At 33.3% G+C, this 144,179-nt stretch overlaps 3 protein-coding genes and 1 long non-coding RNA gene across 4 annotated transcripts; 2 read left to right on the plus strand and 2 right to left on the minus strand.

The window, feature by feature from the left end:
* Positions 1-40,894: 40,894 nt before the first annotated feature.
* On the plus strand, positions 40,895-44,864 carry LOC104645462 (uncharacterized). Its single transcript, XM_010317176.4, has 3 exons — positions 40,895-42,836; positions 43,272-43,815; positions 43,891-44,864. The coding sequence occupies exons 2-3, from the start codon at positions 43,806-43,808 to the stop codon at positions 44,457-44,459; spliced, it is 579 nt and encodes a 192-aa protein (XP_010315478.2). The 5' UTR covers positions 40,895-42,836; positions 43,272-43,805; the 3' UTR covers positions 44,460-44,864.
* Positions 44,865-45,730: 866 nt separating this feature from the next.
* On the minus strand, positions 45,731-61,214 carry LOC112940666 (uncharacterized). The gene is made up of 6 exons (XM_069293922.1): positions 61,013-61,214; positions 60,555-60,649; positions 59,802-59,894; positions 59,528-59,711; positions 46,306-46,402; positions 45,731-46,226 (listed from the first exon to the last, which is right to left on the minus strand). Exons 1-6 carry the CDS (start codon positions 61,212-61,214, stop codon positions 45,731-45,733), a joined length of 1,167 nt encoding a protein of 388 aa, XP_069150023.1.
* Positions 61,215-110,397: 49,183 nt separating this feature from the next.
* Positions 110,398-113,808, minus strand: LOC138341876 (uncharacterized). The gene is made up of 5 exons (XM_069293924.1): positions 113,688-113,808; positions 113,301-113,537; positions 112,173-112,314; positions 111,737-111,848; positions 110,398-110,928 (listed from the first exon to the last, which is right to left on the minus strand). Exons 1-5 carry the CDS (start codon positions 113,806-113,808, stop codon positions 110,398-110,400), a joined length of 1,143 nt encoding a protein of 380 aa, XP_069150025.1.
* A 15,634-nt stretch (positions 113,809-129,442) lies between these two features.
* LOC109119871 (uncharacterized) lies at positions 129,443-133,825 on the plus strand. The gene is made up of 5 exons (XR_003245000.2): positions 129,443-130,263; positions 130,334-130,416; positions 132,464-132,530; positions 132,619-132,804; positions 132,880-133,825. It is a non-coding gene; the product is annotated as an uncharacterized lncRNA (long non-coding RNA).
* Positions 133,826-144,179: the final 10,354 nt, after the last annotated feature.

Raw genomic sequence — 144,179 nt, forward strand, 5'->3', positions numbered from 1 at the left:
GGTGTTTAGAGGTTTACCAGCTATGTACCGTGTGGTTTGGTACTCACCCCTTGCTTCTTTAATTTTTTAAGGTTACTAGCCCGGACCTTTGTGATATATTCTCTTCTTTTCCGAGGCTTATTGCAGAATTGTGAGGTAGTTGTTTCCCATGTCAATAGACCTTCTTACTCCTTTCTATGATTTTTTTCTACTTAATAAATAATGTCATATGAGACTTCTAATTTCTTTTGATTCAATTGTAATACTTTAGAGGTTTGTACACGTGACAACCAGGTTTTGGGGTGTAATTTTAAGTTGATAGTAAAGTTTCTGCATTTTATTGTAATAGATGATATTTAGGCTAACTTGTCTTGGTGGGATAATACGAGTGTCATCACATCCATTTTTGGATCGTGACAAAATGGTGTAAGAGCCCTAAATCCATAGGTCTCACTTGTATACAAGACGAGTCTAAGTAGAGTCTCGAGGATCGTTACGGAGACGTCTGTACTTATCTTCGAGAGGCTATAGTTACTTTTAGAAAAAATCTTCACTTTTTGAAACTCTATGGTGCATCCTTTGCATGTTCTGAGTTGTATCGCTTTATTCCACTCTATCTATGTATTATGTAATGACTTATGCGTAGTTTCTCATGTGAGTAGTCGATATCTTGTATGAATAGAATGTTAGATCTAGTACTAAGGTTGAAGTGATGTACTTATTGAAACGATGTTTGATTTGATTTAGCATGTATAAAAATTTGAAGGGGTTATGTAAGGTTAGTTACCCTAGTACAATGAATAGTACTTGTGTGGTATATACAACATATGGAACGGTTTGACAATTCCAAGTGAAATGATTAAAGGAGTGGCTAGATAACAAACAATGTACCTTTGAAAGAACATTTGATATAGTTGTCATAACATATATGGGTTGCTTCAAGAACGATATTGCGCCAATCAAAGTTGAAATCTTTCATAGATTGAGTGGATATATAAAAAAGGGTCATAATATGACTACTATAATGGTACTGATTCTTACTTGTTTAGAGTTATATAATGTGTTACCCTTGTTATTGATGCATATCGCTTTGGACAAGAGACCGAGCAGATACGATAATGAATGTTAGTTACTTCATGAGGAAGAAATGTTTGGGCTATTTGGGTACAATATTCTCAATAGGTATTTATGTGTTCTAGTGGTGGATTAAACAGATTTCATTAGGTGGTAGTAGTGGCATATGGAAATGAATACGGTGATGTAAAGTTTGATTAATAACTACATAAAAAGTTATCATTTGTATCATATGCTCATATAATGAGATTCAATGTTTTATTCATATTTTAGAAACCAACTAGCTTGTTACTACACATAATGAATTAAGCATTATTTACGAGGAAGGTTTTAGTGGTGTATCTTTTTGTACGATATTGATGTGTTTAGGTTGTTAAGTGTATCCCAAAGATTTTAAATGAGTGGTGATTTTATCGTAAGGTCCATGAATGTGGATTAATGTTAGGATGACAAGCTTATAGGTAAAAGAAGACCCAATGAGTATACTTGTGAAAAGTTAATTAAGAACTTTACTAAGAAAGTGCATACGAGATTGAGTGACTCTTTTGTATTTTATTGGTATATATGGGTTTGAGGTATCAAGTCGTTGAGAATGTTGACTTTATGATGATGGCAAAGGCTAATTGACCATAATGGTAATAAGAATTTGTGATGGATTGTGATTAGGACATAACTATATGATAATGATGGTTGGTTAATAGATTTTTGGTATTGTAATGGTGACTTGTGAGAATCTATGTTTGTCGTTTACTATTATTTGGTGAGTGTCATGGTTACATGAAAAACTGTAGGAGTTGCTAAGATACCAATCATAATAGAAATGAAAGGAACTAGAGTCACAAATGAAAAGGATTAGTGGGATATAGTGTATCCTTTGGAAGTAGGTGAAAATAACAATTTTTACTTTGATTGTAAAAGCTAAGTATGTATCTTCAGAACGAGCGGATAATTTGATTTAGAAACATGTGGCATCTATTTGGCCTAGATTATTATGATAGTGTCATACGTCATGCATATCAGCTAAAAGTTATTGGATAAGATTTGATAAAGAAGTCTATGACGTTTGACTCGAGTATGGTGATAAGTCTCCTCTAGTTTCGAGTTTGGTAACTAGTACAATTAGATTTTAATGAAGGATACAATGAGATTGATGAAGAGGCGATTAATGATAAGCTAAAATACATGAATTCATAAAGACCTTAAAATTATGAGCTCTTGTTGATAGGTAATGGAATTACTCTACAGAGTTGGAATCATAATTCTAGTTCTCATCACAACTCTTCATTTGTGATAGTAGATATAGTCAAGGTAAGATATAATTATTGTGTGGTGTATTGAGAAATTGGAATGACATGTACACGGTTTGGGTCGTAGTATTTGTTTTTTTATATTGTTAAAGGGCCTAAACAGTACTTATCTTAAAATTTTTATTTAAAATATAAGGCAAAATATAATGGGTTGTTTGTGAAAGGATAAGATGGGTAAGCGAGTCAGCGAAAGTAGAAAGAGTCTAGTGTATTGAAGGTTAAAGGTATTAAAAATTTGCATCATGGAAAGAGTATAAGAAATGTGAAGGAATAAGACCTCTCATATAGACTGTTGGTTTGAAGATGAAAGTTGAATGGATTTTCATATATAGATTTTAAATTGAACATGGATATGAATTGGTTATGTATAGACTCACTAGCATTTAATCATCGACTTTTATAAAAATTGAGTTTTTATTTGGTGACTAGCAATATGTATGAAAATTCTAGGTGGTTAGGTCGAGCTTGATTGTTCAAAATATGATAGGTAATTTATGGATGTTCAACAGTCTCGACCTACAGTTCTACATGATTAATTAGAATTTTGAGGGATTGAATATACTTTGATGATGGGACGATGTAGACTATTATGATATTTTATGTACGCATTTGATGGTAGGTAGAGGTTATGAGATTATAGTATACATAAGTGTCCGAGTAACCAATGGTGTCTTTGAGTTTTGGCATGAGGTATATAATGGCTTGAAGGATAGTTGAAACTTGGTATGTGAGTGGTTGAGTGATGTTGAAAATGAGTGTGATTAAATTATCGTACTGCAATTGAAAAGTATTTTTAGATTTGAAATTATTATAAGTTTTGGGTGTGACCCGTCTTTGTCATGAAATGGTTAAATGAAAAGAAAGAGAGCCCTAGTTTAAAAATTTTAAAAGCTACAATGTTTTTGCTAATAAATTTCTAATATTAATGACAGTTTGAGAGTAAGGTATATGGTTGATGTGGTTATGATGTTTGTTAGTATTAAGAGTGTTGGATTTAAAAGAGTATTGTGAGAACTGTGTTGCATTTGATGAATCAAGTAGTTGTTGTATAGTAATGAGGATTTGACGTGGTTGATTGTGGGTGACTAAAAATCAAATGGAGGAAGTGATTTGAATGGAATATTTGATACGGGCTCTACGGAGAAAATGTATTGTGTTATTCAATTTTAGTTATGTACATTTTTATGTCGACCACCTACTTCATTTCATACATGATTGGGAGTATGATTCATTGCGTATATCGATGTGTGGATCTGATGTATCAATCCTTTTATGTCCTATTGATAGGGTAGGATCTTTTAGGCAGACATGGTTATTTCAATTATGATAGATTTGATGTTGTTTGGGATAGTTAAAGTATACCACTATTTCTACCTACCTTGCTTATGAGAACTTATAGAAGAGCTTCAGTGAATAGTTACAGTTATATGAAAATATTGTTAAAGGTTTTGCATCCTAGAATGTATCGCTTGTTGGGTGTTTACTTGATCTTGTTTTTATTTGGGTGAGATAAGTTTAATTCTCCCTTGATTATTACTTGATATCGAAAGATCATATTTTCTTAACTCAAGTCCATGGAAAAATTGTGTTGTGAGAATGGAATCTTGATAAAATTTGTGATGGTTTGTGTATTATTGGTGTCTGGTGATTCGTTCAAGTTCACTTCTGGTTTGATACGATATTGATTTCTTATGGTTAATTATGAAAAGATTCTCGAAGATTGTGGTATGGGCTCGTATGTTTTGATTTAAATTTGATTCATGGGTTAGTTTGTGGCTTTGTAAATTGATTCGTAAATCATTCAAAGTGCAATTCGAAAGCTCAATTCTCAGTAGTTGATCTTTATGGAATGGTTTTAAGGAGGAGTTCACATAAAAAGATGAACACCGACTAGTAGGTCATAACTCAATCTTTTGATAATATCGATTATCCTTTATTTGCCTTCTTTATGTTCGAGGACGAACAAGATTTTTAGTGGTGGACAATTTGTAACGACCCTTTTAGTCGTTTTATGAATATTACACATTTTTCTAAGTTTAATCCTTTTAGTTGTTTTTAATGAATAATTCATGACGTATGGGAATGAGTGTTATAATTTTTAAAATAAATTAAGAGTTACTTAAGTTTTATTAAATAATAAAAAGAAAATAAATTTACTAAGATTAAAAAAGGTTTTTAAGAAAAAGAAAATTAATAAAATAATAATAATAACTAATAACAAAAAGGAAAAGGGCTACACCCAATTATAAAGAAAAAAGAAAGTTGAAAGCTTCTGCTGTTGTTAGCAGCAGCACTCACGTAAAAATAACAAAAAAATATTTTGATAGATCGCATTGGTTTGGAAGCTCAACGAAAAATGAAGGATCTTGAGTCATTGTTCGACTATTTGAGGCAAGTGGACTTCTAAATCCTTGTTAGGAGTATGGAATGTGTTTGTTTTCTTGTAACATATGTTTGGGAGTAATGAAAGTTGGTATTGGGTTGACTTGTCTACATTGAGTAATGCTAATGTTGAAAAAGGGTAATAACAGGCAATGTGATTAATGTCTGTGTGTGATGTGTTGAGAATGGACAATGCTTTGAAAGGCTTGTTGAATAATTATTGATGTTGTATATTTGTTGTGTTGTTGTGAATTCTCCATTTTAATGAAAATCGTCATCTCCTTCTCATTGATATAAAATATATCTGTTCCATTGACTTTCAGAAACAGTGGTGATAAATGTTATTTGATATGAGCATGTACCATTTCGAGGGTTATGTTAGAGTGTTGTTGTTGAGGATATGATTATTAGAAACTTGTTGTTGAATTATGTTCTTGTAAATTGTGAACTTTTAGATTGGGCTAGTTTTATGCAGGTTGTAGTATGGAGGTTTGGATAGGGTGTAAGAAGTATTTGTTCCCTTAACTCGTGTTTAGAGGTTTACTTGCTGAGTACAGTGTTGTTTGGTACTCACCCTTTGCTTCTACAATTTTTTGTAGGTTACTAACCAGGACCTTTGTGATATATTATCTTCTTTTTCAAAGCTTCTTATAGAATTGTGAGGTAGTTGTTTGTCATTTCAGCAGACCTTCTTAGTCCTTTTAATAATTTTATTCTACTCTAGAAACAATGTGATATGAGACTTATATTTTCTTTTTATTCAATGGTAATACTTTAGAGGCATGTAAATGTGACAACCAGATTTTTTGGATATAATTTAAGTTGATAGTAAATTTTCCGCAGTTTATTGTAACTTGTGAGTTTTAGGCTAACTTGTCTTGGTGGAATGAGACAACTGTCATCACGTCCATTTTTGGGTCGTGAAAACGTACCCCCTCTCCCCCCCCCCCACTTTTACCCCATCCCCCCCCTCCCATTTTAATAGAACATTCTCCAATAATGAAATTACAAAAAATAACATCAAACAAAATACGCTAGATAGTAACATGTTGGTGATCGAAAACAAAGAAGTGGTAAATTTATTATTGAATTCAGACACCCAATCAAAAATAAGAAAATTCGGCTGGGTACTATTGCCATTAGTGATATTTTTATTATCATATTATAAATATAATTTGGGAATCCTAGTCTACAAGGTACCTCTTTTACTTTTCTTTTGTCATTTTTCACTTGTAAAATATTGCTTGAAATACTTTTGTTGCAATAATAAATATATAAAATGATTGTTGTTTTACTGTCTTCTTTATTGAAAGAGCCCCCTGCTCACTGCAACCTCTTTTTAAAAGAAAATCTCTAATCATAATTTCAAAGAATAACAATAAAAGTTATATCATATTGTACTATTTTGGTGTTGAAAAGAACAAGAATGATAAATAGCACTTCAACAAACATAATATATAGCTACGAAATTATAGATATGAGATAAAATTTGTCACTAATTGTTCAATTTTAGGGAAAAAATTACTGTTCCTGCTTAAACATATGAGATAGATAGTTTTAGTGACAAAACATAAAAATTCATAGAAAATTATTGTCAGAACTTTCCCACCAAAAAATAAATTGGCGTCAATTATTGAATATTGTTTGTAACAAATCTAAAGTTAGTACTGACACATTATTTCATCACTAACGATGTATCTAATTCGTTACATTTGATAGGTTAAACATTTAATTTCACAAATGCATCAATTTAGTTAATCTAAACATAAGTTATATTTATAAAAAAAATAGAGAGAGGCCATGCCTAATAAATTTAATAAGTCTTAAAAGAAGTCTAAAAGTAATAATTGCGTTGTAAAAAGACAAAACATGATAAAATATTAGGATAGTTAAGGAGTACATCCGATAAATATATAGTTATAAAACTATTTTAGACCTACTACAATAGTTAAAGAACAATTTATGACATTTTCTCTTCATATATATAAATGGCAACTGACAAAAAGAATAATACAAGTTTTTCACAAGAAATAGACAGAGTTCTTTTGTAAATTGGCGAGGGAAAAAAATTAAAACGAACGAATTCGGTCAATTTTATAAAAGTTAAAAAAATTAAACTCATAAATTTTTTTAAATTACGCAATCAAATAATGCATCATTTTAGTAATACAATCAAGGATATAAGAACCGTGAGTGGGCACTATTCTACCACTACATCACAAATATTTGTTAGTTTAAAAGCTTTTATTTTTTATTTTATACTCTTTAATCGATAAAGACAATAGAAAAATAATTTCTCAAGTCTTGGTGCTGATTTTTGTGCCTGTATATCAATTTTGTGATTCGTAAGTTGGTATAGACTAAGTCGGTGTATTTGCTTTTGTCTAAATATCATACATTTTTAGTAGTGATTCCACGTACGTATAGCAACTATACAAAAATAAGAGAGACTTACAAACTTAGACTTTGCAAATATGTGAAATATTTCATGCATTTCTATTAATCATTAAAATTTGTGTGAAATAAACTTCAAAATGAAAGCACAAATGAAAGATATTAACCAACAAAGATCTCAAATATATTATGATAAAGTACTATAGTTATGACTATCAATGTTTTTTAAATGAATTTATTAATCGAAACAAACGAATTATTAGATTTTTTTAATTAAGTCGAAAGCTTATTTTATAATAGTTTATAATGTTACTAAATAATTTTTTTTTAAATGACAGGATCGTACTGAATTTGCTTAGAGATATTTTCAAAATATACAATCTAATAAAATAACTACCTCTACATAGAGCATATTTTTTAAGCTACAATCGTATTGTGTTTTGATCATATACAAAATTATAAACTAACAGTACAAATTAAAACACATGCATATATATGTATATAAAAGGTGTTTATATACACTCTAATATTGTTATATATAATTAAACAACAAATAAACTAATAAATTATAGATAATATTTTAATAAGGCGCCTGTACTTTTTCAGTCATCACACGTGTTATTACCCAATTTTAACCCTATGAAATTCGTATAAATTATCGAGCATCTTTTATTTCAAATTAAATTATTTATTTTGAAAAATCCAAAAGTATATTAAATCTTTTCTCTAAATAAGTTTTTTAGATTTCATAAATAATTATATAATTTTGTGTGCTTGTTATATATATATATATATATATATATATATATATATATATATATAAACCTAAAAATTATGTTTTCTACAAATATGTATATACTTCTTTTAAATTAGTTAACTTGTTTTAAATCATAAATATCAATTAATTATGTAATCATAATTATTTTGTCTTGTTTAAATTAAGAACCTCAAATAATTAATCGATAAATTTTCGTCTTGTTTCAATTTCGATAGAATTTTCTAAACCTAAAAATTATGTTTTCTACAAATATGTATATACTTCTTTTAAATTTGTTAACTTTTTTAAATTATAAAAATTAATTAATTATGTAATCATAATTATTTTGTCTTGTTTAAATTAAGAACCTCAAATAATTAATCGATAAATTTTCGTTTTCTTTCAATTTCGATTGAATTTAGCTAATAGGTTAGACTTAGCTTTATTTAATCTTATTTGACTAAATGTCTAATACTATTAGACCACTGAATTCAACTAAATTTACAATCATCTAGCCATATTTTAAAACCCTCATATCCACTCAGCAAAATCTATATACATCTACAAACACACTCAACCATCTAAATCACACACATATACCTTCACTTGCGTCCCATTACACTGTCTATCTTTTTCTTCACATTTAACTATGTCCTTCACCCCCAAAAATAGTCGGATCTTGCGCAAAGACCACCAAATAAATGTCTATTACTTTCTGCCTCCCTCACCTCCACGTCTCTTTCCCCCATATTACGAGTCACACCAAGTTAATTCTCCACAACTTGCTTTGAAAAGTCTAAGAGGTACTCGAGATATCATTGGATTTCAGTTTTGTCTGAATGATTTCCCGATCAATAGCCTCCAAAATATCTCTATTCCAAACATCAATCTGAAAAGGTAACCATATTCCTCTTTTTGTCCATCTTTTCATGATTACTTTATCCTTATTCTTACCTACTATTTCTCCTCTCAATTTTTTTTTCAAATTTTCTACTCGAATTCCTCCAAAAATGCCCCTATCCCTTATAAATAATATCTCTAATTTAGAAATAGGCTTTGGATCCTCGAAAGAACAGATCTTTTTTTCAAAGTGTTGTGTCATTATGTGTCGTTGACACTCTTTTATGATCGACCTTTAGCCCTTTTCGTATTTATATTATATTGAATATATATTATAAAAAAATTATTTTATTATATGCTAAAAATTATATTTAATTTTTTTATGTAATTCATAATATATGTTAGTATTTTTTTATTTATGAAATGATGATAATAATAATAACAACAACAACAACAACAACAACAAGAACAAGAACAATAATAATAATTATAATAATAATAATAACAACAACAACAACAACAACAACAACAATAATAATAATAATAAAAATAATAATAATAATAATAATAATAAATATTATTATTATTATTATTGCTATTATTATTATTATTGTTGTTGTTATAATTATTATAATTATTATTATTATTACTGCTATTAATTTATTTTTATCATTTGCTTAATTTTAAATAAGTATATAGTTTACAAACTTTATGTATTTTTTAATGTGTATGACATATTTAATTATATTTTTTTTATGTACAAAAAATTGTTATTCTTTTTTATTTATAATATGTTTATTATTACATAGCAATGTATTTAGCCTTTCTCCAAATTATTTGAATAATAGCCTCTTCTATTCAATTGATATTTCAAATTTATCCAAATATTTTATTTTATGTCAATTATAGTCACATTTGGTCCAACTGGCCAATATCAGATTGTAACTCACCTTTTAATAAATGTCTATCTAAATTCATCCAATACAACATTTCAATCTCACCATCTGTTTTTTGATCGGGTGGACCAGATCAAGGCCTCTTCTTTATTTTCATAAAATGACTACATCCAAACCCTCAATGATGTTAACTCTTTCTCTTCTCAAAAAAGCGGCAACCCATCTTGTCCTCTCAGTCTCTCCGACGCCGGTTCTTCTTCAACCGGCAAAAATGTTGACACAAACAACACTAGTTAACTCCACCAGCGCCCACTGTGTCCTTCCTCTTGTCCCTTAACTCCCTCTCCACCGTTAACCAATTGATGTGTATCTCTCTTTTCGCCATCTCAACTAAAGAATAGGATCATCACCAAGCGATCCTACTGTTTCCCTTTCCCATGTGGGTTTTTTCTTCTCCTCCTCTCTTTTATTTTACTGTTGTTCTTTCACCTGTCGGCCAGTGAGTTGTGGACAACGAACTTCGATGAAGAGAAATGCCTTCAACCCGACGAGAACCTTAAGCTAACTCTGGTCAATAACGACAACAACCATGGTTACCAACAAACCAATTGAAAAGCTCGTATCCTTCATAAATTTAATGGGGACAGCCTTGATTTGGCTATGGTTGGTAAGTTTCTTATACCTCTTTAGCTAAATTGATTTGATATATTCTTTTCCTTTTAAGTTTGTTTTATTATGATTGTGGTAATTCTTTAATAGTAAAAATATGTAGCATTACTGTAAATCTCTTATTGTGTTTGGACTAAGTTGCTTTAATTCACATGTGGATTCTATTTACCTTCCTCGATTGATTCATACCCTTAATTATAAAGCTTTTTCGTTTGACTATTTTAAGGTAAAAAACTATATATAATTTTGGTAAGTTCTATGATGACTGATCTTTCTTGTTTATTTGAATCAAAATATATTAATACTTTATTATTAGGATACATTTCTGTATGTTAATCGATTCTTGTAATCTTAACTAGTTGTACAAGTGCAAAACGATGAGTTCAGTCTGATTTTATGTGTCATTTGTTTGATTTATCAGTTTCTAGTTTGTGAATACGTGAAACAAGTGACCAAACCACTAAGACATTTCTTATCGATTTTTGGTGCCTAAATGTTTGGATTTTTTATATAACCAATGTTAAAATACTTATATTACAATATACATAATTATACATTTCTCATATAGAAGGTATGGTTTTTTCAACATTTGACATGAAATGACAATAATTTTCTTGCAGTTCTAGGCAGTAGGCACATTCTTGACTATATAATAGAACTTGCTTGCTTCAAGGCAAGCTCAATTGATCATTTTTAGAATATGCTTTTCCTTAAGTTAGAGATTAACTTAAAACAATTGGTTTCCGTTGTTATAGATAAGATAATAAGGAAAATTTTTGGGTCGGAAAACTTTTTCGTAGTAACTTAAAATTTTTCAACTTAGTCCAGATCATTTTGGACGAAATTGGAGACATTAAGGAGTAGGAAAATCTGGTAACAATAGGGTTATTTGTTTGTAATTTTGATTTCATGGGGGATATATAACTCGTTAAGGAATTCATACGACTTTATGAAATTGAATTCGGGTGAGTAGGACTCCCGAAAATGATCATGGTGTGGAAGGAGTTTTTTAAGCCATTGCTTACAGGTTTGTTTGTGAAATGGGGGTCCTAAGATTATTAAATTAGATCAGTGTCTCATGTAGTTCGCTCCGATGGGTATTTTTCCGGCTCTGGCGGAGCCGCTACAGCAGGATGAGGGTCGTTGTGGCGGGCTCGATGCAATTAAGGTCATTAATAAACCCCAAAAATGACCTTCTTATGCACTTTTTAATTTTTTGAGCTAAGAAACGAACCCCAAGGCGAATTTTATTCATTTTTCACCTTTCTTAAGACTATGATAAGGTTTTCATTTCCCGAATTCATTTATTGATCCGTAGAACATCATATAATGGGAAATTAATGATGTTGGAGGGTTTTGCTCTAGGTTCTATGGTGGAAACAACCTTATTTTCGATACTTGAGATCATCGGTATGATCGAGGGTTCATAAAATAGTTAGAAAACTGGGTAATTAGTGAATTTTTATTGATTCTCATATTGTACTGATTGTTTGTAGACTAAAAACAAGCGGAAAAAATTCATAAAGGGATGAATAATGATTATTAGGGTTTCAAGGTTGTTTCGAAATAGCTGATGGTTGTTATTTTATAATTGTATGATGTATTCTTGTTATTTTGTTTATTGTGATGCATGCATGTGTGTAAATGTTGCTTTTTTTATTACATTTGTTATAACTGAGATAGATGAATAACTTTATGACATGAATCACTTCTTGACTATATGTTTATTCAAAATATACTTGTGAATATGATTGTGGTGTGTTTCTGGATCGATTTACACGTTCATGCATAACTTACTGGGATCGGTTGTCACATTTTGGCATAAAAAGGGGATCATAATGCCACGTTCTGGCATAAATATTGTATTTGTTACTAACAATATTCAACAAATGGCACCATTTTTTTGGGTAGGAAATTTTAGACATTTTGCAAGGAATTTTATGTTTCATCATTAAAACTATCTATCTCATATATTTAAGCACAAAAAGTATTTTTTGTCACTGAAAGTGAATTCCCAAATTATTTTTATAATATGATAGAAAAAATGTCTTAGAATCAAAGAAATTCTAATCATCATAATAAAAAGACATTAAATATAATTAATATGGCGAAACAAAATTTTGTTTCACTTTCACACAATTTTTTAAAAAATAAATAAATTTAATTTTATTCATTAAAAAATAAATCATTGATTTAACAATTATTGTACCATAACAACATATATTATATCGAAAATCTAATAACAAAGAACTAAAGCCCCCAAAAGTTAGTAAAATGAAGGCAAATTAAGGCTTGTACCCCAATAGTTCTAAAATTGCTATTTTGAATCTTTATTGCTCTTTTTTAGTACTATAAAATTATTTATCGATGCTAAGATCATCTATAGCACTAAATTCACCAACCAAATATGCATAGTTATCAACAACTAGAAACCCTAACTTATGTGAAATTTTCACATTATTGCCCTTTGAACATTTCTCCCAGTTCCTCTTACACAGTTCTTCATCTGTTTCATCCTAAATTTGTTCGTTGATTTTTTCCTCAACTCCCTTTGATGGATTCTAGTTTCCAGTAAAACCCATTGATTAATTCTTTTAGATCCATCACCTTTAAATAAATTGTCAAATTTTTCAGAAATTTGATCCTTTTTTTAATTTTATAGCTATGATTAGTTCTTCAAACCCATTTTTCATAAACTTATAATTGCAGAAGCTAAAACGATAGTGTCAAAAGTACCCAACCAAATTTTATTCTTTTCGATTGAGTGTTTGATTTCAGCTACAAATTTACCACTTCTTCTCTTTTGGTTGCCAACATGATAATATCTAGTACAATTTTTGTTTAATGTTATTTTTAGGAATTTCATTATTAGAGAAAGTTCATATATATATATATATATATATATATATATATATATATATATATATATATATATATATATAACTTAGCTCTCGTTTTTCAACTCTTAATTTTCTTTATCCACTTTTTTATTGAAATAGACCTACCCCTCCCCCCTCCTCTTTTAATAAAACTTTCTCCAATAATGAGATTCCAAAAAATAACGTCAAACAAAAATTCTACTCGATTGTAACAAGTTGGTGATCAAAAGTGATGATATGGTAATTTTGTTGCTCAAATCAGACACCCAATTAAACAGAAGAAAAATTAGTTGTGTAATTTTGCAACTATTGATGAACTTATGCAATATATAAGTCAACGGTGAGTCTCCGATGCTTATAAGTTTAGGTTTACGTTTCTCTCAAATTTGTCCTAATCTTTCTTTCTTTATTCTCACTTTTCATTTTCATATTTTTATCTTTCTTCACGCTTTTGATGTCATGTCATATGGGCTTTCCAACAACATCTTCCGGGGATAGTGTTGCATGCTTTTCTTATACATATTAAAGTGAAGAGATTGAGTCTTTTGGAAAGAATCAAATATGGAAACTTGTTCCATTGGCTTTTTTTGAATGTTGATGGGATATCTTAGGTCAATTGTAAGGTGAAAATATGATGTAGATTCTTTTTGACTATCAAAATAAAGTGGGACTAGTCCCTCTATTTTTGCTTTCAAACATACTAATATTTTTATGATGAAGATGTTAATGGAGAGAGGATAATATATTGCTATATCGGGAATGCTTGAAAAGCTAGTGTTATTTGTAGTTTTGATGATGTAACAAACTCAGGGACCTTGTGAAGGTACCCAGTCCAAAACTTGAATAGTTCGTTGACTACCAGTTGGAGAAGGTACAGAAAGTTGGTGCACAGTTCCCAACCACGTCAGAAAAGTCAGACCTTTAAAATCAATGACAAGAGTTTAAGAAAAGGTTCTTGTATATACAATTTCATCTTTCTAAACATGGCTCTTTAGTTTTTGCAACTTGAAAAAGTACATTCAAGAACTCTTGAAAAGTCTAAAGAAAATCAAATAGAAGAATCATTTAAGAACAACCTATACTCAGGGTATATTGTGTAGTTGTTTGGGAATATATTCTTTCTGTCTTACATTGTAAGGTGATCCTCAATCTTTAAAGGAATCAGCGTAGTTTGTGATGAAATTCTAAGTTGTCTAGAGTATTATCTTAGTGGGTAGAAGAACTTCTACTTAGGCTCATCAAGTAATAGAGTTATAGATTTTTGGTGAGATTAAAAACTTTTTCTCAGTTTTGTATAAGTAGTTTTACTTCTGTTTGCGAAGATTAGTGAAATGGTTGTGAAAATCCTATGAGATAGGTCTTGGTTTTACTCCCTTTAGCAAAGAAGTTTCCACGTAAAACTCCTGTGTCGTTAAACTGCATTTACTTTCTGTTGTATCTTTGTTTGTGTGTCAATGGACCTGGTCCATTGACTGATAGTGGACGCACAGATTCTAACAAGTGGTATCAGAGCAGGCACTTTCTATATAGTTAACACTAAGAGAGTGATTTCTATTCTAGAATGGCTGCTCCACTTAGTGTGGAAGAGGTCAGTCTTAAACTAGACCTCCTCGTTTCAATGGACACTTTTATAGTTGGTGGAAAGTGTGAATGCATGACTTTTTTTATGGCCGAAGACAGTGAACTATGGGACATTGTCTTAGATAGACCATTCATTACTATGATTGAAGAGAAAGATTGAGAAAAAACTGGGCTTGTTCCTAAGCCTAGACTAAAACATGATGAAGCTGATAGGAAGAAGATTGAAAAGGGGTACAAAGCAAAGAAACTTCTTTTCTGTGGTATAGGACCGGATGAGTTCAATCGTGTCTCAGCTTGTGAATCTGCAAAACAGATCTGGAATTGCTTAAAAACAGCCAGTGAGGGAACTGAATAAGTGAAAGATTCAAGGATTGATATGCTCGCATTTCAGTATGAAAATTTAAAAATGAGAGAAGATAAAACTATTCATGAACTGTTTGCTAAACTGTCATCCATTACAAATGAGTTGATAAGTCTTGGAGAACCTATTAGTATGAGCAATCAAGTGAGGAAAGTGCTTTGAATCCTTCCCAGATCTTGGTAATGTAAGGTTGATGCTATTACTGAAACAAAAGACCTGAAAGTATTAACAGTTGATGCTCTCATTAGAAATCTAAAGACTCATGAGATGAATCGAAGTCACGATCAGTCAAAGAAGGAAGTCAAGAAAGATAAGTCCTTGATGTTGAAATACAAATCTGAAGAGGACTCAAGTGATGATGATGATATGGATTACATAATCAAGAGATTCTAGAAGATTGTGAGGAAAAACAAAGGTTTTAGAAAGGGAGCAAATGTTCCTCGAACTGCCACTCAAAATGATACTTGTATGAAGTGTGGAAAAGTTGGACACTTCATAGAGATTGTCCATTAATCAAAGTTGAAAACAAAGAATATCAAAAATCAAGAGGTGATAAAGAAAAGATAAGGGACTTGGTACTTAATAAGAATGATGGGAAAGTTGTTGCTGATTATGTGGTCAAGAAAGCTTTTGATGCATGGGGAGACTCTTCAAGTGACTCAGAAGATCTTGATGAACCTAATGATGTGTCAATGGTGGTGGTTCATGAAGAGGAAACCATATTCAATGAGATGTTTTCTTTCATTTCACATTTAGAAAATGAAGATGATGATAAAAAGGTAACTCATCTTGGTATGAAACATGATCTGAATACCTATTCTCTTAAAAAATAGAGAACATTAGCAAATGTTATGAATGATTCAGTGATTGAGTTAACTACTGAAAGAGATATTATGAATGCTGAGCTGTAAGTTTAAATGAAAATAGAGATAAAATGGATGAGAAATTGATGAAAATTAAAGATAAAATGACTTCTCTGGAATATGACAAAACAAAACATAAAAAGAAGTTGCATCTGATAAATGAGAAAGCTGAAAAGAAAAATGAAAAGTCTAGTGGTTTACAAGTTTAGCTTGAAGAAAAAATGAAAACCTCTAAGTCTAATCTTTGTTTGGCTTTGGAAAAGAGCAACAACATAGAAAGAGATATTGTCAAACTTAAAGCTGAACTTGAAAAATCTCTTAAGTGGACAAAATCTTCTAAGATACTTCCAAACGTAACAAATCACAGTAATTTCAACAAAAAGGGTCTTGGAAGTTTCAATATTACTCATCTTTTAATCCTCACAGCAAATATGTATTTGTATCTGACAATTTTTTGTGCCTTTATTGTGATAAAAATGGGAATTTAAAAGAAGAGTATACTGCCTAGAGTAAGTCACAAGAAAGACTCCAAAAGTATATACAAAAGAAAAGGGTATCAAAAGAGAGACCTGGTCCCATAAAATATTTCTCAAAAAAAGGCTTTTCAAAGAAAGGACCTGATTCTGCTTCAAAATCATTTGTCAAAAAGAATCTGAAACTACCTCATTCGGCTAAAAACAATTTGATCACTCCTTTGTCTGTTTTCTAGGAACTCAAATTGAAATAGTTTCCCAAGCCTAACAATTGATTCTTGCTGCAGGTAAGTGTGAGGAGCAGTAGTGAATGTTGGTATATCGACACCGGATAAAGGAAACATATGACTGGTGGTATCGAAAATTACCTCTCACTCAAGCCACTTCAGGGAGGAGGTGTCTCTTTTGGTAATGTAAAAAAGGGGTATATTTTGGGAGTTGGTAAAGTGGGAAAATCTCTTGGGGAATCAATGATAATGTATATCATGTCAGTGGGTTGAAGTATAGTCTTTTGAGTGTGTCTCAAATTTGTAATAAGGGAAATGAAGTGAAGTTTACTTCTGAGAAGTGCACTGCAGTTAATCTAACTACAAAGAAAGTGATTCTTACTGCTTATAGAAGTAAAAAGATGTTTGTGGCTAACTTAGAAACGTCTCGTGGAGATGATCTGACATTTTTTAGTGCTCAAAATGAAATGGTTGATCTATGGCATCGAAGATTGGGGCATGTGAGCTCATCTCTATTGAATAAACTGATTTATAAGGACCTGGTCCTTGGTTTGCCAAAGTTGAAATTCTAGGAAAGCAAAATTTGTGAAGCTTGTGTCAAAGGAAAACAAATCACATCATCCTTAAAGCCAAAGAAGCAAGTAACATTGTCAAGAGTACTGGAGCTACTACACATGGATTTATGTGGACTTTTGAAGGTTCAAAGTAGAAATGGAAAGAAATACATTTTGGTGATAGTTGATGACTACTGAAGGTACACATGGATAAGATTCCTAAGATCAAAAGCAAAAACACTAGAAGAATTGACAGTGTTTTTCAAAATGATTCAAACAAAGTTGAATCAAGTGATTGCTGGAAGTAGGTCTAATCATGGAAATGAGTTTGAAAACTCCAAGAACTCCCCAACAAAATGGAGTAGTGAAAAGGAAAAACAGAACTTTGGTAAATATTGCAAGGACCATGATTATTGAGTCAAATCTTCCATAATGTTTTTGGGTTGAAGCAATCATTACAACATGTCATGTTACTAACAGATGTTTGATAAGGTCTTCATTGAATAAAAAACCCTTGAATTGCCCAACAACATAAAACCTATGTTGAGTTACCTTAGGGAATTTGGATGCAAATGTTTTGTTTTGAATAATGGAATGGATGATCTAAGAAAGTTTGATCCTAGAAGTGATGAAGGAGTGTTTTTAGGATATTCTTCATCAAGTTAACATTACAGAGTTTTCAATAAAAGAACACAATGTATTGAAGAAAGTATTCATGTTGGGTTTGATGAAGTGGAAATCTGAAAGGTGCTGCATCAAATGATGAAGATGAGTTGATTGAGCTATTTAATTCACAAAAAATTGAAGGGAGTGAAGCTGTTGTAAATTACCAGTTGAGGAATGAAAATGATGATCATAGCTTATCCGAAAAGGCTGATGAAGTTGAAAAATGTGAAGAGGAACCTTGTACCATTCTGAACATGAGCCAGAATACCTTAAAATCATTAGAAAATGAAGAATTCCTTGAAGAAAAAGAGCATACTGATCAGCAAAACCCGTTTTCCTTGAGACAAGGATGAAAACATAGTTCATCACATCCACTTGATAATCTCATCTCTGAACTCTGGAATTCACACTATATAATAAACAAGAAATATAGTTACATTCTCAGCGTTAATATCATCAATTGAGCCTAAGAATGTGAAAGAAACATTAGGTGATGCAGATTGGATAAATTCAATGCAAGAAGAACTTTATCAGTTTGAAAGAAGTAAGGTGTGGTACCTAGTTCCTCGACCTGTTGACAGAACAGTTATAGGAACCAGATTGGTTTTCAGAAACAAGATTGATGAAAATGTTGTGATTACTTGCAACAAATCCAGATTAGTTGTTCAAGGATACAATCAGGAGAAAGGTATAGACTCTGATTAATCTTTTCCTCCTGTTGCAAGGGTGGAGCCTACCAGAATTCTCTAGCCTTTGCAAACTTTCATGGGATTCAAGCTATATCAAATGGATGTCAAGAGTGCTTTCCTAAATGGAGACTTAAAAGAGGAGGTGTTTGTTAAACAACCTCCCGGGTTTGAGGATGTTGAGTTAGCAGAACATGTGTCCAAATTGAATAAGGCTTTATATCATTTTAAATAAGATCCCAGAGCTTGGTATGAAAGATTGTCAAAGTTTCTGTTGAAAAATGGGTTCAAAAAAGGGAAAATAGACAATACCTTTTTCTTATTAAAAAGAGAACATGAATTGCTTATTATACAAGTATATGTGGATGATATTATCTTTGGACCTACATCGGAGCATTTGTGTGAAGAATTTTCATCATTAATGAAAAAAGAGTTTGATATAAGCGTGTTGGGTGAATCGACCTTCTTTTTGGGGCTACAAATCAAGCAATCATAAATGGAATCTCAATCAGTCAGGAGAAGTACATTAAGGAGCTGTTGAAGAAATTCAATATGTTTGGTTCTAAACCTACTGATACTCCTATGGGAACAAACACCAAGCTTATAGCAGATGAATCTGATTATCTTGTGTATCAAACCATGTATAGGGGAGTCATTGGATCCTTATTGTATCTGATTGCTAGCAGACCTGATATTGTATATAGTGTTGGAATGCAGTGATATATTCCAAGCATGTCCTCGTGATTTACATTTGAATGCTGCAAAACGGATTCTAAGATATTTGAAGAAGATAGGGGAACTGGTCCTTTTCTATCCAACAGGTGAAACTTTTGATCTTGTTGGTTTTGCAGATGTGAATTTTGTTGGTTATCAAGTTGACAGTAAGATTACTTCTGGTATGACTCATTTATTTGGATCTTCACTTATATCATGGGGAACTAAGAAATAGAATTCAGTAGCTCTTTCAACAGTCAAAGCCGAATATGTAGCAGTTGCGGCATGTTGTTCATAATTGTTATGAATCAAGCAGCACTTAGAGGACTTTCGTGTAATCATCAAGGCTATCCCTTTTATGCGTGACAATACTAGTTCACTCAGTATGGGATAGAATCCTATCAAACACACAAAAAAAACCAAGCACATTGATGTTAGACATCATTTTCTGAGAGACAATATTGTAAAAGAATATATTGTGCTTACATATTATCCAACGGAGGAACAAATTGCAGATATCTTTACAAAGGCTCTTAGAAAATATCAATTTGAGAGCAATTGTTGAAGTTAGGTATGATGACTTTAAACTGATTTCCAGACATTCAATCGTTAAATTTCCTTGATGGATAAACTTGCAGTGCAGGTATCCTCTGTGTCAATAATATATTATCTAAGTTAGATCGATTTTGTACATATTGCAGGTATACATTCATGAAGGACTAGCAAAGCAAAGACATTGCTAGAACAGTTAAGGAATGATGATAAAGTTGTGTTATGGGACTTGGTCCTAGTCGAGTTAGCATTTGTACATTAATTTCAAACTGAGATAAAGTGATTGTTGATCAAGCCACGTGTAAGTCATCGGTTAGTCTGACCGTTTGTCCCATCGCTTACTTACCAAGAGACGCGTCAAATCAATAGGGACCTGTCACAATTTTAGTTCTTTTTAAACTCTTTTTCTCTCCTTTTTTAATCCTTAATTATCTTTGCAATATTCCCTCATTCTGAAAAAAGAGGCTAAATTTGCTTTTAACTCTACATTTTTCATTCTTCACAACTGCTACTCTTTTCTTCTTCTTGACAAAATGTCTGATCCTTCTCTGCCTCTAAGCAAATGCTTACAGCCGTTAGTTAGATTGAACCAATTGCTTTCTATTCTCCTTCATTCATAAGGTCAAGGTCTAATCTTCCACCAAGTTCTTCTCTAGATATTCCCAAAAACCCTTTTCACTCTATAGATCTGAACAGTTCAATTGTTCCTACTGGACTTGGTCCTCATCATGAAATGTTTTCAGATGCTCTTTCGAAGGATATTTGCCAAGGAACAAATCTTGTGAGTCGAACATTCTTGCTGCAAATGAAGAGTTAGTGATTGAGAGTCTAGCTATGATGAGAGAGAAAGTCAGGGTTGAGGAAAGTGAACCTTTTCAAGGTGAAGATATCAAAGATACCGAACATATCATTGATAAAACTCCAGATTTTGGGAGATATCCATCTTCTGATTCCTTTGACTCAGATAGTGATGAACAATCCATACACTAGAAGGTTGAAAGGAGAGATATAAGTGCATCTAAAAAGGGAAAAGAGATATTGGTGGGAGAAGTGTCTAAAAGGAGACCTACTACTTGATATGATGCCAAAAAGATAATGCCTGATGCTCTGAAAGCCGGTGCTAAGTCTATAGGAGAAAACAGGAGTTCTAGAACATTCAAAGTGTCAAATTTTAAAATGACTGAGTCTGTTGTAATTGATGTGTCTACTGAAGACACAGAAAAGGGATAAAAAATGAAGAAATCAGGAAAGACAACACCAAGAGATACCAAGAAAGCTGAGCAAACAAAATCCATAAAGGAAACTTCTAAAGAAAGGAGGAAAAGGTCACAGGGAGCTGGTACACAAAGAAAAATTGAAGAGTAGGTCAATAAACAAGAAGCTGTTGACAATCTGAAAAAGTAGTATGTACTGGTTGGCAGGGCTTTTGACATGTGGATAATTAATCTTCCTTAAATGGACTCACTTCATGACATGGTTGAGATTCAGTCTGGGATGCATCTCTGCAACAAAAAATCTCCCATTCTTCATGAAGAGGAAGTGCGAGAATTTTACTATAACATTCAATTTTAAGAGGATCGAAGTGTCAATACCATAGTGAATGACATTGCAGTTCACCTTTAGGAAACTATGTTGGGGAAAATTCTTAGGGTACCTCGAGATGGTACCAGGTCTATGGTAGGGAAAACATGTTCTGCTGAATTTGTGACACTGTGTTCGAAGCTTCCTACTACAAAATGTGTAGGGCTGTTTAAGAAAGTGATTAAAAGTGAGTATCAGTTAGTCTTCGAATTTTTCAACAAAACTCTACTCCCTCGAACTGAAAAGAGGACCTCAACAACTTTTGCTGATTTGTATGTGATGGAATTGTTTTGCAAGTTTGAACCTTTGAATCTTCTAGGAATTATGCTTGAACATATGTATAAGACTGTCATTGACCGGAAAGGAATACATGGGATGGGATATGGATACTTTCTCACTGAAGTATTCAAATACTTTAACATTCCGCTGAGTGTTGGCAAGGTTTGTACATTGAAGCAAGCGTTTTCAGAGATTACTTTTTTTGAATGTGAGTTCATTGAAGGGAAAGGGAATCCCAAGAGAAAAATTACTCAACTCATTGAAGACCAGGACCAACTCAAGCATGAAGTTGAAGAACTAACTATGAGGTTGAGTAGCAAGGATGCTGAAATTGCTATTCTCAAAATTGAGCTGCTCACTGCATGGACAGAGGGACCTGGTACCGCTTTGTTTCAAGCCCTGGAAAGGGAAAATGCAAAACTAAGGGCTAAGGTTATTACTTTACAATGAAAAAGAAATAAAGGTTAAAGATGATGCTAATGCTAGACTCACTCTCATTATTCAGTCTCTTTCCCATCAGCCTCCCCCTTCATAGTCCATTCAAAACTCTTTTCGTGTCTTCCTTGTGGCTTATCTTCTCATCCTTGTATTTCAGTTTTCTGTTAATGTAATGATTGTTAATCCTGAAATGTTATTTATATTTTTCCCCTGGTGTTCTAGCTGATATCTCTTGTAGAATGCTTTCCTTTATGTTTGATTGTTATAAGGCTTTGATCTTTTCTGATATTATTATTGATACTGTTGGTTTATTGTATCTCTTTTTTATGATGTCAAAAGGGGGAATTTTAAATTATTATTGCGGATAGATATGTTTGTGAGGGGGAATACAGCGAGGGGGAAGAGAACTTGTGTAGTGTATATTGTGTTTCTTTTGGTTTCGATATTATGCTAGGAGGGTGGAAAAGTAATTTAGGGGGAGCTTCTCCTAAAGATGGAGTGGTGTCCGGAGTACTTTTGTCATCATCAAAAAGGGGGAAAATGTTATTTGTAGTTTTGATGATGTAACAAACTCATGTACCTTGTGAAGGTACCCGGTTCTCAACTTGAACAGTTCGTTGACTGCCAGCTAGAGAAGGAAAAGAAAGTTGGTACACAGTTCCTAACAGCGTCAATAAAGTCAAACATTTCAAACCAATGACATGAGTTTCAGGAAAGGGACTTGTCTATACAATATCATCTTTCTAAACATGGCTATTTAGTTTTTGCAACTTTAAAAAGTACATTCAAGAACTCTTGCAAAGGCTAAAGAAAATCAAAGAGAAGAATCATTCAAGAATAACCTAAACTCAAGCGTATATTGTGTAGTTGTTTTAGAATATATTATTTCAGTCTTACATTGGAAACTGATCCTAAATTTACAAAGGAATAAGCGTAGTTTGTGTTAAAATTCTAAGTTGTCTAGAGTGGTAGCTTAGTCGATAGAATAACATCTACTTAGGCTCAGCAAGAAATAGAGTTATTGCTTATTTGTGAGATTAAAAGCTTTTTCTCATGTTTTTGTAACTGGTTTTACTTTTGCTTGCGATGACTAGTGAAACGGTTGTGAAAATCCCGTGAGACAAGGCGTGGTTTTACTCCCTTGAGCAAGGAGGTTTCCACATAAAACTCCTCTGTCGTTAAACTGCTTTACTTTCTTTTGTATCTTTATTTGTGTGTCAAGGGACCTGGTCCATTGACTGATAGTGGATGCACAGATTCTAACAGCTGGTCTAGAACACCATCGACATAAACAAATTTCAATATATGGACTTAATTATCGAATAATAATAATTATAGATATTTTTGTACTTGTTCACGATTAATTGATCTCTCTTTAAATTTCTACTCATACTTTAAATAAACTTTAAGGTTTCATCTCTCTCACAAACAATTCATCTTCCGTTGAAACTCGAGTTTGTTAAAGGTAAGTTTTCAGTAAATTGTTTTAATTTCTTCTTTATCATTTTAATCAAATACTTGGTAACCTACATAATAGATTAAAAGTCCTGGCTTTAATATTGTATGTTTATGTAATGTTGTTCATAATAATTTTTGTTCAAACGACTGTCTTGTTTTCTTCTGTACAACTTGTGTTAGTTTAGCTCGATGCATTAATGGTTGTTTGATTGTTCGAGATTATGTTCTTCTAACATTGATTTTAGAAATTTTATTTAATTCCTTTTGACTTACATATAGTTGTTAAATAGTTGTAACAAATAAATGAGATTTCTAATCCCACAAGGGCAAGGCCAAAATGATGTAGACTTTAACACCATATATTGTACAAGTTTTACATTAATATATAAATTACACAATCCAGTCATAGTATTGGTCAACACAACATAGAAAGTTATGATTTTTCTTGATTTTGTCTACTTACAGGGCTACAATATAATTTCAATAATGGTCACGGCTACATAAAAAATGGACAATGTAGTCATGGTAGAAAAATAAGTTGTCTGCTTTGCATGAGGATTATTATTTATATTAGAAAAAATATTTGGATTATTAAAAAATTAATAAGAAGGATATAAATAACTTGATGAAAAAGTTAGTACTTCTCTTGCTGTCTGACTTAAACAGATAATGCTCAAAAGATAGAGTCAGTAAAAAAGTATGGATATTGAACAACGTAGAAAAATGTACTGCCATTGAACATATTACGAAATTTTAAGCAGTATAACTTGCAACTTTTTATAATTACTCTAGGCAATTAAAGAATGTTAGATACATTGAGTAGAAACATTTGATTGCTAACTTAGACCGGGTCGTGAGAATGCAAGTTCCTTCCAATTGACACCATTTGAATACATATGTTGATGGTTGATATAATCTTATAGCCATTCAACAGCTCGTTATCATTTGTATTAGTCTTGTTGGGGCATCTTAAATATTTAAGAATGACAATTGATTCAGTTTGTTTCTTCAACTCCAATTACTCTCTTTTCGGCAGAATTCATGTTGACTGATTCGATTGTTTCTTCAATTTGTAATCCATGGTGACTCACCTTATAATTTACGTTCTCTTTTTCCATGTCAGAAACAACTTATACGCACCTCAACTATTTCTCCAAGTAATTATTACCTCACACCAATACAAGTACATGTCAGCTCTACCCCATAAAACTTTAACAGTTAAAAAAAGAGCTATGAAAATAGGAAAATAACATTTCTCATTATCTTTGAATTATAGATCAAACAAAAACTTAGGAATAATACTCAATTACCCCCCATCCTATACCTAAAATCCTTGAGACAAACCTTACAATTGATAAGGTCCTATTACCCCCCAATTTTTTTTTAAGAAATTGTTTACCATTTCCGTACCTACGTGGCAATAGTAATCAGAAAGGTTGATCGATTTATTCAACATGCGTTGGACCCCACTTTTGAAGCTTTCTAATGAGTGACTATCATCTCAAAATGGACCTTTACAATTCTCAAAATTCCAAAAAAGCTGGCCATTTATGTTTTCAATATTCACTTTACCAAAAAGAAGAGAAAGGAACAAGCAAAGAAAGAGGGAAAGGTTATCTTGGTTTTAATAAATCAACAAAGGTTAGAAATTTAATTTCAAACTGATAGTCGATTTTTGATGTTGGATTTTGATAGTTAGTTTTGTTTCAATGGTGCATGTGTGGATCGATTTCAATCGTCGAAGTGTGGATCGATTTCATTCAGCAAGAATCGTGGTTAAGTTGAGTTCAAAGGTTAGTTTTTTCTTCATTTATTTTGTTTTTTGTTATTGTTATGCTTAGATGTCGTAGGGGTTATGGTATGATGTTAAATATTAGTTTCGATTTTTAGTGAAATGTAACTTTATGCTTATTTTTAGGGTTTATGTTATGGTTCTATTAGATATTAAATTTCGTATTTTTAGGGTTGATGTTATTCATATATTCATATTGTCACCTTTGTTGTTATGGGGTATGTAACTTGTTATTCATACATTTATATGAAACGTGTTTTGAGTGTGGGTTGGTTGGGTGGTATTATATTTTTGTGAGTTATGTTGTTATAATATGAAGCATGTAAGAAGACAAAGATGAGTTGGGTGTTGTGTTGTGTTGTTTTATATTCAGGGTTACAGTAAAGTAACTTCATGTTAGGTGTTCTGTTGTGTCTGTGTGGGTGTGGGGTTAAAGTTAAATAATATTATCCTAAGAAGAAAAATATATGTTCGGTGTTGTGTTGTGTTTGTGTGGGGTCACATACCTAATTGTAAAAAGACAAAAATATATCGTGTATTGTGTTGTTTATGTGGGGTATTATGTTCTGTATGTGTGGGGTTGGATTATAACTACAGTAAATATATTTGGTTCTACTTGAATTGTTTTTATAACTATTTGGGTGTGTGTTTCTTTAGTGAGTTATTGTATTCTATTACCAACTTGTACTTAATTATTGTTATGTTTATGCATATAGGTATGAGTGGGTTCAAATTCATTACTTTAAAGTTATATCATGATGGGGCCTTATTGTATGAATGTGATTAAAAAAAGATACGTGGGTGGGTTACTGAGTCAATATTATGATATTGATGTGGATACATATCATATTTTGAGATTAAAGACTACATTAAAGAACTAGGGTATAACCCAAATTGCAAATTTAGAGTCCGAACACCTAACATTTGCATCTTAGGAGATATTGACAATGATGATATTCTCTTAGCAAAGTGTAATTGTTTGCAAAATGGGAATGTTTTGGAAGTATATATCCACAGGACTGGTGAGGAATCTGGTGCAACATTTAATTAAGTTGGGACCACTGAAGCTAGCGGATATAATGAAGTAGGTGAGGCTGCTTTTAATAGGGTAGATGTAACTACAAATACTACTTCAAATATTCCTTCTAATCCAGACCCAACACCTCCAAGTAGAGATCCATCAGATTTTCAAGATAGTGAATACTCTGTAAAAGGATCTGATGAGCCAACTAAAGAGAGTGATAATTCTGAAGATAGTGAACTACTTGAAGATGATCAATATGGAAGTGAAGTTGATGAGGAGTTAATTCAACTGAGGGCTGAGAAAAGATCTTTTCTGAGGAGGAGAAAAAGTAGGGAAAAAATTCCTGCAAATACTAAAAAAGTAGCATGTGGTAATGCAGGAGCGGATCTTGGGTTTGATGAGACTGCTATTAATAGATGTACTTTAGAAGGAAGGTTGGGGGTTGATGAACCATATTATGCAAGTTCTGATGCTTGTAGTTTTGAAACTGACACAGATAATAGTTGTCTAGAGAAAGGAGAAAAAATGAAGTTGAATCTTCCTTACACAAAAAAGAAAAAACATCCACAGAGAGAGTCATATTTGATCCCAACATTAAGAAGATTATGTGGCAATTGGGTATGGTTTTTGAAAGTATTAAAGAGTTTTAGATTGGCAATCACTAAGTATGCAATTTAGAAAGAGGTTCAGATTGAAAACTGTGTCAATATGCCAATTAGAGTAAGGGTAATATGTTGCACGGTAAATTGCAAATGGTTGTTATATGCAAGTTTGGACAAGAAGGCTAATAACTTTGTTATTAAGACTTACATGCCATTCCATTCATCTCAGAAGGCTACTAGGAATTATTTGTGCAACTCTAAATTCATTGTTATTGTTTTTAAAAAGAAAGATATTGAACAATCAAATATCAGAGTGTTCAAGTTTCAAGAGTTAATCTGTAAGAAGTATTATGTGCATGTTGGTAAGACAACAACTAGAAGATTAAGAGCTTAAACTTTGAATGAAATTATGGATGATGATGTTAAGGAATTTGAGAGAATTCTTGATTATAAGGATGAATTGCTGAGGTCAAATCATGGGAGTACTTGTATGGTGAAGCTAGGAGAAGCTAAAGAATCTGGTAGGCATTTTACATCTGTTTTGCTGCACTCAAGATGGTATTCATGTCAGCTAGAAAATGCATTGGTCTTGATGGTTGTTTCTTGAAGGGGGTATGCAGGATTAAATTACTTATTGCAATGGCCAAAGATGGCAATAATCACATGCTTCCACTTTCTTGGGTTGTTGTTTAACATGAGAATATATTCACTTGGAGTTGGTTTATTTCTATATTGAAAGAAAACTTGGTATTTGGAGATGGAGCAAGTTTCACCAGTATGTCAGACATGCAAAAGGTACACTAGTTTTTAATTATCTGTTGGTTTTTCATTTTTTCAACTTAATTATCTAATGTTTGTTGTAACTTGTAGGTATGGGATATAGCTATAAAGGTGTTGTTGCAAGCTTGTGAGGAAAGAAGGTGTGGTAGGCATATACAAGAAAATTGGTCAAAGAATTAGAGAGGGATGCAATGGAAGAAGCAGTTCCGAATGTGTGCTAGAAGTACTTTTGAAGATGAAATTTACTATAATAAAGAATATTGGTGCAAGGTGTATTTTAATTGTGAAGTCAAGTGTGATGCAATAGATAAATATGTGTGAGAGCTTTAATGCTTGGATTTTCTCTGCAAGGCACAAAACCATTATTATTATGCTTGAAGAGATAACGATTAAGGTCATGACAAGGTCAGCCAGGTTAAGTGAATTTCCAAACTCTTGGATAAGCAATTTATCTCCAATGGCAATGAAAATATTAGAACAAAATATTGATAGGTCAATGGCATGTAACATTGAGTTTAATGGAGTAACTGTCTATGAGGTTTTGGATGGTTACAAATAACACACTACATGTTTGAGAAAGAGGGAGTGTAGTTGTAGATCTTGGGTGTTGAAGGGAATACCATGTGTACATGCCTTAGCTGCAATGTTGCATAGAATATAAGACCCACATGATTTCATTCAACCATGCTACTCTAAAGAGAGGTACTTGAAGACTTACTCACATTTCATACAACCTATGAATAACATGCCAATCAGTCAAGAATAAAAAAATCCTCTTGTTGATGCACCAGTGATAAAGCAAATGCCAGGCAGACCTAGAAAGTTGAGAAGGAAAGAGGTTGGTGAAACTAAGGTGTCTGGTAAATTGTTTTAAACGGGACTAACTATGACATGTCGTCTTTTCCATGTTAAAGGTCACGATAAAAGAAGTTTTCATTGACGAAGGAGTGATGGAGTTGGTTCAACTGTCGGGGAACAGAGCGCTACACCTACTTCAAATGTTGAAGAACCATCAAGTTCAAGAAAGGGAAGTGAAAGACAAAAGGTACTTTACTATTTCGTCACTTACTTTTAAAGTTTAATCAACTTACTAATATAATATTCTTTTCCTAATTAGAAGTCAACAAATATTGAGAGTGATCTGTTGCCGAAAGTGGGAGAGGAAGATCTAAAAACACAAGTGCAAATGCAAGTGCAAAAGGGGTTTCACCTACAACTTCTGCACCTCCAACAATTTCAAGAACAACAAGAGCTACAGGAAGCGCATCTAGGGCCTCTCCTAGAACCACTGCACCTCCTACAACTTCAAGAACACCAACACATAAAGCAAGTGCAATTCTAAATGGTGTTGGAGTGTCATCAAGATCCAGGAGTGGTAGAGGAAGGGGTAGGGAATTGGGAAGTGCAAGAAAAGGTAGTAATCATCCACTTTGAAAGTTGATTTACATTTTTTTCAAGGTAGTACAACACAGGGTGTAGACAAGAACACAAATGTTGCACCAAAGAAAACTGCTACTGCCAGGAAAGGAAAGGGTGTTGAAAACACAACTCAATTTAAAAATCCAAGAATCACTGGAATGGGTGTGTTTCAAGCTGAAAATGGTTTCAAAAATTTCAATATAAGTATTGCGATGCGTTCATATTGTTTGTTCTCTTATAACTTGCACATTTGTTCTCTAATAATCTTAGTTCTCCAAAAAAAAATTATAGCTTGGACTGCCAAGTAGCACAATATTAGCCGGACCGAAGAGAATTTTGAGATCAAGTATTGTAACTGGGGATATTTGTTTCAAATCGACAAGTGGATTGAAGTGGAAAGGAAATCAGGCAATCACAACTAGAATGATTTAGTAGATTAAAGATTAATCAAGGCTTTCAAACGCAAATGCTTCCTCCTCTTCACAACCTCGACACCCATGGAAACTATAATGTTGATATCAATGGTGTTTTATTAGTACTATTTTGGTGGCCACTATAAGTACTATTTTGTTTCATGTTTGAAGGAAAAACAACTATTCCTATTTTTTGTTATATTTATGTATGAAATAGTACTGAAATTATGGGTACTTATGCAATGTGAAAGCTTTGTTTTGCATATGCGTTGTTACATGTATAATTTTGGGCACATTAGATTTTGTACGAAATATTTGTTGTTAAGAAATAAAATTTTGGGCAACTATGCGATGTGACTAATTCAGGGCACTTTTTCAATCAACTTTGTACTTAAAATTTGCTCTTAAGAATGATTAATACCTCTTTCTTTACTTCATTTTACAACTTCTAACAAAAACATATCAGCATGGCAAATAGAGAATTAACACTATTTCAAACACAAACAAATTCAATTTTACATTACAATAGATCAAATAACGGTTTCATTACCATACAAAATTATCGCAATTTCATATGATCCTTAAACCTAAGATCTTAGGTTAGACAACTAACAAATATAATAACAAAACAAATCATCACAGAACAATGGAATTTGCAAAAACAACAACCTTTATTTGTTTTCTTCATTTTCATCCCTTTCATCTTCTTCATGTCTTTCAATTCACCTATTTCTTTTATGTTGTCACCCTTCTCATTTGAATTGATGTTCAAATTTTCATAACGATTTCCAAGACATTCACCTTCATCAAAAGGAATTTTCTCATGTTTTGACTGTTCAACGTTGGAATTATCAAGATGTTCCAATTGCATCTTCACACGCTCATAATTTTTTTCCAACTCGTTAATCCTATTCACCAATTATGGAAGAATAAAATGAGATCTTTCATCAACTCTCTCCTCCATCTAAAGAGATTACAGTTTCTGGCCTCATAGTGAGGACAAGACAGAAATTGTCTTTCAGGATTGCGATCTGACCAAGACGTCTGCATTTGCAATAAGATAACATGCTTGCATTGCATTTCGGCATTAAACATTGAATCATTCTCATCCATACACAACTTATTCAACTCGGATTTTGTCATAACCCTTACTTTATACACATTGTCAAAAAATAAGAATTATTAATCGACTTAAAAATATGTAAAGAATATATTAAATTTTACTTTACCTTTTCAAATGATAATGGAGTTTTTTCAAAGATGAGTAACACTGAAAATGGAGTTTTTTTAAAAAAAATATGAAGAACACTGCAAGAGAGAGAAGAAGACAATTGCATCCTTTTCAATAAAGTATTTATTTTTGAGTGTTTTTCAAATTACTTTGACACGTGATCAATTTTTATTGGTCATTGTTATCTAAAATCTTCACTCACGCGCCTTACATGAGTGAATTAATGTATATTGCCACGTAGGTATGAAAGTGGTAAACAACTACTTAAAAAAAATTTGGGGGTAATAGGATCTTATCAAAGGTAAGGTGTGTCTTAGAGATTTTGGGTATAGGCGCGGGGGGGGGGGGTAATTGAGTATTATCCCCAAAAACATAAGTAACTAGAACACTAAATTCACTTTTCTTCATTGTTTATCTTCACTCTTTTCCTGTTTGCCTCTATCTTCTTTTAATTTCTTGATTTTCAGAATTATTATGGATCTTAGATTCATAATATCTTTGTTATATATAGTTGTTTAATATTCATTCATTTTTGTACATGTTTTTAACCATTATCTTTCTTGTTTTTTATCTTAATTTATATAGTTGTCTAATCGCGTGTTTCTGTAATATTTTAGTGTGTGGTAAGTATTGTTGTTCTAGTTCTTCTGTTTATGGCTATTATGTTTTAGTTATATGCATTGTACGAATACATTCCTAACCAATATGAATTTGTGTCTTTTTATATGTTATTTTCTACAAGACTTCATAAAATATTTGGAACACAAAGATGTCAAGCAATAGAAATTCATAAAAATGCACACTCTAGGGCATCAAAATATATTGATGGTTCCTTCACTGTTTATCTAAAAAAAATAAAAAATTAATGATCTACGTACGTCTATTCCTGCATGCCATAGGAAGCCAAATATTTTGTTTAACAATATAAACTGGAGCCATTAGCTTGTACCATGATCTAGCTTAGAGATAATATGTATGTGATTTTTCTTTAAAATCTCTGCTCCTCTAGCTGTTTAAATGTTCAAAGGGTGGAAACTTTGATTTATGCATAAATTTTTCAAGCTATCAATTTGTGTAGGCCTATATTAAGAATTGTTGAAGCTAAAACATAAAAACAACTTATAGCGTTATATGTCCTTTAATTTATAGATATTCTCTTACCAAATAGTCATGAAACTTTCGTAAATTAGACTTGAACACTCATATCAAGTACACAATAAAGTCTAAGATACCATATTTATAGATGTTATCTTAAAGTAGATGAGCTTTAAGGATACTAATTTGAGCATACACAAAGAAGTACTATTTCCATTAAAAAATGGCTATAAAATTGTACATTTATCGATTTTGTATATGAAAAAAATCATTATGTTTCAGTTAGTTCTTTGTCTCCGGCATATGTTATGTGTGATAAGTGGGATTTGTGGATCTTGCCAACAAAATTAGGAAAAAAGTCATTTATAACAAGGTGATTGAATAGTTTATTCAAGTGTGTTAAAAATTGAAACCTAGAGATGAGAGTATGTCTCATTTTGTCTTTTAAATTAACATGTAATTGACTTTATTTTGTGCATATAACCACCCCCCACACAAATGAAGACTTTAACGTCTTTAATGAACAGGTATAAGTGTGAGCTTCTGTTTTAACGCTAAGAGTTAAGCAACTTGATGAGCAATGAGAGATACATTATGCTATGTTGCACTAGAATATGGAGGGTGAGGTTACTTAATGAAAAAGGTGATATATACAACTTTGAAGTTCTTGTTGTGTTTGAGTTTTAAAGGATAATAAATTCTTGAAAACCTATTCCTTTGAACATTTTGCCTCATAGATGATTTAGGTCATTTGGCAATGACAAGTTCTCACATAGTTGTTATCCATAAACAATCATATCTTATTTGATTTCATCTTTGTCTCACTTATAATTCTAAAATGTTGTTTACGATTAATTTAGAGACTGTGTTTGGAGGATTTTTCTGTGAGATATTATTATTGTTTCTATCGTTCACTTTTCATACTAGCTGTGACAAAGTGCAAATTGCATGTAAAAGAGATTTACTTATTTATATCTATCTATCTTTTGTTTGTTGATGAACATTTAATATTAGGATTTTAGTTTAGATGAAAAAAGAATAGAGAGCTACAGTAAATACATATATATAGAAAGGTTGATTTCCTAAAACAAAAAAAGTAAAAATCTATCCTCTTTTTCTTTCCTGGTCCACTTTTCTTTTGGTCTGGCAATTCATGATCAATGCATATGCTATAGTTCTCTCTTGTTTTGTTGTAAAAATAACTAATCTTTGTAGATTTATTCCTTTGATATCTTTTCTTATCATATTAATTATTTTGTATTTATTAGTCTACTTTAACAATTTAGCCAGGAATATTATCTCTTTAAAGTGTGGAAACTCAATTTAGCAACTTGTACATAATTATTGTTATGTTTATGCATATAGCTATGACTGTGTTTCGAGGATTTTTCTGTAAAATCTTATTATTGGTTCTATCGTTTCACTTTTCATACTAGCTGTGACAAAGTGCAAATTGCATGTAAAAAAGATTTACTTATTTATATTGGTTATCAAAAACTTGTGAAATTCAATTTGTTTAATAGAACTTTTTACCTATTTCAATTTATATATTTTTGTATGGTTAAAACATTTTTCCTTTAGAGTTTCGTTGCACTATGAATAACCATGTTGATAGAGGTTGTCATGTGAAATTAGCTAACAAACATGGAAAAATTATTTTGCACATGTTATGAACTGACAATAACACATTATGTGATTACTCATCTGTAATGAGGGGAAACGATGATAAACCCATTTTTTAATGAATTTATGTGTAACTTTCTTATCTTGTAGATATATATACTTGTCCAATTTAAAAAGATAAAAAGACAATTTATCTTTTTATTTATTTCCATTGGGTTTAAGGAACATAACATGATTTTTTTTGGTTTTTAGAATACTCCTTTTAATAGTTTATTTTTTGAAATGTATTTTGAAATCATAACTCTATATTATGGTAAATAAATTTTTTTGGGGGTTTATTGTATCATAGGTGTATATTTCGTAGAAACATAAAATAACTGTGAAATTCTCTTAATTGAACATGATTCTTACCATTCATTAGTTTTTTCTCTTTTCAACCTTCACTCTCTAAAATTAATGAAATACTGACATTTCTTCCTCAATTTTAATGTAACAGGTGCATTTTAATCAATATGTCCTAGAAGATCAAACCATCAACAATGCATCTTTTTTTTTGTCTTAATTTAAAATAGTATGTATTTAGTACTCCCACTTCTATAAATGTTTAATTATGTAACTATCCCCCTTCAACTTCCAGTGATATGATATTCACATCAATGAATATATAGAAAACATATTTGGGAGTAGTAATATAGTAATTTTTTTTAGTGAAATGTAGTTTATTTCATATGCAACTAATTAATTTTTGCTCCATAATAAGACTATACGATGGACCCAGGCAAAGCACAGGCAAGAACCATCTAGTATGAGATAGATAGTTTTAGTGACAAAACATAAAAATTCGTAGCTAAAATTTATCTAAAATTTTACCACAAAAAAATAAATTGACGCCATTTATTGAATATTGTTAGTAACAAATCTAAAGTTATTAACAACACATTATTTTTTCACTAATGATATACCTAATTTGTGACATTTAATGGGTTAAACATTTAATTTCACGAATGCATGAATTTTGTTAGTAAAAACATAAGTTATTTTTATAAAACAAAATAAGTAGAGACCATCCTGATAAGTTTTATAATACTTAAAAAATGTGATAATTGCATAGTAAGGAGACCAAACTTGATAAAATATTAGGATAGTTAAGGACTACATCGGGTAAATGTATAGTTATAAAAGTAATTTTGACGTACTACGATAGTTGAAGGACCATTTATGACATTTTCTTTTCATAATTACAACTGACAATTGACAAAAAGAATAATACAAGTGCTTCACAAGAAATAGACAGAGTTCATTCGTTAATTTGAGTGGGAAAAAAAACCACGGTCAATTTTATAAAAGTAAAAAAAAAATTAAACTCATAGTTTTTCTTTAATTACACAATAAAGAAATACATCATTTTAATAATACAAGGCATAGTACAAGTACCATGAGTTCGCACGATCTACAACTACAACACACATATTTGTTGGCTTAAAACCTTTTATTTTTTATTTTATTCACTTTTATCGATAAAGACAATAGAAAAATAATTTCTCAAGTCTTGGTGCTAATTTTTGTGCATGTATATCAGTTTTGTGATTAGTAAATTGTACAGACTAAGTCGGTCTATTTGCATCTACCTAAAAATCATAAATTTTTAGTAGTAATTTTATGTACGTATAGCAACTATAAAGATATACTGGCACTTACAAACTTAGACTTTGCAAATATGAGAAATATTTCATGCATGATATTAACATAAATGTTTGTGTGAAATAAACTTCAAAATGAAAGAACAAATGAAAGATATTAACCAACTAAGATTTTAAATATATTATGATAAAATACCATAGTTATGACTATCAATGCTTTTTAAATTAATTTACTAATAGAAATGAATGGATCGTTAGATTTTTTAATGGAAAAGGGCCTAAAATACCCTCAAAGTATTGGAAATAATACAAAATTACCCTTCATCCACCTATTGGCTCCAAAATACCCTTCTCACCCACTTAGTGAGTCCAAAATACCCTTGTCATCCACCTTTTGGATCAAAATTTACCACTTATTTAACGGTTTATATTTAAACTATTTAAATATTTTTTAAAATACGTGGCGCTCAACTACATGTTATAATTTAACTTATTAGTATAATTTATGAATCAATCAATTATCCATCTCATTAATAAGTAAATCCCTCTAAATTAATGAACCCGGCACGTTATTAATGCAAACTACTGCCAATTGAGTGTCTTTAAAAATAATAGAAGTAAATTATCGTATGTTCGAGTGGCTACATAAAATTCACCAATAAACTTAAAAGTCTGACTATGTTCATCTTAATTATTCTTACGTCTCAATTATGTGATGTTACTTCATAGGTAACTTTTTTTCAAAATAATATATTAATGTTTTAAAACAAATTATAAATATTTATAAAATTATATTAAAAAAAGGTCATGAATCAATTCGGGAAGTATTACTTTTTTACCTTCAATCATAAATTTCTAATTCTATTTTGAAAGAAATTGTCCTCCTAAATAAGCGTCTCAACCTAAATTCAATAGGGTCTCCTATTCAAACTCGAATAATTCTGAATGTCATTTTCAGAAATCTATAATGTCATTGTGATTTATTAGTGTTTATGACGATTTTGATATTGTAATTGGATTATTAATTGGGTAAAGTTTAGTTAGTAATGAGTGGGTAGTGGGTTGGTTTAGAAATTATATTAATAAGTTATAATTATAATCAATAATTGAGCGCCAAGTATTTTAAAAAATATTTAAGGAGTTTAATTTTAAAGCAATTAAAAAAATGGTCAATATTGAACACAAAGGTGGATGACAAGGGTATTCTGGAGCCAATAGGTAGATGACAAGGGCATTTTGGAGTCAATAGGTGGATCAAGAATAATTTTGTACCATTTTCAATACATTAAGGGTGTTTCAGACCCTTGTCCGTTTTATTAATTAAGTGGAAAGTTTAATTTATAATAATTTACAATGCTTCTAAATTATTTTATTTTAAAAAAACAAAAGCCGATAGAATCGTACTAAATATGCTTAGAGATATTTTAAAAAATATACAATCTAATAATATAAGTACATCTACATAGACCATATTTTCCAACTACAGTCGTATAGTCTTCTGATCGTACACAACATTTTACACTAATTGTACAAATGAATACACTTGTACATATATGTATAATAGTATATAACATGTGTTTTGTAAGAAATCTAATATTTTTATATATAATTAAACAACAAATACACTAATAAATTGAAGATAATTTTTAAATAAGGCGACTGCATTTCTTCAATCATAACAAGTGTTGACACCAATTTTAACCCTATGAAATTCTCATAAATTATCGAGCTTCTTTGATTTCAAATGAAATAATTTATTTTGAAAAATCCAAAAGTTTCACGAGCTGAGCCTACACTCTAGATGTGGATGGCAGTTGAAGACCATTGTTGGTCCCAAAGCGAAGCCTCATCCTCGCTTACTACAAGCGGAAGACTCACTTAAGCATATAAAACTTGAAAAGTGAAATAAAATTCATAAACTCAACTTTAGAAGCTTTAACTCAAAAAAACAACTTTGAATAAAATAATATATTCAGCTATCCATAAAATAGGATACTTTAGTCGTTAAAATATTTACCAAAACAAATGCAAAATGCAGACTCATTAACTAAACTGACTATCTATGAAGCATTTAACTGATAAAGAATGAAATCGGTATCAGAACCATAACCACCGAACTGCTGAAAGTAAATGGAATCCTTCGCAAGAAAGGAGGCTCACCATAGCTAACTCGAACTCCATGTGATATCAACAAAAAACCTACTGATGATCCAGTATACCTGTGTCTGCATCATGAGAAGATACAAGTCAATTGGCTCAGTACGTGAATTGTACGAGCATGTAAGGGGTATTTTAAAGCATAACATAAGCTTGATACATGAATAAAAATATGGAAACATACTTACCTCTTCTCAATCATTAAACTCAAGGAATACTCAAGAATATTAAAGAATAAGATACTCAACTACGAGATTAAATACTGAACCCAAAGATGTGATAATCAACTCAGGATATTCAACTCATGATACTTAATTGAACTCATTTCAATATAAAGCAGTTAAAGACAATGGAAATATAAAAAGAAAAAATGTTCAAAAATATGATGTTAACGCAAGAAAATAATATCATAAAAATATATCATGCTCCCTATCAATGTCTACTTGTAAAATGCATAAATTAAGTCTCATACCCCCATTCATACTAAGAAGAACCCATCGAGGAACCTTGTAATATCGCCTCTGTGGGAGTTTCTTGAATCGACAACTATCACAATGAGCCTAAGTGATGATACAACGTCTTACAATCCTACACCTTGCCATCGGTATAGGACATAACTCAACTTAGTGGATCCACTAGCTCTCCTTATGTCATCATCTAAAAAGTATGACACATCAATTCCCATGTTGGCTTGGTGAATCATTGTTGATGTTGTATCTTTGTTGTGTTGTTATGAGTTGTGCATTCTAATGGAAATGGTCATCTCCTTATTATTTATGTAAAATGTGTCATTTGCATTTACTTTGAGACATAGTGGTGATAAATGTTATATGATAACGTATCGTGCACCGCGATGGATATTATATTTTAAGGGACGTATCACACGCTGCGATGGTAACAATTATGAATTATTGTATCGCACGCCATGATGGATGCATACATAGGTATGTCCCCTATGGGTCCCGGATTGATAGACAATGAGTGTATATCTTTAGGGCAAACATGCATCACTATAATGGACATTGCATTTCATTGCATTACAGTTCATTATTATTGATGAACTTGATCTTGTATGTTGCTGATCTTTTGAGTGCAAATCTTTGGTACTTGTGATTGATGAATATAGAGTCTGTTAATGAAGTTATGAAATTGTTAAAGTATTGTTGTTGAGGATATGATTGTTAGAAAGTTGTTGTTGAGTTATGTGCTTGTAAATTGTAAACAGTTAGGTTGTACTGGTTTTATGTAGGTTGTAGTTTTGAGGTTTGGATAGGGCGTAAGACGTACCCATATTTTGTTCCCTTAATTAGTGTTTAGAGGTTTACCAGCTACGTAACGTTTGGTTTGGTACTCACCCCTTGCTTCTATAATTTTTTTTATGTTACTAGCCTGAACCTTTGTGATATATTCTCTTCTTTTTCGAGGCTTCTTGCAAAATTGTGAGGTAGTTATTTGTCATCTCAACTGACCTTCTTACTCCTTCTATGATTTTTTTACTGAATAAACAATGTCATATGAGACTTCTAACTTCTTTTGATTCAATTTTAATACTTTATAAGCTTGTACACGTGATAACTAGTCTTTGGGGGATTAATTTTAAGTTGATAGTAAAGTTTTTGCATTTTATTGTAATAGATAAGTTTTAGGCTAACTTGTCTTGGTGGGATAAGACGAGTGTCATCACATCCATTTTTTGAATCGTGACCAAATGGTGTTAGAGCCCCAAGTTCATAGGTCTCACTTATTTACAAGACGAGTCTAAGTACAGTCTCGAGGGTCGTTACAGAGACGTCTGTACTTATCTTCGAGAGGCTATAGTGACTTTTAGAAAAAATCTTCACTTTTTGAAATTCTATCGTGCATCCTTTGTATGTTCTGAGTTGTATCGCTTAATTCCACTCTATGTATTATGCAATGACTCATGCATAGTTTCTCATGTCAGTAGTCGATATCTTGTATGATTGGAATGTTAGATCTGTTACTAAGGTTGAAGTGATGTACTTATTGAAACGATGTGTGATTAGATTTAGCATGTTTAAAAATATGAAGGGGTTATGTAAGGTTAGTTACCCTAGTACAATGAATAGTACTTGTGTGGTATATACAATATATGGAACGGTTTCACAATTGCAAATGAAATGATTAAAGGAGCGGCTAGATAACGAACAATGTAACTTTGAATGTATAGTTGGTATAGTTGTCATAACATATATAGGTTGCTTCGAGAATGATATTGCGCCAATCAAAGTTGAAATCTTTCATAGATTGAGTGGATATATAAAAAAAGGGTCATAATACGACTTCTACAATGGTACCGATTCTTACTTGTTTAGAGTTAAGAATGCGTTACGCTTATTATTGATGCATATCATTTTGGACAAGAGACCGAACAGATTCGATAATGAATGTTAGTTACTCAATGACGAAGAAATGTTTAGGCTATTTGGGTATAATATTCTCAATAGGTATGATGTGTTCAAGTGGTGGATTAAACAGATTTCACAAGGTGGTACTAGTGGCATATGGAAATGAATACGGTGATGTCATGTGTGATTAATAACTACATAAAAGTTATCATGTGTATCATATGCTCATATAATGAGATTCAATGTTTTATTCATATTTGAGACACCAACTAGCTTGTTACTACACATAATGAGTTAAGCATTATTTACAAGAAAGCTTTTAGTGTTGTATCTTTGGTACGATATTGATGTGTTTAGGTTGTTAAGTGTAAGCTCCATGAAAGTAGATTAATATTAGGATGACAATCTTATAGGTAAAATAAGACCCAACGAGTATACTTGTGTAAAGGTAATTAAGAATTCGGAGAAGGGTCTAAAATACCCTTATAGTATTAGAATTGGTACAAAAATACCCTCGTTTATCTTTTGGCCTTAAAATACCCTTGGGGTTAACCTTTAGGGACCTATTTTGCCCTTTTGGCTAACAGACTACTAAGTCAATATTTTTAATTATTTCATCTATTACGTGGTATATTGTAATTGGTTAAAAATTTAATTAATTAAAATCTAATTAGTTTGACCCAAACAACCCTATCCACCCGGATCGACCCGACCCATCTTTCAAAATACCCAACCCATCCAAATAAAACATCAATTACCCATTTCTTTTTTTAAAAAAACCCTAAACATTTCCCCCAACATCATCAGTTCTTTGATCTGCAGCGATGTTCAAGTCAAAGTGAAGAAATCGATTTTCTACTCCGATAAAGTAAGAACTGAAGACTTACTTTTAATAATTTTCATAAATATTGTGTAATGATTGTTTGATTAAATGTATTTCATAAATAGTTAGGGCTTAGTTTTATTTGATTTTTGATTGCATTTTGTATCTTGTACTGTAGCGTTGTGATGTTTGTGTAGTGTTAACATTATATATTATTTTCTGATGTTAGAGTGTTTTATCACTTCTTACATGTTTTATAGGTTGTTCTCGTGTATGTATGTGTGTGATTGGTATGTGTATGACTTCATTGGTCCCAATTTGTGCCTTTTTGTTTGTTTTGTGTTGTATTCCATGTGAATAAATAATGTTAGTGGTCCCTATAACTTTACTACCTTTATCGTTGTATTAAATAATGTTAGTTTTCCTATAAGTTGTTTTGTTTATAGCTGACAATTCCTTTTAATTTTTTTTGTCTTCCATTTTGAAAAATTTAAAGAATGACCAAAAAAGTGGATTTAGTATTTAACTATGGGGGCAAGTGGGTCCTTTCTCCTCAAGTTGTATACATTAAAAAATTAAATGAAACCTGGCATGGTTATGATGTTAAGTTGCTGTCATATATTGACATTTGCTCAGAGTTCATTAATAAATGTGGGTTTAGGGCTGTGAAACAAATGTTAGTAACAGGACCAACTGGTAGGTATTATTTGCTTGAGAATGATTCAAGCATTAGGACTCTACAATCTGCTCTGTCTAGCCAGTTTAGTGTTCTTCAATTATTTGTTCTAGACGAGGGTGAAGATACTGTTGTTATTCCTAATATTTGTGACCTGAACAAGCCTTACCCTGTTGTGCCAGTAGAGGTAGCAACAGATTGTGAATCAAATGAAGAGGATGGGGATCAGAATGAATCTATTCTTAGTGATTACAATAGTGATGAGTTGGAAGTCTTTAGAATGGAAAAAAAAGAGAGATCAATGACAAGCTAGACAGATTCTTAAAGTTGGGAAAAGGTATGTGCTTTAAAGATCTTAAAGAAGCTAAACGAATTGTGAGTTTTTACTCTATTGTTAGAAAGGTTGCACTTAAAGTTGAAAAAAGTGACTCTACAAGATTGAGATATTTGTGTGACATTGGTTGTCCATTTGAGTGTTTGATATCTGAAGATAGGAAAAATCAGGGATTCAAAATAAAAACCTTGAACACCAAACACTCATGTGGTGAAAATGCTTTTAAGAATAGAAGAGCCACTCAAGAAGCTTAAGCACACTACTTCAAGAAAAAACATCAGAATAATCCAAAGTACAGTGTTAATGATATGAGGCAAGATTTTGATGATAATTTTAATTTGAATGTTAGTTATTCCAAGATGAAGAGGGTTAAAAGGCTCGTGTTAGAGAAATTGGAGGGTAGCTACATTGATGAATTCAATAAGTTGGAGGGTTATGCTCAAGAATTGAGGACAGCAACCCAGGTACTGATGTTATCATAAATATATCTAGAGAGGCTTTGGAACAAGGAAAAAGAAGATTCTTAAGAATGTATGTATGCATTCAAGCTTTAAAAAATGGATGGAAAGGAGGTTTGAGGCCTTTTATAGGGCTAGATGGGACCTTTTTAAAAGGAAAATTCAAGGGAATCTTATTGGTTGCCATGGGACAAGATTCAATGAAACACTTTTATCCACTTGCTTGGGCAGTGGTGGAGAGAGAGACACTTAGAACATGGAAATAGTTTATTGAGCTGCTGAGAAATTCTCTAGACCTGGTAGATGGTGAAGGAGTAACATTCATGTCTGATATGCATAAGGTAGTTGTTTATGATTTAAATAAGTTTTTTATTTCAGTTAATTCTTATACAAATAATACTTTAACTTGTTATGATTTTAATTGTTACAAGGGCAACTGAATGCTGTTAGTAAGGTGTTTCCTAAAGCACATCATAGATGGTGTGCAAGGCACATAGAAGCTAATTGGAGCAAGGATTGGAAAAGTGTAAAAATGAAGAAGTTATTGTGGTGGTGTGCCTGGAGCACCTACGAAGAAGAATTTCATGATCAATTGAAAGTCATGGGTGGTGTGTCTAAACAAGCTGCAAAGGATTTGGTATGGTACCATGCACAAAATTGGTGCAGGGCTTATTTTGACATAGTCTGCAAAAATCATTCATGTGAGAATAATTTTACAGAGTCATTCAACAAATGGATTATAGATACAAGGGCAAAACCTATAATCAAGATGTTAGAAAATATCAGAATCAAGGTGAGTTGTTATTGTTTATAATATCATCATTTATATGACCTTAATACAGCTGATAGGTTTTATATAGGTTAGATTAATGTGGGATAACACTTAAAATTAGAGTTTGAGATTTTTATAGTTTGGTGATTTTGAGTTTTCAGCTCATAAAGTTGTACTTTTTCTTATTCTTTTCAATTTCTGTTGCTTTTTGTTGTGATATATGACCTTGTTTCTCTTTATTTGAATCTCTTAGATATTTAAAAAACCAACTTATCAGGAACTGAATTTTACATTTGAGATTAAAGCCTCAAAGAGAAGTGTTCAATTCTGTGTAAATTTATTTCCATTGACAGATCTAGTGTTTTAATAGAAATTATAGAATATAGCCTGATGTGATTGTTACATTGATAGGTAATGTTGTTCTTACTTCTGTATTGTTATATCGGTTATGAATAGGTTGCAAAAACTTGAAGAAGAGGGTAGAAAATGGAATGGAGAATTCAGTCCATATGCCATGGAGTTGTATAATGATTTCAATATCATTGCACAATGTTGTCAAGTTCAATCTAATGGAGACCAAGGATATGAGGTAGTTGAGGGTGAAGATAGGCATGTGGTGAATCTTAATAGGAAGAAGTGTACATGTAGTACATGGGACTTGACTGGTATACCATGCTCTCATGCCATTAAAGCATATCTTCATGACAAACAAGAGCCACTAGATCAATTGAGTTGGTGGTATTCCAAAGAAGCTTACATGTCGATATACATGCATAAAATACAACCTGTTAGAGGTGACATGTTATGGAAAGTTGATCCTTCTCATGCTATGGAGCCACCAAAAATACATAAATTGGTAGGCAGGCCAAAACTTAAGAGAAAGAGAGAAAAAGATGAGGCAAGGAAAAGGGAAGGGGTGTGGTCTGCTTCAAGAAAAGGACTAAAAATGATGTGCGGACATTGTAGTGCAACAGGTCACAACCAAAGAAGATGTCCTATGGTATGTAATTTTCTTTACTTGGTCAATAGTTACGCTAGTTAATTCAATATCTAACTAATTTTGCCATTTTTATAGCTTCAAAGATCAAAACAACCAGCCCAAGATGTGCTTGTGTCAACAACCCAAGCCATTCAAGAAGAATCTGGTATCACTCCAAAGCCATTCAAGAAGAATCTGGTATCACTCCAGGCTTTGTTGCTTCTTCAAGTCAACAGAGTAGCCAACCTGATGGTCCTTCAAAATCAAAGGAAATTGAAAAGAACCCTACTGGACCTTCAAAGTCAAAGAGAAAAATAATTGTTGATGAATTTGAGGATGGGCAACATGTTGAACCTTCAAGTGCAATTGCTGATGAGGATGGAGATGAGCATGAAAGTGAAGACGAGCAGACTATTCTAAAGCCAAAGACAATTTCTGAAGCTAGGACTAGGCTTCAAGCTAAAAAGATGCAGATTCGACCAACTGGTACCAGAAGAATTGACTTCAAAGGAGATGAGAATGGTGTGATCATTCCAACTAATCTACCATACTCCCCAAGAAAATTGGCATGGAAAGGAAAAGAAGCTACGACTTCAGATTATTTGACATTTGAAAAGGAGAAAAGAATTGGCAAATTGAAGGCAAAGAGGGGTGGAAAGAAGTAGTTGCATTATGAAGTTGTTGTTTTTTTGTTTTCTGGGTTTTGTTATGGCATTGATGAAACTTAAATATTTTGACTTTTTGATGTTACTATGTCTTGAACAAGTGTCTGTAACTTTTTGTAGGTTCAAAATATATGACAATGCCATTATCACTTATCTGTGGAGTTGTTGTATTTTGTTTTTCAGTTGAATTATGTATGTTGTTTGATGGTAGTCTTAACAGATCTTGTAAGTTGTGAATCCCTGGTGATATTTCTTTTTAACTAGATTGAGTTGTAAGATTTTGCAGATTGAACTTTTTGCAATAAAATTGGCAGATTGTAAATTCCTGTAAAAATTTACAGTTTGCAAATTGTTCTAAAAATTGCAGATTGAATTTTGCTGTAAAAATTTGCAGATTGATGAAAATTTTCTAATTGCATTTTGCTGTAAAAATTTACAGATTATAAATTAATGTGTAATAGCTGTAAAAATTTGAAGATTGCAGATTTTTATAAAAATCTGAACACTGCATTTTGCTGTTAAAAATTACAGATTGCATGTTGCTGTAAATAATTGCAGTTTGCCAATTCCATATCGCATTGGTTTGATCCTCCTTTCTCTTAGACGAGTTCTGGACCATTTGGTAGTAGATTATAACCATCATGATGCTTATTCTTGTGTTCAACAGGTATCAACTTCAATATTACTGCAACTATCAAGCTTGCAGCACCAATTAAAACACTGAGTAGCCATAGTTTCCAGCTGAGCAGTGTAGTGTTTGCCAACGTGCTAAGAACTCAACGATGATAACTTGGAAAATGACAGTGGAAGTTATGACACCTACGAATATTCAGCTTCAAAAAATGCCACGGAACACATTTATCTTCTCCATGTCACGACTGTTTATTTAATTGAAAACCTGTATCAAACCGCGGAAAATATCTCAGTGACAATGTTACACATGTGAATCCATAACAAGGTAAATGTTCATTGATTTTCCATCCGTATACTGCACCAAAGTTTACAGCAAGTACCTGATAGAAAACAAATGTGTTGAAAATGAAAGTATTGAGAACTATGGTAGCATCTGAACCTTCGAGCCTTAGAATCTTCTTTCCCGTGAAGTTGGAAACTAAAAGTATAGCTAGTTGGAAGATACTTGTCCGATTATATTTCTCCACATCGTCTTGGAAATCAAACTTACTTCCCTTCCAACAGGAGGTCTGTTCATTAGTTCTTCATGTGGTGGTCTGTAGCCAACACAAGCCTGTCCATTGGTGATGCTCGAGCGATCACCTACATTCAAGATTCGAGCATTTCAGGAGTTTACAGCCCCTTCTTTGCTTGTCAATATCACCACCAAGAAGCAATCCATATTCTAATATTGATGATTCTGTTGGTGTACCGAGAATAGATTTCTTTCCGCCCTTTGCCTTAACAATCTCTGCTACCGTATTATGAAATATTGCCTGCAGAAGCAATGTCATTTCACTTTCACGTATGTTCATAGTTATTGCATCCCGACCTGCATCAGTTTCTACCTTTTTCGTTTTTTCACAAATCCATATCTTGTTAACTACCATTCGGTTTGTTGTTAGTGTTCCTGTCTTATCTTTGGGGATGCAAGTAGCTGATCCCATCGTCTCACATGGGGAAAGATGTCTCACCAATGCATTGTTATCCATTAGCTTTTTCATTGCAATAGCTTTTTCATTGCAAACCTCCTCTTCTGCCGGGTCATCATACTTTGGTAATATTTTCCTTTCAAAACCAGGTTCATCATTGAACCTACATCCAATCATAACGAGATAAATTAGTCATTCAAACATAACAAAGAAGTGGTGATTACAGGTATATTAAATCTCACTTGTCATCATAGATTCCTGTTTTATTTTTTGCAGCCTTGTAAGCATCATCCCTTCGCTTTTGTTCTCGGATCTCCACATTTTCAAGCACATCAACCTCTAAGGTATACAATTCAAGTCACTACAAAATCCGAATCCACAATACTGAAGGCTAAAAGCAGAGATAAAACAAGAGAAAATATGAACATATCACTTATTTGGTTACCTTGATTAACATCATAACCAACAAGTATGCTTTGATCTTTGAGTGTCAAGACAACAACAAAATGTTTAGGGTTTTTTTAAAAAATGAAATGGGTAATTGATGTTTTATTTGGATGGGTTGGGTATTTTGAAAGATGGGTCGGGTCGATCCGGGTGGATAGGGTGGTCTGGGTCAAACTAATTAGATTTTAATTAATTAAATTTTTAACCAATTACAACATGTCATGTAATAAATGAAATAATTAAAAATAGGTCCCCAAAGGTTAACCCCAAGGGTATTTTAAGGCCAAAAGATAAACGAGGGGTATTTTTGTACCAATTCTAATACAATAAGGGTATTTTAGACCCTTCTCCGTTAAGAGTTTTACTAAGAAAGTGCATATAAGATTGAGTGACTCTTTTGTATTTTATTGGTATAATTGGGTTTGAGGTATCATGTCGTTGAGAATGTTAACTACATGATGATGGAAAAATCTAACTAAGCATAATGGTAATAAAAATTTGTGATGGATTGTGATTAGCACATAGCTATATGATAAGGATGGTTGGTTAATACATTTTTGGTATTGTAATGATGACTTGTGAGCATCTAACTTTGTCGTTTACTATTATTTGGTGAGTATCATGGTTACATGGAAAACTGTAGGAATTGCTAAGATCCCAATCAAAATAGAATTGGAAGGAACAAGAGTAACAAATGAAAAGGATTAGTGGGATATAGTGTATCCTTTGGAACCAGGTGAAAATAAAAATTTTTACTTTGATTGTAAAAGCTAAATATGTATCTTCAGAACGAGTGGATAATTTGATTTAGAAACATGTGGCGTCTTTTTTTCCTAGATTATTATGATAGTGCCATAAGTCATGCATATCAGCTAAAAGTTATTGGATAAGATTTGAGAAAGAAGTCTATGACGTTTGACTCGAGTATGGTAATAAGTCTCTTCTTGTTTCGAGTTTGGTAACTAGTACAGTTGGATTTTAATGAAGGATACAGTAAGATTGATTAAGAGGAGATTGATCATAAGCTAAAACACATGAATTCATAAAGACCTTAAATTTATGAGCTCTTGTTGATAGATAATGGATTTAGTCTACACAGTTTGAATCATAATTCAAGTTCTCATCACAACTCTACATTTGTGATAGTAGATATAGTAAAGGTAAGAAATAATTAATGTGTGGTGTATTGAGAAATTGGAATAACATGTACACTGTTTGGGTCGTAGTTTTTTTTTGTTTATATTGTTAAAGGGCCTAAAAAGTACTTATCTTAAATTTTTTATTTAAAATATAAGTCAAAATATAATAGGTTGTTGGTCAAAGGATAAGATGGGTAAGCGAGTCAGCGAAAGTAGAAAAAGTCTAGTGTATTGAAAGTTCAAGGTATTTAACATTTGCATCATGGAAAGATTATAAGAAATGTGAAGGAATAAGACCTCTCATATAGACTCTTGGTTTGAAGATGAAAGTTGAATGGATTTTCATATATAGATTTTAAATTTAACATGGAAATGAATTTGTTATGCATAGACTTACTAGGATTTAATTATCAACTTTTATAAAAATTGAGTTTTGATTTGGTGACTAGCAATATGTGTGAAAATTCTAGGTGGTTATGTCGAGCTTTATTGTTCAAAATATGATAGGCAATTTATGGATGTTCAACAGTCTCGACCTGCTGTTCTACATGGATAATTAGAATTTTGAGGGGATTGAATATACTTTGTTAATGGGACGATATAGACTATTATGATATTTTACATACGCATTTGATGGTGGGTAAAGGTTATGAGATTATAGTATATATAAGTGTCGGAGTAACCAATGGTGTCTTTGAGTTTTGGCATGAGGTATATAATGGCTTGAAGGATAGTTAAAACTTGGTATGTGAGTGGTTTAGTGATGTTGAAAATGGGTGTGATTCAATTATCATACGGCAATAGAAAAATATTTTTAGATTTGAAATTATTATCAGTTTTTGGTGTGACCCGTATTTGTCATGAAATGGTTAAATGAAAAGAAAGAGAGACATAGTTTAAAATTTTAAAAAGCTACAATGTGTTTGCTAATAAATTTCTAATATTAATGACAGTTTGAGAGTAAGGTAAATGGTTGATGTGCTTATGATGTTTGTTAATATTAAGAGTGTTGGATTTAATGGAGTATTGTGAGAAATGTGTTGCATTTGATGAATCAAGTACTTGTTGTATAGTAATGAGAATTTGACGTGGTTGATTGTGGGTGACTAAAAATCAAAAGGAGGGAGTGATTCGAATGGAATATTTCATACGGGCGCTATGGAGAAAATATATTGTGTTATTCAATTTTAGTTATGTACATTTTTATGTCGACCACCTACTTCATTTCATACATGATTGGGAGTATGATTCATTCCGTATATCGATATGTGGATCGGATGTATCAATCCTCTTATGTCATGTTGATAGGGTAGGATCTTTTAGGCAGACTTGGGTATTTCAATTATGATAGATTTCATGTTGTATGGGATAGTTAAAGTATACCACTATTTCTACCTACCTTGCTTATGAGAACTTATAGAAGAGCTTCAGTGAATAGTTACAATTATATGAAAATATTGTTGAAGGTTCTGCATCCTAGGATGTATCGCTTCTTGGATGTTTACTTGATCTTGTTTTTTTTTTGGGTTAGACAAGTTTGATTCTCCATTGATTATTACTTGATGTCTAAAGATCATATTTTCTTAACTAAAGTCTATGGAAAAATTGTGTTGTGAGAATGGAATCTTGATAAAATTTGTGACGGTTTGTGTATTATGGGTGTCTGGTGATTCGTTCAAGTTCACTTCTGGTTGCATACGATATTGATTTCTTATGGTTAATTATGAAAAGATTCTCGAAGATTGTGATATAGGATGGTGTGTTTTGATTTAAATTTGATTCATGGGTTAGTTTGTGACTTGGTAAATTGATTCGTAAATCTGTTAAAGTGCAATTCGAAAGCTCAATTCTCAGTAGTTGATCTTTATTGAATGGTTTTAAGGAGGAGCTCACATGAAAAGAAAAACACCGACTAGTAGGTAATAACTCAAGCTTTTGATAACATCGATTATCCTTTCTTTTCTTTCTTTATGTTCGAGGATGAACAAGATTTTTAGTGGTGGACAACTTGTAACGACCCTTTTAGTCGTTTTATGAATATTACACTTTTCTAAGTTTAATCCTTATAGTTGTTTTTTATGAATGTTTTATGACGTATGGGAATGAGTGCTATAATTTTTAAAATAAATTAAGAGTTATTTAAGTTTTATTAAATAATAAAAAGACAATAAATTTACTAAGACTAAAAAAGGTTTGTAAGAAAAAGAAAATTAAAATAATAATAATAATAACTAATAACAAAAAGGATAAGGGATACGCCCAACTAGAAAGAAAAAAGGAAGTTGAAAGCTTCTGCTGTTGTTAGCAGCAGCACTCACGCAAAAATAACAAAAAAAAAACTATATCATGTAGTGCAACAAAAAAAGAAGAGAGGCAATGCTGCATCGATAAAGAGGAACCATATGTTTGAATCAAGTATGAAATTTGATCTTCTATATTGGCTATAATTAATTTATACAAATATTTGTGAATCATTAACACCAAAGGATTAAATTGTTAATGTGCTTTAATCATTTCGTTTTAAATTTTGTTAATATCGTATTTTCTATTGGTGGGTTAATGTATGGCTAAGGTGTTTAGTGTGTAAGGAATAAGAAAGTTATAATTTTGTTTGCCGTGGGTTAATGGTGGCAGAGTGTCGGTCAAAAGGAAGTGTGATTTAGATGTAATTTGTTTACATAACTTGACTTTGGATTGAATTTTCTTAAATTATCACATTAAAATTCAAGTTTTGATATAGTAAGCTAGATAATTGAATATAGAGGGAATTTATTATATAAATACTATTACAATTACGATATTGGAGAATTTGGAATATGACCATAGGCTTAAAATTTTGAAATAGAAGGGTAGACATGATAATTGACATTAGAATATAGGAACTTGATTTTAGTTTTTTTTGTAAGTTTTGTAGTCTAGACTAAACGTTTAATAAAATCGGTGTGGTTAGTTGTGAAATCTTATCGTGATCAAATATTTGGATAGATTGCATTGGTTTGGAAGCTCAACGAAAAGTGAAGGCTCTTGAGTCATTGTTCGATTATTTGAGGCAAGTGGATTTCTAAATCCTTGTTAAGAGTATGGAATGTGTGTGTTTTCTTGTAACATATGTTTTGGAGTAATGAAAATTGGTGATGGTTTGACTTGTCTACATTGAGTAATTCTAATGATGAAAAAGGGTAATAACAGGCAATGTGATTAATTGTTTGTGTCTGATGTGTTGAGAATAGAGAATGCTTTGAAAGGCTTGTTGTATCATTATTGATGTTGTATATTGGTTTTGTTGTTGTGAATTCTGCATTATATTGAAAATTGTCATATCTTCATCATTGATGTAAAATATGTCAGTACCATTGACTTTGAGACATAGTGGTGATAAATGTTATTTGATATGAGCATGTACCATTTCGAGAGACGTATTGCGTGCCGCAATGGATAGTATATTTCGAGTGATGTATCAAAAGTCGTGATGATAAATATTATCGAGGATCGTATCGCACACCGCGATAGATGCATGGATAGATTTGTTCCTCATTGATCTCAGACTGAGAGACAGCGGGTGTATATCATTAGGTAAGACATGAATCATTACACTTGACATTGCATTACACTTATTTATTATTGGCGAACTTGATCTTGTGTGTTGCTGATCTTGTGAGTGCCTTTTTGCGGAACTTATGATTGATGAGTATTGAACTTGTTATTGAAGATAAGAAATTTTTAGAGTGTTGTTGTTAAGGATATGATTATTAGAAAGTTGTTGTTGAGTTATGTTGTTGTAAATTGTGAACTGTTAGATTGGGCTAGTTTTATGCAGGTTGTAGCATGGAGGTTTGGATAGGGTGTAAGAAGTACCCGTATTTTGTTCCCTTAACTCGTGTTTAGAGGTTTAATTGTTGAGTACAGTGTGGTTTGATACTCACCTTTTGCTTCTACAACTTTTTGTAGGTAACTAGCCCGGACCTTTGTGATATATTATCTTCTTTTCCAGGGCTTCTTATAGAATTGTGAGGTAGTTGTTTTTCATCTCAGCAGACCTTCTTAGTCCATTTAATAATTTTATTCTACTCTAGAAACAATGTCATATGAGACTTCTATTTTCTTTTTATTCAATTGTAATACTTCGGAGGCATGTAAATGTGACAACCAGATTTTTGGGATATAATTTAAGTTGATAGTAAATTTTCCGCACTTTATTGTAACTGGTGAGTTTTAGGATGACTTGTCTTGGTAGAATAAGACAAGTGTCATCACGCCCATTTTTAGGTCGTGAAAACGTACCCCCTCTCCCCCCCCCCCCACTTTTACCCCCTCCTCCCCCCCTTCCCATATTAATAGAACTTTCTCCAATAATGAAATTACAAAAAATAACGTCAAACAAAATGTGCTAGACTGTAACATGGTGGTGATCGAAAGAAAAGAAGTGGTAAATTTGTTGCTAAATTCAGACATCCAATCAAAAAAAAGAAAATTCGGCTGGTAAATTTGTTGAAATACTTTTGTTGAAATAATAAATTTATAAAATTATTGTTGTTTTACTGTCTTTTTTATTGAAAGAGCCCCCTGCTCACTGCCACCTCTTTTTAAAAGAAAATCTCTAATCATAATTTCAAAAGGTTATACCATATTGTATTATTTTGGTGTTCGAAAGAACAAGAATGATAAATAGCACTTCAACAAACATAATGTATAGCTATGAGATAAAATACGTCACTAATTGTTCAATTTTAGTGAAAAAAATTACTGTTCCTACTTAAATATATGAAATAGATAGTTTTAGTGACAAAACATAAAAATTCATAGAAAAATTTTGTAAGAAATTTCCCACCAAAAAATAAATTGGTGTCATTTATTGAATATTGTTTGTAACAAATTTAAAGTTAGTAGTGACACATTATTTCATCACTAATGATGTATCTAATTCGTTACATTTAATAGGTTAAACATTTAATTTCACAAACGCATCAATTTAGTTAATCTAAACATAAGTTATATTTATAAAAAAAATAAGCCAGAGACCAAGTCTAATAAATTTTATAAGACTTAAAAGAAGACTAAAAGTGATAATTGCATAGTAAAATGACAAAACTTGATAAAAATATTAGGATAGTTAAGGAGTACATCCGATAAATATATAGTTATAAAAATATTTTAGACCTACTACAACAGTTAAAGGACCATTTATGACATTTTCTCTTCATATATACAACTGACAACTAACAAAAAGAATAATACAAGAGCAAGAAATAGACAGAGTTCATTTGTAAATTGGCGAGGAAAAAAATTAAAACCAACGAATTCGGACAATTTTATAAAATTTAAAAAAATTAAACTAATCAATTTTTTTAAATTACGCAATCAAGAAATGCATCATTTAAATAATACAGTCCAGGATATAAGTACCGTGAGTGGGCACCATTCTACCACTACATCACATATATTTGTTGGTTTAAAACCTTTCATTTTTTATTTTATACACTTTAATCGATAAAGAGAAAAAATAATTTCTCAAGTCTTGGTGCTGATTTTTGTGCGTGTATATCGATTTTGTGATTTGTAAATTGGTACAGACTAAGTCCGTGTATTTGCTTCAGTCTAAAACTCATACATTTTTAGTAGTGATTCCACGTACATATAGAAACTATACAAAAATAAGAGAGACTTACAAACTTAGACTTTGCAAATATGTGAAATATTTCATGAATTTCTATTAAACATTAAAATTTGTGTGAAATAAACTTCAAAATGAAAGCACAAATGAAAGATATTAACCAACAAAGATCTCAAATATATTATGATAAAGTACTATAGTTATGACTATCAATGTTTTTTAAATCAATTTATTGATCGAAGCAAACGAATTATTAGATATTTTTTAATTAAGTCGAAATCTTAATTTTATAATAATTTATAATGCTACTAAATAATTTTATTTTCAAAAAAATGACAGGATCGTACTGAATATGCTTAGAGATATTTTCAAAATATACAATCTAATAAAATAACTACCTCTACATAGACCATATTTTTAAGCTACAGTCATACTATCTTTTGATCATATACAAAATTATATACTATCTATACAAATTAATACACTTGTATATATATGTATATAAAAGGTGTTTATATACACTCTAATATTGTTATATAAAATTAAACAACAAATAAACTAATAAATTGTAGATAAATTTTGAATAAGGTGCCTGTATTTTTTCAGTCATCACACATGTTATTACCCTCTTTTTGTCCATTTTGTCATTATTACTTTATCCTTATTCTTACCTACTATTTCTATTCTCAACTTTTTTTTTTCAAATTTTCTACTCGAATTCCCCCAAAAATGCCCCTATCCCTTATAAATAACATCTCGAATTTGGATATAGGCTTTGGATCCTCGAAAGAACAGATTTTTATTTTTAAAGTGTTGTGTCATTATGTGTCGTTGACACTCTTTTATGATCGACATATAGCCCTTTTCGTATTTATATTAGATTAAATATATATATATTTTAAAAACTTTTTTATTTTATTATATCCTTAAAATTATATTTTATTTTTTATGTAATTCATAATATATGTTAGTATTTTTTTATTTTATGAAATGATAATAATAATAATAGTATGAACAACAACAACAACAACAACAACAACAACAATAATAATAATAATAATAATAATAATTATTATTATTATTATTATTACTATTACTATTACTATTATTGTTATTGTTATTATATTTATTAAAATTATTATTGTTAATACTACTACTACTACTATTACTACTATCAATTTATTTTTATCATTTGCTTAATTTTAAATAATTATATAGTTTTCAAACTTTATGTATTTTTTAATATGTATGACATATTTAATTATATTTACTTTATGTACAAAAAATTGTTATTCTTTTTTATTTAAAATATGTTTATTATTTCATAGCAATATATTTAACCTTTCTCCAAATTATTTGAATAATAGCCGCTTCTCTTAAATTGTTATTTAAAATTTAGCCAATTTATTATTTTATTTTATGTCAATTTTAGTGACATTTGTTCCAATTGGCCTAAGTCAGATAGTAACTCACCTTTTAATAAATGTCTATCTAAATTCATCCAATACAACATTTCAATCTCATCAATCTATTTTTGATCGGATGGACCAGATCAAGGTCTCTTATTTATTTTCTTAAAATGACTACATCCAAACCCTCAATGATGTTAAATTTTTCTCTTCTAAAAAAAGTGGCAACCCACCTTGTCCTCTCCGTCTCTCCGACGCCGCTTCTTCTTCAACCGGCAAAAATGTTGACACAAACACCACTAGTGAACTCCACCAGCGCCCACTGTGTCCTTCCTCTTCTCCCTTAACTACCTCTCCACCCTTAACCAATGGATGTGTCTCTCTCTTTTCGCCATCTCAACTAAAGAATAGGATCATAACCAAACAACCCTACTGTTTCCCTTTCCCATGTGGGTTTTTTCTTCTCCTCCGCTATTTTATTTTACTGTTGTTCTTTCACCTGTCGGCCAGTGAGTTGTGGACAACGAACATCGATGAAGAGAAATGCCTACAACCCGACGAGAACCTTAAGCCAACTCTAGTCAATAACGACAACGACCATGGTTGCCAACAAACCATTTGAAAAGCTCGCATCCTTCATAAATTTAATAGGGACAACCTTACTTTGGATATGGTTAGTAAGTTTCTTATACCTCTTTAGCTTAATTGATTTGATATATTATTTTCCTTTTAAGTTTGTTTTATTATGATTGTGGTAATTCTTTAATAGTAAAAATATGCAGCATTACTGTAAATCTCTTATTGTGTTTGGACTAAGTTGCTTTAATTCACATGTGGATTCTATTTACCTTCCTTGATTGATTCATACACTTAATTATACAGCTTTGTCATTTGACTATTTTTACGTAAAAAACTATTTATAATTTTGGTATGTTCTACCATGATTGATCTTTCTTGTTTATTTGAATCAAAATATATTAATACTTCATTATTAGGATACATTTTTGTATGTTAATCGATTCTTGCAATCTTAATTAGCTGTATTGGTGCAAAACGGTGGGTTCCGTCTGATTTTATGTGTCATTGGTTTGGTCAATTAGTTTCTAGTTTGTGAATACGTGAAACAAGTGACCAAACAACTAAGACATTTCTTATCGATTTTTGGTGCCTAAATGTTTCGATTTTTTATTTAACCAATGATAAAATACTTATATTATAATATACATAATTATACAATTCTCATATAGAAGGTATGGTTTTTGCAACATTTGACAAAAAATGACAATAACTTTCTAGCGGTTCTAGGCAGTAGGCATATTCTTGACTATATAATAGAACTTTATTGCTTCTCGGCAAGCTCAATTGATCATTTTACAATATTCTTTTCCTTAAGTTAGAGATTAACTTAAAACAATCGGGTTCCGTCGTTATAGAAAAGCTAATAAGGAAAATTTTTGGGTCGAAAAACTTTTTCATACTAACTTAAAATTTTTCAACTTAGTCCAGATCATTTTGGACGATATTGGAGACATTAAGGAGTAGGAAAATCTGGTAACAATAGGGTGATTTGTTTATAATTTTGATTTCATGGGGGGATATATAAATCGTTAAGGAATCTGTACGACTTTATGAAATTGAATTCGGGTGAGTAGAACTCCTGAAATTGATCATGGTGCGGAAGGAATTTTTTGAGTCGTTGCTTATAGGTCTGTTGTGAAATGGGGGTCTTAAGATTATTAAATTAGATTAGTGTCTCATGTAGCTGGCTCCGATAGGTATTTTTCCGGCTCTGGCGGAGCCACTACTGCTGGATGAAGGTCGTTATGGCGGGCTTGATGCAATTAAGGTCATTAATAAACCCCAAAATTGACCTTATTATGCACTTTTTAATTTTTTGAGCTTAGGAACGAACCCCAAGGCGAATCATATTCCTTTTTCACAATTCTTAAGGCTATGGTAAGGCTCTAATTCCCCGAATTCGTTTTTTGATCCGTAGAACATCATATAATGGGAAATTAATGATGTGGGAGGGTTTTTCTCTAGGTTCTATGGTGGAAACAACCCTATTTTAGAGACTTGGGATCATGAGTATGATCGAAGGTTCATAAAATAGTTAGAAAACTGGGTAATTAGTTAATGTTTATTGATTCTCATATTGTATTGATTGTTTCTAGACTAAAAACAGGCGGAAAGAATTCATAAAGGGAAGAATAATGATTCTTAGGGTTTCAAGCTTTTTTCGAAATAGATGAAGGTTATTATTTTATGATTGTATGATGTATTCTTGTTATTTTGTTTATTGTGATGCATGCATGTGTGTAAATGTTGCTTTTTTTATTACACTTGTTATAACTGAGATAGATGAATAACTATATGACATGAATCACTTCTTGACTATATGTGTCACGACCCAAAGCGGGCCGCGAGTGGCACCCACACTTATCCTACTATGTGAGCGTACCAACCAACCTAAACCCCAACATTTCAACCATAATTAACATAATATAATGCGGAAGACTTAAAATCATTAATGAAAATCAAAACTTATTATTCCCAAAATCTTGAAGTTATCATCACAAGAACATCTATCCTCAAATTACTACATCTAAGAATGTCTAGGAAACTAAAACAAATACAAGAGATAGTCCATGTCCGAACTTCAAGGACATCACGACATGAAAGAGAGAGAATCTAGTCCGACCTAGGAACAATAGCTCACCCTAAAATCTGACGCGGTGAAGACTGGCTAGAGTTGCTGTTGAGTTGAACACGACCGCACGTTTGCTCCACTCCACAAATAACGAGAGAAAAACATACAAGTAGGGGTCAGTACAAAATACAGGTACTCAGTAGATATCATCGGCCAACTGAAAATTGATAACTGTATATATCAGATAATATTATAAAATCAACTACAATACTCAACATGCGGCATTTACAATTGCAATAACCCTTGGTTACAACACCAAGCACGTCAATGAGGACTCACGCCTCCCCATCATACTCATTTGGGAAATAGGTTCATTAAATTGAGTATATTAACATATTTTAAGATTCATTCTCTTTACTAATCCTGGTGCCGGAACGTGACAGTCGATCCATATTCTATCCTGGTGTCGAAACGTGACACTCCGATCCTCATATACTATCCTGGTACCGGAACGTGGCACCCGATCCATATATATTATACTGGTACCGGAACGTGGCACCCGATCCATATACTATCCTGGTGTCGGAACGTAACACTCCGATCCTCATATACAATCTTGGTACCGGAACATGGCACCCGATCCATATACTATCCTGGTGTCGGAACGTGACACTCCGATCCTCATATACTATCCTGGTACCGGAACGTGGCATCGGATCCCCTAATCTCACTACTTTCATTCATCAAGCCTTCTTTTATACCAAGGCATCATCATTAACAAAGTAGATTAGGGCTTTTCAAGATTTAGGATTCAATAGCTTCATCATGCTCTCTTGATCAATTCTCCCTCTCTTGTTCTTTCAATTTTTCTTATTCAAACCCCTTTTTCTTTTTACCCTAATTAGCATATAATTAAGTATAAAAGATGATAAATCAACCCATTAATTAATTTAAGGTTATCTCCTTTAACCCTCAAGAAATTGGATTATTAATATTCACCTGCTAAATTTATAATTATAGCAGGAATAGTCCAAAATGTCCCTTAAACATTTAAAAAAATACGACACAGCTTGGGATTACGCAGCCTGTGACGGACCGTCGTGCCTGCGACGGTCCGTCCTGTTGAGTCGTCACAGAGTTCAGAGACTAGATTTTTACCAAGGGTCTATGACGGCCGGTCACGCCTGTGACGGTCCGTCCTGCCACTTCGTCGCGAAGTTCAGAGAGTCGATTTCAGTACCAAAATTTCAGAATTCTAAGTGTTTTGGAACGAGACCCCCACGACGGTCCGTCGTGCCCATGACGGTTCATCGTGGGATCCGTCGACTTAGCCAGTTTTTCCAAAAATAAAATATGTTGCTCAAAACGACTAAATAGGTTGTTACAATAGATACCAATTTACCCATCGTTCGTCCCCGAACGATCACAAGAAGGAAAACAAGGGCGAAAATGAGTACCTGAATCTGTAAACAGGTGTGGGTATCTTTCTCGCATTTCAGCCTCCTTCTCCCAAGTGGACTGTTCAACTGGTCGATTCTTCCATTGAATTTTGATGGATGCAATCTCCCTTGATCTCAACTTGCAAATTTCTCTATATAGAATGGCAACAGGCTCCTCCTCATAAGTCAAATTCTCATCAAGAAGAACCGAATCCCAACGAATGATGTAGTTCCAATCCTCATGGTATCTTTTCAACATAGACACATGAAATACCGGATGCACTCCTTACAGTCCTGGGGGCAAGGCTAATTTATAAGCCACCTCCCCTACTTGCTTAAGTACTTCAAATGGTCCAATATACCTTGGGCTTAGTTTACATCTTTTTCCAAACCGCATCACCCCCTTCATGGGAGAAACCTTCAACAAGACTTGCTCACCCTCCATAAACTCCAAGTCTCTAACCTTTCGATCTGCATATTACTTTTGTCTACTTTGAGCCGCTAAAAGCTTTTCTTGAAAGCATTTCACTTTATCTAACGATTCTCTCAAAATATCAGTACCCCACGGTCAAACTTCAAATGCATCAAACCACCCAATAGGAGACCTACATCTTCTCCCATACAGTTCCTCAAATGGGGCCATATTAAGTGATAGCTATTGTTGTATGAGAACTCTGCTAAGGTTAAGATGTTATCCCAATGACCACAAAACTCTATCACACATGCACGAAGCATATCCTCAAAACCTGAATTGTTCACTCCGACTTACCATCGGTCTGAGGGTGGAATGCAGTACTAAGGTCCAACCTATTACCTAATTCAGCATGCAATGTTCTCCAAAACATAGAAGTAAACTGCGTACCTCTATCTGATATGATGGAAAGGGGAACTCCATCCAATCGAACAATTTCTGAGATGTAGAGTCTGGCTAACTTCTCTGCGTTGTAGGTCACCTTGACCGGGATGAAGTGAGCAGACTTAGTTAATCTGTGCATAATTACCCAAATAGAGTCAAATTTCCCCATTGTCTTTGGAAGACCAACCACGAAGTCCATTGCAATTCTCTCCCACTTCCTTTCAGGAATGGGAATTCTCTGAAGTGTTCCTCCTTGCCTCTTGTGTTCATACTTTACTTGCTGACAATTTGGACATTGGGCAACAAAATCAACAATGTCGCACTTCATTCTACTCCACCAAAAGTTTTGCTTTAGGTCACGGTACATCTTGGTTGCACCAGAATGTATAGAATATCCGGAACGATGAGCCTCTGTAAGAATAGTGTGGATCAAATCATCAACACGGGGCACACATACCCTTCCCTTAATCCTCAAAACACCTTCCTCGTCCATTATTGCTTCTTTAGCCTCTCCTCGCAACACCATATCCCGAATTTGGCTTAGTTTCTCATCATCAAACTGTTTCCCCTTGATCTTTTCAAGAAAAGAAGATCTCGCCTCCACACTGTCCAAAAATCCTCCCTTCTCATTTACTTATAACATCATAAAGTCATTAGCAAGAGTCTGAACCTCTATAGCCAATGGGCGTCTAGTAACTTGCAAGTGGGCTAAACTGCCCATGCTCCCTGCTTTTCTACTTAAGGCGTCTGCCACAACATTAGCCTTTCCTGGGTGATACAGGATTGTAACATCATAATCCTTCAGTATTTCCATCCACCTCCTCTGCCTCAAATTCAAATCCATCTGAGTAAAGACATACTGTAGGCTACGATGATCCGTATAGACTTCACACTTGACTCCATATAGATAATGTCTCCATTGCTTTAATGCAAACACTACCGCAGCCAACTCCAATTCATGGGTTGGATAACTACGTCCGTGCACCTTTAATTGCCTCGAAGCATAAGCAGTTACATTCTTCTCTTGCATTAGTACTGCACCAAAACCCTAATAGGTTGCATCACAATAGACAATGAAATTCTTACCTTCCACTGGCAAGGTAAGGATTGGTGCGGTAGTCAACAAGGTCTTGAGCTTCTGAAAGCTTTCTTCACATTCATCCGACCATACAAATAGAACATTCTGCTTAGTCAAGATCGTCAATTGGGAAGCAAAGGAAGAGAATCTATTGACAAATCGACGGTAATAGCTAGCTAAACCAACAAAACTCCTTACTTCTGACACATTAGTAGGTCTTACCCAATTCTTCACTGTCTCAATCTTAGAAGGATCCACCATCACCCCATCCTTAGAAACCACATGCCCCAAGAAGGACACTGCATCTAGCCAAAACTCACACTTGGAGAATTTGGCATAAAGCTTTTTCTCCCTCAACATTTCTAATACAACTCTCAAGTGATCCTCATGTTCCTTCTTGCTCTTTGAGTATACCAATATATCATCAATAAATACGATCACAAAGAGATCCAGATATGGCTTAAAAATCCCATTCCTCAAGCTCATGAAAGCAGCAGGGGCATTCGTAAGCCCAAAAGACATTACTAATAACTCATAATGCCTATACCTGGTCCGAAAAGTACTCTTGGGCACATCTGCTGCCCGTATTTTCAATTGATGATAACCAGATCTAAAGTCGATTTTTGAGAAGGTACAAGCACCTTGTAACTGATCGAACAAATCATCAATGCGAGGAAGAGGATACTTGTTCTTAACCGTTATCTTATTTAGTTGTCTGTAATCTATGCACATCCTAAAACTTCCATCCTTCTTCTTCACAGACAAAATCGGAGCACCCCAAGGGGATGCACTTGGTCTAATGAAGCCTTTGGTCAACAACTCTTGCAGTTGGGCCTTTAACTCTCTTAACTCCGCAGGAGCCATTCTATAAGGGGGTACAGAAATGGGGCGAGTACCCGGTTCAAGATCAATGCAGAAGTCAATATCCCTATCTGGTGGCATACCAGAAAGATCTGCAGGGAACAAATCCAGAAACTCACGAACTACCGAAACCGACACAATTGACGGTACTTGGGTAGTGTCATCCCTGAGGTGTGCCAAGAAAGCTAAACAACCCTTACTAACCATTCTCTTAGCACGAAGAAAGGAGATGATACGAACCGGGTTGGAAGTGTAGTAACCCTCCCACACTAACGGATCTGTCCTAGGCTTGGCTAACCTCACAATTTTAGCATTACAATCAAAGATTGCAAAATTTGGAGAAAGACAAGTCATACCTAGAATTACATCGAAGTGAACCATTTCTAAGATAACCAAGTCTACATGAGTATTGCTCCCCTTAAAAGTCACCAGACCAGACCTATATACTTTTTCAACTATCACAGACTCACCCACCGGAGTAGAAACACGAATAGGCATGTCAAGCAATTCACAATGTAAATTAAAACCATTAGCAAATGAGGAAGATACATAAGAAAATGTGGATCAAGGATCAAACAATACAGAAGCCATGCAATCACAAACCAAAAGATTACCTGTGATAACAGCATCAGATGTCTCTGCTTCACACCGCCCAGGGAAGGCGTAACAATGGGCCCTATCACCTGTTTGCCCTTTGCCCCTACCATGCTGCGCCGCAGTAGTTCAAGTTTGTCCGCCACCCCGGTTTTTTTGGTGACCACCATTCCCTCGGCCACCACGTTCTCCAGGATAGCGGCCTCTTCTATGACCACCTCTATCTCTAACTATTGGAGGTCTTTAACTCTGTTTTGGACAATACCTCTTAATGTGTCTAGTCTCCCCACATCCATAACACTGTCTGGATTAAAGCATAGGTCTCTCAGAGAAGTGTTGACCGGTCTGAGGTGGACCCCCAACTAAAGTCTGTAGTGAAGACTGAATTGGTCAGACTGAGTAACCTCCTGAACCCTGTCCTCTAGAGTAAGAACCATTAAACTAACTTCCCCTTCGAAACCTTTTTGATTTCGATGCCATGGTGAAGTCATCTGGCTTCAATCCTTCCACCTCTATCACGAAGTCTACCACTTCTTGAAAGGATTTTGCCGTAGCCGCTACCTGTAAGGCTGAAATCCGCAATTCTGACCTCAAACCCTTCACAAAACGGCGAATCCGCTCTTGTGGACTGAAACAAAGTTGGGTGGCATACCTGGATAATGCACGAAATTTAGACTCATATGCAGTAACCGACATCCTACCTTGCTCTAGGCTCAAGAAATCATCTCTTTTCCTATCCCTCAAAGTCCGGGGGATATACTTCTCCATAAACAAGCTAGAGAATGATGCCAAAGTCATAGGTGGTGCCTCTGTTGGTTAACACTCAACATGTGACCGCCACCACATTTTGGCATTCCCTTGAAACTGATAAGTCACAAACTCAACACCAAAACGTTCTACTATACCCATCTTGTGTAGTAGCTCATGATAGTCAACTAGAAAATCATAGGCATCCTCTTATTCAGCACCGTTGAAGACTGGAGGTTTCAATTTCACGAACTTACTTAAAAGTTCATGCTGATCATTTGTCATTATAGGCCCTGTAGTTAGACGAGGAAACGTGCCTATTTCCAATGAGGCATCCATGCGGGGAGCCACAGTAGCCGCATGTTGTACCTCCGGAACCTGAGGTGCTGGTGGAGAAAACACTGGAGGTGTCTGGCCCTGATAAGATAACCCGCTAAGATAAGCAAGAACTTGATTCATCATCTCTGGGGTAGGTTGGGGTGGCAATCCCTCATTCTGTACTTGTTCATTCTCCCCTTCCTCACCCTCTCTTACCGCTTCCTCAGTCGGTGGAGGAGTCACTGCCCTAGCATCAGAGGGGCTAGGTGCTTGTACTCTTCCCCTAGAGGACGTCCTCCCACGACCTCTTCCATGGCCTCTTGCCACTACTCCTCTTCGAGCTACAGCCCCAGTGGCTGGCTCAGACGCTTCTTGTCTTGCCGGTGTTGGTGTTGGCGCAGTCGTTGCTCTAGTTCTAAGCATCTGCGAAATAGAGTGAAGATAGTCAGATACCAATTTGTATCACCTAGATACCAATTGGACCAAAGTAATTGCACGAAACAAAGAAAGAAAGAATGAAATTTTCCTAAAGTCTTATAGCCTCTCAAGGAAAAGTAAAGGCATCCCCCTACTGTTCCTTAAGACTCTACTTGACTCGTTCTTGTGTGATGAGACCAACGAACCTAATTCTCTGATACCATGTTTGTCACGACCCAAAGCGGGCCGCGAGTGGCACCCACACTTATCCTACTATGTGAGCGAACCAACCAACCTAAACCCCAACATTTCAACCATAATTAACATAACATAATGCGGAAGACTTAAACTCATTAATGAAAATGAAAACTTATTATTCCCAAAATCTGGAAGTCATCATCACAAGAACATCTATCCTCAAATTACTACATCTAAGAATGTCTAGGAAACTAAAACAAATACAAGAGATAGTCCATGTCCGAACTTCAAGGACATCAAGACATGAATGAGAGAGAATCAAGTCCGAGCTAGGAACAATAGCTCACCCTGAAATCTGACGCGGTGAAGACTAGCTACATTGGTTGTTGAGTTGAAGACGACGGCACGTTTGCTGCACTCCACAAATAACAAGAGAAAAAACATACAAGTAGGGGTCAGTACAAAACACAGGTACTGAGTAGATATCATCGGCAAACTCAAAATAGATAACCTATATATCAGATAATATAATAAAATCCACTACAATACTCAACATGCGGCATTTACAATTGCCATAACCCTTGGTCACAACACCAAGCACGTGAATGAGGACTCACGCCTCCCCATCATACTCATTTGGGAATTAGGTTCATTAAATTGAGTATATTAACATATTTCAAGATTCATTCTCTTTACTAATCCTGGTGCCGGAACGTGACACCAGATCCATATTCTATCCTGGTGTCGGAACGTGACACTCCGATCCTCATATACTATCCTGGTACGGGAATGTGGCACCCGATCCATATATATTATCCTGGTATCGGAACGTGGCACCCGATCCATATACTATCCTGGTGTCAAAACGTGACACTCCCATCCTCATATACTATCCTGGTACCAGAACGTGGCACCCGATCCATATACTATCGTGGTGTCGGAACATGACACTCCGATCCTCATATACTATCCTAATATCGTAACGTGGCATCCGATCCCCTAATCTCACTACTTTCGTTCATCAAGCCTTCTTTTATACCAAGGCATCATCATTAACAAAGTACATTGGGGCTTCTCAAGATTTAGGATTCAATAGCTTCATCATACTTATTTTATCACAATTATATAATCACATTAATGCAAGCATACAGTTAAGCATATAGAAGGGTTTACAACACTACCCAATACATATCATTCGCTATTAAGAGTTTACTACGAATAACATAACAATCATAACCTACCTCCACCGAATATTCGTGATCAAGCAAGCAATTTCCCCAAAGCCTTGTTATTCTCTTTGTTCCTCTCTCTCTTGATCGATTCTCCCTCTCTTGTTCTTTCTATTTTTCTTATTCAAACCCCTTTTTCTGTTTACCCTAATTAGCATATAATTAAGTATAAAAGATTATAAATCAACCCATTAATTAATTTAAGGTTATCTCCTTTAACCCTCAAGAAATTGGATTATTAATATTCACCCGCTAAATTTATAATTATAGCAGGAATAGTGCAAAACATCCCTTAAAACATTTAAAGAAATCCGACCCAACCTGGGATTACGCAGCCTGTGATGGGCCGTCGTGCCTGCGATGGTCCGTCCTGCTGAGTCGTCACAGAGTTCAGAGACTAGATTTTTACCAAGGGTCTGTGACGGCCCATCACGCCTGTGACGGTCCGTCCTGCCACTTTGTTGCGAAGTTCAGAGAGTCGATTTCAGTATCCAAATTTTAGAATTCTAAGTGTTTTGGAATGAGACCCCCACGACTGTCCGTCGTGCCCATGACGGTTTATCGTGGGATCCGTCGACTTAGCCAGTTTTTCCAGAAATAAAATCTGCTGCTCAAAATGACAAAACAGGTCGTTACAATATGTTTATTCAAAATATACTTGTGAATGTGATTGTGTTGTGTTTCTGGATCGATTTTCACGTTCATGCATAACTTACTGGAATTAGTTGTCACATTTTGGCATAAAAAGGGGATCATATTGCCACGTTCACGTTCTGGCATAAATATTGTATTTGTTACTAACAATATTCAACAAATGGCACCAATTTTTTTGGGTGAGAAATTCTAGACAATTTTGCTGGAAATTTTATGTTTCATCACTAAAACTATCTATCTCATATAATTAAGCACAAAAAGTACTTTTTGTCACTGAAAGTGAATTCTCAAATTATTTTTATAATATGATAGCAAAAATATTTTAGAATCAAAGAAATTCTAATCATCATAATAAAAAGACAATAAATATAATTAAATGGCGAAACAATATTTCATTTCACTTTCATACAATTTTTTTAAAAAATAAATAAATTTAATTTCATTCATTAAAAAATAAATCATTGATTTAACAATTATTGTAACATAACACCATATATTATATCGAATATCTAATAACAAAGAGCTAAAGCCCATAAAAGTTACTAAAATGAAGGCAAATTAAGGCTTGTACCCCATTAGTTCTAAAATTGCTATTTTTGATCTTTTTTCCTCTTTTTTAGGACTATAAAATTATTTATCGATGCTAAGATCATCTATAGCACTAAATTCACCAATTAAATATGCATAGTTATCAATAACAAAAACCCCTAACTTATGTGAAATTTTCACATTGTTGCCCTTTGAAAATATCACCCAGGTCCCCTTAAACAGTTCTTCATCCGTTTCATCCTAAATTTGTTCGTTGATTTTTTACTCAACTCCCTTTGATGGATTTGAGTTTCCAGTAAAACCCATTGATGAGTTCTATTAGATCCATCACCTGTAAAAAAAATTGTCAAAATTTTCAGAAATTTGATCCTTTTTAATTTTATAGCTATGATTAGTTCTTCAAACACAATTTTCATAAACATATAAATTGCATAAGATAAAACGATAGTGTCAAAAGTACCCAGCCAAATTTTATTCTTTTCTATTGGGTGTTTGATTTCAGCAGCAAATTTACCACTTCTTCTCTTTTGGTCACCAACATGATAATATCTAGTACAATTTTTGTTTAATGATATTTTTTGGAATTTCACTATTGGAGAAAGTTCTTTTAATATATATATATATATATATATATATATATATATATATATATATATATGAAATTTAGCTCTTGTTTTTAACCTCTTGATTTGCTTTATCCACTTCTTTATTCAAATAGCCCTACCCCCTCCCCCCCTCCCCTTTTAATAAAACTTTCTCCTATAATGAAATTCCAAAAAATAACATCAAATAAAAATTCTACTTGATTGTATCATGTTGGTGATCAAAAGTGAAGATATGGTAAATTGGTTGCAGAACTCAGACACCCAATCAAAAAGAAGAAAATTTAGTTGTGCAATTTTGGAACTATTGATGAACTTATGCAATATATAAGTCTAAGAAAATTGAGCTTTGATGAACTGACCTTAGCTATAAAAAGAAAAAGTATCAATTTTTTTGAAAAATCTGACAAATTTCTTTTTATGGGTAACGGATCTAAACAAAAGTCATCAATGGGTGCTACTGCAAACTCGAATCCATCAAATGGAGTTGAGGAAAAAATGAAAGAAAACATTGAGAATGAAACAAATGAAAAACTATTTAAGGGGACCTGAGTGAATATTTCAAAGGGCTGCGATGTGAAAATTTCACATAAGTTAGGGGTTCTTGTTGTTGAGAACTATGCATATTTTGTTGGTGAACTTAGTTCTAAAGATGATTTTTCCATCGATAAATAATTTTATGGTCCAAAATAGAAATTTTATAAGTATTGCTTAGAAACTTCCAGGAGATTTAGGTCTTTGTGATTAGATATTTTATATATTATATGTTGTCATGTTACAATAATTGTTAAATCAATGATTTACTTTTTAATATATGAAAATAAATTTATTTATTTATTTTTTAAAAAAATTGTATGGTAATAGTGAAATGAATTTTGTTTCTCCATAATTATATACATTAATTTTCATTTTATTTTGATGATTAGAATTTCTTTGATTCTAAGATACTTTTGTTATCATATTATAAATATAATTTGGGAACCCTAGTCTATAAGATAACCTCCTTTATTTTTATTTTTTCATTTTCACTTGAAAAATATTGTTTGAAATATTTTTTTGTTGAAGTAATAAATTTATAAAATGATTGCTTTTTTACTCTCTTCTTAATTGAAATAGACCCCCCCCCCCTCCGCGACGACAGTCATCCCTTTTTTAAAGAAAATTCTCCAAACATGAAATTTCAAAAATAACATTAAAAACGTGTATGAGATTCTATTCTTTTGGTGTTCGAAAGAACAAGAATGATTAATATCAATAAAACAAATATAATATATAGCTATGAAATTATAGCTACTACATGAAATTGATGACTAATTATTCACTTTTAGTGACAAAAGTACTTTGCATGCTTAAATATTACTAATACTATTTCATTGAAGTGTGAAGATAAGACGACCAAGGGCATAATTGTAAATATAGCGTAAAATAAGCTTAAAGTTATAAGCAAAGTAGTATGAGTAATTGTCTTTCCATAACTCTAGCATCCAATAACGGTCTCATCTGTTACAAAAAAGACGCAACACAATTTCTACATGCAACTCTTCATCTTTTTCTCAATGGAAGCAACTCTTCGTCTTCTTCTCAACGGTGAGTCTCCGATGCTTGTAAGTTTAGGTTTAGGTTTCTCTCAAATTTGTTGTAATCTTTCTTTCTTTATTCTCACTTTTCATTTTCATATATTTATCTTTCTTCACGCTTTTTATGTCATGTCAGATGGGTTTTCCAACAACATCTTCCAGGGATAGTGTTGCATGCATTTCTTAAACATATTAAAGTGAAGAAATTGAGTCTTTTCGAAAGTATCAAATACGGAAACTTGTTCCATTGGCTTTGTTTGAATGTCGATTGGATATCTTAGGGAAATTGTAAGGTGAAAATATGATTTAGGTTCTTTTTGACTATAAAAATAAAGTGGGACTAGTCCCTCTATTTTTGCATTCAAGCATACTAATATTTTTATGATGAAGATTTTAATGGAGAGAGGATAACATATTGCTATATCAGGAAAGTTTGAAAAGCTGGTGTTATTGTAGTTTTGATGATGTAACAAATTCAAGGACCTAGTGAAGTTACCCGGTTCTAAACTTGAATAGTTTGTTGACTGCAAGCTGGAGAAGGTACAAAAGATGGTGCACAGTTCCCAACCGCATCAGAAAAGTCAGACCTTTCAAACCAATGACATGAGTTTAAGTAAAAGGACTTGTCTATACAATGTCATCTTTCTAAACATGGCTCTTTAGTTTTTGCAAATTGAAAGAGTACATTCAAGAACTCTTGCAAAGTTTAAAGAAAATCAAAGAGAAGAATCATTCAAGAACACATCAAACTCAGGGTATATTGTGTAGTTGTTTGAGAATATCTTATTTTGGTCTTACATTGTAAGTTGATCCTAAATCTATAAAGGAATCAGCATAGTTTGTGTTGAAATTCTTAGTTGTCTAGAGTGATATCTTAGTGGGTAGAATAACTTCTACTTAGGCTCATCAACAAATAGATTTATTGCTTGTTGGTGAGATTAAAAACTTTTTCTCACTCTTGTTTAACTAGTTTTACTTTTGTTTGCGAAGATTAGTGAAACGGCTGTGAAAATCGTGTGACACACATCGTGGTTTTACTCCCTTGAGCAAAGAGGTTTCCACGTAAAACTCCTCTGTCGTTAAACTGCATTTACTTTCTGTTGTATCTTTGCTTGTGTGTCAAGGGACCTGGTCCATTGACTGATAGTGGACGCACAAATTCAAACAAGTGGTGTCAGAGCATACACTTTGGATATGGTTAACACCAAGAGAGTGATTTCTGTTCTAGAATGGCTACTCCACTTAATCTCGAAGAGGTCAATCTTCAACTAGACCTCCTCGTTTCAATGGACACTTTTATAGTTGGTGGAAAGTGTGAATGCATGACTTCCTTATGACTGAAGATAGTGAACTATGGGACATTGTCTTAGATAGACCATTCAGTCCTATGATTGAAAAGAAAGATGGTGAAAAAACTAGGCTTGTTCATAAGCCTAGACTAAAATATGATGAAGCTGATAGGAAGAAGATTGAAAAGGGGTACAAAGCAAACAAACTTCTTGTCTATGGTATAGGACCGGATGATTTCAATCGTGTCTCAGCTTGTGAATCTACAAAATAGATCTGGAATTGCTTATAAACAACCCATGAGGGAACTAAACAAGTGAAAGAGTCAAAGATATATATGCTCACATCTCAGTATGAAAATTTTAAAGTGAGAGAAGGTGAAACTATTCATGAATTGTTCACTAAACAGTCATCCATCACAAATGAGTTTATAACTCTTGGAGAACCTATCAGTATGAGCAAGCAAGTCAGGAAAGTTCTTTGAATTCTTCCTAGATATTGGGAAAGTAAGATTGATGCTATTACTGAAATAAAATACCTGAAAGTATTAACAGTGGATTCTCTCATTGGAAATCTAAAGACTCATGAGATGAATCGAAGTCATGATTAGTCAAAGTAGGAAGTCAAGAAAGATAAATCCTTGATGCTGAAATACAAATCATCAAGAGATTTAAGAAGATTGTGAGGAAAAAAAAGGTTTTAGAAAGAGATCAAATGTTCCTCGAACTTTCACTCAAAATGATACGTGTTAGAAGTGTGGAAAAGTTGGACACTTTATAAGAGATTGTCCATTAATCAAAGTTGAAAACAAAGAATATAAAAATCAAGAGGTGATAAAGAAAAGATAAGGGACTTGGTACTTAGTAAGAATGATCGGAAAGCTACTGCTGACTATGTGGTTAAGAAAGCTCTTGATGCATGGGGAGACTCTTCAAGTGACTCAAAAGATCTTGATGAACCAAATGATGTGTTAATGGTGTTGGTTGATGAAGAGGAAACCATATTCAATGAGATGTTTTCATTCATGGCTCATTCAAAAAATGAAGATGATGAGGACAAGATAACTCTTCTTGGTATGAAACATGATCTGAATACCTATCCTCTTAAAAAATTTAGAACATTACCAAATGCAATGAATGACTTAGTGATTGAGTTAACTACTGAAAGAGATATTATGAATGCTGAGCTTGAAAGTTTAAATGAAAATACAGATAAAATTGATGAGAAAATGATGAAAATTGAAGATAAAATGGCTTCTCTGGAGTATGACAAAATAGAACTTAAAAAACAGTTGCATCTGATAAATGAGAAAGCTGAAAAGCAAAAGGGAAAGTCAAATGGTTTACAAGTTGAGCTTGAAGAAAAATTGAAAACCTCTGAGACTAATCTTTGTTTGGATTTGGAAAAGAGCAACAACTTAGAAAGAGATACTGTGAAACTTAAAGATGAACTTGAAAAATCTCTTAAGAAGACAATATCTTCTAAGATGCTTCCAAACGTAACAAATCAAAGAAATTTCAACAAAAAGGGTCTAGGAAGTTTGAAAATTACACCTCCTTTTAATCCTTACAGCAAATATGTATTTGTGTGTAACAATTTGGTGTGCCTTCATTTTGGTAAAAATGGGAATTTAAAAGAAAGGACCTTATTCTTCTTCAAAATCATTTGTCAAAAAGAATTTGAAACTACCTCATTGGGCTAGAAACAATTTGATCACTCCTTTGTCTGCTTTATGGGAAATAAAATTGAAATGGTTTTCCAAGCCTAACAATTGATTCTTGTTGCAGGTAAGTGAGAGGAGAAGCAGTCAATGTTGGTATATGGACAGTGGATGCTCGAATCAAGGCAATGCAGGGTGGAGGTGTCTCTTTTGGTAATGGAAAGAAGGGGTATATTTTTGGAGTTGGTAAAGTGAAAAATCTCTTGGGGAATCAATGATAATGTATATCATGTCAGTGGGTTGAAGTATAGTCTTTAAAGTGTGTCTCAAATTTGTAAAAAGGTAAATGAAGTGAAGTTTACTTCTGAGAAGTGCACTGCAGTTAATCTAACTACAAAAAAAGTTATTCTTACTGCTTACAGAAGTAAAAAGATGTATGTGGCCAACTTAGAAACATCTCATCGAGATGATCTAACATGTTTTAGTGCTCAAAATGAAAATGCTGATCTGTGGCATCAAAGACTAGGGCATGTGAGCTCATCTCTATTAAAGAAACTGATTTCTAAGGACCTGGTCCTTGGTTTGCCAAAATTGAAATTCTTGGAAAGCAAAATTTGTGAAGCCTGTGTCAAAGGAAAACAAATCAGATCATCCTTCAAGCCAAAGAAGCAAGTAACATCATCAAGAGTATTGAAGCTGCTACACATGGATTTATGTGGACTTTTGAAGGTTCAAAGTAGAAATGGAAAGAAATACATTTTGGTGATAGTTGATGACTACTCAAGGTACACATGGACAAGATTCCTACGATCAAAAGCAGAAACACCAGCAGAATTGATAGTTTTTTTCAAAATGATTCAAACAAAGTTGAATCAAGTGATTGCTGGAATTAGGTTTTATCATGGAATTGAGTTTGAAAACTCAAAAATTGATCATTCTGCATGAAAAATGGCACTAGTCACAATTTTTCTGCTCCAAGAACTCCCCAGCAAAATGGAGTAGTGGAAAGGAAAAAGAGAACTTTGGTAAGTATTGCAAGGACTATGATTATTGAGTCAAATCTTCCATAATCTTTTTTGGCTGAAGCAATCAACACATCATGTCATGTTACTAACAGTTGTTTGATATGGTCTTCATTGAATAAGACTTTCTATGAATTGCTCAACAACATAAAACCTATGTTGAGTTACCTTAGGGAATTTGGATGCAAATGTTTTATTTTGGACAATGGAAAGGATAATCTAAGAAAGTTCGATCCTAGAAGCGATGAAGGAGTGTTTGTAGTATATTCTTCATCAAGTAATGCTTACAGAGTTTTCAACAAAAGAACTCAATATATTGAAGAAAGTATTCATGTTGGGTTTGATGAAGATGGATATCTGAAAGGTGCTGCATCAAATGATGAAGATTAGTTGATTGAGTTGTTTAATTCACAAAAAATTGAAGAGAGTGAAGCTGTTGTAAATGACCAGTTGAGGAATGACAATGATGATCATAGATATCTAAAAAGGCTGATGAGGTTGAAAAATGTGAAGAGGAACCTGGTACCATTTTGAAATCGAGTCAGAATAACTCAAACTCTCTAGAAAATAAAGAATTCCTTGAAGAAAAAGAGCATATTGATCAGCTTAACCAATTGACCTTGAGACAAGGATGAAAACATACTTCATCACATCCACTTGATAATCTCATCTCTAAACTCTTGAATTCACACTAGATCAAAAACAAGAAATCTAGATGCATTTTCAGTGTTTATATCATCAAATTGAGCCAAAGAATGTGAATGAGGCCTTAGAGATGCAGATTGGATAACTTCAATGCAAGAAGAACTTTATCAGTTTGAAAGTAGTAAGGTATGGTACCTTGTTCCTCGACCTGTTGACAGAAAAGTTTTAGGAACCAGATGGGTTTCCAGAAAAAAGATTGATGAAAATGTTGTGATTACTAGCAACAAATCAAGACAAGTTGTTCAAGGATACATTCAGGAGGAAGGTATAGACTATGACTAAACTTTTGCTCCTTTTGCAAGGGCGGAAGCTACCAGAATTCTCATATCCTTAGCAGCATTTATGGGATTCAAGCTATATCAAATGGATGTCAAGAGTGCTTTCCTTAATGGAGACTTAAAAGAGGAGGGTTTTTAAACAACCTCCTGGGTTTGAGGATGCTGAGTTACCAGATCATGTGTTCAAATTGAATAAGGCTTTATATGGTTTAAAACAAGCTCCCAGAGCTTGTTATGTAAGATTGTCAAAGTTTCAGTTGAAAACTGGGTTCAAAAAAGGGAAAATAAACAATACCTTTTTCTTATTAAAAAGAGAACAGTAATTGCTTATTATACATGTATATGTGGATGACATTATCTTTGGAGGTACATCGGAGCATTTGTGTGAAGAATTTTCATCATTAATGGGAAAGGAGTTTGAAATAAGTATGATGGGTGAATTAACCTTCTTTCTGGGGCTACAAATCAACCAATCATCAAATGAAATCTTAATCAGCCAGGAGAAGTACATTAAGGAGTTGTTGAAGAAATTCAATACGTTTCATTCTAAACCTATTGATACTTCTATGTTAACAAACTCAAGCTTATAGCAGATGAATCTGATTATCTTATGAATCAAACCATGTATAGGGGAATCATTGGATCCTTATTGTATCTGACTGCTAGCATACCTGATATTGTATATAGTGTTGGAATGTGTGATAGATTCCAAGCATGTCCTCGTGATTAACATTTGAAGGCTGCAAAACGGATTCTATGATATTTGAACAAGATAGGAGACCTGGTTCATTTCTATCCAACAGGTGACACTTTTGATCTTGTTTGTTTTGCAGATGCGAATTTCGCTGGTTATCAAGTTGAAAGAAAGAGTACTTCTGGGATGACTCATTTCTTTGGATCTTCACTTATCCCATGGGGAACTAAGAAACAGAATTCAGTAGCTCCTTCAACAGCCAAAGCCGAATATGTAGCAGCTGCTGCATTTTATTCACAATTGTTATGAATCAAGCAAAACTTACAGGAGTTTGGTGTAATCATCAAGGCTATACCTTTTATGTGTGACAATACTAGTGCAGTCAGTATGGGAAAGAATCTTGTTCAACACAAGAGAACCAAGCGCATTGATGTTAGACATCATTTTCTGAGAGACAATGTTGAAAAAGGAAATATTGTGCTTACATATTGTCTAACGGAGGAACAAATTGCAAATATCTTCACAAAGGATCTTAGAAAATATCAATTTAAGAGCAATGGTTGAAGTTAGGCATGATGACTTTATACTAATTTCTAGACATTCAATCGTTGAATTTCCTTGATAGCTAAACTTTCAGTGCAAGTATCCTCTGTGTCAATAATATATTATCTAAGTTAGATCGATTTTGTACCTAGAACAGTTGAGGAATGATAATAAAGTTGCGTTATGGGACCTTGTCCTAGTCGAGGTAAAGTGACCATTGATCAAGCCACTTGTCAGTCATCGGTTATTCTGACCGTTAGTCCTATTGCTTTCTTTCTTAGCGACCTGTCAAATCAATAGGGACCTGTCACCATTTTAGTTCTTTCTAAACTCTTTTTCTCTCCTTTTTAATCCTTAATTCTCTTTGCAATATTCCTTCCATATGAAAAAAGAGGCTAAATTTGCTTTTATCTCTATATTTTTCATTCTTCACTATTGCTACTCTTTTCTTCTTCTTGACAAAATGTCTGATCCTTCTCTGCCTCTAAGCAAATGCTTACAGCCCTTAGTGAGATTGAACCATTTGCTTTCTATTCTCCTTCATACATAGGGTCAAGGTCTAATCTTCCACCAAGATCTTCCACAAATATTCCCAAAAACCCTTTTCACTCTATAGATCTGAACAGTTCAAGTATTCCTACTGGACTTGGTCCTTATCATGAAATGCTTTAAGATACTTTTTTCGAAGGATATTTGCCAAGGAACAAATCTTCTGAGTCGAACATTCTTGCTGCAAGTGAAGAGATGGTGATTGAGAGTCTAACTATGATGAGAGAGGAAGTCAGGGTTTAGGAAAGTGAACCTTTTCAAGGTGAAGATATCAGAGAGACGCAACATATCATTGATAAAACTCCAGATTTTGGAAGATATCTATCTTCTGATTCCTCTGACTCAGTAAGTGATGAACAATCCTTACACTGGAAGGTTGAAAGGAGAGATATAAGTGCATCTAAAAAGGGAAAAGAGATAGTGGTGGGAGAAGTGTCTAAAAGGTGACCTACTACTAGATCTGATGCCAAAAAGATAATGTCTGATGCTCTGAAATTCGGTGCTACGTGTACAGCAGAAAACTGGAGTGCTAGAACTTTCAAAGTGTCAAATTTTAAAATGCCTGAGTCTGGTGTAATAGATGTGTCTACTGAAGATACAGAAAAGGGATACAAAAAGAAGAAATCAGGAATGACAAAACCAAGAGATACCAAGAAAGGTGAGCAAACAAAATCCACAAAGGACATTTCTAAAGAAAAGAGGAAAAGGTCAGAGGGACTTGGTACACAAAGAAAAATTGAAGAGTAGGTCAACAAACAAGAAGATGTTGACAATCAGAGAAAGCAGTCTATACTGGCTGGCAGGGTATTTGACATGGGGATACTTAATCTTCCTGGAATGGACTCACTTCATGACATGGTTGAGATTTAGTCTTGGATTCATCTCTGCAACAAAAAATCTCCCATTCTTCATGAAGAGGAAGTGCGAGAATTTTACTATAACATTCAATTTTAGGAGGATCAAAGTGTCAATACAAGAGTGAATGACATTGCAGTTCACCTTGATTGAAAGAGAACCTCAGCAACTTTTGCTGATTTGTATGTAATGGAATTTTTTTGCAAGTTTGAACCTCTGAATCTTCCAGGAATTATGCCTGAACATATGTATAAGACTGTCATTGAGCGGAAAGGAATATATGGGATGAGATATGGATACTTTCTCACTGAAGTATTCAAATACTTTAACATTCCGCTGAGTGTTGGCAAGATTGGTATAGTAAAGCAGGCCTTTTCAGAGACTACTTTGGTTGAATATGAGTGCATTGAAATTAAAGGAAATCCCAACAACAAAAAGGCTCAACCCATTGAAGACTAGGACCAACTCAAGCATGAAGTTGAAGAACTAACAATGAGGCTGAGTAGAAAGGATGCTGAAATTGCTATTCTCAAAACCGAGCTGCTCAATGCACGGACAAAGGGACCTGGTACCGCTTTTGTTCAAGCCCTAGAAAGGGAAAATGCAGAACTAAGGGCCAAGGTTATTGCTTTACAAGAAAAAGCAATAAAGGATAAAAAATAAGGTAATGCTAGACTCACTCTCATCATTCAGTCTCTTTCCCTTCAGCCTCCCCCTTCATAGTCCGTTAAAAACACTTTTCATGTCTTCCTTGTATGGCTTATCTTTCCGTCCTTGTATTTCAGTTTGCTGTTAATGTAATGATTCTTAATATTTCAATGCTATTTATATTTTTTTCCTGGTTTTCTAGCTATATCTCTTGTCTAATACTTTCCTTTATGTTTGATTGCTATAAGGCTTTGATCTTCTCTGATATTATTATTGATACTGTTGGTTTACTGTATCTCTTTTTTATGATGCACAAAGGGGGAATTTTAACTAATTGTTGTGGCTACACATGTTTATGAGGGGGAAGAGAACTTGTGCAGTATATATTCTGTTTCTTTTGGTTTCGATCTTATGCCAGGAGTGTGGACAAGTAATTCAGGGGGAACTTTTCCTAAAGCTGGAGTGGTGTCTGGGGTATAGTTTGTCATCATCAAAAAGGGGGGAAATTTTATTTGTAGTTTTGATGATGTAACAAACTCACGTACCTTGTGAAGGTACCCGGTTCTCACCTTGAACAATTTGTTGACTGCCAGCGTGTAAAGGTAAAGAAAGTTGGTACATAGTTCCCAACAACGTCAAAAAAGTCAAACATTTCCAACCAATGACATGAGTTTCAGGAAAGGGACTTGTGTATACAATGTCATCTTTATAAACATGGCTATTTAGTTTTGCAACCTGAACGAGTACATTCAAGGGCTCTTGCAAAGGCTAAAGAAAATCTAAGAGAAGAATCATTCAAGAACAACGTATACTCAGGCGTATATTGTTTAGTAGTTTGAGAATATATTCTTTTGATCTTACATTGTAAACTGATCCTAAATCTATAAATGTATCAGTGTAGTTTGTATTAAAATTCGAAGTTGTCTAGAGTGATAGCTTAGTGGATAGAATAACTTCTACTTAGGCTCATCAAGAAATAGAGTTATTGCTTATTGGTGAGATTGAGAGCTTTTTCGCATGTTTGTGTAACTGATCTTACTTTTGCTTGCGAAGATTAGTGAAACGATTGTGAAAATCCTGTGAGACAAGTCGTGATTTTACTCCCTTGAGCAATGAGGTTTCCACGTAAAACTCCTCTGTCGTTAAACTGCATTTACTTTCTGTTGTTTCTTTGTTTGTGTGTCAAGGGACCTGGTCCATTGACTGATAGTAGACGCACAAATTCTAACAGCTGGTCTAGAACACCATCGACATAAACAAATTTCAGTATGTGGACTTAATTATCGAATAATAATAATTATAGATATTTTTGTACTTGATCACAAATAATTTATCTCTCTTTAAATTTCTATTCATACTTTAAATAAACTTTAAGGTTTCATCTCTCTCACAAACACTTCATCTTCCGTTGAAACTCGAGTTTGTTAAAGGTAAGTTTTAAGTAAATTCTTTTAATTTCTTTTTTATCATTTTAATTGAATACTTGATAACCTACATAATAGATTAAAAGTCCTGGCATTAATATTGTATGTTTATGTAATGTTGTTCATAATAATATTTGTTCACACGATTGTTTTGTATTCTTCTGTAGAACTTGTGTTATTTTAGGTCGATGCGTTTAGGTTGTTTGATTGTTTGAGATAATGTTCTTCTAACATTGATTTTAGAATTTTTTTATTCTAATTATTTTTGACTTACATACACTTCTTAAATAGTTGTAACAAATAAATGAGATTTGTAATCTCACAAGTGCAAGTCCAAAATGATGTCGACTTTGACACCATATATTGTACAATTTTTACATTAATATATAAATTACACCATCCAGTTATAGTAATGGTCAACACAACATAGAAAGTTAAGATATTCTCTAGATTTTGTCTACTTACACGGCTACAATATAATTTCTATAATGGTCACGGCTACATAAAAAATGGACAGTATAGTCATGGTAGAAAAACAAGTTACCTGCTTTGCATGAGGGTTATTATTTATATTAGAAAAACTAATTGGTTTTTTAATAAATTAATAAGAGTATATAAACAACTTGATGAAAAAGTTAGTACTTCTCTTGTTATCTGACTTAAACAGATGATGCTCAAAAGATAGAGTCATTGAAAAAGTATGGATATTGAACAACGTAGAAAAATGTACTGCCATTGAACATATTGCGAAATTTTAAGATAGAGTCATTGAATAAGTCTTGCAACTTTTTATAAGCACTCTAGGCAATTGAAGAATGTTAGGTACATTGAGTAGAAACTTTTGATTGCTAACTTAGACCGGGTCGTGAGAATGCAAGTTCCATCCAATTGACACCGTTTGAATACATATGTTGCTGCTTGATGTAATCTTATAGCCATTTAAGTCTTGGTTATCATTTGTATTGGTCGGTCTGGGGCATCTTAAATATTTAAGAATGGCAACTGATTCAGTTTGTTTCTTCAACTCCAGTGACTCTCTTTTCGGCAGAATTTATGTTGACTGATTCAATTATTTCTTCAATTTGTAATCCATGGTGACTCTCATAATTTACGTTCTCTTTGTCCATGTCAGAAACAACTTATACGCACCTCAACTATTTCTCCAAGTACTTGTTACCTCACACCAATACAAGTACATGTCAGCTCTACCCGATAAAACTTTAACAATTAAAAAAAGAGCTATGAAAATAGGAAAATAACATTTATCATTACATTTTAAGTATATATCAAACAAAAACTTAGCGATAATACTCAATTACCCCCCATCCTATACCCAAAATTCCCTAGACACACCTTACAATTGATAAGGCCCTATTACCCCCCAAATTTTTTTAAGTAATTGTCTACCACTTTCGTACGTATGTGGCAATAGTAATAAGAAATGTTGATCGGTTTATTCAACATGCGTTGGACCCCACTTTTTCAGATTTCTAAAGAGTTACTATCAGCTCAAAATGGACCTTTACACATTCCAAAATTCCAAAAAGCTAGCCATTTACGTTTTCAATATTCACTTTACCAAAAAGAAGAGAAAGGAACAAGCAAAGAAAGAGGGAAAGGTTAGCTTGGTTTCAAGAAATCAACAAATGTTAGAAATTTAATTTCAAACTAATAGTTGATTTTCGATGTTGGATTTTGATAGTTAGTTTTCGTTTTAGTGGTGCATGTGTGGATCGATTTCAATCGTGGAAGTGTGGGTCGATTTCATTCAGCAAGAATCGTGGTTGAGTTGAGTTCAAAGGTTAGTTTTTTCTTCTTTTATTTTGTTTTTTGTTATTGTTATGCTTAGATGTCGTAGGGGTTATGATATGATGTTAAATATTTGTTTCAATTTTGAGTGAAATGTAACTTTATGCTTATTTTTAGGGTTTATGTTATGGTTCTGTTAGACATCAAATTTCATATTTTTAAGGTTGATGTTATTCACATATTCATATTGTCACCTTTGTTGTTATGAGGTATGTAACTTGTTATTCATACATTTATATGAAACGTGTTTTGAGTGTGGGTTGGTTGGGTGGTATTATATTTTTGTGAGTTATGTTGTTATAATATGAAACATGTAAGAAGAGAAAGACGAGTTGGGTGTTGTGTTGTGTTGTGTTATATTTTGGTTACAGTAAAATAACTTCATGTTAGGTGTTATGTTGTGCCTGTGTGAGTGTGGGGTTAAATTTAAATAATATTATCCTATGAAGAAAAATATATATGTTGGGTGTTGTGTTGTGTTTGTGTGGGGTCACACACCTAATTGTAAGAAGTCGTGTATTGTGTTGTTTATGTGGGGTATTATGTTCTGTATGTGTGGGGTTGGGTTATAACTACAGTAAAAACTTCTGCTTCTACTTGAATTTTTTTTATAACTATCTGGGGGTTTGTTTCTTTAGTCAATTATTGTATTCTATTGGAAACTTGTACTAAATTATTGTTATGTTTATGCATATAGGTGTGAGTGGGTTTACATTCATTGCTTTGAAGTTGTATTATGGTGGGGCCTTATTGTATGAATATGATAAAACAAGATATGTGGGTGGGTTAGTGAGTGAATATTATGATATTTATGTGGATACATATCATATTTTGAGATTAAAAATTACTTTAAAGAACTACGGTATAGCCTAAATTGCAAATTTAGAGTCCGACCACCTAACAGTTGCATCTTCGTAGATATTGACGATGATGATATTATCTTAGCAATGTGTAATTGTTTGCAAAATGGGTCTGTTTTGGAAGTATATATCAACACACATAGTGAGGAATCTGGTGCAACTTTTAATAAAGTTGGGACCACTGAAGCTAGCAGATATAATGAAGTTGGTGAGGCTGCTTTTAATAGAGTAGATATAACTACAAATACTACCTCAAATATTCCTTCTACTTCAGACCCAACAGCTCCAAATAGTGATCCATCAGATTTTAAAGATAGTGAATACTCTGTAAAAGGACCTGATGAATCAACTAAAGAGAGTGATGCTTCGGAAGATAGTGAACTACTTGAAGATGATCAATATGGAAGTGAAGTTCATGAGGAGTTAATTCAATTGAGTGGTGAGAAAAGATCTTTTCTGAGGAGGAGAAAAAGTAGGGAAAGAATTCCTGCAAATACTAAAGAAGTAGCATGTGGTAATGCTGGAGCGGATCTTGGGTTTGATGAGGTTCTGGATGGATACAAATAACACACTGCATGTTTGAGAAAGAGGGAGTATAGTCGTAGATCTTGGATGTTGAAGGGAATACCATGTGCACATGCCTTAACTACAATGTTGCGTAGACAATATGACCCACATGATTTCATTCATCCATGCTACACTAAGGAGAGGTACTTGAAGACTTACTCACATTTCATACAACCTATGAATAACATGCCAATCTGTCCAGAAAAAAAATACTCTTGGTGATCCACCAGTGATAAAACAAATGCCAAGCAGAACTAGAAAGTTGAGAAGGAAAGAGGTTGGTGAAACTAAGGTGTCTGGTAAATTGTTTAAAACGGGACTAACTATGACATGTAGTCTTTTCCATGTTAATGGTCACAATAAAAGAAGTTTTTATTTATGAAGGACTGATGGAGTTGGTTCTACTGCTGGGGAACAGAGGGCTACACCTACTTCAAATGTTGAAGAATCATCAAGTTCAAGAAAGGGAAGGGGAAGACAAAAGGTACATTACTATTTCGTCACTTACTTCTAAAGCTTAATCAACTTACTAATATAATATTTTTTTCCTAATTAAAAGTAAACAAATATTGAGAGTGAGTTGTTGCCGAAAGGGGGAGAGGAAGAGCTAAAAACACAAGTGCAAATGCAAGTGCAAAACGGGTTTCACCTACAACGACTGCACCTACAACAATTTCAAGAACAACAAGAGCTACAAGAAGAGAATCTACGGCCTCTCCTAGAACCACTACACCTCCTACAACTTCAAGAACACCAACACATGAAGCAAGTGCATGTGTAAATGGTGTAGGAGTGTCATCAAGATCCAGGAGTGGTAGAGGAAGGGGTAGGTAATTGGGAAGTTCAAGAAAAGGTAATAATCATACACTTGAAATTTGATTTACATTTTTTCAAGGTAGTACAACACAGGGTGTAGAGAAGAACACAAATGTTGCACCAAAGGAAACTGCTACTGCCAGGAAAGGGAAGGGTGTTGAAAACACAATTTTAAAAATCTAAGAGTCACTGGATTGGGTGTGTATCAAGCTAAAAATGGTTTCAAAAATCACAATGTAAGTATTGTGATGCCTTCATATTGTTTGTTCTCTAATAACTTGCACATTTGTTCTCTAATAATCTTAGTTCTCCAAAAAAATTGTAGCTTGGACTGCCAAGTAGCACAAGCCGGACCAAAGAGAATTTTGAGATCAAGTATTGTAACTGGGGATGTTGATTTCAAACCGCAAGAGGATAAGTGGAAAGGAAATCAGGCAATCACAACTAGAAGGCTTTAGCAGATTAGAGATCAATCAAGGCTTTCCAACCCAAATGCTTCTTACTCTTCAAAACCCCGACACCCATGAAAACTATAATGTTGATATCAATGGGGTTTTAGTAGTACTCTTTTCGTGGCCACTATAAGTACTATTTTGTTTCATGTTTGAAGGAAAAACAATTATTCCTATTTTTTGTTATATTTATGTACGAAATAGTGCTGAAATTATGGGTACTTATGCAATGTGAAAACATTGTTTTGCATATGCGTTGTTACATGTATAATTTGGGGCACATTTAGACTTTGTACTGAATATTTGCTCTTAAGCAATAAAATTCTGGGTACCGATGCGATGTGACTAATTCTAGGCACTTTTAAAATCAACTTTGTACTTAAAATTTGCTTTTAAGAATGATTTATACCTCTTTGTTTAATTCATTTTACAACTTCAAACACAAACATATCAACTTGGCAAATAGAGAATTAACATTGTCAAACACAAACAAATTCAATTTTACATTACAATAGATCAAATAAAGGTTTCATTACCACACAAAATTATGGCCATTTCATATGATCCTTAAACCTACCATCTTAGGTTAGAAAACTAACAAATATAATAACAAAACAAATCATCATAGAACAAAGAATTTTGCCAAAACAACAATCTTTATTTGTTTTCTTCATTTTCATCCCTTTCATCTTCTTCTTGTCTTTCAACTCACCTATTTTTTTTTTATGTTGTCACCCTTCTCCTTTGAATTGATGTTCAAATTTTCATAACTATTTCAAAGACTTTCACCTTCATCAAAAGGAATTTTCTCTTGTTTTGACTGTTCAATGTTGGAATTATCAAGCTGTTCCAATTGAATCTTCACACGCTCATAATTTTTTTCTAACTCGTTAATCCTATTCACCAATTTTGGAATAATAAAATAAGATCTTTATTCAACTCTCTCCTTGTCTCTCCATCTAAAGAAATTACAGTTTGTGGCCTCATTGTAAGGACAAGACCAAAATCGTCTTCCAGGATTGCGATCTGACCAAGACGTCTGCATTCGCAATAAGATAACATGCCTGCATCGCATTTCCTCATTAAACATTGAATCATTCTCACACATACACAACTTATTCAACTCAGATTTTTTCATAACCCAAACTTCATAAACATTGTCAAAAAAATAAGAATTAATAATCGACATAAAAATATGTAAAGAATATATTAAATTTTACTTTACCTTTTCAAATCAAGGAGCTATTTAACTTGAATGATAATGGAGTTTTTTCAAAGATGAACAACACTGTTTCTGTAATATTTAGCGTATGGTAAGTATTGTTGTTGTAATTCTTCTGTTTATGGCTATGATGTTTTAGTTATATGCATTGTACGAATACTATCCTAACAAATATGAATTTGTATCTTGTTATATGTTATTTTATACAAGACTTCATAAAATATTTGGAACACAAAGATGTCAAGCAATAGAAATCATAAAAATGCACACTCTAGGGCATCAAAATACCTTGCTTCTTCCTTCACTGTTTATCTACAAAAAATAAATAATCAATGATCTACCTACGTCTATTCCTTCATGCCATTGGAAGACAAATATTTTGTTTGACAACATAAATTGGAGCCATTAGCTTGTACCATGATCTAGCTTAGACATAATATATATGTGATTTTTCTTTAAAATCTTTGCTCCTCTAGCTATTTAAATGTTTAAAGTGTGGAAACTTTGATTTATGCATGAATTTTTCAAGCTATCAGTTTGTGTAGACCTATATTAAGAATTGTTGAAGATAAAAAATAAAAACAACTTATAGCGTTATATGTCCGTTGATTTATGGATATTCTCTTACCAAATAGTCATGAAACTTTCGTAAATTGAGACTTGAACACTCATATAAAGTACACAATAAAGTCTAAAATACCGTATTTATATATATTATCTTAAAGTAGATGAGCTTTAAGGATACTAATTTGAGCATAAACAAAGAAGTACTATTTCCATTAAAAATGGCTATAAAATTGTACATATATCGATTTTGTATATGAAAAAGATCAATATGTTTCAGTTAGTTCTTTATCTCCTACATATATTTTGTGTGATAAGTCGGATTTGTGGATCTAGCCAACCAAATTAGGAAAAAAAGTCATTTATAACAAGGTGATTGAATAGTTTATTCAAGTGTGTTAAAAAATGAAACCTAGAGATGAGAGTATGTCTCATTTTGTCTTTCAAATTAACATGTAATTGAATTTATTTTGTGCATATAACCACCCCCACACTAATGAAGACTTTAACGTCTTTAATGAACACGTATAAGTGTGAGCTTCTATTTTAACGCTAAGAGTTAAGCAACACGAGGAGCATGAGAGATACATTATGCTATGTTGCACTAGAATATGGAGGGTGTGGTTACTTAATCAAAAAGGCTGATATATACAACTTTGAAGTTCTTGTTGTGGTTGAGTTTTAAAGGATAATAAATTCTTGAAAATCTATTCCTTTAAAAATTTTACCTCATAGATGCTTTAGGTCATTTTGCAATGACAAGTTCTCACATAGTTGTTATCCATAAACAATCATATCTTATTTGATTTCATCTTTGTCACACTTATAATACTAAAGTGTTGTTTACGATGAATTTAGAGATTGTGTTTGGAGGATTTTTCTGTGAAATCTTATTATTGGTTCTATCGTTTTACTTTTCATACTAGGTATGATAAAGTGCAAATTGCATGTAAAAAGAGATTTACTTATATATATCTATCTATTTTTTGTTTTTTGATGAACATTTAATATTAAGAATTTAGTTTAGATGAAAAACGAATACAGAGCTACAGTAAATACATAAATATAGAAAGGTTGATTTCCTAAAACAAAAAAAGTAAAAATCTATCCTCTTTTTCTTTCCTGGTCCACTTTTCTTTTGGTCTGGAAATTCATGATCCATGCATATGCTATAGTTCTCTCTTCTTTTATTGTAAAAATAACTAATCTTTGTAGATTTACTCTTTTGATATCTTTTCTTATCATATTAATTATTTTGTTATTATTAGTCTACTTTTACTATTTAGCCAGAAACATTATCTCTTCAAAGTGTGGAAAATCAATTGAGCAGCAAGATATTCGATATTAAAATGAAAAAGCTATTCAAAAAAAATTGGATGCAACACACAAATTATTTATTTTGTATTACCTAGAGAAACATGATGTGATTCATATATCAATGTCACCTACGACAATTCTTGTTACAGATGCGAAAAAACGCACAGTTTAACATCTTAGTTCTGAGGAATAAGAAAATTCAAGCATGGCAAGCAAATGTAATCCTTCCTCCGATAAACATGACATGAAAATGAAAAATCCTCCAATGAAAAAAGAAATTAAAAGGTACTTGAATTATTTTATAAATTTTTCAAAACTTCACCTTTGCAATTGACCAATAAAAATATGGTTTACTTATATATGTATGTATATTCTCTGAATTTAATTCATCTCTAGAACCATTATTCCTTATTGTTTTGAAGTGCAGTTGGAACAATTTTTGTTTATATTCTAGAAACAGTTGCAATCACTTTTTTTAATTGCTAATGGATGTCATTTTTTGCGCTCCTTTGTTGCTGCCATTAGGTATCGTGTTTTGCAAGCTTTTGATGTTGCTATTGGATGCCTTATATTCCTGTTTTTTTGTAGGGATTGAAATTAATTTCTCCTGTGATAGCAAGTTGGTGAAATGTTCACTATCTTCGAAACAATTCTTATTGCAGTTTATCTTAAATTCTTACTCAAGGATTATGAATTTCTTTGATTGATATAGTTAAGAAATAATAAGTTTAAAGTAATTCCAGTGATGAAGTCTCGAATGTTTATTTTCAGTTCCTAAAAAATAATCTTACTTTTGTCTGTGTATCTACTTGGAGTAATCACATTATGTTGACATAATTGAAAATTACAAGACAAAATAACGACCAGCTATCAAAAACTTGTGAAATTCAACTTGTTTAATAGATCTTTTTTCCTATTTCAATATATATATTTTTAAATGGTTAAAACATTTTGCTTTTAGTGTTTCGTTGCACTATGAATAACCATGCTGATAGAGGTTGTCATGTGAAATTAGCTAAAAAACATGGAAAAAATTATTTTGCACATGCTATGAACTGACAATATCAGATTAAGTGATTACTCATCTGCAATGAGGGAAAACTATGATGAACTCATTTTTTAACAAATTTATGTTAACTTTCTTATCTTGTAGATATCTATACTTGTCCAATTTGAAAAGATAAAAAGACAATTTATTTTTTTATATAATTCCACTGGGTTTAAGGAACATTAAATGATGTTTTTGGTTTTTTGAATACTCCTGTTAATAGTTTATTTCTTGAAATGTATTTTGAAATAATAACTCTATCTTATGATAAATAAATTTTTTGCAGATAGTTTTCTGCAAAAAGGTATGATGCTGGTGTTTTTTCTTGGGGGTTTATTGTATCATAGGTGTATATTTCGTAGATACATAAAATAACTGTGATATTCTCTTAATTGAACATGATTCTTACCATTCATTAGTTTTTTCTCTTTTCAACCTTCACTCTCTAGAATTAATGAAATACTGACATTTCTTCCTCAATTTTAATGTAGCAGGTGCATTTTAATCAAGATGTTCTAGAAGATCAAAGCATCAACAATGCATCTTTTTTTTTCTCTTACTTTAAAATAGTATGTATTTTGTACTCCCACTTCTGTAAATGTTTAATTATGTAACTATCCCCCTTCAACTTCCAATAATATGATATTCACATGAATGAATATATAGAACACAAATTTGCGAGTTGTAATATAGTAATATTTTGTTTATTGAAATGTAATTTATTTCATATGCAACTAATTAAATTTATTTCATATGCAACTAATTAATTTTAGGTCCATAATACGATTATACGTTGGACCCATGCTAAGCATAGGCAAGAACCATCTAGTATGAGATAGATAGTTTTAGTGACAAAACATAAAAATTCGTAGCTAAATTTTGTCTAAAATTTTACCACAAAAAAATTAATTGATGCAATTTATTGAATATTTTTAGTAAAAAATCTAATGTTATTAACGATAAATTATTTTGTCACTAGTGATATACCTAATTCGTGACATTTAATGGGTTAAAACTTTAATTTCACGAATGCATGAATTTCGTTAGTATAAACATAAGTTATTTTTATAAAGAAAAATTAGCACAGACCAAGCCTGATAAATTTTATAACACTTAAAAAAAGTGATAATTGCATAGTAAGGAGACCAAACTTGATAAAATATTAGGATAGTTAAGGACTGCATCCGGTAAATGTATAGTTATAAAATTAATTTTGACGTACTACAATAGTTAAAGGACCATTTATGACATTTTCTTTTCAAAATTACAATTGATAACTGACAAAAAGAATAATACAAGTGCTTCACAAGAAATAGACAGAGTTCATTCATTAATTTGAGAAGGAAAAAATTAAAACCATGGTCAATTTTATAGAAGTAAAAAAAAAACTCATAGTTTTTCTTAAATTACACAATAAAGAAATGCATCATCTTAATAATAAAATGCATAGTATAAGTACCACGAGTTGGCACTATCTACAACAACACAAATATTTGTTGGCTTAAAACCTTTTATTTTTCTTTTATTCACTTTCATCGATAAAGACAATAGAAAAATAATATCTCAAGTCTTGGTGCTAATATTTGTGCATGTATATCAGTTTTGTGATTAGTAAATTGTACATATTAAGTCGATCTATTTGCATCTATCTAAAAATCATAAATTTTTAGTAGTGATTTTACGTACGAATAGCAACTATATAGATATACTAGCACGTACAAACTTAGACTTTGCAAATATGAGAAATATTTCATGCATTGATATTAACATTAAATTTTGTGTGAACTAAACTTCAAAGTGAAAGAACAAATAAAAGATATTACCAATTAAGATTTTAAATATATTATGATAAAGTACCATAGTTATGACTATCAATGTTTTTTAAATCAATTTACTAATCGAAATGAATGGATCATTAGATTTTTTTAACTAAGTCGAAAGTTTAATTTATAATAATTTATAATTCTATTAAATTATTTTATTTTAAAAAAAAATCCGGCAGAATCGTACTGAATATGCTTAGAGATATTTTAAAAAATATACAATCTAATAATATAAGTACATCTACATAGACCATATTTTCCAACTACAGTCGTATAGTCTTCTGATCGTATAGTACATTCTACACTAATTGTACAAATGAATACAATTGTATATATATGTATAATAGTATATATCAGGTGTTTATAACAAATCTAATATTTTTATATATAATTAAACAACAAATACACTAATAAATTGAAGATAATTTTTAAATAAGGCGCTGCATTTCATCAATCATCACAAGTGTTGACACCAATTTAACCCTATGAAATTCGTATAAATTATCGAGCTTCTTTAATTTCAAATGAAATAATTTATTTTGAAATATCCAAAAGTGTGACGAGCTGAGCCTACACTTTGGATGTGGCCGGCACTTGAAGACCATTGTTGGTCCCAAAGCGAAGCCGCATCCTCGCTGACTACAAGCGGAAGACTCACTTAGGCATATAAAACTTGAAAAGTAAAATAAAATTCATAAACTCAACTTTTGAAGCTTTAATTGAAATTAACAACTTTGAATAAAATATTATATTAAGCTAGCCATAAAGTAGGCAACTTTACTCGTTAAAATATTTAACAAAATAAATGCAAAATACAGACTCATTAACTAAAATGACTATCTATGAAGTCTCTAACAGATAAAGAAGGAAATCAGGACCAGACCCATAACCTCCTAGCTGCGGAAACTAAATGGAATCCTTCAAAAGCAAGGAGGCTCACCATAGCTAACTCGAACTGCATGTGTTATAAAAAAAAACCTGTTGATGATCCAGTATACCTGTGTCTACATCATGAGAAGATACAAGCCAATTGGCTCAGTACGTGAAATGTACGAGCATGTAAGGGGTATTCTAAAGCATAACATAAGCTTGATACTTGAATAAAAAGATGGAAATATACTTACCTCTTCTCAAACATGAAACTCAAGGAATACTCAAGAATATTAAATAATAAGATACTTAACTCAGAGATTAAATACTGAATCCAAAGATGTTATAATCAACTCAGGATATTCAACTCATGATACTTAACTGAACTCATTTCAATATAAAGTAGTTTAAAACAAGTGAAATATAAAGAAATTTGTTCAAAAATATGTTGTTGACGCAAGAAAATAATATCATAAAAATATATCTTGCTCCCTATCAATGTCTACTTGTAAAATGCATAAATGAAGTCTCATACCCTCATTCATACTAAGAAGAACCCATTGAGGAACCCTGTAATATCGCCTCTGTGGGAGTTTCTCGAATCGACAACTATCACTATGAGCCTAAGTGATGATACATAGTCTTACCGTCCTACACCTTGCCATCGGTATAGGACCTAACTCAACTTAGTGGATCTACTAGCTCTCCTTATGTCATCATCAAAAAAGTATGACACGTCATTTCCCATGTCGGCTTGGTGAATCATTGTTGATGTTGTATCTTCGTTGAGTTGTTATGAGTTGTGCATTATAATGGAAATGGTCATCTCTTAATTATTTATCTGAAATGTGTCATTTGCATTTACTTTGAGACATAGTGGTGATAAATGTTATGTGAAAACGTATCGCGCACCGCGATGAATATTATATTTCAAGGGACGTACGGCACACTGCGATGGTAACAATTATGAAGTATCGTATCGCACACCGCGATGAATTCATAGATAGGTATGTCCCCCATGGGTCCCGGATTGAGAGAAAACGAGTGTATATCTTTAGGGCAGACATGCATCACTATACTAGGCATTGCATTTCATTGCATTACACTTCATTATTATTGGTGAACTTGATCTTGTGTGTTGCTGATCTTTTAAGTGCCTTCCTTTGGTATTTGTGATTGATGAATATTGAGTCTGCCAATGAAGTTATGAAATTGTTACAGTGTTGTTGTTGAGGATATGATTGTTAGAATGTTGTTGTTGAGTTATGTGCTTCTAAATTGTGAACAGTTAGGTTGTGCTGGTTTTATGCAGGTTGTAGTTTGGAGGTTTGGATAGGGTGTAAGAAGTACCCGTATTTTATTCCCTTAACTAGTGTACTAGTGTTTAGAGGTTTACCAGCTATGTACCGTGTGGTTTTGTACTCACCCCATGCTTCTATAATTATTTTTTGTAGGTTACTAGCCCGGACCTTTGTGATATATTCTCTTCTTTTCCGAGGCTTCTTGCAGAATTGTGAGGTAGTTGTTTCTCGTCTCAACAGACCTTCTTACTCCTTTCTACAATTTTGTTCGACTTAATAAACAATGTCATATGATACCTCTAATTTCTTTTGATTCAATTGTAATACTTTAGAGGCTTGTACATGTGACAACCAGGATTTGGGGGTGTAATTTTAAGTTGATAGAAAAGTTTCTGCATTTTATTGTAATAGATGAGTTTTAGGCTAACTTGTCTTGGTGGGATAAGACGAGTGACATCACATCCATTTTTGGACCGTGACAAAATGGTGTTAGAGCGCCAAGTTCATAGGTATCACTTGTATACAAGATGAGTCTAAGTAGGGTTATGTAAGGTTAGTTACCCTAGTACAATGAATAGTACATGTGTGGTATATACAATATATGGAACGATTTGACAACTGCAAGTGAAATGATTAAAGGAGCGGCTAGATAACGAACAATCTAACTTTGAAAGTACAGTTGGTATAGTTGTCATAACATATATGTGTTGCTTCGAGAATGATATTGCGCCAATCAAAGTTGAAATTTTTTATAGATTGAGTGGATATATAAAAAAAGGGGTCATAATACGACAACTATAATGGTACCAATTCTTACTTGTTCAGAGTTATAGAATGTGTTACGCTTGTTATTGATGCATATCGCTTTGGACAAGAGACCGAACAGATTCAATAATGAATGTTAATTACTTAATGAGGAAGAAATGTTTAGGCTATTTGGGTACAATATTCTCAATAGGTATTGATGTGTTCTAGTGGTGGATTTAACAGATTTCACAAGGTGGTACCACTAGCATATGGAAATGAATAAGGTGATGTCAAGTGTGATTAATAACTACATAAAAATTTATCATTTGTATCATATTCTCATATAATGAGATTCAATGTTTTATTCACATTTGAGAAACCAACTAGCTTGTTACTACACATAATGCGTTAAGCATTATTTACAAGGAAGCTTTTATTTGTGTATCTTTGGTATGCTATTGATGTATTTAGGTTGTTAAGAGTATCTCAAAGATTTTAAATGAGTGGTGATTTTATCGGAAGCTCCATGAAAGTGGATTAATATTAGGATTACAAGCTTATAGGTTAAAGAAGACCCAACGAGTATACTTCTGTAAAGGTAATTAAGAACTTTACTAAGAAAGTGCATACAAAATTGAGTGACTCTTTTGTATTTTATTGGTATAATTGGGTTTGAGGTATCAAGTAGTTGAGAATGTTGACTTCATGATGATGGAAAAGGCTTACTGAGCGTAATGGTGATAAGAATTTGTGATGGATTGTGATTTGGACATAGTTATATGATAAGGATGGTTGGTTAATATATTTTTGGAATTGTAATGATGACTTGTGAGTATCTAAGTTTGTCGTTTACTATTATTTGTTGAGTATCATGGTTACATGGAAAACTATAGGAGTTGCTAAGATACCAATCAAAATGGAATTGAAAGGAACTAGATTCACAAATGAAAAGGATTAGTGGGATATAGTGTATCCTTTGGAAGCAGGTGAAAATAACAATTTTTACTTTGATTGTAAAAGCTAAATATGTATCTTCAGAACGAGTGGATAATTTGATTTAGAAACATGTGACGTCTATTTTGCCTAGATTATTATGATAGTGGCATACTTCATGCATATCATCTAAAAGTTATTGGATAAGATTTGAGAAAGAAGTCTATGACGTTTGACTCGAGTATAGTGATAAGTCTCTTCTAGTTTTGAGTTTGGTAACTAGTACAATTGGATTTTAATGAAGGATACAATAAGATTGATGAAGAGGCGATTAATGATAAGCTAACATACATGAATTCATATAGACCTTAAATTTATGAGCTTTTGTTGATAGATAATGGAATTAGTCTACATAGTTGGAATCATAATTCAAGTTCTCATCACAACTCTACATTCGTGATAGTAGATATAGTCAACGTAAGAAATAATTAATTTGTGGTGTATTGAGAAATTGGAATGACATGCACACGGTTTGGGTCGTAATGTTTCTTTATAATGTTAAAGGGCCTAAAAAGTACTTATCTTAAAGTTTATATTTAAAATATAAGGAAAATATAATGGGTTGTTGGTCAAAGGATAAGATGGGTAAGCGAGTCAGCAAAAGTAGAAAGAGTCTAGTGTATTGAATGTTCAAGGTATTTAACATTTGCATCATGGAAAGAGTATGAGAAATGTAAAGGAATAAGACCTCTCATATAGACACTTGGTTTGAAGATGAAAGTTGAATGGATTTTCTTATATAGATTTTAAATTTAATATGGATATGAATTGGTTATCTATAGACTTACTACGATTTAATCATCGACTTTTATAAAAATTGAGTTTTGATTTGGTAACTAGCAATATGTGTGAAGATTCTAGGTGGTTATGTCGAGCTTGGTTGTTAAAAATATGATATTAATTTATGGATGTTCAACAGTCTCGACCTACAGTTCTACATGGTTAATTAGAATTTTTAGGGGATTGAATATACTTTGTTGACGGGATGATATAGAATATAACGATATTTTACAAACACATTTGATGGTGGATAGTGGTTATGAGATTATAGTATACATAAGTGTCGGTGTAACCAATGGTGTCTTTGAGTTTTGGCATGAGGTATAAAATGGCTAGAAGGATAGTTGAAACTTGGTATGTGAGTGGTTGAGTGATGTTGAAAATGGGTGTGATTCAATATCGTACCGCAATAGAAAACTATTTTTAGATTTGAAATTATTATCAGGTTTGGGTGTGACCCGTAATTGTCATGAAATGGTTAAATGAAAATAAAGAGAGCCATAGTTTAAAATTTTTAAAAGCTACAATGTGTTTCCTAAGAAATTCTAATATTAATGACAGTTTAAGAGTAAGGTAAATGGTTGATGTGGTTATGATATTTGTTAGTATTAAGAGTGTCTGATTTAATGGAGTATTGTGAGAAGTGTGTTGCATTTGATGAATCAAGTAGTTGTTGTATAGTAATGAGGATTTGACATGGTTGATTGTGGGTGACTAGAAATCAAAGGGAGGGAGTGATTTGAATGGAATATTTGATACGGGCGCTATGGAGAAAATATATTGTGTTATTCAATTTTAGTTATGTACATTTTTATGTCGACCACCTACTTCATTTCATACATGATTGGGAGTATGATTCATTCCGTATATCGATGTGTGGATTGGATGTATCAATCCTCTTATGTCCTGTTGATAGGGTAGGATCTTTAGGCAGACTTGGTTATTTCAATTATGATAGATGTGATGTTGTTTGGGATAGTTAAATTATACCACTATTTCTACCTACCTTACTTATGAGAACTTATAGAAGAGCTTCAGTGAATAGTTACATTTATATGAAAATATTGCTAAAGGTTCTGCATCCTAGAATGTATCGCTTGTTGGGTGTTTACTTGATCTTGTTTTTATTTGGGTTAGATAAGTTTTGTTCTCCCTTGATTATTACTTGATGTCTAAACATTATATTTTCTTAACTCAAGTCCATGGAAAAATTGTGTTGTGAGAATCGAATCTTGATAAAATTTGTGATGATTTGTGTATTACTTGTGTATTATTGATAAAAGGAAAAAGGCTACGCCCTATTAGAAAGAAAAAAGGAAGTTGAAAGCTTCTGCTGTTGTTAGCAGCAGCACTCACGCAAAAATAACAAAAAAAAATACATTATCATGTAGTGCAACAAAAAAAGAACAGAGGCAATGCTACATCGATAAAGAGGAACCATATGTTTGAATCAAGTAAGAAATTTTATCTTCTATATTGTTTGAATCAAGTAAGAAATTTTATCTTCTATATTGGGTAGAATTAATTTATACAAATATTTGTGAATCATTAACAGCAAAGGATTAAATTGTTAATGTGCTTTAATCATTTGGTTTTAAATTTGGTTAAGATCATATTTTCTATTGGTGGGTTAATGTATGGCTAAGGTGTTTAGTGTGTAAGGAATAAGAAAGTTATAATTTTGTTTGCAGTGGGTGAATGGTGGCAGAGTGTTGGTCAAAAAGAAGTGTGATTTAGATGTAATTTGTTTACATTACTTGACTTTGGATTGAATTTTCTTAAATTATCACATTAAAATTCAAGTTTTGATATAGTAAGGTAGATAATTGAATATAGAGGAAATTTATTATATAAATACTATTAGAATTATGATATTGGAGAATTTGAAATATGATCATAGACTTGAAATTTATAAATATGAGGGTTGACATGATAATTGACATCAGCATTTAGGAACTTGATTTTAGTTTTTTTTGTAAGTTTTGTAGTCTAGACTAAATGTATAATAAGATGGGTGTGGTTAGTTTTGAAATCTTATCGTGATCAAATATTTGGATAGATTGCATTGGTTTGGAAGCTCAACGAAAAGTGAAGGATCTTGAGTCATTGTTCGACTATTTGAGGCAAGTAAATTTTTAAATCCTTGTTAAGAGTATGGATGCGTGTGTTTTCTTGTAACATATGTTTGGGAGTAATGAAAATTGGTGATGGGTTGACTTGTATACATTGAGTAATTCTAATGATGAAAAAGGGTAATAACATGCAATGTGATTAATTGTTTGTGTGTGATGTGTTGAGAATGGAGAATGCTTTGAAAGGCTTGTTGAATCATTATTGATGTTGTATATTGGTTGTGTTGTTGTGAATTCTGCATTATAATGAAAATCGTCATCTCCTTATCATTGATGTGAAATATGTAAGCTCCATTGACTTTGAGACACAGTGGTGATAAATGTTATGTGATATGAGCATGAATCATTTCGAGAGACGTATCGCGCGCCGCGATGGATTATTTCGAGTGACGTATCAAAAGTCATGATGATAACCATTATCGAGGATCATATTGTACACCGCGATGGATGAATGGACAGATTTGTTCCTCATTGATCTCAGACTGAGAGACAGCGGGTGTGTATCATTAGGTAAGCCATGCATCATTATACTTGACATTGCATTACACTTCTTTATTATTGGTGAACTTGATCTTGTGTGTTGTTGATATTGTGAGTGCGTTTTGGTGGAACTTGTAATTGATGAATATTGAGCTTGCTATTGAAGATATGAAATTGTTAGAGTGTTGGTGTTGAAGATATGATTATTAGAAAGTTTTTGTTGAGTTATGTTCTAGTAAATTGTGAACTGTTAGATTGGGCTAGTTTTATGCAGGTTGTAGTATGGAGGTTTTGATAGAGTGTAAGAAGTACCCGTATTTTTTTCTCTTAACTCGTGTTTAGAGGTTTACTTGCTGAGTACAGTGTTGTTTGGTACTCACCCTTTGCTTCTAAATTTTTTTGTACGTTACTAGCCCGGACCTTTGTGATATATTCTCTTCTTTTCCAAGGCTTCTTATAAAATTTTGAGGTAGTTGTTTGTCATCTCAACAGACCTTCTTAGTCCTTTTAATGATTTTATTCTATTCTAGAAACAATGTCATATGAGACTTATATTTTCTTTTTATTCAATTGTAATACTTTAGAGACATGTAAATGTGACAACCAGATTTTTGAGATATAATTTAAGTTGATAGTATGTTTTCCGCACTTTATTGTAACTGGTGAGTTTTAGGCTAACTTGTCTTGGTAGAATAACACAAGTGTCATCACGTCGATTTTTGGGTCGTGAAAACGTACCCCCTGTCGCCCCCCCCCCCCCCCCCACTTTTACCCCCTTCCCATTTTAATAGAACTTTCTCTAATAATGAAATTACAATGAATAACATCAAACAAAATGTGTTAAATTGTAACATGTTGGTGATCGAAAGCATAGAAGTCGTAAATTTGTTGTTGAATTCAGACACCCAATCAAAAACAACAAAATTCGGCTGGTTACTATTGCCATTAGTGATATTTTTAATATCATATTGTAAATATAATTTGGGAATCCTAGTCTACAAGATACCTCTTTTACTTTTATTTTTTTCTTTCACTTGGAAAGTATTGCTTGAAATACTTTTGTTGAAATAATAAATTTATAAAATGATTGTTGTTTTACTTTCTTCTTTATTGAAAGAGCCCCCCGCTCACTGCCACCTCTTTTTAAAAGAAAATCTCTAATCATAATTTCAAAGAATAATATTAAAAGGTTATATCATATTGTATTATTTCAGTGTTCGAAAGAACAAGAATGATAAATAGCACTTCAACAAACATAATATATAGCTACGAAATTAAATAGCTATGAGATAAAATTCGTCACTAATTGTTCAATTTTAGCGACAAAAATTACTGTTCCTGCTTAAATATATGAGATGGTTAGTTTTAGTGACAAAACATAAAAATTCATAGAAAAATTTTGTCAGAACTTTCCCACCAAAAACTAAATTGGTGTCATTTATTAAATATTGTTTGTAACAAATCAAAAGTTAGTAGTGACACATTATTTCATCACTAATGATGTATCTAATTCGTTACATTTAATAGGTTAAATATTTTATTTCACGAACGGATCAATTTAGTTAATCTAAACATAAGTTATTTTTATATAAAAAAATAGGCAGAGACCAAGCCTAATAAATTTTATAAGACTTAAAAGAAGACTAAAAGTGATAATTGCATAGTAAAAAGACAAAACTTGATAAAAAATAAAGTAGGATAGTTAAGGACTACATCCGATAAATCTATAGTTATAAAACTATTTTAGACCTACTACAATAGTTAAAGGACCATTTATGACATTTTCTCTTCATATATACAACTGACAACTGACAAAAAGAATAATACAAGTGTTTCACAAGAAATAGACAGAGTTCATTTGTAAATTGGCGAGGGAAAAAATTAAAATCAACGAATTCGGTCAATTTTATAAAAGTTAAAAAAATTAAACTCGTCAATTTTTTTAAGTTACGCAATCAAGAAATGCATCATTTAAATAATACAATGCAGGATATAAGTACCGTGAGTGGGCACTATTCTACCACTACATCACAGATATTTGTTGGTTTAAAACCTTTCAATTTTTATTTTATACACTTTAATCGATAAAGACAATAGAAAAAATAATTTCTCAAGGCTTGGTGCCGATTTTTGTGCGTGTATATCGATTTCGTAATTCCTAAATTTGTAAAGACTAAGTCCGTGTATTTTCTTCAATCTAAAAATCATACATTTTTAGTAGTGATTCCACGTACGTATATCAACTATACAACAATAAGAGACACTTACAAACTTAGACTTTGAAAATATGTGAAATATTTCATGTATTTCTACTAAACATTAAAATTTGTATGAAATAAACTTTGAAATGAAGCACAAATGAAAGATATTAACCAACAAAGATCTCAAATATATTATGATAAAGTATTATAGTTATGACTATCAATGTTTTTTAAATCAATTTATTGATCGAAACAAAAAATTATTAGATTTTATTAATTAAGTCAAAAGCTTAATTTTATAATAATTTATAATGCTACTAAATAATATTATTTAAAAAAATTACAGGATCGTACTGAATATGCTTAGAGATATTTTCAAACTATACAATCTAATAAAATAACTACCTCTACATAGACCATATTTTTAAGCTACAGTCGTATTGTGTTTTGATCATATACAAAATTATAAGCTAACTGTACAAATTAATACACTTGTATATATATGTATATAAAAGATGTTTATATACACTATAATATTGTTATGTATAATTAAACAACAAATAAACTAATAAATTGTAGATAATTTTTGAATAAGGTGCCTGTATTTTTTCAGTCATCACACGTGTTATTACCCAAACCCTATGAAATTCGTATGAATTATCGACCATCTTTAATCTCAAATTAAATAATTTATTTGAAAAATCCAAAAGTATATTAAATATTTTCTCTAAAAAGGTTTGTTATTTTTCATAAATAATTATATAATTTTGTGTGCCTGTGTTATATATATATATATATATATATATAACCTAAAAATTATGTTTCTACAAATATGTATATACTTCTTTTAAATTAGTTAACATTTTTTTCATTATAAATATTAATTAATTATGTAATCGTAATTATTTTGTCTTGTTTAAATTAAGAACCTCAAATAAGTAATCGATAAATTTTCTTCTTGTTTCAATTTCGATTGAATTTAGCTAATTGGTTAGACTAAGCTTTATTTAATCTTATTTGACAAAATGTCTAATACTATTAGACCACTGAATTCAACTAAATTTACAATCATCTAGCCATATTTTAAAACCCTCATATCCTCTCAGCAAAATATATATACATCTACCCACACATTCAACCATCTAAATCACACACATATACCTTCACTTGCGTCCCATTACACTGTCTATGTTTTTCTTCACATTTAAATATGTCCTTCACCCCAAAAAATAGTCGGATCTTGCGCAAAGATCACCAGATAAATGTCTATTAGTTTCCGCCTCCCTCACCTCCATGTCTCTTTCCCCCATATTACGAGTCACACCAAGTTAGTTCTCCACAACTTGCTTTGAAAAATCTAAGAGGAACTCGAGATATCATTGGATTTAAGTTTTGTGTGAATTGTTTCCCGATCAATAGCCTCCAAAATATTTCTATTCCAAACATCAATCTGAAAAAGGTAACCATATCCCTCTTTTCGTCCATCTTTTCATGATTACTTTATCCTTATTCTTACCTACTATTTCTCCTCCCAATTTTTTTTTTAATTTTCAAATTTTCTACTCGAATTCCTCCCAAAATGCCCCTATCCTTTATAAATAACATCTCTAATTTGGAAATAGGCTTTGGATCCTCGAAAGAACAGATATTTTTTTCAAAGTGTTGTGTCATTATGTGTCGTTGACACTCTATTATGACCGATCTATAGCCCTTTTCATATTTATATTGATTAAATATATATTTTAAAACTTTTTTATTTTATTATATGCTTAAAATTATATTTAATTTTTTTAATTTAATTCATAATATATGTTGGTATTTTTTAATTTATGAAATGACAATAATAATAATAATAACAACAACAATAATAATAATAATAATAATTGTTATTATTATTATTGCTATTATTATTATTATTAGTGTTATTATAATTATTATAATTATTATTATTACTACTACTATTACTACTATTAATTTATTTTTATCATTTGCTTAATTTTAAATAATTATATAGTTTTCAAACTTTATGTATTTTTTAATGTGTATGACATATTTAATTATATTTATTTTATGTACAAAAAATTGTTATTCTTTTTTATTTATAATATATTTATTAATACATAGCATTATATTTAACCTTTCTCCAAATTATTTGAATAATAGCCTCTACGATTCAATTGCTATTTCAAATTTAGCCAATTTATTATTTTATTTTATGTCAATTTAAGTCACATTTGGTCCAGTTGGCCAAAGTCAGATCGTAACTCACCTTTTAATAAATGTCTATCTAAATTCATCCAATGCAACATTTCAATCTCATCCATCTATTTTTGATCGGGTGGACCAGATCAAGACCTCTTATTTATTTTCTTATAATGACTACATTTAAACCCTCAATGATGTTCACTCTTTGTCTTCTAAAAAAAGTGGCAACCCACCTTGTCCTCTCCGACGCGGCTTCTTCTTCAACCGGCAAAAATGTTGACACAAACACCACTAGTGAACTCCACCAGCTCCCACTGTGTCCTTCCTCTTCTCCCTTAACTCCCTCTCCACCCTTAACCAATGGATGTGTCTCTCTCTTTTCGCCATCTCACTAAAGAAAAGGATCATCACCAAGCGACCCTACTATATTCCTTTCCCATGTGGGTTTTTTCTTCTCCGCTCTTTTATTTTACTGTTGTACTTTCAACTATCGGCCAGTGAGTTGTAGACAACGAGCTTCGATGAAGAGAAATACCTACAACCCGACGATAACCTTAAGCCAACTCTGGTCAATAACGACAACAACCATGGTTACCAACAAACCAATTGAAAAGCTCATATCCTTCATAAATTTAATGGGGACAGCCTTGATTTGGCTATGGTTGGTAAGTTTTTTATACCTCTTTAGCTTAATTGATTTGATATATTCTTTTCCTTTTAAGTTTGTTTTATTATGATTGTGGTAATTCTTTAATAGTAAAAATATGTAGCATTACTAAAAATCTCTTATTGTGTTTAGACTAAGTTGCTTTAATTCACATATGGATTCTATTTACCTTCCTCGATTCTGTCACTACCCAAAACGGGTCATGAATGGCACCCACACTGACCTCCTTAGGTGGGCGAACTAACACATCTAAACCCCAACATATACCAATAGTTAAACTATAAATAATATAAATAATGTGGAAGCTCCAAAAGATACTAAGCAACCAATTTAAATAAGTTTCTAAAGTTTAATACTTATCATCCCAAAATCTGATAGTCATCACATCAAGGACATTTAGTCTCCAATACTAAGTCTAAGAATATCTAATACACTAAAATAAATAATAAAATGGTATGTGTCCGAAAGTATAGGACATCATGTCGTGACCGAGAGAATCCAACACGAGCTTGAATTGATAACTCAACCTTTAACTTGATATGCGGGAGGCTGGCTAGAACTGAGGGAAATCAGAAGTCATAGATACACTCGTTGTATTTCATAAAAGTAAAACAAAGATGAAAACAAGTAGGACTCAGTACGAGGCAACATGTACTGAGTAAGTATCATCGGTCAACCCAAAATAGTAATTAATGTACAAAGAATAATAGTATGAACTCAACTATAGCACTTAACATGTGATAAGCAACAAACAACATGAACAAGTGTCAATAACAATAAAGTAAGCACGTATTAAGTCAACGGTAACAAGATCACACATGAGGACTCATGCCTTTAAACCAAACCATTTTGGGAGTTGAGTTCTTTGAGATTGAATATCTTCCATTAATTCAACATATTTTCCCTTTAATATTATCGTGTCGGAACATGACACTTCGATCCAAAAATACCATTTCGGAACGCGACACTCCAATCCAAGAATACCATGTCGGAACGTGACACTCCTATCCAAAAATACGGTGTCAGAACGTGACACTCCGATCCAAAAATATCATGTCGGAACGTGACACTCCGATCCAAGAATATCGTGTTGGAATGTGACACTCCAATCCAAGAATACCGTGTCGGAATGTGACACTCCAATCCAAAAATACCGTGTCAAAAGGTGACACTCCGATCCAATTATACTATTAATTTATCCTCTATTATCACCGCTTTCAATTGATTGTTATATTATTTTCATCAAGTCTTCTTTATTCAAGGCATCACTTCGATAGATAGGATTAGAGAATATCAGTTCTACGGTCTCAGGATTTCAGACCAATCACAAACCACATAACCAAATCACACAATCACACAGTCAAGTACATAGAGAACTTCACAATATCATTCAAGGCATATAAATCACTATTAAGAGTTTACTGTGAAATAACATAAACCATAACTTACCTCCACAGAAGAACCGAAACCAAGCAAGCTACCTCTCCAATGCCCTTTCCTTCCTAAGTGCCTATGATTCTTCTTGATCTGCACTCTAAGTCGCTTGCTTTCCTCTTTGGTTCTCTTTCTCTCACTCGTTCTCCTCTCTGCTCTTTTTTTTTATTTTTCTTCTACAGATTCCTTTTACCCTAATTATCATATAATCAATTTTATAAAAATATATGATAAAAGTAACCCACCATTTATTTCCCTACTATCCACTTTAACCCCCAACTAAATAAATTATTTAACTTACCCCACTAATTTTCATATTTATAAACATGAATAGTGTGTAACCCCCTTTAAAATTTAGCGGAAGTTTGACACCGTGTGGGGTTACGCAGATTGTGACGGTCCGTCGTACATGTGATGGTCCGTCCTGCAGGTCCGTCACGAAGTTCAGAGAATTAGTCCCAGTGGGGTTACGTAGATTGTGATGGTCCGTCGTACCTGTGATGGTCCGTCCTGCAGGTCCGTCACGAAGTTCAGAGAATTAGTCCCAGTGGGGTTACGCAGATTGTGACGGTCCGTTGTACCTGTGATTGTTCATCATACTTGCCGTCGAGGGTAGTGAAGGGAGCAATAGGAGAAATTTCACAAGTGTGGGACGAGGGAGTCCATGATGGTCCGTCGTGACCACGACGATCCATCACATGGTCCGTCGACCCAGTAAGTGTTTATCAGAAGCAATTCTACAACACAGAACGACTAAATGGGTTGTTACAATAGATACCAATTTACCCATCGTTCGTCCTCGAACGATTACAGGAAGAAAAGGGATAAGCGAGAAAGAGTACCTGAATTTGTAAAAAGATGTGGATATCTTCTATTCATATTGACCTCACTCTCCCATGTGGACTCTTTAACTGGCCGATCCTTCCACTGAACCTTGATAGATGTATTCTTCTTTGATCTCAACTTGCGGACCTCCCTATCTAGAATAGAAATAGGCTCTTCCTCATAAGATAGATTCTCATCAAGAAGAATTAAATCCCAACCAATAATATAATTTCCATCACCATGGTATCTTTTCAGCATAGACATATGAAATATCGGGTGCACTCTCGACAACCCTGGAGGCAATGACAATTAATAGGCCACATCCCCCACGCGCTTCAGAACATCAAATGGACCAATATACCTCAGACTAAGCTTACCTCGCTTACAAAACCGCATCACACCTTTCATGGGTGAAACCTTCAGCAAGACTTGTTCACCCTCCATGAAATCTAAGTCCCTAACCTTTCGGTCTGCATATTCTTTCTGCCTACCCTGAGCTGCTAGAAGCTTCTCCTGAATGAAATTTACTTTATCTAACGATTCCCTTAAAAGATCGGTACCCCCAGGTCTCACCTCAAATACATCAAACCAACCAATGGGAGACCTACATCTCCTCCCATACAGTGCCTCAAATGGGGCCATATCAATACTTGAGTGATATTTATTATTGTATGAAAACTCCAATAAGGGTAAGAATTTATCCCAATGACCACCAAATTCTATCACACGCATGAAGCATATCCTCCATCACCTGAATCGTTCGCTAAGACTGACCATCAGTCTGAGGATGAAATGCAGTATTAAGATCCAACCTAGTCCCTAATTCAGCATGTAATGTTCTCCAAAACTTAGAAGTAAACTGCGTACCTCTATCTGATATGATGGAAAGTGGAACTCCATGCAATCGAACAATTTCTGAGAAATAGAGTTTGGCTAACTTCTCAGCATTGTAAGTCATCTTGACCGGAATGAAGTGAGCAGACTTAGTTAACTTATCAATAATTACCGAAATAGAATCAAACTTATCCAATGTCTTTGGAAGACCAACCACGAAATCCATGCAATTCTTTCCCACTTCCATTCAGGAATGGGCATTCTCTAAAGTGTCCCTCCGGGCCTCTGGTGTTTATACTTTACCTGCTGATAATTTGGGCATTGGGCAACAAAATCAGCAATGCCACGCTTCATTCTACTCCACCAAAAATGTTGCTTTAGGTCACGATACATCTTGGTTGCACCAGGGTGTATAGATACCTTGAACTATGACCCTCTGTAAGAATAGTGTGAATCAAATCATGAACACGGGGCACACATACTCTTCCCTTAATTCTCAAAACGCCTTCCTCATCAATTATTTCCTCTTTAGCCTCTCCTCGCAATACCATATCTCGAATTCGGCTCAGCTTCTCATCAGCAAACTGCTTTCCATTAATGTTGTCAAGAAAAGAAGATCTTGCCTCCACACAGGCCAAAAATCCTCCTTTCTCTAGTACTTCCAGCCTCATAAAGTCATTAGCTAAACTCTGAACCTCTATAGCCAAATGGCGTCTAGAAACCTGTAAGTGGGCTAAACTTCCCATGCTCCCTGTTTTTCTACTTAAAGCATCTGCCACAATATTAGCTTTTCCTGGGTGATACAAAATAGTAATATCATAGTCTTTCAATAGTTCCATCCACCTCCTTTGACTCAAATTTAAATGTTTCTGAGTAAAAAAATACTATAAACTACGATGATCTGCATAGACTTCTCACTTGACCCCATATAGATAATGTCTCCATTGCTCTAATGCAAGCACACATGCAGCCAACTCCAAATCATGGGTCGGATAGTTAGGTTCATGCACTTCTAATTGTCTCGAGGCATAAGTATTTACATTCCTCTCTTGCATTAGCACTTCACCCAAAACAGAATAAGATGCATCACAATAAACAATAAAATCCTTACCTTCCACTGGCAAGGTAAGAATTGGTGCAGTAGTCAACAAGGTCTTGAGGTTCTGGAAGCTTTCTTCACATTCATCCGACCATACAAATGGAACATTCTGCTTAGTGAAATTTGTCAGTTAGGACGCAACAGAAGAAAATCCCTTGACAAATCTACGGTAGTAGCTAGCTAAACCAACAAAGCTCTTTACCTCTGAAACATTAGTAGGTCTCACCCATCCATTAATGCTTCAATCTTAGAAGGATCCACCATCACTTCATCCTTAAAAACCACGTGCCCCAAGAAGGACACTGAATCTAGCAAAAACTCACACTTGGAGAATTTGGAATAAAGCCTTTTCTCCCTCAAAAACTCCAATACTACTCTCAAATGTTCCTCATGTTCTTTTCTGCTCTTTGAGTATATCAGTATATCATCAATAAATACAATAACAAAGAGATCCAGATATAGCTTAAAAATCCCGTTCATCAGGCTCATGAAAGCAGCAGGGGCATTCGTAAGACCAAAAGACATTACTAAGAATTCATAATGCCCATACCTGGTTTAAAAAGCAGTCTTTGGCACAATTGTTGCCCGTATTTTCAATTGATGATAACCGGATCTCAAATCAATTTTAGAGAAGACACAAGCACGTTGTAACTGATCGAACAAATCATCAATTCGACGAATGGGATACATGTTCTTAATAATTACCTTATTCAGCTGTCTGTAGTCTATGCACATCCGAAAACTTCCATCTTTCTTCTTCACAAATAAAATAGGAGCACCCCAAAGGGATGCACTTGGTCTAATAAAACCTTTACCTAACAACTTCTGAAGGTGGGCCAGTAACTCCCTTAACTCATCTAGAGTCATTCTATAGGGGGGATGGAAATAGGGTGAGTACCCGGCTCCTAATCAATACAAAAATCAATATCCCTATCTGGTGGCATACCAGGAAGGTTTGCAGGAACCACATCCAGAAACTCACGGACTATCGAAAAAGACTCAATTCAAGGTACTTTGGAAGTATAATCCCTGAGATGTGCTAAGAAAGCTAAACAACCCTTACTTACCATCCTCCTAGCACGAAGAAAAGAGAAAATACGAACTGGAGTTGAAATATAGTCACCCTCCCACACTAGCGGATCTGTCCAAGGCTTGGCCAATGTCACAGTTTTAGCATTACAATCTAAGATTGCAAAATTTGGAGAAAGCCAAGTCATACCCAGAATAACATCAAAATTGAACATCTCTAGAATAATCAAATCTACATAAGTATTGCTCCCCACAAAAGTCACAAGGCAAGACCTATACAGCTTCTCAACTACCACGGACTTACCCACAGGAGTAGAGACACGAATAGGCATGTCAAGCAAATCACAATGTAAATCCAGACCAGTAGCAAATGAGGAAGATACATATGAAAATGTGGATCCAGAATCAAATAATACAGAAGTCATGCATTCACAGACTAAAAGAGTACCTGTGATAACAGCATCAGATGCCTCTACTTCAGACCTCCCGGGGAAAGAATAACAATAGGCCGTATCACCTGTCTGTCCATTGTCCCTACCAGGTTGCGCTGCAGTAGTCCAAACTTGCTTGCCACCCCGACTGATTCGGTGACCACCATTTTCTTTCGCCACCACGTCCTCCAGAATGGCGACCTCTACCATGACCACCTCTACCTCTAGCTATTGGGGGTCTGTAATTCTTTTTTGGACAATATTTTCTAATATGTACAGTCTCTCCACATCCATAACAATTTCTGGAGTCAAGCATAGGTCTTTTTGAGAATGACGAAGTCTGGGGGTAACCTCTAAACTCAGAAAAATGCTGACCGATCTGCGATGGATCCCAGCTACAGCCTGCAGTGAAGACTGAATAGGACGGGCTAGGTATCTCTTGAACTCTGCCCTCTAGAGTAAGAACCACTAAAGTCACCTCCCTTACAAACTTCTTAAATGTTGATGCTGTGGTGAAGTCGTTTCGCTTCACCCACTCTACCTCTATCACAAAATCAACCACTTTCTGAAGGATTTTGCTGCAGCAGCTACCTTTAAGGCTAAAATCTGCAAATCTGACCTCAATCCTTTCTCAAAGCGGCGAATCCGCTCTTGTGGACTGAAGCATAGCTGAGTGGCATACCTGGATAGTGCACAAAATTTAGCCTCATAAGCAGTAACAGAAATCCTTCTTTGCTCTATGCTTAGGAACTCATCTCTCCTCCTATCCCTCAAAGTCCGGGGTATATACTTCTCCATAAATAAGCTATAAAATGATCCTTAAGTCATGGGTGGTGCCTGCGCTGGTTGACGCTCGACATATGACCGCCACCACATTTTGGCATCCCCCTGAAACTGATAGGTCACAAACTCAACACCGAATCGTTCTACTATGTCCATCTTATGTAGCAGCTCATGACAATCAACCAGAAAATTATAGGCTTCTTCAGATTCAGCACCCTTGAAGACTGGAGGTTTCAGCTTTAAGAACTTAGTGAAAAGTTCATGTTGATCACCTGTTATTATAGACCCTGTAGTCAATCGAGGGAATGTTCCTACTTCCAATGATGCATCCATGTGGGGAGCCACAGCAGTTGCAGGTTCTACTCCCGGAACCTGAGGTGCTGGCGCAGAAAACACTGGAGGTGTCTGGCCTTGATCAGATAACCCGCTAAGATAAGTAAGAACGTGATTAATCATCTCTGGGGTAGGCTGGGGTGGTAATTCCTCATCTTGAACCTGGTCATTTTCCCCTTCCTCACCCTCTCTTATTACCTCATCAGTCGGTGGAGGAGTCACTGCTTTATTCCTCGCTAGACCTAGTGTCTTCCCTCTACCTCTACTGGGCGTGCTCCTGCGACCTCTACCATGGCCTCTTCCCACTGTTCCTCCTCAAGTTACGGTCCCAATGGGTGGCTCAAACGCACCCTGTCTTATGGGTGTTGGTGTTGGCACAGTTGTTGCTCTAGTTCTAACCATCTGCAAAATAGAGTGAGGATGTCAGATACCAATTTGTATCACCTAGATACCAATTGGATCCAAGTAATAGCACGAGAGAAGGAAAGAATGGAGTTTTCCTAAAGTCCTACAGCCTCTTGAGGAAAAGTAAAGGCGTCCCCGTACTGTTCTGCAAGACTCTACAAGACATGTCCTTGTGTGATGAGATCATTGAACCTAATGCTCTGATACCATGTTTGTCACGACCCAAAACGGGTCGTGAATGACACCCACACTTACCTCCTTAGGTGGGTGAACCAACACATCTAAACCCTAACATATACCAATAGTTTAACTATAAATAATATAAATAATGCGGAAGCTCCAAAAGATACTAAGCAACCAATTTAAATAAGTTTCTAATGTTTAATACTTATCATCCCAAAATCTGATAGTCATCACATCAAGGACATCTAATCTCCAATACTAAGTCTAAGAATATCGAATACACTAAAATAAAGAATAAAATGGTATGTGTCCGAAAGTATAGGACATCATGTCGTGACCGAGAGAATCCATCACAAGCTTCTATGGATAGCTCACCCTGTAACTTGTTATGCGGGAGGCTGGCTAGAGCTGAAAGAAATCAGAAGTCATCAATACACTCGTTGTATTTCATAAAAGGAAAACAAAGAAGAAAACAAGAAGGACTCAGTACAAGGCAATATGTTCTGAGTAAGTATCATCGGTCAACCCAAAATAGTAAGTAATATACAAAGAATAATAGTATGAACTCAACTATAGCACTTAACATGTGATAAGCAACAAACAACATGAACAAGTGTCAATACCAATAAAGTAAACACGTATTAAGTCAACGGTATAAAGATCACACATGAGGATTCATGCCTCCAAACCAAACCATTTTGGGAGTTGAGTTCTTTGAGATTGAATATCTTCCATTAATTCAACATATTTTTCCTTTAATATTATCGTGTCAGAACGTGACACTCCGATCCAAAAATACCGTGTCAGAACGTGACACTCTGATCCAAGAATATTGTGTCGGAATGTGACACTCCAATCCAAGAATACCGTGTCGGAACGTGACACTCCGATCCAAAAATACCGTGTCAGAACGTGACACTCTGATCCAAGAATATCAGAATGTGACACTCCGATCCAAGAATACCGTGTCAGAACGTGGCACTCCGATCCAAGAATATCGTGACGGAATGTGACACTCCGATCCAATTATACTATTAATTTATCCTTTATTCTCACCGCTTTCAATTCATCGTTATATTATTTTCATCAAGCCTTCTTTATTCAAGGCATCACATCGATAGATAGGATTAGAGAAAATAGATTCTACGGTCTCAGGATTTAAGACCAATCACAAATCACACAACCAAATCAGACAATCACACAGTCAAGTACATAAAGAACTTCACAGTATCATTCAAGGAACATCAATCACTATTAAGAGTTTACTATCAAATGGCATAAACCATAACCTACCTCCACAGAAGAACCGCAACCAAGCAAGCTACCTCGACAATGCCCTTTCCTTCCTCAATGCCTATGATTCTTCTTGATCTGCAGTCTAAGTCGCTTGCTTTCCTCTTTTGTTCGCTCTCTCTCGCGCATTCTCCTCTCTGCTCTTTTTTTTATTTTTCTTCTACAGATTCCTTTTACCCTAATTATCATATAATCAATTTTATAAAAATATATGATAAAAGTAACCCACCATTTATTTCCCTGCTATCCACTTTAACCCCCAACTAAATAAATTATTAAACTTACTCCACTAATTTTCATAATTATAAACATGAATAGTCCGTAACCCCCTTTAAAATTTAGTGGAAGTCCGACACCGTGTGGGGTTACATAGATTGTGACAGTTCGGCGTACCTGTGACAGTCCGTCCTGCAGGTCTGTCACGAAGTTCAGAGAATTAGTCCCAGTGGGGTTACGCAGATTGTGACGATCCATCGTACCTATGACGGTTCGTCCTGCAGGACCGTCACGAAGTTCAGAGAATTAGTCCCAGTGGGTTTACGCAGATTGTGACGGTACGTCGTACCTGTGACGGTTCATCATACATGCCGTCGAGGGTAGTGAAGGGAGCAGCAGGAGAAATTTCACAAGTATGGGACGAGGGAGTCCATGACGGTCCGTCGTGACCACGACGATTCGTCACATGGTCCGTCGACCCAGTAAGTATTTATGAGAAGCAATTCTACAGCTCAAAATGACTAAATGGGTTGTTACAATAGATACAAATTTACCCATCGTTCGTCCTCGAACGATCACAGGAAGAAAAGAGGGGAGCGAGAAAGACTACCTGAATTTGTAAAAAGATGTGGATATCTTTCTTTCATATCGACCTCACTCTCCCATATGGACTCTTCAAGTGACCGATCCTTCCACTGAACCTTGATAGATGCAATCTCCTTTGATCTCAACTTGCGGACCTCCCTATCTAGAATAGCAATAGGCTCTTCCTCATAAGACAGATTCTCATCAAGAAGAATTGAATCCCAACGAATAATATTATTTCCATCACCATTGTATTTTTTCAGCATAGACATATGAAATACCAGGTGCATTCCCGACAACCCTGGAGGCAATGCCAATTCGTAGGCCACATCCCCCACACGCTTTAGAACTTCAAATGGACCAATATACCTCGGACTAAGCTTACCTCGCTTACCAAACCGCATCATACCTTTCATTGGTGAAACCTTCAGCAAGACTTGTTCACCCTCCATAAAATCCAAGTTTCTAACCTTTCGGTTTTCATATTCTTTCTGCCTACCTTGAGCTGCTAGAGGCTTCTCCTGAATGAATTTTACTTTATCTAACGATTCCCTCAAAAGATCGGTACCCCAAGGTCTCACCTCAAATTCATCAAACCAACCAATGGGAGACCTACATCTATTCCCATACAGTGCCTCAAATGGGGCCATATCAATACTTGAGGTGATAGCTATTATTGTATGAAAACTCTGCTAAGGATAAGAATTTATTCAAATGACCACCAAATTCTATCACATATGCACGAAGCATATCTTCCAATACCTCAATTGTTCGCTCAGACTAACCATCGGTCTGAGGGTGAAATGCAGCATTAAGATCCAACCTAGTACCTAATTCAGTATGTAATGTTCTCCAAAACATAGAAGTAAGTTGCGTACCTCTATCTGATATGATGGAAAGTGGAACTCCATGCAATCGAACAATTTCTGAGATATAGAGTTTGGCTAACTTCTTTGCATTGTAAGTCATCTTGACCGGAATGAAGTGAGCAGACTTAATTAACCTGTCAACAATTATCCAAATAGAATCAACCTTACCCAATGCCTTTGGAAGACGAACCACGAAATCCATTGCAATTCTTTCCCACTTCCATTAATGAATGGGCATTCTCTGAAGTGTCCCTCTGGGCCTCTGGTGTTCATACTTTTCCTACTCACAATTCGGGCATTGGGCAACAAAATCAGCAATGTCACGCTTCATTCTACTCCACCAAAAATGTTGCTTTAGGACACGATACATCTTTGTTGCACCAGGGTGTATAGAATACCTTGAACTATGAGCCTCTGTAAGAATAGTGTTAATCAAATCATCAACACGGGGCACACATACTCTTCCCTTAATTCTCAAAATGCCTTCCTCATCAATTATTGCCTCTTTAGCCTCTCCTCGCAATTTCATATCTCGAATTCGGTACAACTTCTCATAAGCAAACTGTTTTCCCCTAATTTTGTCAAGAAAAGAAGATCTTGCCTCCACACAGGCCAAAAATCCTCCTTTCTCTAGTACTTAAAGCCTCATAAAGTCATTAGATAAAGTCTGAACCTCTCTAGACAAATGGCGTCTAGAAACCTGTAAGTGGGATAAACTTCCCATGCTCCCTGTTTTTCTACTTAAAGCATCTGCCATAACATTAGCTTTTCCTGGGTGATACAAAATAGTAATATCATAGTCCTTCAATAGTTCCATCCACCTTCTTTGCCTCAAATTCAAATCATTCTGAGTAAAAACATATTGTAAACTACGATGATCTGTATAGACTTCGCACTTGACTGCATATAGATAATGTCTCCATTGCTTTAATGCAAACACAACTGCAACCAACTCCAAATAATGGGTCGTATAGTTACGTTCATGCACTTTTAATCGTCTCGAAGCATAAGCAATTACATTCCTCTCCTGCATTAGCACTGCACCCAAACCAGAATAAGATGCATCACAACAAACAATAAAATTCTTACCTTCCACTGGCAAGGTAAAAGTTGGTGCAGTAGTCAACAAGGTCTTGAGGTTCTGCAAGCTTTCTTCACATTCATCCGATCATACAAATGGAACATTCTGCTTAGTCAAATTTGTCAGTTAGGACGCAACAGAAGAAAATCCCTTGACAAATCGACGGTAGTAGCTAGCTAAACCAACAAGGCTCCTTAACTATTAAACATTAGTAGGTCTTACGCAACCCTTTACTAATTCAATCTTAGAAGAATCCACTACCACTCCATCCTTAAAAACCACATGCCCCAAGAAGGACACTGAATCTAGCCAAAACTCACACTTGGAGAATTTGGCATAAAGCCTTTTCTCCCTCAACAACTCCAATACTACTCTCAAATGCTCCTCATGTTCTTTTCTGCTCTTTGAGTATATCAGTATATCATCAATAAATATAATAACAAAGAGATCTAGGTATGGCTTAAAAATCCATTCATCAGGCTCATGAAAACAGCAGGGGCATTCGTAAGACCAAAAGACATTACTAAGATTTCATAATGCCCATACCTGGTTCGAAAAACAGTCTTTAACACATCTGTTGCCTGTATTTTCAATTGATGATAACCGGATCTTAAATTAATTTTAGAGAAGACACAAGCACCTTTTAACTGATCGAACAAATTATCTATGCAAGGAATGGGATACTTGTTCTTAATAGTTACCTTATTAAGTTGCCTGTAGTCTATGCATATTCGAAAACTTCCATCTTTCTTCTTCACAAATAAAACAGGAGCACCCCAAGGGGATGCACTTGGTCTAATAAAACCTTTACCTAACAACTCCTAAAGTTGGGCCAGTAACTCCCTTAACTCAGGTGGAGCCATTCTATAGGGGTGGATGGAAATGGGGTGAGTACCCAGCTCCATATAAATACAAAAGTCAATATCCCTATCCGGTTGCGTACCAGGAAGGTCTGCAGGAAACACATCCAGAAACTCAACGACTATCGAAACAGACTTAATCGAAGGTACTTTGGAAGTATTATCCCTGATATGTGCTAAGAAAGCTAAACAACCCTTACTCACCATCCTCCTATCACAAATAAAAGAGATAATACGAACTGGAGTGGAAATATAGTCACCCTCCCACACTAGCAGATCTGTCCCAGGCATGGCCAATATCACAGTTTTAGCATTACAATCTAAGATTTCAAAATTTGGAGAAAGCCAAGTCATACCCAGAATTACATCAAAATCGACCATCTCTAGAATAATCAAATCTACATAAGTATTGCTCCCCACAAAAGTCACAAGGCAAGACCTATACACCATCTCAACTACCACGGACTCACCCACAGGAGTAGAAACACGAATAGGCATGTCAAGAAAATCACAATGTAAATCAAGACCAGTAGCAAATGAGGAAGATACATATGAAAATGTGGATCCAGGATCAAATAATACCAAAGCCATGCAATCACAGACTAAAAGAGTACCAGTGATAACAGCATCAGATGCCTCTGTTTCAGACGTCTCGGGGAAACATAACAATGGGCCCTATCACCTGTCTATCCATTGTCCCTACCAGGTTGCGCTGCAGTAGTCCCAACTTGCCCGCCACCTCTACTATGACCACCTCTACCTCTAGCTATTGGGGGTCTGTAACTCTGTCTGACACCGTGTGGGGTTACGCAGATTGTGATGGTCCGTCGTACCTGTGATGGTCCGTCCTGCAGGTCCGTCACGAAGTTCAGAGAATTACTCCCAGTGGGGTTACGCAGATTGTGACGGTCCGTCGTACCTGTGATGGTCTGTCCTGCAGGTCCGTCGTGAAGTTCAGAGAATTAGTCCCAGTGGGGTTACGCAGATTGTGACGGTCCATCGTACCTGTGACGGTTCATCATACTTGCCTTCGAGGGTAGTGAAGGGAGCAGCAGGAGAAATTTCACAAGTATGGGACGACGGAATCCATGACGATCCGTCGTGACCACGACGATCCGTCACATGGTCCGTCAACCCAGTAAGTATTTATCAGAAGCAATTCTACAGCTCTGACCGACGAAATTGGTTGTTACAGATTTATTCATACCCTTAATTATACAGCTTTGTCATTTGACTATTTTTAGGTAAAAAACTATTTATAATTTTGGTTAGTTCTATCATGATTGATCTTTCTTGTTTATTTGAATCAAAATATATTAATACTTCATTATTAGGATACATTTATGTATGTTAATTGATTCTTGTAATCTTAATTAGTTATACAGGTGCAAAATGGTAGGTTCGGTTTGATTTTATGTGTCATTGGTTTGATTTATCAGTTTCTAGTTTGTGAATACGTGAAACAAGTGACCAAACCACTAAGACATTTCTTATCAATTTTTTGTTCCTAAATGTTTGGATTTCTTATTTAACCAATGATAAAATACTTATATTATTACATAATTATACACTTCTCATATACAAGGTATGGTTTTTTCAACATTTGACATGAAATGACAATAATTTTCTAGCAGTTTTTGGCAGTAGGAACATTCTTGACTATATAATAGAACTTGATTGCTTCTAGGCAAGCTCAATTGATAATTTTTACAATATGCTTTTCCTTAAGTTAGAGATTAACTTAAAACAATCGGATTCCGTCATTATAGAAAAGCTAATAAGGAAAATTTTTTGGTTGGAAAACTTTTTCGTAGTAACTTAAAATTTTTCAACTTAGTCCAGATCATTTTGGACGAAATTGGAGACATTAAGGAGTAGGAAAATTTGGTAACAATAGCGTGATTTGTTTATAATTTTGATTTAATGGGGGATATATAACTCGTTAAGGAATCCGTACGACTTTATGAAATTGAATTCGGGTGAGTAGAACTCCCAAAATTGATCATGGTGTGGAAAGAATTTTTTGAGCCGTTGCTTACAGGTCTGTTGTGAAATGGGGGTCTTAAGATTATTAAATTAGATCAATGTCTCATGTAGCTCGCTCCGATGTGTATTTTTCAGGCTCTGGCGGAGCCGCTACAGCAGGATGAGGGTCATTATGACGGGCTCGATGCAATTAAGGTCGTTAATAAACACCAAAATGACCTTATTATGCACTTTTTAATTTTTCGAGCTAAGGAACAAACCCCCAGTCGAATCTTATTCGTTTTTCACCATTCTTAAGGCTATGGTAAGGTTTTCATTCCCCGAATTTTTTTTTGATCCGTAGAAAATCATTTAATGGGAAATTAATGATGTGGGAGAGTTTTGCTCTAGGTTCTATGGTGGAAACAACCCTATTTTAGAGACATGGGATCATGGGTATGATCGAGGGTTCATAAAATTGTTAGAAAACTGGGTAGTTAGTGAATGTTTATTGATTCTCATATTGTATTGATTGTTTGTAGACTATAAAAGGGGAACAAATTCATAAAGGGAAGAATAATGATTCTTAGGGTTTCAAGCTTGTTCCGAAATAGCTGAAGGTTGTTATTTTATGATTGTATGATGTATTCTTGTTATTACTCTATTATGATGCATGCATGTGTGTAAATGTTGCTTTTTTTTTATTACACTTGTTATACCTGAGATAGATGAATAACTATATGACATGAATCACTTCTTGACTATATGTTTATTCAAAATATACTTGTGAATGTGATTGTGGTGTGTTTCTGGATCGATTTTCACGTTCATGCATAACTTACTGGGATAAAAAGGGATCATAATGCCACATTCTGGCATAAATATTGTATTTGTTACTAACAATATTCAACAAATCGCACCAATTTTTTTTTGGGTGGGAAATTTTAGACAATTTTGCTAGGAATTTTATGTTTCATCACTAAAACTATCTATCTCATATATTTAAGCACAAAAAGTATTTTTTGTCACTGAAAGTGAATTCCCAAATTATTTTTATAATATGATAGCAAAAATATTTTAGAATCAAAGAAATTCTAATCATCATAATAAAAAGACAATAAATATAATTAATATGGCGAAGCAAAATTTCATTTCACTTTTATACAATTTTTTTAAAAATAAATAAATTTAATTTCATTCATTAAAAAATAAATTATTGATTTAACAATTATTGTGACATAACAACATATATTATGTCGAATATCTAATAACAAAGAACTAAAGCCCCTAAAAGTTACTAAAATGAAGGCAAATTAAGGCTTGTACCCCAATAGTTCTAAAATTGCTATTTTGGATCTCTTTTCCCCTTTTTTAGGACTATAAAATTATTTATCGATGCTAAGATATCTATAGCACTGAATTCACCAACCAAATATGCATAGTTATCAACAAATAGAACCCCTAACTTATGTGAAATTTTCACATTGTTGACCTTTGAAAATTTCACCCAGGCCGCTTAAACAGTTCTTCATCTGTTTCATCCTAAATTTCTTAGTTGATTTTTTCCTCAACTCCCTTTGATGGATTCGAGTTTCCAGTAAAACCAATTGATGAATTCTATTAGATCCATCACCTGTAAGAAAATTGTCAGATTTTTCAGAATTTTGATCCTTTTTAAATCTATAGCTATGATCAATTCTTCTAACCCAATTTTCTTAAACTTATAATTGCAGAAGTTAAAACGATAGTGTCAAAAGTACCCAGCCAAATTTTATTCTTTTCGATTGGGTGTTTGATTTCAGCAAAAATTTACCACTTCTTCTCTTTTGATCACCAACATGATAAAATCTAGTACAATTTTTGTTTAATGTTATTTTTTGAAATTTCATTATTGGAGAAAGTTCTATTTATATATATATATATATATATATATATATATATATATATAATTTAGCTCTCGTTTTTCAACTCTTGATTTGCTTTATCCACTTCTTTATTGAAAAGCCCTATCCCCTCCCCCCCTCCCCTTTTAATAAAACTTTCTCCAATAATGAAATTCCAAAAAATAACATCAAACAAAAATTCTACTCGATTGTAACATTTTGGTGATCAAAAGTGAAGATATGGTAAATTTGTTGCTGAAATCAGACACCCAATCAAAAGTTGTTTAATTTTTCAACTATTGATGAACTTATGCAATATATAAGTCTAAGAAAATTTAGTTTTGCAGAACTGACCTTAGCTATAAAAGGAAACAGTACCAATTTTTTTGAAAAATCTAACAAATTTCTTTTTATGGGTAATAGATCTAAACAAAAAGTCATCAATGGGTGCTACTGGAAACTCGAATCCATTAAATTAAGTTGAGGAAAAAATCAAAGAAAACCTCGAGAATGAAACAAAAGAAGAACTATTTAAGGGGACCTAAGTGAAAATTTCAAAGGGCTGCGATGTAAAAATTTCACATAAGTTAGGGGTTCTTGTTGTTGAGAACTATGCATTTTTTGTTGGTAAACATAGTTCTACAGATGATCTTTGCATCAATAAATAATTTTATGGTCCATAAGAAGAGACAAAAGGGTCCAAAATAGAAATTTTATAACTATTGGGGTACAAGTCTTTTAGAAACTTCCAGGAGCTTTAGGTCTTTGTGATTAGATATTTGATATATTATATGTTGTCATGTTACAATAATTGTTAAATCAATGATTTACTTTTTAATATATGAAATTATATTTATTTATTTTTAAAAAAAATTGTATGGTAATAGTGAAATGAATTTTGTTTCTCCATAATTATTTACATTAATTGTCTTTTTATTTTGATGATTAGAATTTCTTTGATTTTAAGATACTTTTGTTATCATATTATAAATATAATTTCAGAACCCTAGTCTATTAGATCACTCCCTTTATTTTTAGTTTTTCATTTTCACTTGCAAAATATTGTTTGAAATATTTTTGTTGAAGTAATAAATTTATAAAAAGATTGCTTTTTCTACTCTCTTCTTAATTGTAATAGCCTCCCCCCCTTGACGACAGTCATTCCTTTTTTTAAGAAAATTCTCCAAACATGAAATTTCAAAAATAACATTAAAAACGTGTATGAGATTGTATTCTTTTAGTGTTCGAAAGAACAAGAATGATAAATATCAATAAAACAAATATAATATATAGCTATGAAATTATAGCTACTACATGAAATTGATCACTAATTGTTCACTTTTAGTGACAAAAAGTACTTTGCATGCTTAAATATACTAATACTATTTCATAGAACTATGAAGATAGGACGACCAAAGGCATAATTGTAAATATAGCATAAAATAAGCTTAAAGTTATAAGCAAAGTAGTATGAGTAATTGTCTTTCCATAACACTAGAAGCATCCATTAACAGTCTCATCTGTTCATAAAAGATGCAACACCATTTCTACAAGCAATTCTTCATCTTTTTCTCAACGGAAGCAACTCTTCATGCTCTTCTCAACGGTGAGTCTCCGATGCTTATAAGTTTAGGTTTACGTTTCTCTCAAATTTGTAGTTATCTTTCTTTCTTTATTCTCACTTTTCGTTTTCATATTTTTATCTTTCTTCACGCTTTTGATGTCATGTCATATGGGTTTTCCAACAACATCTTCAGGGGATAGTGTTGCATGCATTTCTTAAACATATTAAAGTGAAGAGATAGAGTCTTTTGGAAAGAATCAAATATGGAAACTTGTTCCATTGGCTTTGTTTGAATGTTGATTTGATATCTTAGGGCAATTGTAAGGTGAAAATATGATTTAGATTCTTTTTGACTATCAAAATAAAGTGGACTAGTCCCTCTATTTTTGCATTCAAGCATACTAATATTTTTATGATGAAGAATTTAATGGAGAGAGGATAACATATTGCTATAACATGAATGCTTGAAAAGATGGTGTTATTTGTAGTTTTGATGATGTAATAAACTCAGAGACCTTGTGAAGGTACCCGGTTCTAAACTTGAATAGTTCGTTGACTGCCAGCTGGAGAAGGTACAGAAAGTTGGTGTATAGTTCCCAACCGCGTCAGAAAAGTAAGACCTTCAAACCAATGACATGAGTTTAAGGAAAGAGACTTGTCTATACAATGTCATCTTTCTAAACATGACTCTTTAGTTTTTGCAACTTGAAAAAGTACATTCAAGAACTCTTGCAAAGTCTAAAGAAAATCAAAGATAAGAATCATTCAAGAACAACCTAAACTCTGGGTATATTGTGTAGTTGTTTGAGAATATATTCATTTTGGTCTTACATTGTAAGCTGATCCTAAATCTATAAAGGAATCAACGTAGTTATTGTTGAAATTCTAAGTTGTCTAGAGTGATATCTTAGTGGGTAGAATAACTTCTACTTAGGCTCATCATAAAATAGAGTTATTGCTTGTTGATGAGATTAAAAACTTTTTCTCACATTTGTGTAACTAGTTTTACTTTTGTTGCTAAGATTAGTGAAATGGTTGTGAAAATCCTGTGAGACAGGTCGTGATTTTACTCCCTTGAGTAAAGTGGTTTCCACGTAAAACTCCTCTGTCGTGAAAATGCATTTACTTTCTATTGTATCTCTATTTTTGTGTCAAGGGACCTTGTCCATTGACTGATAGTTGATGCACAGATTCTAACAAGTGGTATCAGAGCAGACACTTTCTATATAGTTAACACCAAGAAAGTAATTTCAGTTCTAGAATGGCTGCTCCACTTAATTTGGAAGAGGTCTGTCTTCAAATAGACTTCCTCGTTTCAATGGACACTTTTATAGTTGGTGGAAAGTGTGAATGCATGACTTCCTTATGGCTGAAGACAGTGAACTATGGGACATTGTCTTAGATGGACCATTCATTCCTATGATTGAAGAGAAAAATGGTGAAAAAACTAGACTTGTTCCTAAGCCTAGACTAATATATGATGAGGAAGAAGATTGAAACGGGGTACAAAGCAAAGAAATTTCTTGTCTGTGGTATAGGACCGCATGAGTTCAATCGTGTCTCAGCTTGTGAATCTGCAAAATAGATCTAGAATTTCTTAAAAATAGCCCATGAGGGAACTAAACAAGTGAAAGGGTCAAAGATTGATATGGTCACATCTCACTATGAAAATTTTAAAATGAGAGACGGTGAAACTATTCATGAACTGTTCAATAAACTGTCATCCATCACAAATGAGTTGATATGTCTTGGAGAACCTATTGGTATGAGCAAGCAAGTTAGGAAAGTGCTTCGAATCCTTCCCAGATCTTGGAAAAGTAAAGTTGATGCTATTACTGAAGCAAAAGACCTGAAAGTATTAAGAATGGATGCTCTCATTGGTAATCTAAAGACTCATGAGATGAATCAAAGTCATGATCAGTCAAAGAATGAAGTCAAGAAAGATAAGTCCTTGATGCTGAAATACAAATCTGAAGAGGACTCCAGTGATGATGATGATATGGATTTTATCATCAAGAGATTTTAGAAGATTTTGAGGAAAAACAAAGGTTTTAGAAATATAAGTGACTTGGTACTTAATAAGAATGATCGGTAAGCTACTGCTGACTATGTGGTCAAGAAAGCTCTTGATGCATAGGGAGACTCTTCAAGTGACTCAGAAGATCTTGAAGAACCAAATGATGTGTCAATGGTGGTGGTTCATGAAGAGGAAACCATATTCAATGAGATGTTTTCTTTCATGGCTCATTTAGAAAATGAAGATGATGAGTACAAGGTAACTCTTCTTGGTATGAAACATGATCTGAATACCTATTCTCTTAAAAAATTGAGAACATTAGCAAATGTTATGAATGATTCGGTGATTGAATTAACTACTGAAAGACACATTATGAATGTTGATCTTGAAAGTTTAAATGAAAATAAAGATAAAATGGATGAGAAAATGATGAAAATTGAAGATAAAATGGCTTCTCTGGAGTATGACAAAACAGAACTTAAAAAATAGTTGCATCTGATAAATGAGAAAGCTGAAAAGTAAAAGGGAAAGTCTAATGGTTTACAAGTTGAGATGGAAGAAAAATTGAAAACCTCTGAGACTAATCTTTGTTTGGATTTGGGAAAGAGCAACAACTTAGAAAAAGATATTGTCAAACTTAAATATGAACATGAAAAATCTCTTAAGTGGACAAAATCTTCTAAGATTCTTCCAAACGTAACAAATCAAAGTAATTTCAACAAAAAGGGTCTAGGAAGTTTGAATATTTCTCCTCCTTTTAATCCTCACAGCAAATATGTATTTGTGTCTGACAATTTGTTGTGCCTTCATTGTGGTAAAAATGGGAATTTAAAAGAAGAGTGTACTGCCTGAATAAAGTCACATGAAAGACTTTCAAAGTATATAGAAAAGAAAAGGGTATTAATATAGAGACCTGGTCCCACAAAACATTTCTCAACAAAAAGGTTTCAAAAAAATGACCTGATTCTGCTTCAAAATAATTTGTCAAAAAGAATCTAAAACTACCTCATTGGGCTAGAAACAATTTGACCACTCCTTTATATGCTTTATGGGAACTCAAATTGAAATGGTTTCCCAAGCCTAACAATTAATTCTTGCTGCAGGTAAGTGAGAGGAGCAGCAATCAATATTGGTATATGGACAATGGATGCTCGAAACATATGACTAGTGATATCGAAAATATCCTCTCACTCAAGGCACTTCAACGAGGAGGTGTCTCTTTTGGTAATGGAAATAAGGGGTATATTTTGGGAGTTGGTAAAGTGTGAAAATTTCTTGGGGAATCAATTGATAATGTATATCATGTCAATGGGTTGAAGTATAGTCTTTTGAGTGTGTCTCAAATTTGTAATAAGGGAAATGAAGTGAAGTTTACTTCTGAGAAGTGCATGCAGTTAATCTAACTACAAAGAAAGTGATTCTTATTGCTTATAGAAGTAAAAAGATGTATGTGGATAACTTAGAAACATCTCATGGAGATGATCTGACATGTCTTAGTGCTCAAAATGAAAATGTTGATCTATGGCATCGAAGACTGGGGCATGTGAGCTCATCTCTATTAAATAAACTGATTTCTAAGGACCTGGCCCTTGGTTTGCCAAAGTTGTAATTCTGGGAAAGCAAAATTTTGAAGCATATGTCAAAGGAAAACAAATCACATCATCCTTCAAGACAAAGAATAAAGTAACATCGTCAAGAGTATTGGAGCTGCTACATATGGATTTATGTGGACTTTTGAAGGTTCAAAGTAGAAATGGAAAGAAATACATTTTGGTGATAGTTGATGACTACTCAAGGTACACATGGACAAGATTCCTAAGATCAGAAGAAGAAACACCAGAAGAATTGATAGTGTTTTTCAAAATGATTCAAAACAAAGTTGAATCAAGTGATTGATGGAATTAGGTCTGATCATGGAACTGAGTTTGAAGACTCAAAAATTGATCAATTCTACATGAAAAATGGCACTAGTCACAATTTTTTCTGCTCCAAGAACTCCCCAGCAAAATGGAGTAGTGGAAAGGAAAAACAGAACTTTGGTAAATATTGAAAGGACCATGATTATTGAGTCAAATATTCCATAATGTTTCACAGCATGTCATGTTACTCACAGATGTTTGATAAGGTCTTCATTGGATAAGACTCCCTATGAATTGCTCAACAACATAAAACCTATGTTGATTTACCTTAGGGAATTTGGATGCAAATGTTTTGTTTTGAACAATGGAAAGGATGATCAAAGAAAGTTTGATCCTAGAAGTGATGAAAGAGTGTTTGTAGGATATTCTTCATCAAGTAAAAAGCTTACAGAGTTTTCAACAAAAGAACTCAATGTATTGAAGAAAGTATTCATGTTGGGTTTGATAAAGATGGAAATCTGAAAGGTGCTGCATCAAATGATGAAGATGAGTTGATTGAGCTGTTTAATTCATAAAAAATTGAAGGGAGTGAAGCTGTTGTAAATGACTAGTTGAGGACTGACAATGATGATCATAGCTTATCTAAAAAGGTTGATGAAGTTGAAAAATGTGTAGAGGAACCTGGTACCATTTCGAAATTGAGTCAGAATACTTCAAACTCTCAAGAAAATGAAGAATTCCTTGAAGAAAAAGAGCATACTAATCAGCTGAACCAGTTGACCTTGAGACAAGGATGAAAACATAGTTCATCATATCCACTTGATAATCTGATCTCTAAACTCTGGAATTCACAGTAGATCAAAAACAAGTAATCTAGTTGCATTCTCAGTGTTTATATAATGAATTGAGACTAAGAATGTGAAAGAGGCATTAGGTGATGCAGATTGGATAAATTTAATGAAAGAAGAACATTATCTGTTTGAAAGAAGTAAGGTGTGGTACCTGGTTCCTCGACCTGTTGACAGAACAGTTATAGGAACCAGATGGGTTTTCAGAAACAAGATTGATGGAAATGTTGTGATTACTAGCAACAAATCCATATTAGATGTTCAAGGATACAATCAGGTGGAAGGTATAGACTATGATTCAAATTTTTGCTCATATTGCAAGGGTGGAGGCTACCAGAATTCTCATAGCCTTTGCAACATTCATGGGATTCAAGCTATATCAAATGGAGACTTAAAAGAGGAGGTGTTTGTTAAACAACCTCCTAGGTTTGAGGATGCTGAGTTACCAGATCATGTGTTCAAATTGAATAAGGCTATATATGGTTTAAAACAAGTTCCCAGAGCTTGGTATGAAAGATTGTCAACGTTTCTGTTGAAAAATGGGTTCAAAAAAAGGGAAAATATACAATACCTTCTTCTTATTAAAAAGAGAACATAAATTGCTTATTATACAAGTATACGTGGATGACATTATCCTTAGAGCTACATCGGAGCATTTATGTGAACAATTTTCATCATTAATGGAAAAGGAGTTTGATATAAGCATGATGGTTGAATTGACCTTCTTTCTGGGGCTACAAATCAAGCAATCATCAAATGGAATCTTAATCAGTCAGGAGAAGTACATTAAGGAGCTGTTGAAGAAATTAAATATATTTGATTCTAAACTTATTGATACTCCTATGGGAACAAACTCCAAGCTTATAGCACATGAATTTGATTATCTTGTGAATAAAACCATGTTTAGGGGAATCATTGGATCCTTATTGTATCTGACTGCTAGCAGACCTAATATTGTATATAGTGTTGGAATATGTGATAGATTCCAAGCATGTACTCGTAATTCACATTTGAAGGCTGCAAAATGGATTCTAAGATATTTGAAGAAGACAGGGGACCTGGTCCTTTTCTATCCAACAGGTGACACTTTTGATCTTGTTGGTTTCGCAGATGCGAATTTTGCTGGTTATCAAGTTGACAGAAAGAGTACTTCTGGGATGACTCATTTCTTTGGATCTTCACTTATCTCATGGGGAACTAAGAAACAGAATTCAGTAGCTCTTTCAACAGCCGAAGCCGAATATGTAGCAGCTGCTGCATGTTGTTCACAATTGTTATGGATCAAGCAGCACTTAGAGGAATTTGGTGTAATCATCAAGGCTATACCTTTTATGTGTTACAATACTAGTGCATTCAGTATGGGAAAGAATCCTTTTTAACACAAGAGAACCAAGCACATTGATGTTAGACATCATTTTCTGAGAGACAATGTTGAAAAAGAAAATATTGTGCTTACATATTGTCCAACGGAGAAACAAATTGCAGATATCTTAACAAAGGCTCTTAGAAAATATCAATTTGAGAGCAATGGTTGAATTTAGGCATGATGACTTTAAACTGATTTCTAGACATTCAATCGTTGAATTTCCTTGATGGCTAAACTTGCAGTGCAGCTATCCTCTGTGTCAATAATATATTATCTAAGTTAGATCGATTTTGTACCTATTGCATGTATACATTCATGAAGGACTAGCAAAGAAAAGACATGGCTAGAACAGTTGAGGAATGATGATAAAGTTGCGTTATTGGACCTTGTTCTAGTCGAGATTAGCATTTGTACATTAATTTCAAATTGAGATAAAGTGACCGTTTATCAAGACACGTGTCAGTCATCGGTTATTCTGACCGTTAGTCCCATCGCTTACTTTCCAAGCGACGCGTTAAATCAATAGGGACCTGTAACCGTTTCAGTTCTTTTTAAACTCTTCTTCTCTCCTTTTTAATCCTTAATTCTCTTTGCAATATTCCTTCACTCTGAAAAAAAGAGGCTAAATTTGATTTTATCTCTACATTTTCAATCTTCAATACTGCTACTCTTTTCTTCTTCATGAGAAAATGTCTAATCCTTCTCTGCCTCTAAGAAAATTCTTACAACCCTTAGTGATATTGAACCAATTGCTTTCTATTCTCCTTCATTCATAGGGTCAAGATCTAATCTTCCACCAAGTTCTTCCCCTGATATTCCCAAAAACCCTTTTAACTCTATAGATCTTAACAGTTCAAGTGTTCCTACTGGACCTGGTCCTCATCATGAAATGCTTTCATATGCTCTTTTCGAAGGATATTTCCCAAGGAACAAATCTTCTGAGACAAACATTCTTGCTGCAAGTGAAGAGTTGGTGATTGAGAGTCTAGATATGATGGGAGAGGAAGTCAGGGTTGAGGAAAGTGAACCTTTTCAAGGTAAAGATATCAGAGAGACCCAACCTATCTTTAATAAAACTCTAGATTTTAGGAGATATCCATCTCCTGATTCCTCTGACTCAGCAAGTGATGAACAATCCATACAGTGAAAGGTTGAAAGGAGACATATAAGTGCATCTAAAAAGGGAAAAGATATAGTGGTGGACAAAGTGTCTAAAAGAAGACCTACTACTAGATCTGATGCCAAAAATATGATGTTTGATGCTCTGAAAGCCAGTGCTAAGTCTACAGCAGAAAACAGGAGTGCTAGAACTTTCAAAGTGTCAAATTTTAAAATGCCTGAGTTTGGTGTAATAGATGTTTCTACTGAAGAGACAGAAAAAGGATACAAAAAAAAGAAATTAGGAAAGACAAAACCAAGAGATACCAAGAAAGATGAGCAAAAAAAATCCACAAAGGAGACTTCTAAAGAAAAGAGGAAAAGGTCACAGGGATCTGGTACACAAAGAAAAATTGAAGAGTAGGTTAACAAACAAGAAGTTGTTGACAATCTGAGAAAGCAGTCTGTACTGGCTGGCAGAGTTTTTGACATGGGGATTATTAATCTTCCTTGAATGGACTCACTTCATGACATGGTTAAGATTCAGTCTTGGATGCATCTCTGCAACAAAAAATCTCTCATTCTTCATGAAGAGGAAGTGTGTGAATATTACGATAATATTCAATTTTAGGAAGATGGAAGGGTCAATACCAGAGTGAATGACATTGGAGTTTACCTTGATGAAATTCTATTGGGGAATATTCTTAGGGTACCTCGAGATGGTACCAGGTATGTGGTAGGGAAAACATGTTCTGTTTAATTTGTGAGACTTTGTTTGAAGCTTCCTACTACAAAATGTGCAGAATTGTTTAATACATTGATGAAAAGTGAGTAACAGTTAGTCGTTCAATTTTTCATCAAAACTCTACTTCCTCGAACTGAAAAGAGGACCTCAGCAACTTTTGCTGATTTTTATGTGATGGAATTATTTTGCAAGTTTGAAACTCTGAATCTTCCAGGAATTATGCATGAACATATGTATAACACTGTAATTGAGCGGAAATAAATACATGGGATGAGATATGGATACTTTCTCACTTAAGTATTCAAATACTTTAACATTCCGCTAAGTGTTGGCAAGGTTGGTACAGTGAAGTAAGCCTTTTCAGAGACTACTTTGGTTGAATATTAATGCATTGAAGGGAAAGGAAATCCCAAGAGAGAAATGGCTCAACTCATTGAAGACCAGGACAAACTCAAGCATGAAGTTGAAGAACTAACTACGAGGCTGAGTAGCAAGGATGCTGAAATTGCTATTCTCAAAACCGAGCAGCTCACTGCACAGAAAGAGCGACCTAGTACCGCTATGGTTCAAGCCCTGGAAAGGGGAGATATAGAACTAAGGGCCATGGTTATTGCTTTACAAGAAAAATCAATAAAGGATAATGATGATGCTAATTCTAGACTCACTCTCATCATTCAGTCCCTTTCTCATCAGCCTCACCTTTCATAGTCCGTTCAAAACTCTTTTCGTGTCTTCCTTATGTGGGTTATCTTTTCATCCTTGTATTTCATTTTGTTGTTAATGTAATGAATGTTAATCTTGCAATGCTATTTATATTATTCCCCTGGTGTTCTAGCTGATATTTCTTGTCGAATGCTTTCCTTAATGTTTGATTGCTATAAGGCTTTGATATTCTCTGATATTATTATTGATACTGTTGGTTTACTGTATCTCTTTTTTAATGATGCCAAAAGGGGGGATTTTAACTGGTTGTTGTGTCTAGACATGTTTGTGAGGGGGAATACAGTGAGGGGGAAGAGAACTTGTGCAGTGTATATTGTGTTTCTTTTGGTTTCGGTCTTATGCCAGGAGGGTGGACAAGTAATTCAAGGGGAACTTGTCATAAAGCTAGAGTGGTGTCTGGAGTATTGTTTTTCATCATCAAAGGGGGGGGGGAATGTTATTTTTAGTTTTGATGATGCAAAAAACTCAGGGACCTTGTAAAGGTACCCGATTCTCAACTTGAACAGTTCGTTGACTGCCAGCTTGAGAAGGCACAGAAAGTTCGTACACAGTTCCCAACAGCATCAAAAAATTCAAACATTTCCAACCAGTGGCATGGGTTTCAGAAAAGGGACTTGTCTATTCAATGTCATCTTTCTAAACATGGCTCTTTAGTTTTTGCAACTTGAAAAAGTACATTCAAGAACTCTTGCAAAGGCTAAAGAAAATCAAAGAGAAGAATCATTCAATAACAACCTAAACTCAGGCGTATATTGTGTAGTTGTTTCACAATATATTCTTTTGGTCTTACATTGTAAACTGATCCTAAATCTATAAAGGAATCAACGTAGTTTGTGTTAAAATCTAAGTTGTCTAGAGTGATAGCTTAGTGGATAGAATAACTTCTGCTTAGGCTCATCAAGCAATAGAGTTATTGCTTGTTGGTGAGATTAAAAGCTTTTTCTCATGTTTGTGTAACTGGTTTTACTTTTGCTTGCGAAGATTAGTGAAACGGTTGTGAAAAGCCTGTGAGACAGGTCGTGGTTTTACTCTCTTGAGTAAGGAGTTTTTCTTGTAAAACTCCTCTGTCGTTAAACTACATTTACTTTCTGTTGTATCTTTGTTTGTGTGTCAAGGGACCTGGTCCATTGACTGATAGTAGACGCACAAATTCTAACAGCTGGTCTAGAACACCATCGACATTAACAAATTTCAATCTGTGGACTTAATTATCGAATAATAATAATTATAGATATTTTTGTACTTGTTCACGATTAATTTATCTCTCTTTAAATTTCTACTCATACTTTAAATAAACTTTAAGGTTTTATCTCTCTCACAAACACTTCATCTTCTGTTGAAATCCGAGTTTGTTAAGGTAAGTTTTCAGTAATTTCTTTTAATTTCTTCTTTATCATTTTAATTAAATACATTCTAACCTACATAAAATATTAAAAGTCCTGGATTTAATATTGTATGTTTATGTAATGTTGTTCATAATAATTTTTGGTTACACGATTATTTTGTATTCTTTTCTACAACTTGTGTTATTTTACCTCGATGCATTACTGGTTGTTTGATTGTTCGAGATTATGTTCTTCTAACATTGATTTTAGAAATTTTATCCTTTTTTTTTTACTTACATACACTTGTTAAATAGTTGTAACAAATAAATGAGTTTTGTAATCTCACAAGTGCAAGGCCAAAATGATGTAGACTTTGACACCATATATTGTACAAGTTTTACATTAATATATAAATTACACCATCCAGTCATAGTAATGTTCAACACAACATACAAAGTTAAGATTTTTTCTTGATTTTGTCTACTTACAGGGCTACAATATAATTTCTATAATGGTCACGGCTACATAAAAAATGGACAGTGTAGTCATGGTAGAAAAACAAGTTGTCTGCTTGGCATGAGGGTTATTATTTATATTAGAAAAACTAGTTGGATTATTAAAAAAAATAATAAAAGTATATAAACAACTTGATGAAAAATTAGTACTTTTCTTGCTATCTGACTTAAACAGAGTATGCTCAAAAGATACTGTCATTGAAAAAGTATAGATATTGAACAACGTAGAAAAATGTACTGCCATTGAACATATTGCGAAATTTTAAGCACTATAACTTGCAACTTTTTATAAGAACTCTAGGAAATTGAAGAATGTTAGGTACATTGAGTAGAAACTTTTGATTGCTAACTTAGACCGGGTCGTGAGAAAGCAAGTTCCTTCGAATTGATACCATTTGAATACATATGTTGCTGTATGATGTAATATTATATCCATTCAATTGTTGATTGTATTAGTCGGTCTGGGGCATCTTAAATATTTAAGAATGGCAACTGATTCAGTTTGTTTCTTCAACTCCAATGACTCTTTTTTCGGCAGAATTCATGTTGACTGATTCAATTGGTTCTTCAATTTGTAATCCATGGTGACTCTCCTTATAATTCACGTTCTCTTTGTTCATGTCAGAAACAACTTATACGCACCTCAAATATTTCTCCAAGTACTTGTTACCCCACACCAATACAAGTACATGTTAGCTCTACCCGATAAAACTTTAACAGTTAAAAAAAGAGCTATGAAAATAGGAAAATAACATTTCTCATTATCTTTGAATTATAGATCAAACAAAAAATTTGGGATAATACTCAATTACCCCCTAGCCTATACCAAAAATACCTGAGACACACCTTGCATTTGATAAGGTCCTATTACCTCCCAATTTTTTTAAAATTGTATACCATTTTCATACCTACGTGGCAATAGTAATCAGAAAGGTTAATCGGTCTATTCAACACACATTGGGCCCCACTTTTGTAGCTTTCTAAAGAGTTACTATCAGCTCAAAATGGACCTTTACACTTCCCAAAATTCCAAAAAGCTAGCCATTTACGTTTTCAATATTCACTTTACCAAAAACAAGAGAAAGGAACAAGCAAAGAAAGAAGGAAAGGTTAGATTGGTTTCAGGAAATCAACAAAGGTTAGAAATTTGATTTCAAACTGATAATTGATTTTTGATGTTGGATTTTGATAGTTAGTTTTCGTTTTAGTGGTGCATGTGCGGATCGATTTCAATCGTGGATGTGTGGGTCAATTTCATTCAGCAAGAATCGTGGTTGACTTGAGTTCAATGGTTAGTTTTTTATTCATTTATTTTGTTTTTTTGTTATTTTTATGATTAGATGTCGTAGGGTTTATGATATGATGTTAAATATTGGTTTCGATTTTGAGTGAAATGTAACTTTATGCTTATTTTTAGGGTTTATGTTATGGTTTTGTTAGATATCAAATTTTGTATTTTTAGGATTGATGTTATTAATATATTCATATTGTCACCTTTGTTGTTATGGGGTATGTAACTTGTTATTCATATATTTATATGAAAAGTGTTTTGAGTGTGGGTTGGTTGGGTGGTATTATATTTTTGTGAGTTATGTTGTTATAATATCAAACATGTAAAGAACAAAAAAACGAGTTGGGTGTTGTGTTGTGTTGTGTTATATTCTGGGTTACAGTAAAGTAACTTCATGTTAGGTGTTATGTTGTGTCTGTGTGGGTGTGAAGTTAAAGTTAAATAATATTATCCTATGAAAAAATATATATGTTGGGTGTTGTGTTGTGTTGTGTTTGTGTGGGGTCACATACCTAACTATAAGAAGACAAAAATATATCGTGTATTGTGTTGTTTATGTGGGGTATTATGTTATGTATATGTGGGGTTGGGTTATAACTACAGTAAAAAAAAATTGCTGCTACTTGAATTGTTTTTATAACTATTTGGTTGTGTGTTTCTTTAGTCTATTATGGTATTCTATTAGCAACTTGTACTTAATTGTTGTTATGATTATGCATATAGGTATGGTGGGTTTACATTCATTACTTTAGAGTTGTATCATGGTGGGGCCTTATTGTATTAATGTGATAAAACAAGATATGTGGGTGGGTTAGTAAGTGAATATTATTATATTGATGTGGATACATATCATATTTTGAGATTAAAGACTACATTAAAGAACTAGGGTATATCCCAAATTGCAAATTTAGAGTCCGACCACCTAACAGTTGCATCTTAGGAGATATTGACAATGATGATATTCTCTTAGCAATGTGTAATTGTTTGCAAAATGGGTCTGTTTTGGAAATATATATACACAGGCCTGGTGAGGAATCTGGTGCAACTTTTATTAAAGTTTGGACCACTAAAGCTAGCGGATATAATGAAGTAGGTGAGGCTGCTTTTAATAGGGTAGACGTAACTACAAATATTACCTCAAATATTCCTTATACTTGAGATCCAACAGCTCCAAATAGTGATCCATCATATCTTGAAGATAGTGAATACTCTGTAAAAGGTTTTGATGAGTCAACAAAACAGAGTGATGATTCTGAAGATGGTGAACTACTTGAAGATGATCAATATGGAAGTGAAGTTCATCAAGAGTTAGTAAAACTGAGGGCTGACAAAAGATCTTTTCTGAGGAGGTGAAAAAGTAGGGAAAGACTTCCTGCAAATCTTGGGTTTGATGAGACTTCTATCAATAGATGTACTTTATAAGGAAGGTTGGGGGTTGATGAACCATATTATGCAACTTCGGATGCTTGTAGTTTTGAAACTGACACAGATGATGGTTGTCTAGAGAAAGGATAAAAAAAGAAGTTGAAACTTCCTAACACAAAAAGGAAAAAACATCCACAGAGAGAGTCATATTTGATCCCAACATTAAGAAGATTGTGTGGCAATTGGGTATGGTTTTTGAAAGTGTTGAAGAGTTTTAGATTGGTAGTCACTAAGTATTCAATTCAGAGAGGGGTTCAGATTGAAAACTGTGTGAATGAGCCAAATACAGTAAGGGTAATATGTTGCAAGGTAAATTGCAAATGGTTGTTATATGAAAGTTTGGACAAGAAGACTAATAGCTTTGTTATTAAGACTTACATGCCAGTCCATTCATGTCAAAAGGCTAGTAGGAATTATTTGTGCAACTCTAAATTCATTGCTATTGTTTTTAAAAAGAAAATTATTGAACAACAAAATATCACTGTTCAAGTTGCAAGAGTTAATTCCTAAGAAGTATTATGTGCATATTGGTAAGACCAAAACTAGAAGATCAAGAGCTAAAACTTCGAATTAAATTATGGATGATCATGTTAATGAATTTGAGAGATTTCTTGATTATAAGGATGAATTGCTGAGGTCAAATCCTGGGAGTACTTGTATGGTGAAGCTAGGAGAAGCTAATGAATCTGGTAGGCATTTTACATCTGTTTTGCTGCACTCAAGATGGCATTCATGTCAGCTATAAAATTCATTGGTCTTGATGGTTGTTTCTTGAAGGGGGTATGCAGGATTCAATTGCTTATTGCAGTGGCCAAAGATGGCAATAATCAAATGTTTGAACTTGCTTGGGTTGTAGTTGAAAATGAGAACACAATCACTTGGAGGTTGTTTATTTCTCTATTGAAAGAAGACTTGGGAATAGGAGATGTAACAAGTTTCACCATTATGTCAGACATGCTAAAGGTAAACTTGTTTTTAATTATCTGTTGGTTTATCATTTTTTCAACTTAATTATCTAATGTTTGTTGTAACTTGTAGGTACTGGATATAGCTATAAAGGATTTGTTGCCAGCATGTAAGGAAAGAAGATGTACTAGGCATATACTAGAAAATTGGTCAAAGAATTGGAGAGGGCTGCAATGGAAGTAGCAGTTCTGAAAGTGTGCTAGAAGTACTTTTGAAGCTGAAATTTACTATAATAAAGAATATCGGTGCAAGGTGTATTTTAATTATGAAGTCAAGTCTGATGCAATAGATAATAATATGTATGAGAGCTTTAATGCTTGGATTTTGTCTGCAAGGCATAAAACCATTATTACTATGCTTGAAGATATCAAAATTAAGGTCATGACTAGGTTTTCTAGGTTAAGTGAATTTCCAAACTCTTGGATAAGCAATTTCTCTCCAATGGCAATGAAAGTATTAGAACAAAATATTGATAGGTCAATGGCATATAACATTGAGTTTAATGGAGTAACTGGCTATGAGGTTTTGGATGGATACAAACAACACACTGTATGTTTGAGAAAGAGGTGTAGTTGTAGATCTTGTATGTTGAAGGGAATACCATGTGCACATGCCTTAGCTGCAATGTTGCAAAGACAATATGACCCACAAGATTTCATTCATCCATGTTACTCTAAAGAGAGGCACTTGAAGACTTACTCACATTTCATAAAACCTATTAATATTATGCCAATGTGTCCAGAATAAAAAAAATCCTCTTGTTGATCCACCAGTGATAAAACAAATGTCAGGCAGACATAGAAAGTTGAGAAGGAAAGAGGTTGGTGAAACTAAGGTGTGTGGTAAATTATTTAAAACGGGACTAACTATGACATGTAGTCTTTTACATGTTAAAGGTCACAATAAAAGAAGTTGTCATTTACGAAGGAGTGATGGAGCTGGTTCTACTGCCGGGGAACAGAGGGCTACACCTACTTCAAATGTTGAAGAACCATCAAGTTCAAGAAAGGAAAGGGGAAGACAAAAGGTACATTACTATTTTGTCACTTATTTAAAAAGTTTAATCAACTTAATAATATAATATTTTTTTCCTAATTAGAAGTCAACAAATATTGAGAGTAAGTTGTTGCTGAAAGGGGGAGAGGAAGATATAAAAACACAACTGCAAATGCAAGTGCAACAGGGGTTTCACCTACAACTACTGCACCTCCAACAATTTCAAGAACAACAAGAGCTACAGGAAGTGCATCTAGGGCCTCTCCTAGAACCACTGCACTTCCTACAACTTTAAGAAGAGAACCACATGAAGCAAGTGCATGTGTAAATGGTGTTGGATTATCATCAAGATACAGGAGTGGTAGAGGAAGGGGTAGGGAATTGGGAAGTGCAAGAAAAGGTAGTAATCATCCACTTGAAAGTTGATTTACATTTTTTCAAGGTAGTACAACACAGGGTGTAGACAAGAATACAAATGTTGCACCAAAGGAAACTGCTACTGTCAAGAAAGGAAAGGGTGTTGAAAAGACAACTCAATTTAAAAGTCCAAGAGTCACTGGAATGGGTGTGTTTCAAGCTGAAAATGGTTTCAAAATTGTCACTTTAAGTATTACGATGCATTCATATTGTTTGTTCTCTAGTAACTTGCACATTTGTTCTCTAATAATCTTAGTTCTCAAAATAATTTGTATCTTGGACTGCCAAGTAGCACAATATTAGCGGGATCAAAGAGATCTTTGAGATCAAGTATTGTAACTGGGGATGTTGGTTTCAAACCGACAAATGGATTGAAGTGGAAAGGAAATCAGGCAATCACAACTAGAAGGCTTTAGAAGATTAGAGATCAATCAAGGCTTTCAAACCCAAATGCTTCCTCCTCTTCACAACCTCGACACCCATGGAAACTATAATGAACCTCGACACCCATGGAAACTATAATGTTGATATCAATGGTGTTTTATTAGTACTATTTTGGTGGCCACTATAAGTACTATTATGTTTCATGTTTGAAGGAAAAAGAACTATTCCTATTTTTTGTTATATTTATGTATGAAATAGTACTAAAATTATGGGTACTTATGCAATGTGAAAACTTTTTTTTGCTTATGCTTAGAGATATTTTAAAAAATATACAATCTAATAATATAAGTACATCTACATAGACCATATTTTTAGACTACAGTCGTATTGTCTCATGATCGTATACAACATTCTACACTAATTGTACAAATGAATACACTTGTATATATATATGTATAATAGTATATAACAGGTGTTTATAAGAAATATAATATTTTTATCTATACTTAAACAACAAATACACTAATAAATTGAAGATAATTTTTAAATAAGGCGACTGCATTTTTTCAATCATCACAAGTATTGACACCGATTTTAACACTATGAAATTCATATAAATTATCGAGCTTCTTTAATTTCAAATAAAATGAATTATTTTGAAAAATCCAAAAGTGTCACGAGCTGAGCCTACACTCTGGATGTTGCCGGCACTTGAAGACCATTGTTAGTCCCCAAGCGAACCCTCACCCTTGCTGACTACCAGCGGAAGGCTCACTTAATCATATAAAACTTGAAAACTGAAATAAAATTCATGAACTCAACTTTAGAATCTTTAACTCAAATGAAAAACTTTAAATAAAATAACATATTCAGCTAACCATAAAATAGGCAACTTTAGTTGTTAAAATATTTAACAAAATAAATGCAAAATACAGACTCATTAACTAAATTGACTATCAATGAAGCCTCTAACTGATAAATATGGAAATTGGGACCAGAACCATAACCTCCTAACTGCTGAAAGTAAATGGAATCCTTCAGAAGCAAGGAGGCTCACCATAGCTAAATCGAACTTCATGTGATATCAATAAAAAACTTGTTGATGATCCAATATACATGTGTCTGCATCATGAGAAGATACAAGTCAATTGGCTCAGTATGTGAAATGTACGAGCATCTAAGTGGTATTATAAATCATAACATAAGCTTGATACTTGAATAAAAAGATGGAAACATACTTACCTCTTCTCAAACATGAAACTCAAGGAATACTCAAGAATATTAAAAAATAAGATACTCATCTCAGAGATTAAATATTGAACCCAAAGATGTGATAATCAACTTAGGATATTCAACTCAAAGTATTCAACTCATGATACTTAACTGAACTCATTTCAATATAAAGCAGTTTAAAACAAGTGATATAAAAAGAAAAATTGTTCAAAAATATGATGTTAATGCAAGAAAATAATATCATAAAAATATATAATGCTCCCTCTCAATGTCTACTTGTAAAACTCATAAATGAAGTCTCATACCCCCATTCATACTAAGAAGAACCCATCGAGGAACCCTGTAATAGCACCTTTGTGAGAGTTTCTTGAATCGCCAACTATCACTATGATCCTAAGTGATGATACAACGTCTTACCATCCTACACCTTGCCATCTGTATAAGACCTAACTCAATTTAGTGGATCCACTATCTCTCCTTATGTCATCATCTAAAAAGTATGACACGTCAATTCCCATGTTGGCTACATAGTTTACAAAGAGACTTGAGTTAATATGAACTCTCATATCCACATCGGTGCTCAATACTACTCCCAAAAATGTAGTTTAGCTCATACTTTTAATAAAACGTCCTTCCTTTGGGTTGAGAAAATTTATTGAACCCGTTAGCTTTAAAAAGCTCCTCTTTGGAATCAATGTTCCTCTTTTAGTTCAAACTCTTTTGGAACTTCTAGTTTCGCTCTTTACTCAAATGTGAAACATTTGTAAAACTTTAGGAAATACTTAGTTCACTTATATATTTTTGAGTATTGAACTTAAATCTTGCTCTTTACTTAACTTGAAACTGTAACTATTAGAGAATACTTAGTTCCCGTATAGCTTTTAAGGAATGTACTCAACTTTTACTCTTTACTTAACTTGAAACTTTAACTCTTGGGGAATATTTAGTTCCCTTATAGATTTTCGAGAAATTAACTCAACTCTTTACTTGACTTGAACTTTAAGTCTTTAAAACAAAGTAAAAATACTTGTGAAAGACAGTAGAAAATTTTACCTTGACTTACTCTTAACTTCTACACTTGACTCTTAACTTCCTTGAATTGAAATATGGATTCAAGGTTCATGATCTCATGTTTATGGATCATTTCATGATTTTCAACATGGAGGGTTCATGCGGAATTATTAGCATGAACTACTCAACTCGAGAATTAAAAGGTACTTCTTAACTCAAGATTGATCGACTTATAGGGTTTATGCGGATATATGGACATGAACAATTTCACTTGAACATATAAGTAACGAAATGGAAATTATTTATATGAATTTTTTAATTATCTTATTTACTTCCTCAAAACTTAGTTCAAATTAATGCTGGATCTCAAAAAATTACAATTGAACTTAAAGACTTTGTTGAACTCTACTCTTAACTGTCTCTTGAATGTGAATTATGAATTCAAGAGTTATAGTTAATGATATGAAGGATCCAGGTGATATTGTAGACTCATGAATACATAGTCTTCACTTTTATACTCACTTGTTTGAGTCTTAAAATAAGTTAGTAGAAGTTGCGGAAGACTCCTCAAAAGGACATTCTTAGAACGTTTGAAAGTATTCTCAAAACACATCTCTAACTTGAATTTGAATTATGAATTCAAGGTTATGATCATGTTAGGACTGATTTTAGGTGTTTAGAAGTAGCTTATATTAGTAAGAATCGAAAAGGAGTGAAGGTGCACTTCAAACGAACTCAAATGGAGCTACCGAAAATAAACTTGACTGGGGAGACGACCCTTGGGCTCTGGCTGGCACGGAACCCCAGCCCTTGACAGACAGAGATAGGTTTGGGGCGCTCTAGGAGGCGCACCGCGCTAGGCCCCACCCCAGAATTTCTACCGAGCACTTTTGCTCGTTTTCTCACCCTTAATCGCCTAAATTCGACCAATCACTTGGATTCGATTACTTAACTTAACTACACTCTAATCTACTAGAAAAAAATACTAAAACTACTCAATTTGATCTCAATAAATCATCATAACTCCACAACAACAAGATTTAGAATGATCTTCAAGAACTCATCAAGAACCCTAATGTTTAAACTTTAAGCATGATATTTCGTTGAAATAAAATACATGATTGGCGTGTGGGTGAACTAACCCAAAACTATGAAAGCTTACATGCATCTTAGGTATTATACCAATGGAGAAAATCCACAACTAGACTCAAGAACGTCGACGAACGCGTTCATCCTTACATCTTTTCTCGTCTTTTCTCTTCTTGCCTCTTCTTGAACTCTCAACTAAATCCCTAAGCACATTTTAGGATTATGAATCTTACCCTAACAGGATCATAACCTTAAAATATGACTAAAACTAAATTAAATCTGATTGGATAAGGAAATGACCAATATACCCCTCATTATTTTCGACTAACTTTCATTTACTGTACATCCTAACTTCAAATGATCATATCTTACTCATCCAAACTCAAAATTTAGCAAACTCGGCAGATTTGGAAAGATAATTCAAAGATATTTCAAGTGGTATCTTGTATAACACCTAAAACATCCTATACTGGGAGTCATTATCGTTTGAAATTGACCCAAAATTCATACTTAGCTTAACTCTCCAAATTTCAAATTTTTGTTATTCCCAATCTAATTCTTTTTGGAGCTCTTGGTGCTAAATCTAGATAACTGACCTTAAGACTTAAAAAAATTTTAATTCCTTGGTAAAATCTCACTCACTACGATGAACATTTCGAATCTTAGCTCGAAAAAATTTCGAGGGTGTTACAATATCTCCCTCTTGGGATTATTCGTCCTCGAATAACGATTGAACTTATTATATAATGATTTTCTCTTACTAAGGTCTGCTCCTAATGGTACACTTTAAATATAATTAAGCTTAAACAAAATCCTCAGGATCGGGTTCTATACCTCTCTATTGGAATCTCATCCTAACACTATTACATTTTACCACCACCTTGCTCATCTCAAGAATTCACTTAATGTTTAACAACACCTCATTCAAGCTTAGTAATCTAACAACTCCATGGACTCGTACTCTCCATCTCCTTAGGAAATTCTCGATACTTGACTTGTTTTCTCATCTTATCATATCCCCCTTAGGTCTAAAGCTAACACTCGAAATTTGTGGACCTATTCCACATCTCTAACTGATATACATTCTCTTAGTGGTCTTTTTACACCTATGACCTAGCCACACTTCACAACCCTTATCTCAATGTTTGGGTCTCTCACTTGTACTACTATCATACATTGTTGAACATATTAATTTCTCACATACACTATGTCAAGTCTACAAGATCAACTCCCAAGACTGACATCATCACCATCATGTTGTCATTCTTTTGATCATGACACTCATCTCAAATTCAAACTTAATGTTTATTGCTAAACCCGAATATCAATATGATTTCTCACCTACAATACTATACCTCATTACTACTACGGCAACTTGGAAACACTTGTACAATAGGAATTCATAACAATTAGTCAAACATTACCTCTCAGTCTGTATACTCGAATTACCATCACATTCTACTACACAACTTAGGTACTTCTTACTCACTTACTTTGCATTATCTCTCAAATAACTCTATCATCTTTTGGAATACCATGAGGTTCTCTTTTAAATATTCATAAGCCTATATTAGATCTATAACTTTAAGAATACTCTAGCTCTTCTATATATATTTTTATGACTTACGCTTGGCCATTACTAACACAATGATACATCATCATAACCCCCTTTCTAGTAAGTTATAATCTAACTCATTGACTTTCAACACTTACTCTACCTCTTATCATGAGCCCTTCACAACTGATCATGTGTTAGTCTACCACAATGGAAAATTTTTCATTAATAATTCATAAGGTGCATGACTTTACCAAATTAGTTTGCCAAAACATCGTCTCCTTTTCATAGATCTCTATATCTCTGCATACTTTCCTTTAACTTTGGATCTTTCACTAGTATTATTCATGATCTCATTACTCATGATATTCTTTCGGGTGAAAATCTTACCCAAGCTCTAAACATACTTCTCAGAGAGGACCTCAGCTGAAACAAGGCTTAAAAGAAACAGTACAACTCACTTTTAGATCAAACACGCGATTCATGTGAATATGGGTGCATTACTCTTAAACTAATCACTTAACTTACTCTTGGGCTCCTCTCAAGCCCTTCTGGAGTCTCGTGACTCTCTCAAGACTCTTGCTAAGAACAAATCATCCATAAGGATTTTTAAACTTTACTTTTCAACCACATCTAATATGATGGGTAGTCAAAAGAATATGAGAACGCACAAGTTGGAATGGATCTTTATGACTTAGCTCTTTTGCTCGATAAAGAGTATGAAAGAAGGGAAACTTTTCTTAAATGCCTATATACCTCATTCATAGAAGTGGAGACCTCACAACTATAAATAAGATACTATTGACACGGCTTCATAAACACCCTAGGACACTTAAACCTTTGCTCTGTTACCAAGTTTCTCACGAGTTGAGCCTACACCCTGGACGTGGCTAGCACTCTAAGATCATTGTTGGTCCCCAAGCTAACCCTCATCCTAGCTGACTACAAGCGAAAGACTCACTTAAGCATATAAAACTTGAAAAGTGAAATAAAATTCATAAAATCAACTTTAGAAGCTTTAAATCAAATGAACAACTTTGAATAAAAAATAATATATTCAACTAGCCATAAAATAGGAAACTTTAGTCTTAAAATATTTAATAAAATAATTGCAAAATACAAACTCATAAACTAAACTGACGATCTATGAAGCCTCTAACTGATAAAAATAGAAATTGAGACCAGACCCACGACCTCCTAACTATTGAAAGTAAATGGAATCCTTCGGAATCAAGGACGCTCACCATATAGAATTCGAACTCCATGTGATAACAAAGGAACACATGTTGATGATCTTGTATACCTGTGTCTGCATCATAAGAAGATGCAGGCCAATTGGCTAAGTACATGGAATGTACGAGCATGTAAGGGAAATTCTAAAGCATAACATAAGCTTGATGCTTGAATAAAAATATGGAAACATACTTACCACTTCTCAAACATGAAACTCAAGGATTACTCAAGAATAAGACACTCAACTTAAAGATTAAATACTGACCCAAAGATGAGATACTCAACTCAAAGTACTAAACTCATGATAACCGAACTCATTTAATTATAAAGCAGTTTGGAACAAGTGCAACAAAAAGAAAAGTTGTTTAAAAACATGATGTTAACTTAACATTATAATATCATAAAAATATATCATGCTCCCTCTAAAGTTCTACTTGTACAATGCATGAATGAAATCCCATACACCCATTCATACTAAGAAGTACCCCTCAAGGAACCTTGTAATATTGCCTCAATGGGAGTTTCTCTAACCGAAAACCATCACTATGAGCCTAAGTGATGATACAGTGTCTTAACTCACGTTGCAAGAGGATAATTCTACACCTTGTCATCGGTATAGGACCTTACTCAACTTAGTGGATCCACTAGCTCTCCTTATGTAATCATCTAAAAAGTATCATACGTCAATTCCCATGTTGGCTACATGGTCTACATGGAAACTTGAGTAAATATGAACTCTCATTTCCACATCAGTTCTCAATACTACTCCCAAAAATGTACTTTAGCTCATACTTTTAATAAAACTTCTTCCTTTGGGTTGAGGTAATTTAGTGAACTCATTAGCTTTATAAAGCTCCTTTTTGGAATAAATATTCTCCTTTTAGTTCAAAACTCTTTTGGAACTGTAGTTCCCCTCTTTAATCAAATGTGAAACATTTGTAAACCTTTAGGAAATACTTAGTTCTCTTATATATTTTTGAGAAATGAACTCAACTCTTGCTCTTTACATAACTTGAAACTTTAAATCTTAGGGAATATTATTTCCCTTACAGCTTTTGAAAAATGAACTCAACTCTTGCTCTTTGCTTAACTTGAAACTTTAACTCTTAAGGAATAGTTAGTTACCTTATAGCTTTTCAGAAATGAACTCAACTCTGTACTTGACTTGAACTTTAAGTCTTTAAAAAAAAATGAAAACAGTTGTGAAAGACTGTAGAAAGCTTTACCTTTACATACTCTTCAAATCTAGACTTGACTCTTAACTTCCTTGGATTGAAGTATGGATTTAAGGTTCATGATCTCATTTTTATGGATGTTTCATGATTTTTAACTTTGAGGGTTCATGCTAAATTCTGAGCATGAACTACACAACTTGAGAACTGAAAGTTACTTCTTAACTCAAGATTGTTTGACTTATAGGGTTTACACGGAATTATGGACATACTATTCGACTTGAAGGTCTAAGAAACTAGATGGAACTTATTTATATGAATATTTTAATTCTCTTATTTAGTTCCTCAAAACATAGTTCAAATTAATGATGGATCTCAAAAAATTACAATTGAACTTAAACACTTTGTTGAACTCTACTCTTAACTGTATCTTGAATGTGAATTATGAATTTAAGAGTTACAGTTCATGATATGAAGGATCCAGGTGATATTGTAGACTCATGAATACATAATATTCACTTTTATATTCACTTTCTTGAGTCTTAAAATAAGTTAGTAGAAGTTGCGGAAGACTTCTCAAAAGGACATTCTTAGAACGTTCGAAAGAGTTCTCAAAACATAACTCTAAACTCTAACTTGAATTTGAATTATGAAATCAAGGTTATGATCATGTTAGAACTGATTTTAGGTGTTTAGAAGTAGCTTTTATTAGTTAGAATCGAAAAGGAGTAAAGGTGCACCTTAAACGAACTCAAACAAAGCTATCAAAGGCAAACTGAACTAGGCAGATGACATTGGGGCTATGGATGGCGCGGAGACCCAGACCTTGACGGATAGAGATGGGTTTGGGGCGCTATGGCAGGTGCGCCACGCAAGGCCCTAACCCAGAATTGCTGCCGAGAACTTTTGCTCGTTTTCTCACCCTAAATGTCCTAAATTCGAACGGTTTCTTCCCCAATAACTTGGATTCGATTACTTAACTTAATTAAACTCTAATCTACTGGAAAAAACACTGAAATTACTGAATTTTATCTCAAGAAATCATCCTAACTCCAACGCAACAAGATTTAGATTGAACTTCAAAAATTCATGAAGAACCCTATGGTTTAAACAATAAGCATGAAATTTCGCTGAAAGAAAATACATCATTGGCATGTGAGTGAACTAAGTCAACACTATGGAAGCATACATGCCTCTTAGGGATTAGAACCATGGCAAAAATCCTCAACTAGACTAAAGAACGTCGATGAACGTCTTCATCCTTGCCTCTTTTCTCTTCTTGCTGCTTCTTGAACTCTCAACTAAAACCCTATGAGAATTTTAGGATTATAAAACTTACCCTAAAATTATTATAACCTCAAAATATGACTAAAAATAAATTAAATCTGATTGGGTAAGGAAATCACCAAAATACGCCTCACTATTTTTGGCTAACTTTCCTTAACTGGATAGCCTAACTTTAAAAGCTTACATCTCATTCATCCAAACTCAAAATTTAGAAAACTCGAAGGCTTTCGAAAGATTATTCAAAGATCTTTCAAATGGTATCTTGTATCACATCTAACACTTTTTATACTAGGAGTGATGGTCATTTGAAGTTGACCCAAAACTTATACTTAGCTTAACTCTCAAAATTTCAGATTTTTGTTATTCCCAATCTAATTCTTTTTGGATCTCTTGGTTCTAAATATAGAGAATTGAACTTAAGACTTAAGAAACTTTAATTCCTTGGTAAAATTTCACTCACTACGATGAAAAGTCCGAGTCTTAGATTGAAAAAATTTCTTGGGTTATATATATATATATAAAACCTAAAAATTTTGTTTTGTACAAATATGTATTTACTTACTTTAATTTAGTTAACATTATTTTTATGTACAAATATTAATCAATTATGTCTTCATAATTATTGTTGGTTGAGACACGGGATGACAGGGCAGGCGGCCGACTTTCGGTACTTTCTGCCAACTCGATCTTCATAATTATTTTGCCTTGTTTAAATTAAGTACCTCAAACATTTAATGGATAAATTTTCATCTTGCTTCAGTTTTGATATTAATCATATTTGAATATATTTATTTAATGTACAAAATATTGCTATTCTTTTTTTTATATATTAATATGTTTATTGTTAAATAGTAGTTTATTTAACCTTTCTCCAAAATATTTGAACAATAGCCTCTTCTATTCGATTGATATTTCAAATTTAACCAATTGATTATTCTATTTTATGTCAATTTTAGTCACATTTGTTCCAATTGTCCAAGTTCAGATCGTAACTC

Source organism: Solanum lycopersicum, chromosome 1 (assembly GCF_036512215.1).
Source record: "Solanum lycopersicum chromosome 1, SLM_r2.1".
NCBI lineage: Eukaryota > Viridiplantae > Streptophyta > Magnoliopsida > Solanales > Solanaceae > Solanum > Solanum lycopersicum.

Coding starts and splice junctions, on each gene's coding strand:
- LOC112940666 (XM_069293922.1), bottom strand. CDS start 61,214: ATGTCTTTTGGGCTTACGAATGCCCCTGCTGCTTTCATGAGCTTGAGG. Junction 60,650..61,012: donor TTATGCCAAATTCTCCAAGT/GTGAGTTTTGGC, acceptor GTTTTGGTGCAG/TACTAATGCAAGAGAAGAAT. Junction 46,227..46,305: donor ACAGGAATCTATGATGACAA/GTGAGATTTAAT, acceptor GATTGGATGTAG/GTTCAATGATGAACCTGGTT.
- LOC138341876 (XM_069293924.1), bottom strand. CDS start 113,808: ATGGCTTTGGTATTATTTGATCCTGGATCCACATTTTCATATGTATCT. Junction 113,538..113,687: donor TCGTGTTTCTACTCCTGTGG/GTGAGTCCGTGG, acceptor TTGAAATCTTAG/ATTGTAATGCTAAAACTGTG. Junction 111,849..112,172: donor CATTATCTATATGCAGTCAA/GTGCGAAGTCTA, acceptor TGACAAAATTAG/GGGAAAACAGTTTGCTTATG.